At 48.0% G+C, this 134,382-nt stretch overlaps 5 protein-coding genes and 2 pseudogenes across 9 annotated transcripts; 6 read left to right on the forward strand and 1 right to left on the reverse strand.

Annotated features, from left to right (window-relative positions):
- The first annotated feature begins 1,738 nt into the window (after positions 1-1,738).
- LOC136453423 (protein PIN-LIKES 6-like) lies at positions 1,739-6,744 on the forward strand. 5 transcript variants are annotated; one of them, XM_066453997.1, is made up of 12 exons: positions 1,739-1,795; positions 2,931-3,199; positions 3,372-3,451; positions 4,242-4,366; positions 4,452-4,573; positions 4,732-4,965; positions 5,060-5,134; positions 5,241-5,341; positions 5,448-5,500; positions 5,632-5,826; positions 6,010-6,131; positions 6,254-6,742. In XM_066453997.1, the coding sequence occupies exons 2-11, from the start codon at positions 3,005-3,007 to the stop codon at positions 6,129-6,131; spliced, it is 1,302 nt and encodes a 433-aa protein (XP_066310094.1). In that variant the 5' UTR covers positions 1,739-1,795; positions 2,931-3,004; the 3' UTR covers positions 6,254-6,742. The 5 variants fall into 5 exon arrangements, with proteins under 5 accessions (XP_066310094.1, XP_066310096.1, XP_066310097.1 ...); XM_066453999.1 differs by lacking the exon at positions 1,739-1,795 and adding an exon at positions 2,640-2,748; XM_066453996.1 differs by lacking the exon at positions 1,739-1,795 and adding an exon at positions 2,690-2,748 and having other exon boundaries at positions 2,915-3,199.
- A 56,716-nt stretch (positions 6,745-63,460) lies between these two features.
- LOC136453424 (uncharacterized) lies at positions 63,461-65,597 on the forward strand. Its single transcript, XM_066454001.1, has 5 exons — positions 63,461-63,771; positions 64,290-64,340; positions 64,418-64,551; positions 65,030-65,121; positions 65,190-65,597. The coding sequence occupies exons 1-5, from the start codon at positions 63,502-63,504 to the stop codon at positions 65,372-65,374; spliced, it is 732 nt and encodes a 243-aa protein (XP_066310098.1). The 5' UTR covers positions 63,461-63,501; the 3' UTR covers positions 65,375-65,597.
- Positions 65,598-66,727: 1,130 nt separating this feature from the next.
- LOC136453426 (protein SRC2 homolog) lies at positions 66,728-68,217 on the forward strand. The gene is made up of 2 exons (XM_066454002.1): positions 66,728-67,469; positions 67,729-68,217. The coding sequence occupies exons 1-2, from the start codon at positions 67,013-67,015 to the stop codon at positions 68,211-68,213; spliced, it is 942 nt and encodes a 313-aa protein (XP_066310099.1). The 5' UTR covers positions 66,728-67,012; the 3' UTR covers positions 68,214-68,217.
- Positions 68,218-68,357: 140 nt separating this feature from the next.
- On the reverse strand, positions 68,358-70,225 carry LOC136453425 (pentatricopeptide repeat-containing protein At3g14730-like; annotated as a pseudogene).
- A 3,923-nt stretch (positions 70,226-74,148) lies between these two features.
- LOC136453427 (KH domain-containing protein SPIN1-like) lies at positions 74,149-80,548 on the forward strand (annotated as a pseudogene).
- Positions 80,549-109,159: 28,611 nt separating this feature from the next.
- Positions 109,160-113,286, forward strand: LOC136453428 (WUSCHEL-related homeobox 8-like). Its single transcript, XM_066454003.1, has 3 exons — positions 109,160-109,857; positions 111,891-112,409; positions 112,510-113,286. The coding sequence occupies exons 1-3, from the start codon at positions 109,641-109,643 to the stop codon at positions 112,593-112,595; spliced, it is 822 nt and encodes a 273-aa protein (XP_066310100.1). The 5' UTR covers positions 109,160-109,640; the 3' UTR covers positions 112,596-113,286.
- Positions 113,287-120,903: 7,617 nt separating this feature from the next.
- Positions 120,904-121,647, forward strand: LOC136450663 (uncharacterized). Its single transcript, XM_066451217.1, has 2 exons — positions 120,904-121,135; positions 121,223-121,647. Exons 1-2 carry the CDS (start codon positions 120,904-120,906, stop codon positions 121,645-121,647), a joined length of 657 nt encoding a protein of 218 aa, XP_066307314.1.
- Positions 121,648-134,382: the final 12,735 nt, after the last annotated feature.

Consider the following 134,382-nt stretch of genomic DNA (forward strand, 5'->3'; position numbering starts at 1 on the left):
ATTGGTAGCAAGAGACCTAAAATCAGCCTCCAACAGAGTACCTATACGGGACCTATTTTGGGTTGCCTGAGAGGCACACCCTAATATATGGGCATCTTTTCTCCTGAAAACCCATTTGCAGAAATAATTTTTTTTAGGTATTATTGTTAAAGAAGATATCGAATAGGTATTGAATATTTTACCTATAACACTATCAAAAATGAATGAGTCTTGTATTTAAAGTGTCGTTGGAGATAGCCATAGGAGTTCTTCGCTGCAAACACCCCTAGACTGGGAGACAAAAAGGAAATAAACCTAGCAGGGGAAATGAACCCGCCACATGGCATTGGCAAGCCGCCCGACGGGGCCCGACCGCCATCCAATCCACCACAGTCCAGAGGCAGGCAGGCAGCACGCCAGCACGGAGCAGCGAGGCTGGGCGTACGGCCCGGGCCGGGACGAGCGCAGCGGCACGCTCCCAATTCCTCGTGCCCCTGACCTCTCCGAGAAAATTGGCTATTTGCCATTCCAAACAATGGGCTTCGCAAAATTGCCATCCAAAAGATTGACTTCGCAAAATTGCCAACCTAAACATGTATACTTTTTTTTGCCATAATCCATATTTAGCTCCTTTGTTTCTTTTTTTTTGGATTCGTCCCCCATGCGAAAAGACATTTCTGCCCTTGGCTGCCGGGAGACGTCAGGCGGATCACCCTTCGCACCTTGGCTGCGTCAGGCGTCAGGCAGATCAGCTGATATCTGAATCTAATGGCCTGCATGCTTCTGTACGAGCTACTGTGCATGCATTTGGCCGGGTTTTGAAAAAAAAACAATCAGGTGGACAATATAATTAGAATACATGCACGCCTATGTCTGTCACACAAATTCATAAATTGAGAATAAAATGAGTTCACATCCGAATCCATAAGCTGAGTATAAATGAGTTCATCTCACACATGCATAAATTGAGCCTAAAAACACAGATATTTGATTTTCACTCAAAAGTTCAATTCTTCCTTCCTCATCGTGTGACTCTACTATCTGCAAGTTGTCCCAGTCAACTTGTGGTATAGGATCATCAACCTCCATATCAAACCTAAACCACATATCGTTTGCAGTTTACGGTCGACGCCGGTGCATCCACCGTGAGGGACGGACTCGGACCCGGTGGGGCGCGGGACGTTGGGGCTGCATCTAGCCTACCGAGCGTGTCTGCCGCCTGCAGCAAGATGAGCGCGCTTGCTGTTGGGGCCGCGACGAGGTGCGGCGAGGTCGCTCTGAGTTCCACCGTGGTCGTGCCGACGGCCGCCGAGGACGCTCCGAGTTCCTCCATGGTCGTGTCGACGGCCACCGTGGTCGCGGCAAGCGCGGGTGGACGGCGTGGCGGCGCTGAGCACGGGTGGTTGTGTGGCGGCGACGAGCGCGTCCGCCGGCGGTGCGGCGTCGCGGCCGCCCTGCATCGTGGATGTCTAGGGCACGCGAGCGGCGGTTCTTCGTTTGGAGTGCTTTCGTACGATGCGAATAGTCTCGATCTCATCTCTTCATGTCAATTAAGCAGAAGGGCAACAATGTCTTTTCGCGTGAAAGGGATTCCCAAAAAACTATTAACAAAGCAACTAAATAGGGAGTATGGCAACAAAATCAAAGTAAATATATTTAGATTGGTAATTTTGTGAAGTCAATCTCTTGGATGGCAATTTTGTGAAGGTTTGCGATGGCAAATAGCCAATTTTCTCGACCTCTCCCCTCCGCTACGGATTTTCAATCGCACCCCACGCGCGCACCGGGTGACACCTCGACTCGGCGGCCTCTCGCGGTGAGTTGAGTTCTTCGCTTCTGGGGCCAGTCCGCCTCTAGCTTGGTCGGGGGTTCACGATTCGCGGGTGGCGTGGCGTGGCCTCGTTCGCGATCGCTCTCGCTCGCATTGAGCGATTCGCGACTGCTTGTTTGTTTGCTTTCTCTCTGTCCCTGTTTTTTGGATGTAGATGGTGATATGTGGCGTCGGGATTCTGAGCTCGGTTGCTTCCTAAGCTTCCGCGGAGTGGTTTAGCGCGTATATGGTAATCGGTTTTGAAGCTGCTGTTGATATGGATGTGCCGTGTGCGTGACGAATCGAATCGGCCGCAGGATGCCTACTTCCTACGCAGCTCGGCAGCTGGGGAACTGGATCCCCCGACCATGCGAATTTCGAACCCAGGACCAATGGAGTGCTCAGGGGTCTCGGTGTCGTCATCTGGAGTGCTCGGGGGTCTCGGTGTCGTCATCTTTTTCTAGCAGTAGGAGTGGTTGTTTGGAATCTAGTCAGGGCCTGTTTGGTTTTTTTTAGTGCGCGGCCTAAAGTTTAGTTTCTGGACTAAAGTTTAGTCCGGATCTTGTTTGATTTTAGGGACTAAAGTCTATTAATGCAGTTGTATAAAGATAATATTACCTCTGTTGAGATGAAGATATTATAGCTGCTGGCCACGGGTGGGATGGGGAGTAATGAGGGGCAGGAGTATCTCCAGAACACTTTAGTCCAGTTTAATCAACCCCTCATGGACCAGGACTAAACCCTTTAGTTCATATGTTTGGCATTTTAGGGACTAAAAGTAAGTATTTTAATCTATATTTTAGTTTAGTACATGGAATCAAAACAGGCCCTTAGTCATAATTTCTCTTCCCGAATTTATTGTATTGTCGATGCGTGTGTTTTCGTCCAACAAGAAGTTTGTTATTACTAAGCTTCCCGCTTCGGGGTAGCTGCCTGCCGTATCGCGTTACGCGAATCCGGTGAGCTGGGCTCTGCGCGTTCCTCTTGACTCCCTCTGTGCGAACGAACGACGAGCTCTCTAACAGCTGGGTGGCCCCTGAACAACCAGCGCCAAAAGCAGTTCCACAGTTTACCTGATGTTACCTCTATGTTTTGCCTTCTAAAGTCATGCTTAAATAATGGCAGAGTCCAATAATGGCAGAGTCCTGGTTGCGTGGGTCACTGGATCCTGAGGCAAGGAAAAGAAGGCTTCAGTAGTCAGGTCTGGGTCAAGCCATGATGGAGAGGTCGCTCCTGGAGGTGCTGTCCACGGCGGCGCAAGGAGGCACCGAGGGGACGTCGGTGCTGAGCATGCTCAAGTACGCCGTGCTGCCCATCGCCAAGGTGTTCACTGTCTGCTTCATGGGGTTCCTCATGGCCTCCAAGTACGTCAACATTCTCCAGCCCAACGGCCGCAAGCTTCTCAATGGGGTGAGCTTTGTCTCTTGTAATAAAAGCTAGTTAATGGAAGGTTGCGTAATGGACAACTGTAGCTGGATTTTGTTCAAAAGTAGGAATATGTGGAGCAGTAGAGGACTTGATTGTGCTAATATGTTTTCTCGCTTTATGAAATTAGATATAATATTTTCACTGTTTGCTGCAGCTTGTGTTTTCCCTTCTGCTTCCATGCCTTATATTTTCCCAATTGGGTAGAGCAATCACTATCGAGAAGATGATACAATGGTAAGGATAATTTCGATTGTTATCGTACTTCAATTTTTGTTATTATAAACATAGTGTCATGCTTCGTCCAGGTGTGCATGGTTCTTGATTTCTGATGTGTGAACTATTGACCGAGAAGTTGTTTTCAGCTAATCATCTCTATATTTGTATATGCCGCTGGCCCTCTATAAGCAATACATCCTGCAAATATTAGATTACTGAAAATGACAATCAAATGGTGTGCTATTGTTGATCTTTCTGGTTGGGTCAATCTTTAAGTAATTAAGTTCCATATGGAACAATTTAGCTTTGGAAGCTCTAGCTTTCTACAAAACTACAAAGAAAAGACCAACTGAAGGTGAAGGAAATCAGCGCTCAAGCATTAATTTGGTTCCAGTTGAATTTATGGTTCATAGGGATTGACTCCACATTCCAGGATTAATTTAGTAGCGCTACTTTATTTTTAACATACTGAAATACTGCAGTAAAGATTGGAGAAACTATTCCAAGTAGTTTGTTTCCATATAATATAGTAACCTATTTTTTTTACTGGCAATATATATCTTGTAGAAAATGATAGAAATTTATGTAATGGACTATTCACTATTCTGTCCTACATTTTGACATATTCATGGATTCCTTTCCCCTTCGTGTGTGTATATGTATAACAAGTGTCCACTTTTATGCATAAGCTTCTTTAGGAGTATGTGTCCTCGAAATTTTCCTTTGTCAAATAACTGTTCTGAACTTCTGTTCTGCTTTTACTTTTGTTTTGTTTTTTTATATATCATCTATACTTGCATGTTTGCAGGTGGTATATTCCAGTAAATATTGTTGTAGGCGCAGTATCCGGCTCTTTGATCGGATTTGTTGTGGCATCTATCATCCGACCTCCATATCCATACTTCAAGTTCACTATTATCCATATAGGAATAGGTACCACTTTTGTGTTCTGAAAATAAGTTTTATTTTCTATTTACCATTCGTTATCCAATACCAATGCTCTCCTTTTCTTTTGCAGGAAATATTGGAAATATACCTCTGGTCCTCATTGCAGCGTTATGTCGGGATCCTTCTAACCCATTTGGTGACTCTGATAAATGCAATCAAGATGGGAATGCGTATATCTCATTTGGCCAATGGGTACGCCATACTCTTCGCTTTTCTCAGCTTGTACATGCTCATTTTTACTCAAGTCAGCATAGTGACCTTGTTGTTTAAAGATATCCGCTTATCATCTAGACTATGCATACAATTAGCTGTTGAGGTTATTCACTCAGTAAATCCTCGATATGTTGCAGGTTGGTGCAATTATTGTTTACACATATGTATTCAAGATGCTTGCTCCACCACCAGGACAGACCTTTGATGGTTCTGAAGAGGATGAACTCCCAATCAAGGCATCTGGAGAGAATACAGTGCCCCAAATAGGAAATTATCTTATGAACACTCACACTAGTACTGTACCAGAGAATGAACCGTTGTTATCTGCTGGGGAAGTTCAAAAGGAACGTGCCACTTCTGTAGGAACAAAGGTAAGAAATTCTAATAGTGGAGCTGATTTCGAATATCAGTTTGGTGCTCTTACTTCCCACTGCAAAATTAGATGATTTTGTTATATTAATGCAGATAATGGGCTATGTTAAATGTGTGGTTAAGTTCCTGAAAGACAAGCAGCTTCTCCAGCCACCGATTATTGCATCTGTATGTATTGCTGCTGTTCTACTAGCAATTTTTAAACCAAATTCTACTAGCAATTATTTATATACTAATTCTACAACCTTTTCCCCTTGACCATTGTTTAACCCAGGCGTTCGCAATTGTAATCGGTGTTATCCCATTCTTGAAGAATTTTGTCCTTACAGATGATGCCCCTCTGTTCTTTTTCACAGACAGCTGCCTCATTCTTGGGTATCTACATGTTTCATTTCTTGTTTTGTTCTCTTGCCAATAAAGTTATCAAACTGAGATGAATGTATCTATCATCTATCACCTAATTATGTGGCATACTTTTCAGAGAAGCTATGATCCCATGCATTTTACTTGCTGTTGGGGGTAATCTTGTCGATGGTAAGTAACTATTTTAGTTAAAACTTTGGAGAAATTGCATGGGGTGTGGTCACCCTTAGAATAACCATCTTATTTGGTTTAGAGGTATTTCTCATGTTTTTGTCTTTATCCATGTTTATTTATGGAATCAGGCCCTGGTGAAGGAAGTAAGAGGCTTGGTGTCCGTACCACCGTTGCTATAATTTTTGCACGGTTGGTCTTGGTCCCTCTTGCTGGGGTTGGCATTATCATATTAGTTGATAAACTTGGTTTCATTCCCAAAGATGATAAAATGTTCAAGTTTGTCCTGCTACTGCAGCATTCTATGCCCACATCAGTGCTGTCAGGTATGTGAAACCAACAAGGGATGTATCTTATCAGCTATCACTTATCTTCATGTGCCCATGTGTACAGATTCTCAACGATTTTGTGTGTTAGTTGACATCTGTAAGGCATTGGGTGGTGCCTTGCATGTTCTCCATGTTAGGAAACCACAGTACGGAATCTGAGGATAGGATTGTTTGTTGCAGGTGCTGTTGCAAATCTGAGAGGGTGTGGAAAAGAATCAGCTGCAATTTTGTTCTGGGTTCACATTTTTGCCGTGTTCTCCATGGCGGGATGGATTATTTTCTATCTGAGCTTGCTCTTCTAAGTATGTCACACCTTGCTACCGCAACAATCTGGAATTTGTGCTCGCATTCCCGCCTGTCAGATGTAACTGCAATTTCTTGCTAGATAATATTACTTGATCTGATTCCAATCAGTTGATTGCAGATACCTTGCTGCACAGGAATATCTTTGAGATCAAATATGGTCCAAAATATTGACGAAGAAACTAGTACCGTGAACTGTACAGTAGCCACTAAATCAAAGTTGCAGAGGTACAATTGCATCAGTAAAGATATATGGATATGGTCCCTCCTATAATACCGTGGTCTCCTGCTGCTGCTGCAAGCAGTGAGCGATGGGAAGACAGTGTTTCCCTGCACCTATCATCAGGCCACACAGAACCCTAGATTGGGATGATGCCCCGCTTATCAGAACCCTAGACTATGCAGTGCTCCACGATATTCATTCATTTGTACTTCCGTGTATTGTAAATGTAAACCTTGAGATGGCTGTGTTCAAATAGTGCCCTTTTGGGCGAGGGCTGAATAGTATAGATGTATTAATACTACCTTAGGCATGCCTATTTGGGTGTTGGATTATGCAGCAAATGATGCTTTATCATGCAGAACTTTGTGCCCACTATCAAAGACTTGCAAGCTGCAAGCTAAGGCGCACCCGCGGTTTGCACAGACCTTGCAGTCTTGCTTTTTAATGCTATTTTTTTATTTATCTACAAACATGTTTAATATAAAATATATCTCATTTGTAATTTAATAAATACTTATTACACCTAAATATTAGTATTTCTAAATATAATGAAAAGCTAGAGGTTTTGACGGTACTCCATCCAAAGTTACGTAGATCTGTGATGTGGTCGTACTAGATGTCGTCTGATGTCTCCCATGTGCTTATAGATCTGAGACCCTGCAGATCTGAATAAAACAGACAAGCTACATTCTATGATGAGATGTTTGGAAGGTAGGATTCATAATTGAGTAATTAAAATAATTCATCAATTTTTATTTTCTCATATTTTATCGAATAAATATACTCCAACAGTACCAAGGAATCGTGCCAGCATAGGCACACACGCTGTTGTCGGATAAGAAGAAAGAGTTAAAACAGAGAAAATGGCAGTAAGCAGATCTCGGCAGTTTGCTCGCGGTGAGGCGTGTTCTTCGGAACAATTCTGAAGGGCCTTTGGAGTTTGGACCCTGTCCATCATCCCAGCTAAGGCAAAAGCCCAAAGCGGCCAACCGGCTGGTGCTCTGTTTTTTTTTTTTAACCCCCGGTTGGTGCTCTTGCCGTTCAAGATGCAGCAGAGCTGCATCCTTTGAAACGTCCGGGGAGACGGGACACGGGAGTGCTCCAAAATCAAAATAGTCCCACAGGTAAAGTGGAATATGTTTCCCTCTCCTCCCCCTGCTGCGGTGGCACGACCGCACAGCTTCGGAATCAATTCCATGACCACATGGAAGCAGCAAAGCAAACACAAAAGCCAGCCCCCATCGTCATCTCGGAATAACTTTGCAGCGTTACCATCTCACTATCACTCCATTTTAACTGGTGCGTGTAATGAGCTCTAATATCATGCGTGCGCCAATAACATGTTCCTGAATAAGTCCATTTCTAGAGTTATCTAAGTCAAAAAAATTAGTTTGATTGAAATTTATATAAAAGAGCATAAATATTTATAGTTCTAAATAAGTCAATTCCTAGAGTTATTTTAAGTTAAACTTTTTTCAAGTTTGATCGAAATTTGTATAAAAGAGCACAAATATTTATGACACTAAATGAGTATATCATGAAAATATGTTTTATTGCTCGCAAAAAAAATATTTTATGGTGTAACTAATGATACTATTTTGAATCTCTTTTAACTCTTCTCTATAAATTCAATTAAACATAAAAAAGTTTGACTTGAAGACAACTCTCGAAATTGATTTATTCTGGAACAAAGAGAGTACTTAGATGATGTTGTGTTACATGGTATGACATGCTTTTATTGTTTATCCCCGACATCCAGTTTAGGGCATAGACATAGGGCTAGACAACTAGACCATCTAGACGGACAACTATGGTCTAAGATAGTCTAGATATGGCTGCTATATGAGTTTTTTTTTTGGATTTGGCTGAAGCTCAAGTCCTACTTTTGTATGTTTTCTGGTGAGATTGGTTCTTTTAGAGTATATGGTTGCTATATGAGTTTCGGATTTGGCTGAATTGAAGCTCAAGTTCGGCTTTTCGTATGTTTTTTATGAGATTGGTTCTTTTGGAGTAGACGCCGGGAAAAAGCCACAAAAGTTTGAATACATGACAAGTATGTTGGAGATTATTATTGTCCCGTTCGGCTTACCCCATATCCGGCTTGTTCAGCTTCTTTTTTCAGCCAAAATAGTGTTTCTCTCTCACAACATTTCAGCTAGAACAGCGTTTTTCAGCCAAGTTTCAACAAACCGAACGGGACCATGATTATTATTGTTTTTTATTTATTTTTGGAGGAGATGTAATGTCTCACCGATCTTCATGCTCAATCGCTCACCAAATGGCGCCACAACGCCGTAACCGTAAGTTAAGCCAGTTTATAGACGGTAACAGCTGCCCCCTCGGATTGACTAAGAGCTCCGCCACGGAACTTATGTTTGTAATGTGGAGCTCAAACATTGATCTTCCCGCACTAATATATATAGAGTAGCTGGTTGTTATACTCAATCGTATCAAAAGAAACTTTAGTTAATTTTGCTTAAAAGTTAAAGTGTGATCATGAGATTTTAAATGTAAAGGTTCATGTCGGTGTTTTCGGACCACCGATCGAGTACATTTGTATTTGCGCGTCTGGCTCGGATGGTGTGCTCGGAGAACACAAGGGTTTATACTGGTTCGGGCGGAACACTCCTACGTTCAGTTCACTGTTGCTCGTGTTACCGGTACTTGGTTTGCAGTAGGGGTGACAAACAGACAAGAGAGGGAGAGGATCCCAAGTCTCTGGTGGAAGGAGTGAACGGGTGCTGAGAGCTCACGTGCCGCTCAGGCATGTGCTAATGTCGTGCTCTTGTATCAAGATCCCCCTTTCATGGAGCACCCTGCTTCCCCTTTTATAGGCGAAGGGAAAGCGCGGGTTACAGAGGAGAAAAAGGAGAAGAACGAGAGAGAAGAAGATTTTCAGGGTTGCCGGGTCAATCTTTTCCTTCATGCGGGTCCCGCCGATCCAGTAGATGTCAACAGAGATGGCTCCATGTTGCGGCCCTGTTCGTCACTGGTGCCATGCACAGGCGTCATCTGTCGGTCATGTCGTTCCACTCTGTCCCGGCGGACGTCGTGGTGAACTGACGCGCCTGTCAGCGTCCGTACGAGAATTAGGCAGAACAGCACCGGTACGCCTGACACTATTCTTGATGTGAATCCCCAGGTATGGCCCATCATGGCCACAGATTACATCGAGGCATGCTAGCCTCTTCCCTGGTGTCAGAGTTTTGACCTAGGCCCATACGCTTGGACCTGGAGTGGTTGGCGGCGGTATGGGTCTCCGTCGTATGAGATAGAACCCGCGTCCTCGAGGTCGGGCGAGACAGAGCCCGCGACCTTGGGTGAGACGAAAACCGCGTCCTTAGGGTTGGGCGAGATGGAGCCCGCACCCAAGGGGTCGGGCGAGATGGAGCCCGCAGCCTCGAGGTCGGGCGAGATGGAGCCCGCAGCCTCGAGGTCGGGCGAGACAGAGCCCGCGGCCTTGGGCGAGATGGAGCCCGCACCCAAGGGGTTGGGCGAGACGGAGCCCGCGGCCTCGAGGTCGGGCGAGACAGGGCCCACAGCCTTGGGGTCGGGTGAGACCTTTTTGTTAGTGTTTCGAGTTACCACCGACGAGTAAATTTTTAGTATTGCGCGTCTGACTCGGATGGTGTGCTTAGAGGACACGGGGTTTATACTGGTTCAGGCAGAAAGTTTCTACGTCCAGTTCGTCACTGCTGCTCGTGTTACTAGCACTAAAAGTTTGTAGTAGGGGTTACAAACGAGCGAGAGAGAGACAGGCCCCAAGTCTCTAGTGAAAGGAGTGAACGGATGCTAAGAGCTTGGTCGCTGCTCAGCCGTGTGCTTGTGTGTATCTAGATCAGATCTCGATAAGTCGATCGAGTCTATCTAGCTTGAATCAAATCCCCTTCATGGAATGCCCTGCTTTCTCTTTTATAGGCAAAGGGAAAGCATGGGTTACAGCTGAGGAAAAGAGAAGAATAAGAGAGAAGAAGGCCATCAAGATCGCCAGGTCCTTCTTCTCCTTCATGTAGGTCCCACAGATCCTGTAGATGTCAACAAGGATAGCTCTACATCGTGGCCCTGTCCATCACTGGTGCCATGCGCAGGCGTCGTCTGCCGGTCATGGCGTTCCATCCCATCCCGGTGGATGTCATGGTGAACTGACACGTCTATCATCGTTTGTACGAGGGTTATGCAAAACAGCACCGGCACGCCCGATGCTGTTCTTGATGTGAACCCTCAGGTATGGCCTGTCATGGCCACGGGTTACATCGAGGCGTGCTAGTCTCTTCTCTAGTGTCAGAGCTTTGACCCAGGCCCATACGCTTGGACCTAGAGTGGTTGGCGGTGGTATGGGTCCTCGTTGGGCGAGGCGAAGACTGCACCCAAGAGGTCAGGCGAGGCGGAGCACAAACCCAAGGGTCAGGCGAGGTGGAGCCCGTGGCCTCGGAGTTGGGCGAGGTGGAGCCCATGACCTTGGGGTCGGGTGGGGCAGAGCCCGTGACCTTAGGGTTGGGCGAGGCAGAGCGCAAACCCAAGGATCAGGCAAGGCGGAGCCCGCGGCCTTGAGGTCAAGCGAGGCAGATCCCACAGCCTTGGGGTCAGGTGAGGCGGAGCCCTCCCCCAGAGGTCGGGCGAGGAAGAGCCCGGGGCCTTAGGGTCAGGCGAGGCAAAGCCTGTGGCCTTGGGGTCGAGCGAGGCAAAGCCCATAGCCTTAGGGTTGGGCGAGGTGGAGCCCACACACCTAGGGGTTAGTTGGAGCTGTAGCCACGCTCTTGACTGCTCGGATGAATCAATGTTGATGAACATTAGCTCCTTCTCTTCGGGTACCGTAGTATTGGTCCCCGACACATTTAATACGTCTCGAGCCATCCAAGGAAGTTAGTGTGGGCGTTAACTTCCTTGCTTTGGGTATCCCTAATATCGATACGTGACAGTAGTGTAGGGTCGAGATGGTGGACTAGAGGGGGGGTAAATAGTCTTTTCTAAAATTAATCGCGTCGGCTAACCAAAACAAGTGCGGAATTAAACCGATTGGTCTAGCCAAGACTACACCCCTCTATCTATGTTCTCTAGCACCTTCCAAAGATACTAATTAAGCAACAAAGGTGCCGGGCTAGCTAGAGCTCACCTAACCAATTCTAGGAGCAAGGTCACACAAACCTATGCCACTAGTACTTTAAGCAACAAGGGAGCTCCTACACATGCTAGTAAGCAAAAGCACAAAGCCACCTAATGCTCACTAGCAATGCTCCATAACAAGGCAACCAATGCCAAATTAGAGAGCGCAAATACTTAGCTACACAAACTAAGCAAAGTGACTAACAAGGTTACACAAACCAAATTAGCCATGCAAGGGAGCTACTTCTATGCTACACAAGTAAGAAGGTAACTAGTAAGCTACACAAGCTCAATGTATGCAAAAGTAATTACAAGCTTGTGTAACGAGGATGCAAACCAATGGGAAGAATAAGGTTGACACAGTGATTTTTCTCCTGAGGTTCACGTGTTTGCCAACACGCTAGTCCCCGTTGTGTCGACTGCTCACTTGGTGGTTCGGCGGCTAATTGGCATCACCCGCCAAGCCCTCATGTCGGGCACCGCAAGAACCTATCCTGAAAGTGAGGGTAGCTCAATGACACGCTCAACTAGAGTTGCTCTTCGTAGCTCCCGCGGGGCGAGCACAATGCCCCTCACAAAGCTCTTCTCCAGAGCACCGCACAAGCTTCTTGCGGGCTTCGACAGAGACCACCACCAAGCCATCTAGGAGGTGGCAACCTCCAAGAGTAACAAGCACCACCGGCTTGCAACTCGATCACCTAGTGCTACTCGATGCAACCTCATGATGCAATCGCACTAAAATCGCTCTCTCACACAATCGAATGATCACTATCAAGTATATGTGAGATGGAGGGCTCCCAAGCACTACTACACAAGCCACCAAGGCTCTAGTGTGCTCAGCTTCTGGCCTAAGGCCGACCATGGCTTCTATTTATAACCCCATGAACAAATAGAGCCATTACCCCTTCACTGGGCAAAAGTCGGGATGACCGGATGCTCCGGTCCGATCGACCGGACGCTGGACCTCAGCGTCTGGTTGTGCGATGCACGCCACATGTCCCCTTCTTCAAACACTGTTCATCCAATCTCAATGGTCATCTGATGACCAGACGCACTAGCTTGAACTGACCGGACGCAGCAACCCCAGCATCCGATCATTTCCAGTAAGGTACCGGACATGACTAGACACGTGAAAGGGTTCAATTGAATTTCAATTCATATCTTTATGAAAGGGTTGTCATCAATTACCAAAAAGGGAGAGATTGAAAGCTCTAGTTTGGTTTTGGTGAATTAATGAAACCCTAAGTGCTAACCTAGTTTATCAAGTGATCATGAGATAGGTAGCACATTCCAAGTGGTGAAGCAAATGAAGATCATGACATGATGATGGTGATGCCATGGTGATGATCAAGTGCTTGGACTTGAAAAGAAGAAAGAGAAAAACAAAAGGCTCAAGGCAAAGGTATAAATAGTAGGAGCTATTTTGTTTTGGTGATCAAGACACTTAGAGAGTATGATCACATTTAGGTTTGATAGCCGTACTATTAAGATGGGTGAATCTCGTATCGGAATGCAGTTATCAAAGTACCACTAGATGCTCTAACTTATTGCATATGCATTTAGGATCTAGTGGAGTGCTAACACCCTTGAAAATATTTGTGAAAATATGCTAACATATGTGCACAAGGTCATACACTTGGTGGTTAGCACATTTGAGGAAGGGTTAGGAACTTCACCGGCGAAGTGTTCGCCCATAGAGTGCGGATAGTCCGACGGTGCCACTGACATCCTAGACAGAAAAGATGGAGGTCACTGTAAGTGACCAGACCAGTTGGACCGGCATGTCTGATCAGTGGCAGCAGAGGGCGCATAGTGTCGGTCTCTGACCGAACGCTGACAGGGTGTGTCAGGTCCTGCTGACGTGGCAGTGGACAGAGGAGTCACCGAGTGACTGGATGCTAGGTGTGTCCGGTCGAGCATGACCGGACGCGTCCGGTCATGAAAAGTCGTCTCTAGATGCTTACTGGAAACGACCGGACGTTGGGGTTCAGTGTTCGATCACTTTGAGCTGTAGTGTCCGGTCGTCACTTGACCATTGAGATCGGGCGATCAACATTTGAAGAGAGGGGACACGTGGCACGCATCGCGTGACTGAACGTTGAGGTCCAGCGTCCGGTCAATATGATCCTCATCTTGTGTTGGTTGTGTGGCACCCTATTGAGGGTTTGGCATGTGATGCCAATTAGCGCGTGAACCTCTAAGTGAGTGAATCGCCACAACAATGAGTAGCTTGTCGACAAGCAAGTGAACCTCGATAAAAAATCATTGTGTTCATCATTTGATTCTGAGGTGATTGGTCTTCATTGGTATTCATTCTTGTGATTGTTTAGCTCCTTCCTCGACATGGCGGTATAAACATCTTGCTCACTCTCTTTATATTACCGCAAACTAGTTGTCAAGCTCTTTAGTGTAGCTAGTTGTGAGAGCTTGTTAGTTTGGTTAGTGTGGCTCTTTAGTTAGCCTTTGAGAGCACACTAACTTAGTGTAGTGTCATAGCTATTGTGTGGATAGAAACTATATAAACTAGAATTATGGTAGGTGGCTTGCTATTTTAGTAGGCTAGCGCAACACTTGCTTTGCCTCATAATTATCTAACCAGTTTGTTAAGTGTTGTTATAGATTTTTTAATAGGCTATTCACCCCCCCTCTAGCCATTAGGACCTTTCAAGTGGTATCAGAGCCAAGGTCATCGTGATTTGAGACTTAACAACCTTTGGTGTAAAAATGGCTCAAATCAACAACACCAAGAAGGCACCCCAATTTGATGGCACAAATTATCCGTATTGAAATCAAAGATAACCACACACATTAAGTCAATCAATAGAAAAGTGTGGAAGGTGGTAGAAACCAAAATTGAGATTGGTGATCTGGAGAATCCCACTACGGCCGAAGAAGTGCTTCTCCAAAACAATGACATTGCTTTAAGTGTCATTCATGATGCAATTGATGAGAGAACATTTGAGCAAATCAAGAATATTGAGATGGCTCATGAGGCATGGAAGAAATTGGAGAAATCATTTGAAGGCACTCAAGCCATGAAGGGTGCAAAGGCATATATTCTCAAAGAGAAGTTTACAAGCTTCAAGATGAAGGAGGATAAGAGTGTGCCGGAGATGTTTCATAGGCTTCAAGTGCTTGTCAATGATCTCAAAGCACTTGGAGAAGAGGTGAAGGATAAGGACTTCTCCCACAAGTTCTTAAGATGCTTACCTTCAAGATTTGCCACATTGGTCACTATTCTAGTGAGGAGTGGTTTGGACACCATGACACCAAACTAAGTGTTGGGAGATATAATGACCGATGATACATATAGAGATGATGATGAGAAGAAAGAAAAGAATGAGAAGAAAGATATGAAGAAAGATGAGAAGAAGAAGAGTGTGGCATTCAAAGCCACATCATCCAAGGGCAAGGCAAGGTAAGAAACATCAAGTGAAGATAATGGCTCATGGGATGATGATGATGATGAGAAGATGGCTCTCTTTGTCAAGAAATTTGGCAAGTTCATGATGAAGAAAGGGTACTGTGCTAGAAGAAAGAAATCTTCATCCGAGAATAAGGAAGAGTCAAGGAGGTGCTTCAAATGTGGAAGCAAAGATCATCTTATTGCTCAATGTCCATACAATAGCGACAATGATGACGACAAGAAGAAGAATAAGAAGAAGGACAAGAAGAAAAAGAAAGAGAAGAAGGACAAGATGACCTTTAAGAAGAAGAAGGGTGGTTCATATGTGGTCACTTGGGATAGTGATGCTTCCTCAAGTGATGATGATGATAGTGATGATGACAAGACCACCAAGAAGAAGGCACTTGCAAGCATTGCAATCAATGAGAAGCCTTCTCTCTTCGACACTACATCATGCTTCATGGCTAAAGCCACTAAGGTACAAATTTGTGATGATGGAAGTGATGAAGAACATGATAACAAAAATGAAAATGAAAATGATAATGATAGTGATGATGATGAACCTACTAAAGATGAATTATTTGACATGCTAGAAGATGCTAAAGAACACTTTGACATTAAGAGAAGGGAATGCAAGAGCTTGAATAAGGAGGTAAGAGACCTTAAGCAAGCCCTTGATGAGCTCAAAGCAACTCATGAGAGGCTAGAGGAAGCCCATGAGAAGCTTGGCAAGGCTCACAAGAAGCTTGAAAAAGCTATTCCTCTTTGCTTAATGAGCAAAATAAAAAGAAGCATGTTGAAACTTGCAATGTAGGCTTAACTTGTGATATAATTAATGAATCATTATCTATGCCTATCATTGTTGCTCCCACTAACCCTTCTTGTAGTACTTCTACTTCCACCTCATCTAGTAGTGATGGTTTCACTTGTGATGCCTCACTAATGGTTGAGAATGAGAACCTCAAGAAGGAGGTCAATAAGCTCACTCACACCTTAGCTAAGGCCTATGGTGGTGAGGACCGCTTGCTTATGTGTTTGGGTAGCCAAAGAGCTTCTCTCTACAAAGAGGGATTAGACTATATCTCCAAGAAAGGCAAGGCGGCCTATGCTCCTCACAAGACTAGTTTTATGAAGAACAATGGTCGATTTTGTATTAGTTGCAAGCAAGTTGGTCTAAAGAGCATGAGTGCAAGAACAAGAGTAAAAATGCTAATGTATCCTCCATTAAGATTAATTCTTTCTATGTGCTTACTAAGGGTACGAATGGTGTAAAGGCTAAGTTCATTGGTAAACCATGGATGGGCTCAAAGAAAAAAGCCATTTAGGTACCAAAGAGCTTAATAACTAACCTTTAAAGACCCAAGCAAGTTTGGGTACCTAAAAAGAATTAATCTTCTTTTATAGGTCAATTATAAAGCTAGAGGAAGGCATTGGGTTCTTGATAGTGGGTGTACTCAACATATGACCGGTGATGCAAAAATGTTAACCTCAATCAACACCAATGGCAATGATGGTTATGATAGTATTATATTTGGTGATAATGGCAAAGACAAGGTCAAAGGGCTTGGTAAGATTGCAATATCCAATGACATTAGCATATCCAATGTGTTGCTAGTAGAGAGCTTGAACTTCAATTTGCTATCCGTGGTTCAATTGTGTGATCTTGGATTCAAATGCATATTTAGGGTAGATGATATAGAGATCATAAGTGTAGATGGCTCTAACTTTATCTTCAAAGGCTTTAGATATGAGAATCTATACTTGGTTAATTTCAATACTAGTGAAGCTAGATTATCTACATGCTTATTCACTAAGTCTAGTATGGGTTGGTTATGGCATAAAAGGCTTGGTCATGTTGGAATGAAACAATTGAATAGATTGGTTAAGCATGACTTGGTTAGAGGCTTGAAAGATGTTGTGTTTGAAAAGAATAAGCTTTGTAGCTCTTGTCAAGCTAGAAAACAAGTTGGAAACACCCATCCCAAGAAAAGCATGATGAGCACTAGTAAAGCATTTGAGTTATTGCACATGGATTTGTTTGGGCCAACACAATACACTAGCATCGGTGGTAACAAATATGGCTTTGTGATAGTGGATGATTATACTAGATACACATAGGTATGCTTTCTAGTGGACAAAAGTGATGTGTTTGCAACATTCAAATTATTTGTCAAGGGCATTCACAATGAGTTTGAAACAACCATCAAGAGAGTTAGAAGTGACAATGGTAGTGAGTTTAAGAACACTAGAATTGATGAGTTGTGTGATGAATTTGGAATTAGACATCAATTCTTGGCTAAGTACACTCCACTATCAAATGACCTTGCTGAGAGGAAAAATAGAACACTCATTGATATGGCAAGGTCTATGCTTAGTGAGTATAATGTTAGTCAATCTTTTTGGGCCGAAGCTATCAATACGGCTTGCTATTATAGCAATCACCTCTATTGTTACCCATTGAAAGAGAAGACACCATATGAGCTCTTGAATGGTAGAAAGCCCAACATTGCATATTTTCGGGTCTTTGGTTGCAAATGCTATATCTTGAAGAAAGGCACTAGATTGGGCAAGTTTGACAAGAAATATGATGAAGGATTCCTACTTGGTTATTTCACTATAAGTAAAGCATATAGAGTTTAGAATTTGGATAGTGGTACTTTTGAGGAAGTTCATGATGTTGAATTTGATGAAACCAAGGGTTCACAAGTAGATAATGAGAACTTGGAAGATGTTACAGGCATTTAACTTTCAAATGCCATGAAGAACATGGATGTTGGTGAATTAAGGCCTAGGCAAGTGAGTGATGATGAAGATGATCAAGTGCAAGTGCTCTATAACTCAAATGTGCAAGATGATACAAATCAAGTTAGTACAAGTGTCTCTCATGATAATGAATAAGATCAAGTGGCTAGTACATCATCTCAACCCAATGATCAAGCAAGTGCAAGCAATCAAGTTCTAATCCTCCAACCAACCAATATTGCAAGGGATCATCCATTGGACACTATCATTAGTGATATTTCAAGAGGTGTGCAAATTAGATCAAGATTGGCTTCATTTTGTGAGCATTTCTCATTTGTGTCATTCATTGAACCAAAGAAGATAGATGAAGCATTGAAGGATGTTGATTGGGTGAATGTTATGCATGAAGAGTTAAATAACTTTACAAGAAATAAAGTATGGGAATTGGTAGAGAGACCAAAGGGACACAATATAATGGGAACCAAATGAGTCTTTAGAAATAAGCAAGATTAAGATGGGATAGTAGTAAGGAACAAAGCAAGATTGGTAGCACAAGGCTATACACAAGTTGAAGGTCTTGACTTTGAAGAAACATATGCCCTGGTTGCTAGATTGGAAATTATTAGAATCTTGCTAGCCTATGCTTGTGCCCACAACATCAAGCTCTATCAAATGGATATCAAGAGTGCATTTCTCAATGGTTACATCAATGAAGAAGTATATGTTGAGCAACCTCCTGGTTTTGAAGATGATAAGAAGCCCAACCATGTGTACAAGTTGAAGAAGGCATTGTATGGCTTGAAACAAGCACCTAGAGCATGGTACGAGAGATTGAGGGACTTCCTACTCTCTAAAGGGTTCATAATGGGTAAGGTTGACACCACTCTTTTCATCAAGAAGATTGGAAAAGACTTGTTTGTGTTACAAATCTATGTTGATGACATCATATTTGGATCAACCAATCAAGATTTTTATGATGAGTTTGGAAAGTTGATGACTAATGAGTTTGAGATGTCCATGATTGGAGAGTTGAGTTACTTCCTTGGTCTTCAAATCAAGCAATTGAAGAATGGTACATTTGTGAGTCAAGGCAAGTATATCAAGGACATGATCAAGAAGTTTGGCATGAGTGATAGTAAAGCCATTAGCACATCAATGGGAACAAATGGCAACTTGGATAGTGGTACAAGTGGAAATATGGTGGATCAAAAATTGTATCGGTCTATGATTGGAAGCTTACTCTATGTGACCGCATCAAGGTCGGATGTCATGTTTAATGTATGCATGTGTACAAGATTTCAAGCCTCACCAAGAGAAAGTCATTTGAAGGCTACTAAGAGAATATTGAGGTACTTAAAGCATACACAAAATGTTGGTTTATGGTATTCCAAAGGAGCAAAGTTTGAGCTAGTTGGTTACTCCATCTCGGATTATGCGGGATGCAAGGTTGAAAGGAAGAGCACCTCGGGCACATGTCAATTGTTGGGAAGATCACTTGTTTCATGGTCATCAAAGAAGCACAATAGTATTGCAATATCAACCGCCGAAGCCAAATACATATCCGCCGGTAGTTGTTGTGCACAAGTACTTTGGATGAAGGCCACTTTGAGTGATTTTGGAATCAAGTTCAAGAAAGTGTCATTGCTATGTGACAATGAGAGTGAAATCAAGATGACCAACAATCCGGTTCAACATGCAAGAACAAAGCACATTGATGTCCGCCACTATTTCATAAGAGATCACCAACAAAAAGGGGATATTTTCCTTGAGAGTGTAGGCACCAAAGATCAACTTGCCAATATATTCACCAAGCCATTGGATGAGAAAAGGTTTTGCAAGCTAAGGAATGAGTTGAATATATTAGATTTCTCAAATATGTGTTGATGCACCCCCCCCCACTCATATGACATACCTCTCCTTCGAGCAATCCAAGGTAAAAGTTGATTGGCATGGCATACATCCTTGCTAAGGACTTGTTTAGTGCATCTAGACATCTTTCACATTTAATAGGCTTATTCATAAAAATCAAATGAATTTGATGATTGTATGGTATCACTATTGCTTCTATGCTTATTTTGATCTAGTGGTAGCATATGACATGTTTGTGGGCTTGTAAACATAGTGTTTGATCTAGAAAATGAGCTCAAAGTGTTTAACTCAACATGGTACAAGATAACCCTTATTTGGAGGTGTGAAGAAGCTTGTCCTTGGATCAAACCGAGTAAAATGTCTTTAGCAAGTATTCTAGATTGAACCAAATTTAGGAAAATGGTCCTCACCCCATTGATTGACATTGATAATCTCAACCTATCTACATTTTGAACCTTTGTGGTCATTGATGACAAAGGGAGAGAAAAACAAAGATATTAGTGATATTAGTACATGGGGAGAAAAACAAAAGATATATTAAACAAAAGATGTATTAGTGTACTAAGATGGTGAAAAGACAACAAATGGGGAGAACTTGACATAGGGAGAGATATATGACAAAGGAAAGGGATCAAAATTTTGAGCACACAAGTAGGGGGAGCAAGCTCATGAACTTGTATGGTGCATTTCATATGTTTACTTGCATGGCACAAGTTTTAAATTTCAATATCCATGCTTGCGTGGTGTATGCTAGTTGTAGGTTTGAATGATGAAATGAAAATCTAGCATGCATAAGTTTATCTAGTGATTTCATTTTTAAGCGTTTCCAAGTGGTATCGAGCTAACCATGGTGCTAAAGATGGTATAATGGTGCACTCAGATTGGTATCACACTTCAAAGGTCCATCTTTTATACCTTAGCATCATTTGGTAGACATTGTCTCCTATATTTTCTATCCAAGCATATGTGCAAGCTTCAATCCAAACTCTTAGCACATATGTAGGGGGAGCAATAGCTACCATTTGGGGTTCATGAAACTTTTTCATATTCTTTTACACATGGTAAATATGCTTGGGCAAGCAACAAGGATTCAATTGTATTTCAATTCATATCTTTGTGAAAGGGTTGTCATCAATTACCAAAAAGGGGGAGATTGAAAGCTCTAGTTTGGTTTTGGTGAATTGATGAAACCCTAAGTGCTGACCTAGTTTTTCAAGTGATCATGAGATAGGTAGCACATTCCAAGTGGTGAAGCAAATGAAGATCATAGCATGACGATGATGATGCCATGGTGATGATCAAGTGCTTGGACTTGGAAAGAAGAAAGAGAAAAACAAAAAGCTCAAGGCAAAGGTATAAACCATAGGAGCTATTTTGTTTTGGTGATCAAGACACTTAGAGAGTGTGATCACATTTAGGTTTGATAGCCATACTATTAAGAGGGGTGAAACTCATATCGAAATGCGGTTATCAAAGTGCCAGTAGATGCTCTAACTCATTGCATATGCATTTAGGATCTAGTGGAATGCTAACACCCTTGAAAATATTTATGAAAATATGCTAACACATGTGCACAAGGTGATACACTTGGTGGTTGGCACATTTGAGCAAGGGTGAAGAAGTTAGAGGTAAAGAGGAGCTAGTCTCGCTGGTCACAAGGTGACCGGACGCTGGTTTCAGTGGAACCGGCGTGTCTGGTCAGTTGTACCAGTAGGGATGCTAGCGTCGATCAAACGATGGGACGCTAGGTCGCTCAGTGACCAAACGCTGGCGAGGTGTGTCTGGTCCTGTTGTCGTGCAGCACACATAAGCTAGGGTTTCTGACCAGACGCTGGCAGGGTCTGGTCGTGCATGACCGGACATGTCCGGTGGGCAAAAGGTGTTTCTGGAACCTTACTGGAAATGACCGAACGCTGGTGGCTTAGTGTCCAGTCAGTATTGTGCATAGTGTCTGGTCAACTCAAGTGACCGTTGTGATTGAGACACGTGGCTATCGTTGGGCGACCGAACGCTGAGGTCCAGCGTCCGATCAACATGATCGGAGCATCCGGTCAGCCCGTGTTGTGCCCAGTGAAGGGGTACAATGACTCTATTTCATGGGGGCTTCTATTTAAGCCCTATGGCCGGTTGAAGCTCACACCTTTGGCCATTTTCTTTGACATAGCAACCTTGTGAGCTTATCCAAAGTCCTCCCACTCATCTCCATCATTGATTCATTATCTTTGTGAGATTGGGAGAGAATCCAAGTGCATTGCTTGAGTGATTGCATCTAGAGGCACTTGGTGTTCGTGTTTCACTGCAGGATTTAATTGAATTTCAATTCATATCTTTGTGAAAGGGTTGTCATCAATTACCAAAAAGGGGGAGATTGAAAGCTCTAGTTTGGTTTTGGTGAATTGATGAAACCCTAAGTGCTAACCTAGTTTATCAAGTGATCATGAGATAGGTAGCACATTCTAAGTGGTGAAGCAAATGAAGATCATGACATGATGATGGTGATGCCATGGTGATGATCAAGTGCTTGGACTTGAAAAGAAGAAAGAGAAAAACAAAAGGCTCAAGGCAAAGGTATAAATAGTATGAGCTATTTTGTTTTGGTGATCAAGACACTTAGAGAGTGTGATCACATTTAGGTTCGATAGCCGTACTATTAAGCTAGGTGAATCTCATATCGGAATGCGGTTATCAAAGTGTCACTAGATGCTCTAACTCATTGCATATGCATTTAGGATCTAGTGGAGTGCTAACACCCTTGAAAATATTTGTGAAAATATGCTAACACATGTGCACAAGGTCATACACTTGGTGGTTAGCACATTTGAGGAAGGGTTAGGAACTTCACCGGCGGAGTGTTCGCCCATAGAGTGTGGATAGTCCGACGGTGCCACTGACGTCCTAGACAGAAAAGATGGAGGTCACTATAAGTGACCAGATGCTGGTCTCGGTTGGACCAACACGTCCGATCAGTGGCAACAGAGGGCATGTAGTGTTGGTCTCTGACCGAACGCTGATAGGGTGCATCAGGTCCTGCTGACGTGGTAGTGGACAGAGGAGTCACCGAGTGACCGAACGCTAGGTGTGTCCGGTCGAGCATGACCGGACACGTCCGGTCATGAAAAGTCGTCTCTAGATGCTTACTGGAAACGACTGGATGCTGAGGTTCAGTGTTCAATCACTTTGAGCTACAGTGTTCGGTCGTCACTTGACCATTGAGATTGGGCGATCAACATTTGAAGAGAGGGGACATGTGGCATGCATCGCGTGACTGAACATTGAGGTCCAGCATCCGATCAATATGATCGGAGCGTCCAGTCAATATGATCCTCATCTTGTGTTGGTTGTGTGGCACCCTATTGAGGGTTTGGCATGTGATGCCAATTAGCGCGTGAACCTCTAAGTGAGTGAATCACCACAACAAGGAGTAGCTTGTCGACAAGCAAGTGAACCTCAATAAAAAATCATTGTGTTTATCATTTGATTCTGAGGTGATTGGTCTTCATTGGTATTCATTCTTATGATTGTTTTGCTCCTTCCTCGACACGGTGGTATAAACATCTTGCTCACTCTCTTTACATTACCGCAAACTAGTTGTCAAGCTCTTTAGTGTAGCTAGTTGTGAGAGTTTGTTAGTTTGGTTAGTGTGGCTCTTTAGTTAGCCTTTGAGAGCACACTAACTTAGTGTAGTGTCATAGCTATTGTGTGGATAGAAACTATATAAACTAGAATTATGGTAGGTGGCTTGCTATTTTAGTAGGCTAGCACAACACTTGCTTCGCCTCATAATTGTCTAACCAGTTTGTTAAGTGTTGTTGCAGATTTTTTTAATAGGCTATTCACCCCATTCTAGCCATTAGGACCTTTCTGGGCCTTGGCCTTCTTTTTGTAGCCTACGTCGTGTCTTGGTAGGATAGCGATTCCCTTTTATTGTGATTGGTCTTCTTGGGGGCATGTAACCATAGGATTCAGGAGGTCAGAAAGATTTTTCTTGATTCGGTCCCCTAGGATCCAATTGGTCTGCCGTCGTATTGCGACCGTGTGTTCGGTCTCCCTATGAGTCCAACATTCCTTGAGCCCCCATGTGTAGCAGGGGTTTGGTCGAGGGTTAGCTTATCTTTGTAATCGTCATCCCTCAAGCATTTTTTTGATAAAACTGAGGGGCTGAGTCGTGCCATGTTTTTCCTTAATGGACAAAACATGGTGCTCGGTGAGCTGTTAATGGGCTAGTCCGAGTGGGGCCCTAGCTTCTTATTCATGGGGGTCTAGCATGGGTCAGCTGGTGACTGACTCTAGATTCTCAGTGGCCAATCGATATAGTTCTTGGGTCCGTTCGACCGGTCACAAGGGCTTATTGCCTTCCTTTGAGGAATAACTATGGACTAGGAACCAACCAAGACTCGAACGTGGGCTAGGATGCCCACGACGCTCATGCGCCCAGGTACTAGACACTAGTGGGCCCATCCCTTTCCACCCCTTACTCTAAAGGCCCCCTAGAGCAGAAGTGAACCCGTTGGAGGGCCAGCCTTCGAACTCCTAGGCCTAAATGGGACGTAGGAGCATGTTCAGCTCCGTACCCCTCCTTACCTCTGATGGTTCTCGCACCATCATCCAGCGACTGTGCGTTCGGTCTTCTTGTGAGTCCAACTTCCCTCGAGCCCCCATGCATAGCAGGGGTTCGGTCGAGGGTTGGCTTGTCTTTGTGATCGTCATCCCGCAAGCATTTTTTGATAAAATGGAGGGGCTGAGCCGTGCCATATTTTTCCTCGATGGACGAAACATGGCGCTCAGTGAGCTGTTAATGGGCTAATCTGAGTGGAGCCTCAGCTTTCCATTCATGAGGGTCTGACATGGGTCATCTAATGTCTGACTCCAAATTCTCAATGGCCAATCCATATAGTTCTCGGGTCCGTTCGACCAGTCCCAAGGGCTCATTGCCTTTCTTCAAGGAAAAACCATAGACTAGGAACCGACCAAGACACGAACATGGGCCGACATGCCCGTGGTGCTCGTGTGACCAGGTACTAGCCGCTAGTAGGCCCATCCTTTTCTACCCCTCACTCTAAGGGTGCCCCGGAGCGGCTGTGAACCCATCGGAGGGCCAGCCTTCGAACTCCTGGGCCTAAATGGGCCATAGGAGCGTTTTTAGCTCCATATCCCTCCTTACCTATGATGGTTCTTGTGCCTGTCTACACTGACGTCGAGCTGGACGACATTGAGAAGGAGGTGGCCCCTCTAGCATAGGACTTACCTGCCGAGATAGAGGATGAGATCATCCCCCTAAGAAATTAGTTAGGTAGATAAGACAGGCGATGAACTTGTAATAAGTGGACAAGCTCTTAAATTTCGTTATGGCTAAATAGATTTTTAGCTCTTCTCCCCTTTTTGTATAAAAAGGTTAATGCATTCCGACCCTTTCCGTCGTTAAGGCTGTAAAGCTCGGGGTGCAGGTGAAAAAAACTCTGATCACGCTTGTGAGCAAAAACACCATAGCCGCTGGGGCGTAGGTTTCTTGCAGTCTGACCCATTTTACTCAGCGTTCATTTCCACAACCTTTGCTTCTAGATCTTATCGTGAGAAAGGGTTAGGCACAGAGAATGTTTGTCGAGTAGATATACTCTTTAATGCATTCCAACTCTTTCCGTAGTTAAGGCTAAAAAGCTTGAGGTGTGGGCAAAAAACTCTGATCATGCTAGTCAGCAAAAATGTCATAGCCACTGGGGCATAGGTTTCTTGCGGTCCGACCAGTTTTACTCAGCATTTCTTTCTAGAACCCTTGCTTCTATATCTTAACGTGAGAAAGGGTCAGGCATAGAGAATGTCTACCAGATAGATATGCTCTTATCAGCCCTCGAGTGAGGCTCGACCCCTTGCCATTGCTGGGGTTGGGTGTCACTAAAGATCGAGGAGTCAATAGTGAAACCAATAAGAGAAAGTGTACATAGATTAAGGGTAAAAACGACATAGTTGTTCGATATTCCAGGCGTTGATGAAGACTTTGTCGTCTAGGTCATCTGTTGGGGTAGCCCCTCCCTCGTGGATGCTTTCGATGTATCCCTCGAGGGTACCTACCATGAAACATTCTCATGAGGGGTGATAGCTCCCCCTGTGAAAGGTCCTAATATGGCTAGAGGGGGGGTGAATAGCCTATTTAAAAATCTACAAATCAACTAGAGCAATTTGATTAGTATGACAAATAGCGTAATGCAAACTTGCTCTATCTCTACAAGGGTTGCAAGCCACCTATCCAACAATTCTAGTTGCAAAGATTACTTAGGCACACAAACTTGCTATGTAATTACTCACTAAGAGCTCTCAACCTTGCTACTCTAAAGAGCTCAACTAGATGAATATAAATAAAAAAAGCAAGCTCTCAATTCTAATTACACTAAAGAGCTTGTGTCAACTAGTTTGCAAAAATGTAAATAAGTGAGTAAGGTGATTATACCGACGTGTAGGGGATGAACCAATCACAAGATAAATATATAGCCAATCACCGAGAGAATGCCAAAGACAAGAGACAATCGATTTTCTCCCGAGGTTCACGTGTTTGCCAACACGCTACGTCCCCGTTGTGTCGACCAACACTTGGTGGTTCGGCGGCTAAGAGGTGTTTCACAAACCTCGTCCACACGATTGGACACTACAAGAACTAACCCACAAGTGAGGTAACTCAATGACACGAGCAATTTACTAGAGTTACCTTTCGGCGCTCCGCCAAGGAAGGTACAACTCCCCTCACAATCACAAAAGGTGGCCACGAACAATCACCAACTCGTGCCGATCCTTCACCGCTGCTCCAACCGTCTAGGTGGTGGCAACCACCAAGAGAAACAAGCGAAATCCGTAGTGAAACACAAACACCAAGTGCCACTAGATGCAATCACTCAAGCAATGCACTTGGATTCTCTCCCAATCTCACAAAGATGATGGATCAATGATGGAGATGAGTGGGAGGGCTTTGGCTAAGCTCACAAGGATGCTATGTCAATGAAAATGTGCAAGAGTTATCCCTTGAGCCGGCCATGGGGCTATAAATAGAGCCCCCATCAAATAGAGCCGTTGTATTCCTTCACTAGGCAAAACACACTCTGACCGGACGCTCCGGTCATACCAACCAGACGCTGGCCCTCAGCGTTCGATCGCCCGATGGACGCCACATGTCACCAGCTTCAAACGCTGTTCGTCAGATTTCAACGGCTATGAAGCTGACCGGACGTTCTGGTCAAAACTGACCGGACGCTGAAGCCCCAGCGTCTGGTCGTTTCCAGTAAGCTCCCTGAGGCATGTTTTTCGACCGGACGCGTCCGGTCCACCTTGACCGGACGTAGCCAGCGTCCGGTGCTCAACCCTAGCCACTGTGTCGTCTGACAGCTCGACCGGACGTAGCCTTTCAGTGTCTGGTCACTGAGTGACCCAGCGTCCGGTCAGTAGACCGATGCCAGCATCATTTCGACCAACTCTATTTCAACTCTAACTTCTTCACCCTTGCTCAAATGTGCTAACCACCAAGAATTTTGCATCCGGCGCAATAGAAAATAGACATTTCATTTTTCCGAAAGCGCCGAAAATAGACCCAAGCCCATCTCAACCCTGCAAACACCTTATGCACATGTGTTAGCATATTTTCACAAATATTATCAAGGGTGTTAGCACTCCACTAGATCCTAAATGCATATATAATGAGTTAGAGCATCTAGTGGCACTTTGATAACCGCATTCCGATACGAGTTTCACCCCTCTTAATAGTACGGCTATCAATCCTAAATGTGATCACACTCACTAAGTGTCTTGATCACTCAAATAAAATGGCTCCTACATTTTATACCTTTGCCTTGAGCCTTTTGTTTTTCTCTTTCTTCTTTTCCAAGTTTAAGCATTTGACCATCACCATGCCATCACCATTGTTATGATCTTCACCATTGTTTCATCACTTGGAGTAGTGCCACCTATCTCATAATCATCTTGATAAACTAGGTTAGCACTTAGGGTTTCATCAATTAACCAAAACCAAACTAGAGCTTTCACCCTGCTAGAGTCAGAGTTAGAGGGCGACTCTGATTCTCCTACAAGAAGGTCATGGAAAGATTCCACGACATATTCAGTCATCCCCTACAAACTAGCGAATGTTGTCCGTTAGGGTAGCCCCTCCCTCATGGATGCTTTCGATGTATCCCTTGGGGGTACCTGCCATAAAACATTCTCATGAGGGGTGAAGGCTCCCCCTGCTAGAGTCAGAGTCAGAGGGTGACTCCGATTCTCCTGCGAGAAGGTCATGGAAAGATTCCATGACGTATTCAGTCATCCCCTATGAACTAGCGAGCATCTGTAACACCCTCGATGTTACACCGTAAATTATCTACTAAAATATATCATGAGCATCATGTTTACATGTTAATGCATGTGATAAAGTGTGTAGATCAATTTCTGTAACTCAAAATGATCAACAAAAATGCTAAACGAAAGTTGCTCCATGATTTGTACAGTCATCAAGTAGGGTTTAAAACTATTTTTTATTAAGCAAAAATGCTATAAAACATGTATGTGATACTTAAATAAAGTTTGAAGTGCAAACTTTGGAGATGACAGTGAAATACTTGCGGTCAAAAAATGATATTACTAGCTAATATTTTCACTAGCTTAGAAATCACAAATTGAAAATGAATCCAGCTCAAAAACTTAGAAATTTCTAAGTCTATCAACAGCTAGACATTGCTATGTTTAGCAATTTATTGTGAGAGATTGGGTTAAGGGGTGGTGTAGTGTTATAGTATGATTTGGTAGTCTCATATGCCATCTTGAGCATGGTGAAGCTGGTTTGGCTCCTGGAGCAACCGTTTGGTCGTGTTGAGTGCTTTAAAATTCATGCGCGGTCATCACGTAGCCTCCCCACGCCACGCACATGGTCGCGCGTGCACGCGCGGCTAGCCATTGCCATCTTTGGCCTAGCCATGGCTCAACTGCCGCTGGCCCACCATGGGGAGCCATCGCTACTACTGTTGGCCCCACCGCGCAAAGCCGCTACTGCTGCCGCATGCCCCGTCCCGTGCCACGTTGTCATCGCGTCTGCCACTGCTGCCTCATGTTGTGACGCTATCACTGCCATCGCATCGTTGTCGTGTCCACACCTATACGTTGTAACCACTGCACTGTGTTGCGTTGCTGACCCGCTTTGATGCCGCGCGCACGTTGTTGTGCCGCCATTGCCATGTCATTTATGACACTATGGCCACGTGGGCCACACTGGTCAAGCGTGTGTGTGCCTATCTGCTAGCGTCTACGTGTGGGTCTCCATGAACTCACCGACCGCGTCCTGCCAAGGCGAGGACGAGCCGAGCCCACCGTCGTGCCCCGTTTGTCTCTTTCTCCCCCTATTTTTCCACCATCGTCGTGTCGCGGTCACGTTGAGTCAGAGAGTGAGCACCTCTCATCAAATCCTCATGCTCACATCTCCGCCCTCATGTCCCCTCAACAGCCACCCCCACCCTGCTTTGATTGTAGCTCAGCCGAGCTCCAATTTTGGAGCTTTGCCCACCACAGTGACATTATGAACCGTCATCGCCCACGTCGTGTCCAACCTTCATCACTTCACCCCACGCAAATTCCTCTACACCACTAGCTCACCTTGGCTCCCTCTCCACCGTGCGCACGCCAGTGGGAGAGCTACCACCTCCCTACTATTGCTGATGTGGTCATGTCCGCCATGGCTTGTCACCATGCTCGTCATGCACACATGGCCAACCTTCCTCCATCATCCTCCACCCCAACCGTCACCTCGGGCTGATCCATGGTAGCCTCTTGATGCTCACACGTTAATCAATTAGGCATGTAGCTTCCCAAGCTCACCGGAGCAGGGACGCTGCCATCGCGGATGGCCGCGCATCGCTGTAGCTTTCCCTAGCCAATCATGCCACCTTGCACCACCACTTAGCATAGTCGCTAGGGTCGGAGATGGTGATCGACCCATTAGGTAGGCCCACATGGGTCCTAGGTGGTTGGCGTAAGCACTCAGTGCCCCCGCTTGCCGCGCCGCCATGCACGGAGTCATCGAGGATGCGCGCAGGTGAATTAGGAAAAGTCAAGGGGGTTAAGTGAGAAGTTATGAGAGAGGGGGAAATAGTGTGGTACTAAGTTGTAATTTGGAAGAAGTGCGAGGACTATTTTGCAAGAACGTTAGCACGCGCGGGATTTCCCCGTAGTGCGCCGTCTCTACATGGGTCGGCGCCGCGTGGGCCGCATAGTGGGCCGCCGTGCACGCGCACTGCGTCACGTGGGCCGCGCGTGTGGGCCGCGCGAGAGAATACATTTTTCTTTTTCATGATGCATCAGAAATAGTTTTTAATATAATTTTTGAGATGATCTTTGGTAAATCATTTAAAATCATGTAGATATCCAAAAATTATGAAACAAAATTTTTTAGGTTTCTAAAATTATGCTCTATCTGTTAGTGTATTTAGTTTATATATGTGCTTATTGATACCAGGAGCTATTAAATGATTTGAGAGTGCTTAATATTATTAAGTTAATTATTGTAGGAATTTTTGTGGTAGATTGGTGATAGAAAAAACCTTGAAATTTTTATAGTAACTTCATTGTATTATTATGTGCTCACTGTAATTTTTGTAGCCCTAAAATAGACTATTTAATATGGTAGCTGAATACCCATTACGTCTAAACCAATAATGGCATGATATTGTTTTATAAAAATTAAGCACTTGTAGGGTGAGCTTGGAATCTATTTGGTAAAGATGATAGTTAGCTTAGTGCCTTAGTCATTAGAGCTAGATTAGTAGCTTAGCATGTGTATTCTCATTTTAAGAGTTGTTGTTGCATAAATACTAATAGTTGCATCACCATTGCAAGCATGTAGAGAACAAGTTGGTGGAGATCGTGACCAACGGCGATCACAAGTACGAGGAGGTGATCAAGGAGTACGAGGAGGAGATCCTCGTGTAGGAGGAGGTCCCAAAGCTATCACTGACTGACTTAGCTGACAATCCACCTACCCAAGGTAAGCCCTAGTGCATAACCTTTATTTTTAATAATCACTGAATATATATATATATATATATCTGTGATGTGCATTTACGTTACAGGATCAATATTGAAACTACATGCATAGATAAACCTACCTATGAGTCCTACTAGCATAGGTCCAGTAGCTCCTATGCTTAGGCTATTGGTAGCATGAGTAACCTATCGTTACTCACAATAGGTGATTATTATTACTCTCATGACAAAATGGTAAAAGGAAAATAGAGACTGAGTAGGGTTATGGTACGGGTATTGGTGGGTGTAATAGGTTGTGTCCCGTGGCCAACGGGGTATAGCTTGGTTACACTATTTTCCTTATCCATGTCGATTAAGGACCGTCCGTTGTAGTGGATTCTAGTCACATCACACACTTATTATCCTGAGAACATACTTGCTAATGGAAGCGGGAAGGTTCGTTGCTCTCTTGTCATGGGTTCCAGCTCATTCCGGACTGATTGATTAGAGGTGGGGATGATGGAGGTCTAAGCACCACACTAAGTCCGGGACTCAGGAGTGGGGGCTTGGAGTCTAAGTTTGTATGGGGACCTAGACCCCTTGGCAGGAGAGTGGTGGGTTGGTCTTGCTTGTGCCTAGGGTATAAGCGGGGCATGTGTTTCGAGGTACCCAACTAAGATACATTGGTTCATGAATAGCTATGTGATACGATATAGCTTGGCTATGATCTAGCACCAAAGTAAGAACTGAAAGATGAAAGGGAATGAACGGATCTGATTGCTCAACTCTTGCTTGAAAGTAGAACAGGTGCTTACATAGAATGGTTAGTTAATGACTGCTAATAAAACACGTACATAAGGATTCACTACTAGTAATGCTTTTCACAAACAAAAAGGAAATCCAGCAAACCATAAAGATACTGTCGCAGAACCGACCAATTTATAAGAATACAAGTACAATGGTAGCCCGCAAGCAGTCGCACTGTCATACTTGAACCCATATAAACCCGGTAGTCCGTCGAGTACCACGCCGGGTCTCGATAAACGATTTACAACAACCAAGATCATACATGATTCAACATACATGCCACATATTACATAAAGTTCGTAGATACATTTCATCATCAAAGTATGAATAAAAGTTATTACAAACCGAGTTTGATAAATAAAGCGGAAGCAATTAAGTTCGAAAATAAAGTTTCCAACATAGTTTGATACAGTGCCAAGTAAGATCACGGTCCACAAAAGCAAAGATAGGAATTACTAAAGAAGCCTGTCCAAGGCTTACTCCTCATCCACAGCGGGATAGAAGCAACTCTTGCAATAACCATGATACACAGTGCTATCTGCAACAATGGGAAAATAAACCCTGAGTACGAGAAGGTACTCAGCTAGACTTACCCATCATGAACCAGAAATAAAATGACTCCAAGGATTATGCAAGGCTGTATAAGTGGACATAACGGGATAACATTTTGCGTAAAAGGCAATTGACCCATTGTAAAATTATGATTCCTTTATCAAGTTAAATTATAACTATCCAATTCTAGATTAGCAACTATCCTGTGCCAAACATGTGGTATATCATTTAGAAGCATACAATAGTAACCATAGCAGGTATTGTAATTCCATTTTCATCTGAACCATCATGTTTCATAACACAGTTACTACGATGTTGGAGCTAGTCAAGTTTCTCACTATCCGGGAGAGACGGCGATTCGAATCGATTTCACCCAGCTAGGAATTTATTTCTAACACAAACCTAGGTCTACCAGCCACGATAGCCTTAGGTCACCTTTGGTACAACTCAGGTACACATTTCGCGGGTTTGTACTGTGCCGCACAATCTGGAACACCAGATGCCAGGATGCTCAGGCCAAGCCTACCCTTGGGCTCAGTCTGATCGTTCCCCGGAAGGAGCGCACAACAGAACAGGTCCCAGCCTGAGTTGAATTACTCAGCTTCGCGGTCGGAACAAGTTATCCGGCCAGCTAAGTGAGAGGCATGCATTCAATCTTGTTAGAAGTTCCAACAACGGTACGGTCCTTGATCGACACAGATGGGGATAAATCCACACCCAAGACCTCCATGTCTTGTTGCTTCTCTATCGACTTCCAGTCCGGTCTCGATTTACTTTTACCCCATGGTTCTGTTCCACGATAGCAGATATAGCCAACCGTGCTCCGGTATCCACCTACATCTCGCAGGTGATAGGACATCACCCGACTTCTACCGGTCTAAGCATGGCTAAGCATATATTTGATCCTAGACCTATACCGGTTAAAGGTGTAATATCTGGATAAGGAATGTATATGCATCAAGTGGTTTCATTCAACTCTTATAACCTAATGCATCAATTATAAGTACGTAAGTAACACTTGTAAATTATTGGGAGACTTATAATACTCCAGGGCTTGCCTCGCAGAAAGGAAGTAGGGCGGTGGTCAGGACACTTTGGAAGCTCTTTAGGGTTCTGCTCCATGCCTTCAGGAGCTGCGGCTTGCGGATCCTCCTGCTGGTTCTCTTCCTCTGCTTCTTTGAATTCCAGCAACATGATCTCTTCCTCTGATCCCAGATGCATGAGTATGGCATAAGTATTACGAATGCATATGTGTTAACAAGTGCATCATGTTTATTGAGTAGGTGCATATCTCTTCTTGATTATTACTTAACTACTTCTACAATGCATCGACTATGCCACAAAACAGTAGCTACTTGTTTTACTCATAACTGTAGTTCTACTAATCCGAAAACAGTGATCCTAGACTTTCCGGAAAGCTTATCAAATTCTCTACAACTTTCTTATTAGCCATTTTACAGTACACATCATTTTCAACATGCAATTCATCAAACTCCTGAATCTGTCCAGAAACTATTCAACATGCAATACCAAGTAACAATACTTCTACTTCATGTAATCATTCCAAATTTGACAACATAAAATCTACCAACAGTGTAAGCATACCCAATACATTTTAGATAATATAATGGTGAAGCTCAAACTATTTATTTAAATGACTTTATTATTTTACTGAGATATTTAGGTTAAATAATAAACATATATCAGATGTACTTCATAAATTCTTAAAATTTTACAGTGCCTTACTAATGCTATCAAAGGACTACTATGAAAATTTCATGTCATTTTACCAAGTAGAACATCCTATACAAAAATGACAAGGAAGCAAGGCTTGAAATAGCATAAATGGAAAACCCTACTAAAAAGTGTCAAGCAACAGATTTCATATTTTTCTTAGCATCCATATACTACTAGGATTACCTCCAACAAATTTCATGAATTTTGGACTCATAAATAATTTATAAAAATTCATGCAAGGATTAACTATTCATAAAAGAAAAATCTATAACTATAAATCTACACATGCACTGGTCCTCAAATTTTTACCAGAGCTCATATATGCTAAGACTAGCTTACCACAAAATTTTCATAAATTTTGGAGCATAGGAACTCTAGATATAAAATAAACAAATTTGAATGCATTCAAAAGCACATTTCAAATCCCTATTTAAATCTCCAAATATTTCTACTGTACAAGTCAAGAACATATTTTTCCTAAATACTACACTTCCTAAGGAACACTAACAAATTTATTTCACAATTTTTGGAGCTACTAAACTAAAGATACAAAAATTACAAAACATACGAAATTTGCATTCAAAATGAACTGGATTTAAAACATGGAGTCGCTGACCGGTGGGACCCGCTGGTCAGTTGATCCCACCTGTCATTGAGATGGAAACAGAGCCGGCGGCGCTACTCTACGGACGTGGCCAGAGCTCGCCGACGGCGAACTTGCCGGCGGTAACATCTTCACTGCGTGACCTACTCGACCTAGCGCATCTAATGAGCCACTTGGCCGGCCCTATCATCGACTCTAGTGATGATGACGGTGGCAATGGTGGAGTGGCGAGGCTGGACTATGGCGGTACGCCGGTGGAGGCCACGGCGAAGCACAAAAGGGCACGGACGAGCTTCCCTGGGCTCAGGCGAACCTAACGCGCAAGGTTACACGGTCTACGGTGGAGGGAGGTGCCCCAGCCACGGTGACGGGCATGGCGGGGACGCTCCGGCGAGCTAGCGCACGGCACTGCTGCTTACCAAGTGCGGTCAGCGAGCGCGGGCCGAGGCGGTGAGTCACTGGAGCTCAGGTGGAGGTGTTGCGGTGGCGGAGGAGCGACAAGGGTAAGCTGGCGCTGGCTACGGTGGCGACGGAGCTGCTCGGCGCTGCGGGAGCTCGGCGGTTGCGCTGTGGGCGAAGAAGGAGGCCGAGAAATGCAAAATGAGGGTGCGGGATGGCTCGGGCAGGAGCTGGCGGGGTTAAGGCCGCGTTCGGGCGCGTCGTGGCCTACGCAGTCAGGGCAACGGCGACGCACGGCCGTCGCCGCGGACACGCGGCGCGCGGGCTCTACTGGTGGTCGGCCACTGAACGGCGTCGTCTAGTTCGTCAGTTAAGCCAGCCGAGCCTGACGATGAGTTTTGCAATCGAGTTAACTGAGAATCTGTGGCTCCATTGTGCAAACATCCTAAACCGAATTTGTAGACCTATGTACCAGCTACAATTCTTGTTCAAAGAACTTGTTCTAATTCACAACAAAAACGGAGTAAAATCATGCTCAAGGTCGGTGTCGGTGTTTCGTACAAGCACCGGCAAGTGAATTTATAGTAATGCGCGTTAGGCTCGGATGGTGCGCTAAAGGACACAGGATTTATACTGGTTTGGGCGGAATGTCCCTACGTCCAGTTTGCTGTTGCTTGTGTTATTAGCACCGTGAATGGTCTGTAGTAAGGGGTACAAACTGTCGAGAGAGGGACTGGTCCCAAGTCTCTGATGGAAGGATTGAAAGGTGGTCAAGAGCTTCGTAGCCGCTTGAACGTGTGTATATGAGTGCGTTCTATTGTTTTTTTTTGGGTCCCCCTTGATGGAGGGAGCGCATCCCCTTTTATAGATGAAGGGGCTGGCTTTACAAGGGTGAGGGCTCTAGGATGCGTACTCTACTTAGTCTTATGGCTCACGTCTACCTGGTCAGGTCCTCCATTCTGATGAGTGCGAAGGAAGATAAGTGCTTACAATGTTGTCGATGTCTCTGTAGGATGTCAGGTTAGTCACAGAATGCTACCCTGCGTAGGGTATGGGCTATAGTACAGTGGTTTTGACTTATGAGCCTCCCCCAGCCTTGCTCCGCATGCCTTCTGGTTCCCATGATTCCTTGTTGGGAGAATGCGGGGTCGGGGTCTGGTGTAGCGCTGTGGCCAAGGCCTTCTGACTAGGAGGACCTGGGGGGTTGGGAAGCGGGCGCCGCTCCCCTGGGTCCACAGTGTGGTGATGGAATACCCATCATTCACGGAGATAGCAAATCCTTTCCTGGAGCATAGCGGTTGTCGTATATCTTCGTCGGGTTCCATGTCTCAGAGCTGAAGGCGGTGCCTACAACTCTACAGGGCGAGGTGCATGCACTTGTAATGCCTTTTGGGTTCTGCGGTGCCCAGAAGGGTCTAAAGCATCAGTCCTGTCGTTCCCTGGCAGTCCTTTTCCTGCCAGGGCGTAGGGTATGGTCCTTGGAGCCATGGTTGACCCGAACGTCTTGTCTCGTCCTATACCCATCATTACGAGGGATAGATATCGATCAGGGCGAGGCTCATTCTTGGCCGTCGGGTGAGACGGAGACCAATCCCTATCTCTTGGGTGAGACTAACCCTACCCCTCCGGGATCGGGCGAGGCAGAATCCATCCCTCAACCCTCGGGCGAGACCGAGCCCACCCTAAAGGCGTCGGGCGAGACGAAGATTAGCCTTGAGCCTTTGGGCGAGGCAGGGTTATCTCACAAAGGCATCGGGTGAGGCTGACCCCGTCCCTCCAGGATCGGGCGAGACGGAATTCATCCCTCAGCCCTCGGGCGAGACCGAGCCCGCCCTAAAGGCGTCGGGCGAGATGGAGTTTTTCCCTTGGCCCTCGGGCGAGACTGAGCCCGTCCCAAAGGTGTCGGGCGAGGCGGAACAGAACTCCTATCACTCGAACAAGGGATGACACGGCACCTTTATGCGTCTAGAAGTTTTTCACGTTCGGTGGTTATTGGTTCCACCTTCTGGGGTATCCTGGTATTAGGTCCCCAACAGTAGCCCCCGAGCCTCTAGGTGATTCAAGTAGAACCGCTTGGAGGGTGTTCTTGATTTCATCGAAGTTACTTTGCCGAAGGGTGCGCGCGAGCGCACCCGATGGGTGTAGCCCCCGAGCCCCCGGGTGATTCGAGTAGAGTCGCCCGGGGGGTTATATCGGCCCCTTCGCGGGTAAGGCTGAAGGACTTAGTTTTTTATCAACTGGATGCTTTTCCGAGTGGGTCGTGGCGTCCCGTTCGCTGGGAACTAATTCAGGGCTGTCCTAACTGGTGTTTCTGCCCTTGATTGCGGATCATTCGTGGATCCCTTCTTAGTCGGGCCGGCCGGCGAGCTTCTGGGCCCTAGGTGGGCCAAAGAGAAAAGAAAAGGCCTTTGTGGCTTGCGTTTCTCCGGTGGGTAGAGAGTCCGGATTCACTTGGGGAAGGCGAACCGTCTGTCGAGATTTTTTGGGGTGAGAGGATAGGGACTACGGGCGCGTGTCCCGTAATGTGATGCGGTGGCGCGCGTGGCAGGCCTAGAGATCGAGGCAGACGGTTGCCCTTCTCGCGTCCGTCGCCCCTTATAAAACTGCGAGGTTCGCCCCCAGGGTTCCGTATTTCGCTCCCCTTCCTTTGCGTTCTGAAACCTCCGCCGCCAATCTTTCCAGCCTCTTGCGCCCGCATTGCCACCGTCGACTGGCCTGCGTTCGTGTTCCAGCCGCCGTCAAGCTCGCGCCTGCCCTCCCCCCCCCACTGCTTTAATGGAGTTGTGGGGTAGATCAAGCATCACCTCCCGGCGTCTGGAGGGCCTCGTCTGCCATGGCCTTCTCTGCCCACTATCCGCCATCTAGGAGTGGTTGCTTCTTGGCGATGAGGGTGAGCCGGTGCCGCCTGAAGGGTATGTCGTCTCTTTTGCCATCTTCCATGAGCGGGGATTCGGGGTACCCACGCATAGATTCCTTCGGGGGCTATTAGATTACTATGAGGTAGAGCTGTAGCATCTAACTCCCAATGGGATTCAGCATATGGCAGCGTTTGTTGCCCTATGCGAGGGTTTCCTGGGGATCGATCCCATTTTGATCTGTGGCGGTATTTCTTTAGCATTAGTCTATCGAAGAGGAAGATTGGGGGGAAAGAAGTGAACGCGCCGATGGGGTGTGCCAGCATTCATCTGCGCCATACCCGATCGAAGGGTTACCCATACATGCGTCTGGCGACATCCAACAAGGGATGGCATTCGCAGTGGTTTTATGTTAGGGATGACGTGAGTGCCACCCTACCGAAGTACACCGGACGTCTTATTGTGGATGCTTCGGAGTCGTGGGGCTGGGGCGTCCAGTCCAAAGACAAGAAACACATCACCGACCTTCTTTCCGCCCTCCAAGCCCTAAAGGGCCAGGGTGTAAAGGGGACAGGGATCATTGGTGCCTACCAGGCTAGGAGGGTGGCACCCCTAATGGTACGTGTGCTTCCCCTACATCGGATGATGCCCGGGATATCGTACGAGGGGACGGTGCTTGTTGATGAGGCGCTCCCTTACTCAGAAGTGGCACAGCGCATCAAGGAGGCGATGGAATTGACAAAGGATTTCACTGGCAGGGTCCTCGACATCGTGTATCCGGTGCCCAGGCATCCTCCAATGCGGTCGGAGCCTGGGTTCTTCGAATTCGTAAGCCCTCTTCTCCCACACTCTTTTCCTTCTCCTGAATCTCCCTTTTTTAATACTTGCTTTTGTAATGTTGGGGCTAGCCAGGGAGGCTAGTCTTCAAGGATAGTCCGGCTCCGCTACCGAAGGACAAGGTTGTGGCGGTGGCGAATTGACTCGCGGCCGAGCGGGACAAGAAAGCAAAGGAGGAGATGAAAAGGGTGAAACGACTGAAGCAGGAGGCACAGGATCGGGGAGAGGACGTGAGTAGTGAGGATGATGATGATGATGACGATGACGACGACGAGGTAGCCATCGACGTGGATTGGGGTGTCCTGGAGGATGAGGAAACGCTGACAAGTGGCCACCCACCTATGCAGGGGCCCTTCCCTTTCCATGCAGAGGGAAGTGAATCGATGAGGTCAGTGGAGGCCGGCGAGTCCGCCACTTCGCACGGCGTGCCGGCCGAGGATCGGTGGACGGGGGACGCCGGGCTTGCTACCGCTGACCCCGAGGCGACCGTGGAGGGGGGTGGCACCGGAGCCGCGCCCAGCTCTAATGCTGCGCCCTATGAGGTGATGGAGGGGAGCAGCTCCGGTGCTATGCCCCGTGAGACGATGGAGGGGAGCAGCTCCGGTGCTGCACCCCATGAGACGATGGAGGGGGCGGCTCCAGTGCCGCGCCCAATGAGATGATGGAGGGGAGTGACTCCGGCGCCACGCTCGACGAGATGAACCCCCTGCCCCGGAGCAGGGGGCAGGCATGAAACGGTCCCGTCTAAACGAGTCAGGGCAGGGATCTGGGGATCCATCCCTAAAACGCTTCCGTCAGCCAAGGACGTCAACGTAAGCTCTTGACTCCTCTGTTTTCATCCTTTTTCCATTTTTATTTTGACTTAATGGTTATTACCTTTGTGTAGGTTCTTGCAGACGGGTCACCCCCTGGGGCTGGCGCCCAAGAAGAGTCTCGCCCTTCAAGTGGGACAGACGGTGTCGCCTGGAGTCACCCCTGTTTCGGGCAAGAGTGGTGCCGATGTCGGGGCCGCGTTGGCTGAACCGACGGCGTCCATGGTGGCTCCCACGCCCGCGGAGGTTACTGAGCGAGCAGTCTCTTCCGTGGCGGGCGTGGAACAGCCAGCCGAGGACCGCATACCGCCGGTGAAGGTGATCGTGACTGTGCCAAGCCAGGATCAGCCGGGCACGGTCATGGTGGCACCCGAGGGCGTGGTGCAATCCACGCCGCCAGGCGCCCAGACGGAGGAGGGTCCAGCCAGAGGGTCCTCGAGTGTAGCAGTGGTGCCGCACAAGGTTAGGAGGGAGCCGCCACTGGCCCCTTTGTCGGGAGGAAGCCGCTCCCCTATGCGGGGGGAGCCGCCACTCCAGTGGATGGCCGCTCAGGACCCATCGTCGGCTCTTTTCTCGCTCGATGATCATTCCAAGAGCATGGAGCGGGAGGGTCCTGACATTGGGATCTCGACCATGCTGAACGCCCTAGACCAGGCCAGAGGAGCCCTCTGTGAGATCGTTATCCCTACCACTCAGGTACTTTCTGGGCTTTCTTCTTTCTTCGTATGTTTTTGTGTTTTCGCATTTCTGATATCAGTCTTCTTCCTCCTCAGGTTCTTGTTGCTCATAGCCGAAAAAAATCCCAATTCCTCCGTGAGCAGAAGGCGGAGCGGGATCGCCTCTCTGAGGAGGCCCGGCTGCGAGCAGACATGGCCGCCCAGCTTGCTACTGTCCAGGAGCGGGAGGCCCAGGCACGTCAGGATGTGGAGGAGGCGCACGGGATGTTCGAGGACCTGTCGGCGAGGTCTAAGCTGGATGGAGAGGAGATTACCAGACTCCAAAAAGAGCGAGATGAGCTGCTGCAGAGGAATGCCGCAGCCAATGAGAAGGCCGGCGAAGTCCTAAAGGAGCTAGAGATGGAGCGTGACCTCCGGCGGGTGGCCGAGAGTAGGGCCGCGGCCCTCCAGCAGAAGGTGGACGAGGACGTCGAGGTGGTCCGTTCTCTCTGGGCGGAGCTTGGTGACATGGTGAAAGGAAGGTTGAGTGCTGAGAACGTCTCCACCAAGCTGGAGAAAGAGGCTGCCTATACGCGAAGGGCCCTCCAGGTTGAGAGCAATGAGCGCGATCTTCTACAAGCTGCGGTCGGGGTGGTCCTTAACGCCCTGAATGTGATGGAGCCGGTGGAGACCAGCCCGCTCGCGGCTCGTGTCGGAGGTATCACGGCTCGGGTGGGCCAACTTGAGGAAAGTGCCTTTCATGCCGGGATTACCTAGGCCTTCACCGTCGCCCACGCCCATTACGAGAAGGAAATAAACCTAAAGGTGATGAGCAAAGGCTTTCCGTCCACCTACGAGGATGAAGAACTGGAGGAAATGGAGAAGATGGTTGCTCCCCTTGCGAAGAACCTAGCAGACAATCTGAAAGAGATGGTTCTCCCTCCGCGGGAGTAATTAATCGAACAATTTTGAGAACAACTTATATGTAAAATGTGGACAAGTGTCGGTACTTTTTGAGTCTGGACGCCTTTCGTGCTTTTGTGTCTTAATTTTGTTTTTTACGATCTTACCAATATGTTCCCCTGAATTATGCCGCTGATTATAATGCGAGGAGATCATTTCGAAGGAAGGAGAGGAGGTAGCCGTACCTTAACAGTCCCCGAGTAAGGTCCGACCCCCGCACTTGCTGGGGTTGGGTGTTACTGGAGATCGGAATTGTAGTTCTGGTGACAATGGATGTCATCACAATATTCCCCGCCCTGTCTTCCAACAGAAATCCCAACTGGGACTCTATGGGCTCGGCAAGGTAGGGCCTTTGAACCTGTGACCCTGTATTGTTTGGCCTGAGCCCCCAAGCCTTGTCAGGGTCTGATAGGGGTCGGCCGTTATTTGCATGTTACCCCGTCCTCGGTTTTTGCAATCGGAGGGGCTGAGTGAACGACACTTGCCTCGACGGCTTGAGTACCGCGCTCAATGAGCTCGCTAACGGGTACGTTCGTGCGGAATCCGGGTCCATCATTTGCTGATGGGGTTGGCAGAGCCCTTTGGTGGCACTCCACAACTTCTTAACCCGCCTCCCGGCAGATGCCTGAGTCGTTCAATAAGCTCAGGGGGCCCGGTGGCCTCTCCTCGATGGAGATTCTGTGGGTTTGGCTCGAGGTTAGAATCGAACGAGAGAAGGTTGAGACGTCCTGGTTCGCTTCTGAGCGGGGTCGGGCAGGGCCGCTGGGGCTCGTCTCGGTTATCTCTCCCTGGCTCTGTTCGGCGTGAGGCGGCCTCGAGCCCTTCGCGGGCCAACCTTCGAACCTCAGCCTGTGGTTGCCTATATCGAATGAGGCAACAGCCGTTTCGTGGTGCAGCACGAATCGTTGGGATGCAATGTTCTGCATATGTAATGTTTTGAATGCAAGATTTAATTGAAAATAAAGGCGGGGTCGGTAACGTTACCTTGGTGGTATGAGTGGCGGAAAAGCTCCTACCAGATGGGTCCGGGCCCTGACGTTTGCGACGAGGTTGGAATAACCTGCGTAAGAATTGCTATTCTTTGTTTTCGTGTCTCAGTGACGATCCAAGCCATTCGATTAACTTGGGCAACCTGACAGCTCTTCCTCTGGGGGAGACTCTATAGGCGGACCCCTCTGATCCCTTCTTTGAGAAGGCAGACGTCGAAACTAGAGACGCGAGGGGCGTTGAGTATGATTTTTCTGGTGAACAGAAACACCGTAGCTATCGGGGCGTAGGGTTTGCTAGTTCATCTAGTTTTACTCAAAGCTTTGTGCCTGTATGTCGCGCCCTTAGTTTCAAGCGTATGGAGGGGTTGGGTGAAGAGGATGTCTAGACTGGTAGTCATCCTCGGCAGCCCCTGAGTGATGTTCGCGTCCCCTCTGTTTGACGGGGTCGGAAACTTGCGAACGAATTTTAACGCATAAAGTGAGAAAGCTGAGAGGCTTATCTTTCTTTGGTCGTTCGTTCGTCATGTCTTCTGGGCCGAACGGCCGACCCAGGAGATCTGAAAGGTCTCGTCATCGGGTCGTCCGTGGTCCTGCATGGGGAGGCGAAAAGTTGTCTGCCTATGTGGGTGCCTTAATCGCCGTGTCCGGAGCGGGTCAGTGGCGGGCCATACCCAGGTAGTGTCAGTTTGACCAAAGAGGGACGCCTCGTAGACCGGGGTTCATCCTGTCAGTTCTGGCACGTCCCCTCAGATATCAATCAGCATTGATTGCGTATTTAAAAAAGGGGAAGGGAGAGGGTTTTTTGTCCAACCTTTCGCCTTTCCTTAGTTACAGCGCCTCCTCTTTAAGTAGGGAGGGGGAGAGGAGTTCTCATCCCACCTCCCCTTCTGCCTCCAAGCCGCTATCTCTCCTTCTTCTTCCTTTCCGCCGAACGCGTCCGTGCGTCGCGGCAGTTCCTGAGTGAGGAAGAGTAATGCCAGAGAGAGATAGAGAACTTACAAACTTGAGTCGGAGGTTATCCAACGTAGGTGAGATGGTGCGTGCGGCCCTTGCTGAGGAGTCGCTGCTGCTGAAGGAAAAAAGGCATCGGTGGGCGTCGTACGTCATTGACTGCGCCGTCATTCGCTGTGCTCCTCCCTTGGCGGGAGGCGTTTCCTGCCTATACGCCATTGTCAAGGTTATGGCTAGGGATGAAGGCGTAGTCCCCAGACGCCATGGCGGTGGCGTCGCTGCCGGGGTTGCGGCTGACGACGATGGCGTAGTCCCCGGACGCTTCGGCAGAGGCGTCGTAGATGGTGGCGCCTTCGAGGATCCAGCGAAGATGTCGCCGATGGAGAGCGTGGCACGACGACCGCAGTAGATGAGCTGGCCCATGTACACGCCCCGGACATCACCGATGGAGAGCGTGGCACGGCGGCGACCGCAGTAGCGCTTGGGGTAGAGCTGAGCCGAGGCTGTAATGAAATAACGTTGTGGGGAAGCCCCCGAGTAAACAGTCCTCTAAGTATATTGTTCCTTTTTTAATGACATCGCTTTGTAAGTGGTGAATTTGTGCAAAAAATTACATCCTTTGCTTATGGCAAGCCATTTTTTTATCTTTCTCCCTTCTGTAGGAACAATTTTAGCGCTTTCCAACTCTTCTCATGGTCTAAGTCATAGGAAGCTAGGAACGTGGGCGAACTAATTCTGATTGAACTGGTGAGCAAAGAGGTTGCAGCCGCTGGGGCGTGGGTGTCTCGCAGTCCTACCAGTTGTATTCAGAATTGGTTCCCAAGATCTTAGCCCTTGAGACTTGTTTATGAGGCGAATGGAAAACTTAGAGAATGTTTGTAAGTATAACACAGGGATTTTTTGCAAGCGTAATACTTGTATTACACATGACATAATACTTGTATTACACATGACATATGTTACAATCACATGCCAGCCCCCGAGTGAGGTCTGACCCCTCGCGATTTGCAGGGGTCGGAAGTCACTAAGGATCGGGGTTCTGTTAAGACAAAAACTGATAAGGAAAAGTGTAAGCTTATTTTAAGGATAGAAACGACGTAGCTGCTCAATGTTCCAGGCATTGGTGAAGACCTCGCCTTTGATGGTTTTCAACCGGTAGGCGCCTGGGCGAAGTATTTCCGCGATGATGTAGGGCCCTTCCCAGGGTGGGGAGAGTTTGTGGCGATCCTTGTTGCTCTGCACAAGACGGAGGACGAGGTCTCCGACGTTGAAGGCTCGACCCCGCACCCATCGGCTGTGGTACCACCGTAACACTTGCTGGTACTTAGCTGAACGGAGGAGGGCGATGTCACGGGCCTCATCCAGCTGGTTCATGGTGTCTTGGTGAGATGCCTCGGCTCCCTGTTCGTCATATGCTCTGATTCTTGGTGCTCCATAGTCGAGGTCCATCGGGAGAACGGCCTCGGAACCGTAGATCATGAAGAAGGGTGTGTAGCCGGTGGCCCGGCTAGGAGTCGTCCTTAGGCTCCAGAGCATAGCCGGGAGCTCAGCGAGCCAACACGCGCTGAACTTGTTCAATCGGTTGAAAATTCTGGGTTTGAGGCCTTGAAGAAGCATGCCGTTTGCGCGCTCGACCTGCTCGTTCGTCCGGGGGTGCGCGACGGCTGCCCAATAGATTTAGATGTGTTGTTCATCACAGAAGCGAACGAATTTCCTACCGGTAAACTACGTGCCGTTGTCGGTGATGATGGAGTTTGGTACTCTAAAGCGATGGATGATGTCGAGAAAGAACAGCATAGCTTGCTCGGATTTGATTGTGGATATTGGCCGAGCTTCAATCCATTTTGTAAACTTGTCTACGGTGACAAGCAGGTGGGTAAAGCCCCCGGGCGCCTTTTTAAGTGGCCCAACCAGGTCGAGCCCCCAGACCGCGAAGGGCCACGTGATGGGGATCATCTAGAGAGCCTGGGCCGGGAGGTGTGTTTGCCGAGCGTAATATTGACACCCTTCGTAGGTGCGTACAATTTGCTCAGCATCGGCTACCGCGGTGGGCCAATAGAAACCTTGTTGGAATGCATTCCCAACCAAGGTTCTTGGTGCGGCATGGTGACTGCATGCTCCACCGTGGATGTCGCTCAGTAGAAGTTTTCCCTATTTGCCAGGGATACAGAGTTGCAGAATTCCGATGTGACTTCGTTTGTAGAGTTCGCCCTCTACAAGAATGAAGGATTTGGTGCGTCGTGCAAGCCGTCGGGCTTTTGTCTTATCGGTTGGCAGCACGTCGTGGAGGAGATAGTCGAGGTAAAGTGTTCTCCAGTCATTTGGAGGATCGGACTCCATTGCTGGGTCTTCTTCAAGCTCCATGACCTCAGGGTTGGGAGGAACAGTTGGCGGATCGGCCTTGGGGGTCGGACTAGAAGGGCCATCGTCGGCTTGTTCCAACCCCGCGTAGCGTACCGAGGGTTTGTGTTGATCACTGGCAAAGATGCCTGTTAGAACTGGCTCTCGACTGGATGCTGCTTTTGCGAGCGTGTCGGCCGCTTCGTTGAGGCACCGGGGGATATGATTGAGTTTGAGGCCGTCGAATTTGTCCTCCAGACGTCGGACCTCTTAACAGTACGCCTCCATCTTGGTATCATGGCAGCCTGATTCTTTCATGACCTGGTTGACGACCAGCTGAGAGTCACCCCTGACATCGAGGCGTTGGATGCCTAGCTCGATGGCAATTCGTAGGCCGTTGATGAGCGCTTCGTATTCTGCAGTATTGTTTGATGAGGGAAAATGAAGCCGAACCATGTACCTCATGTGGACCCCAGGGGGGGATACAAAGACTAGTCCTGCTCCGGCGCCTTTCTTCATCAGCGATCCGTCGAAGTACATTATCCAGTACTCTTGATCGACGGCTGCTGGTGGCATCTGGACCTCGGTCCACTCCGTGATGAAGTCAGCTAGTGCCTGAGATTTGATCGCCGTTCGGGGGACATAAGAAATGCCCTAATCCATCAGTTCGAGTGCCCACTTTGTGGTTCTTCCCATAGCATCATGGCTACGAATGACCTCGCCGAGGGGGAATGACGTCACCACTGTCACGGGGTGTGACTCGAAGTAGTGACGTAGCTTCCTTTTTGTGATGAGGACGGTGTAGAGGAGTTTCTGGATCTAGGAGTAGCGGGTTTTGGAGTCGGGTAGCACCTCGCTGATGAAATATACAGGGCGCTGCACCTTGAAGGCGTGCCCCTCTTCCTCTCGCTCTACTATTAAGGCAGAGCTAACCACTTGGGTGGTGGCCGATATATATAGTAGGAGGGATTCTCCGTCGCATGGAGGAACTAGGATCGGTGGCTTAGTTAAAAATCTTTTAACCATGTCAAGTGCCTCCTAAGCCTCGGCTGTCCACTCGAAGTGGTCAGTTTTCTTTAGGAGTCGATAAAGGGGGAGTCCTCGTTCGCCGAGGCATGAAATGAATCGGCTGAGGGCGGCAAGGCACCCTGTGATCCGCTAAACCCCCTTTATGCTTTGGATCGGGCCCATCCTTGTGATGGCTGATATCTTCTCTGGGTTGGCTTTGATGCCACGCTTAGAGACAATGAAGTCGAGCAGCATGCCCCTCGGGACCCCGAAAACACATTTTTCGGGATTGAGCTTGATGCTGTTTGCCCAGAGTTTCGCAAAGGTGCGTTCAAGGTCGGCGACAAGGTGGTCAACCCGCTTGGATTTGACTACGATGTCGTCAACATAGGCCTCAACGGTTCGCCCGATGAGGTCTCCGAAGCAACTAAGCATACAACGCTGGTATGTTGCCCCAGCGTTCTTCAGACCGAACGGCATTGAAATGTAGCAAAATGATCCGAAGGACGTGATAAAAGATGTCGCGAGCTGGTCGGATTCTTTCATCGTGATTTGATGGTAGCCTGAGTATGCGTCAAGGAAGTAGAGGGTTTCGCACCCCGAGGTGGAATCGACTATTTGGTCTATTCGTGGCAAAGGAAACGGATCCTTTGGACACGCTTTGTTGAGGCTAGTATAATCAACACACATTCTCCATTTCCCGCTCTTTTTTCGGACAAGAACAGGATTTGCTAACCACTCTGGGTGGTATACTTCCTTAATGAATCCTGCGGCCAGTAGTTTGGCTATCTCCTCGCCGATGGCCCTATGTTTCTCCTCATCGAAGCGGCGTAGGTGTTGTTTCACTGGCTTGGAGCCTGGGAGGATTTGGAGAGTATGCTCGGCGACCTCCCTCAGGATGCCCGACATATCCGAGGGTTTCCACGCAAAGATGTCCTTGTTGGCGTGGAGGAAGTCAATGAGCATGCTTTCCTATGCGGAGGAGAGCGCGGTCCCAATTCGGACTTTTTTGCCCTCGGAGCTACTGGGATCCAAGAGGACGTCCCTGGAGCCCTCTGCCGATTCGAATGATCCGGATGACTTCTTTGCATTGGGTGTCCCTTCAATGACCTCCTCCTTGAGGGTGGTGAGCTCTTCGGATGCGATGACCGTGGATGCGTGTCCGCAGCATTCGACCTCGCACTCGTAAGCGCGCTAGAAGGAGGTGCCGATGGTGATGACCCCACGGGGGCCCGGCATCTTCAGCTTCAGGTACGTGTAATTGGGTACGGCCATGAACTTCGCATAACATGGTCGCCCCAAAATGGCGTGGAAAGTCCCCGGGAATCCTACTACATCAAAGGTGAGGGTCTCAGTCCAGTAGTTGGATCGATCCCCAAAAGTGATGGGCAGGTCAATCTGCCCTAGTGGCACGGCTTGTCTTCCAGGCACGACGCCATGGAAAGGTGCTCGGACGGGACGGAGGTGCATTCGGTCGACGCCCATCTCATCGAGCGTCTGGGCGTACATGATGTTGAGGCCGCTGCCCCCATCCATCAATACCTTAGTGAGCCGCTTTGGACCGACGATCGGGTCGACGACAAGCGGATACCTTCCCGGGTGTGGGATGGCATCCGGATGGTCGGTCTGGTCGAAGGTTATGGCGAATTCCGACCACTAGAGAAAAGCTGGCATGGCCAGTCCAGCGGTATAGACCTCTCTACGTGCGACCTTCTGGCGGCGCCTAGAGTCATAGGCCGCTGATCCTTGGAAGATCATGAGGGCACCAGTCGGCGTTGGAAAGGCATCGTCCTTCTCCTCCGTGTCGTCAGTGGTGGGAACAGGCTCCTTCCCCTACTCCCCCTTGTTCAGGCCCCTGGCCAAGTATTTGCGCATAAGGCCGCATTCCTTGTATAGGTGCTTGGCCGAGAAGGCGTGGTTTGGGCATGGCCCCTCGAGCATTTTCTCGAAGTGGTTCGGAGTGCCCTCCGTGGGCTTCTGACCACCTTTGCGGTCGGCAGCGGCAACGAGTGAGTTGTCACGCCTTTGCTTCTTATTTTTCCCTTTGGCGGGACAGTTGGAGGTGCCTTCGCTGGCGTCCTTGTCCCGCCTTGTCTTTCTGTCGGAGCGATCAAAGATGGCTCCGACCACCTCCTCTCTAGAGGCATGACTGGTGGCGATGTCCAGAAGTTCCTTGGTAGTTCACGGGCCCCTGCGTCCTAGCTTGTGGACCAGGGATTCACAGGTCGTCCTGGATAGAAAGGCTCCTATCACGTCAGCGTCGGCGACGTTCGGGAGCTCGTTGCACTATCGGGAGAAGCACTGGATGTACCCGCGGAGGGTTTCATCGACCTTCTAATGGTAGTTCTTGAGGTCCCATGGGTTTCTAGGGCGTTTGTACGTGCCCTGGAAATTACCCACGAAGATCTCAGTCAGATCCGCCCAACTCTGAATAGCATTGGACGGTAGGTGCTCCAGCCATGCTCGTGCCGAGTCGGCCAAGAACAGTGGGAGATTGCGAATAATGAAGTTATCATCACTCACACCACTGGCCTGACATGCAAGCCGATAGTCTTTGAGCCAAAGCCCGGGATTTGTTTCGCCAGAATATTTAGGAATGTTCATAGGCGGTCGATACCTTAGGGGGAACGTAGCATTGAGGATGTGGCGGCCAAAGGCCTGAGGGCCTGGCAGGACGGGGCTCGGGCTTCGGTCCTCGTTGCTGTCATAACGCCCGCCACGTCGGGGATGATAGCCGTGGCGCGCTGCTTCTCCATCGTCGCCGTGGGCACGTCTTCGGGCATCGATGATGCTGCGTACGTCGTGGCCACGGCCGAGGCGTTGATGTACTGGGACGGTGGAGGGATGCCCTCTGGTTGGCGGTGTTTGGTGTACGGAGGCATCCTTGGTGGGACGCACTGAGGGCGCGCGCTGGCTGGTGTCGGGTTCGCGTCGTCGAGACAATGAACTTTCCGCCTGCTGCGCTGTTGCACGCTCGAGCAACGTGCGAATCTCCTGATAAGCGCATCAATCCTTGGACGTCGCGGCCTCCGGAAGGCCATGCAGCAAGGCGGTTGCTGCAGCGATGTTCTGGCTGGCTCGGGCAAAGTGAGGAAAGGCCCCATCGTTGGTGAGGATCCTTTGATATACGGTGCAGGCTGTGGCGCGCGCGCCCCCCGTCTTTGCGGTGTTCAATCTCGCGATTGATGTCCGCATATTCCTAGACGAGCCCTTGCCCGGCCTCATCGATCTCTTGCTGTCGGGCCCTCAACTGCTCTATCCTTAGGTGAGATGGGGCTGTCCTCTCTTCCCCGGATCTGCTATCAGGATTGTTTGTAGGGGTGGCCTCTTCCCTGGAGGCGCTTTCGACGTGACCCTCGGGGGTCTGCGTCATGAAGCATTCCCGGGAAGGGTGGTGGCTCCCCCTACTAGAATCTGAGCTAGAGAGCGATATAGGCTCCTCGTTGAGGAGCTCGTAGAGGGTCTTCGTATCCCGCTCAATCGCCCCTACGAACTCGATGTCCGTGGGTGATTGAACCACACGTAGCGCCAAAAGGTGGCCAGCGGTCGCCGCAGCGTTGCGGAGACCGAACGGAAACGCTGTCGGGGCACTCCATACTGACCCTTCCGGGCACATGGTGGCATTGTGAGAGGCCTCCTTGGGTGACAGGACTCCCCGGGAGTTGCCTGGTGGGCCCTCAAGCCTGAGACGGCTGAGGTTGATGGAAGGGGGAGATGGGGCGGCTGAGTGAGTCAGCGCCAGCTTTCCTCCTACTATGATGATGAAATCTAGGTCGCCAAAATGCACGTGTGCACCCAGGGCCCAGGTGATTGCGTGGGTGGCCATCCGAGACCTGATTTGGAACGTGCAAACCCCTACCTGGTGCGCCAACTGTCGGTGTTTCGTACAAGCACCGGCAAGTGAATTTATAGTAATGCGCGTTAGGCTCGGATGGTGCGCTAAAGGACATAGGATTTATACTGGTTCGGGCGGAACGTCCCTATGTCTAGTTTGCTGCTGCTTGTGTTATTAGCACCGTGAACAGTCTGTAGTAAGGGGTACAAACTGTTGAGAGAGGGACTGGTCCCAAGTCTCTGATGGAAGGATTGAAAGGTGGTCAAGAGCTTCGTAGCCGCTTGAACGTGTGTATATGAGTGCGTTCTATTATTTTTTTCGGGTCCCCCTTGATGGAGGGAGCGCATCCCCTTTTTTAGATGAAGGGGTTGGCTTTACAAGGGTGAGGGCTCCAGGATGCGTACTCTACTTAGTCTTATGGCTCATGTCTACCTGGTCAGGTCCTCCATTCTGATGAGTGCGAAGGAAGATAAGTGCTTACAATGTTGTCGATGTCTCTGTAGGATGTCAGGTTAGTCACAGAATGCTGTCCTGCGTAGGGTATGAGCTATAGTACAGTGGTTTTGACTTATGAGCCTCCCCTAGCCTTGCTCCGCACGCCTTCTGGTTCCCATGATTCCTTGTTGGGAGAATGCGGGGTCGGGGTCTGGTGTAGCGCCGTGGCCAAGGCCTCCTGACTAGGAGGACCTAGGGGGTCGGGAAGCGGGCGCCGCTCCCCCGGGTCCACAGCGTGGTGACAGAATACCCGTCGTTCATGGAGATAGCAAATCCTTTCTTGGAGCGTAGCGGTTGTCGTATATCTTTGTTGGGTTCCGTGTCTTAGAGCTGAAGGCGGCGCCTACAACTCTACAGGGCGAGGTGCACGCACCTGTAATGCCTTTTGGGTTCTATGGCGCCCGGAAGGGTCTAAAGCATCAGTCCTATCGTTCCCTGGCAGTCCTTTTCCTGCCAGGGCGTAGGGTATGGTCCTTGGAGCCATGGTTGACCCGAACGTCTTGTCTCGTCCTGTACCCATCATTACGAGGGATAGATATCGATCAGGACGAGGCTCGTTCTTGGCCATCGGGTGAGACGGAGACCAATCCCTATCTCTTGGGCGAGACTAACCCTACCCCTCCGGGATCGGGTGAGGCGGAATCCATCCCTCAGCCCTCGGGCGAGACCGAGCCCGCCCTAAAGGTGTCGGGCGAGACGGAGATTAGCCTTGAGCCTTTGGGCGAGGTAGGGTTATCTCACAAAGGCATCGGGTGAGGCGGACCCCGTCCCTCCAGGATCGGGCAAGACAGAATTCATCCCTCAGCCCTCGGGCGAGACCGAGCCCGCCCTAAAGGCGTCGGGCAAGACGGAGTTTTTCCCTCGGCCCTCGGGCGAGACCGAGCCCGTCCCAAAGGTGTCGGGTGAGGCAGAACATAACTCCTGTCACTCGAACAAGGGATGACACGGGGCCTTTATGCGTCCAGAAGTTTTTCACGTTCGGTGGTTATTGGTTCCACCTTCTGGGGTATCCTGGTATTAGGTCCCCGACAGTCGGCTTGTCAGACTGTCAGTGATCCAAGACTTAGCAAAAATTCGTTAAGTGTTGAAATCTAGATTTTGCTGATTTTTGTGGGACCTATTCAAGCATGTTAGAAGCTAAATCAGTCAATGACCCAAAAATAAAAGTTGATCCTTATACCAAATACTACAACTTTGCTTTAGTGATCTCCTCCATGCAAGGTCTCTAACACCTAATTCAACTTTAGTCAAATAGGTCACTTTTAAATGATGATACACATCAAAGCATGGCTTAATGACCTTTTTACCCCTAACCATGAATATCAAAGTTGTTCATAATGATACTCTAAACATGTTTAAGCAATTTGAAAGGTCATTCAATCATTTCATGTAGTAGTCTCTCATAGGGCCATTTAAAGTAATCACAAGAAACATGACTTAGGGACTTGATCATGGAAAATGACATTCATGACCATGTTCCAATTGTGAACCTAAGCATTGCCAAAATATTTTGGTGACTCATATTAACCAAGTACATGTGTCCACTCATGATCATATGCATATACACATGGAGACATGAAATAACGAGAAAGGTTGCATATGTTAATGAGACATGCGATAACAAGCAAATGTTGCAGATGTTTCAATCAAATGTTTCAATTATAAATGCTTGTTTATGAATGCGTGATGATCATGCTCATGTTATGCAAGTCAAGTTATGCAAGGCTAACACCCGAGGTGTTACAGCCCCTCCCCCTTATAAAAATCTCATCCCAAGATTTGCAAGACCTACCATTCTTGGAAAAAGGTGGGATAAACTTCTCTTAGATAATATTCTCTTTCCCACATAGCATCTTGTTCACTATGATTGTTCCACACCACCTTATAGAACTTAATAATCTTACTCCTTGTTACTCTCTCCATCTCCTCTAATACTCGAATTGGCTTTTCTTCATAGGTCAAATCTGATTGAAGCTGCACGTTGGTGGGTGCAATAGCTTCTTTCGGTACTCGAAGACATTTCTTTAACTAAGAAACATGGAACACATCAAAGATTGCACTCATCTCTGGTGGAAGTTGTAACTTATATGCAACATTCCCTTTTCGTTCCAAAATTTTGTATGGCCCTACATATCTTGGCGAAAGCTTCTTTTTCATCCCAAATCTGTTCACACCTTTCATGGGTGATACTCTCAAGTATACATAGTCACCCACTTCAAAAGTCAGTGGTCTTCTTCTTCTGTTGGCATAATTCTTTTGTCTTGATTGAGCTGCCTTCATATGTTGTTGGATGATACGTACTTGCTGTTCAGCTTTATTGACAAAATCAATACCAAAGTATCTCCTTTCACCAGGCTCAATCCAATTCAATGGAGTTCTGCACTTTCTGCCATACAAGGCTTCAAATGGAGCTATCTTGATACTTGCTTGATAACTATTGTTATAGGAGAATTCAGCTAAAGGTAACCATTTCTCCCATAAACCTTTTGAAGATATAACACAAGCTCTAAGTAAATCTTCTAGGATTTGGTTCACTCGCTCTGTTTGTCCTAAAGTTTGCGGATGATATGCCGAACTTCTAATTAGCTTGGTTCCCAAAGCCTAGTGTAAGTGCTCCTAGAAATGAGCTATGAACTATGGTCCTCGATCTGAGATTATAGTCCTGGGTACTCCATGCAGTCTCACGATCTGGGAAATATATAACTCAGAGTATTTCCCCACGTGATATGTTGTGTGAACTGGTACAAAATGTGCTGACTTGGTGAGACGATCAATAATAACCCAGATTGAATCGTGACCTTATGGCGTCATTGGAAGGCCTGTGATAAAGTCCATGCTGATTTCTTCCCATTTCCATCCTGGAATAGGCAATGGCTGAAGTAATCTAGCAGTTTTCATATGGACAGCTTTTACTCTACTACAGTTATCACACCTAGCAACATAGGCTGTGATCTCTTTCTTCATCTTAGTCCACCAAAATAGGTTTTCAAATCTTGATACATCTTACTACTACCCGGATGGATAGATAATTTGGATGAGTGAGCTTCATCTAAAATTTGATTCCTTAGCTCACGGTCTTTTGGTACCACTAGACGGTCCTCAAACCATAATACACCTCTTTCGTCCAATCTAAAATGTTTGGTTTCCTGCTGTTGCATTTTTCTCTTGATGTGACTTATTCCTACATCTGTCTGCTGTAGCTCTATGATTTTGCCCTTAAGTGAACAACTGATTGTGATATTGTGTAGTACAGCAGGATGTAACAAGTTGAATCCATCTTCCAACAATGCTTCCATAGTGTTACAATGAGACTTCCGACTAAGTGCATCGGCTACTACATTAGCTTTACCCGGATGGTAATGCACTTCTAAATTATAGTCCTTAATCAATTCTAACCATCTTCGTTGTCTCATGTTCAGCTCTGGCTAGGTAAAGATATACTTGAGACTTTTGTGGTCAGTATGGATATGACATACATTGCCCAACAAGTAATATCTCCATATCTTTAATGCATGGACAACGGCTGCAAGTTCCAAATCATGTGTAGGGTAGTTGACTTCATGTTTTCTCAATTGCTAAGAAGCAAATGCAATTACTCTTCCTTCTTGCATAAGCACACATCCTAAACCTATTCCCGATGTGTCACAGAATACATCAAAAGGTTTTTCAATGTCTGGTTGTGCTAGCACAGGTGCTGTAGTCAACAAGGTTCTGAGGATGTGAAAAGTTGTTTCACATTCTGGTGTCCATTTGTACTTCTCATCTTTCTGAAGTAGTCTGGTCATAGGCTTAGCTATCTTTGAGAAATCTAGAATAAACCGACGATAGTATCCTGCTAACCCAAGAAAACTCTGAACTTCATGAACCGAAGTTGGGGCTTTTCAATCCATGACCTCTTGTACTTTTGATGGGTCTACAGAGATTCCATCTTTTGATAAAATGTGACCTAAGAAAGGTACTTTGCTCAACCAAAATTCATATTTGCTAAACTTGGCATATAGCTGATGTTCCCTCAGTCTGGATAGGACAATCCTTAGATGCTCTTCATGATCTAACTCATTTTCTGAATAAATCAATATATCATCGATAAACACGACCACGAACTTGTCAAGTTCAGGCATAAATACCGAGTTCATCAGGTACATGAAGTAGGCTGGAGCATTTGTTAGTCCGAAAGACATAACCAAATACTCGTATAAGCCGTACCTAGTAGAGAAAGCAGTTTTAGGTATATCCTCCGGTCTGATCTTTATCTGATGGTAGCCTGATCTCAAGTCAATTTTGGAGAATACCTTTGCCTTCGCTAGCTGATCGAACAAGATGTCGATGCGGGGCAACGGATATTTGTTCTTGATGGTCACAGCATTGAGTGGTCTGTAATCTACACACATTCTCAGTGACTTGTCCTTCTTTTTCACAAACAAGGCTGGACATCCCCACGGAGATGAGCTAGGTTGGATAAGACCCTTGTCCAATAGATCTTGCAATTGAACCTTAAGTTCCGCTAACTCATTGGGTGGCATTCTATAGGGCCTTCTGGATATGGGTGCGGTACCTGGCACTAACTCAATCTTAAATTCCACGTCCCTATAAACATGATACCAGCTGGAGTCAGGAAATTATTCCCACTAGTTGGGTAAGTCTTGTGAGTACATTGTGTACTCAGGGTTTATTTACCCCTATTGTAGGTGTAGCTTGAGGAGTGGCTATTGTGTGGAGGATTCTTCTGGTGGGCACAGACAGATCCTTATATCTTATCATTAGATGTTTATTTCAATTCCGCTGTTGAAATTCCGCATTCCGAACTTGGTATTGTAATAATATATTTTTGAGAACTATTGTTGTATGAAATGGACTAAGTGATATAAACTCATTCCCATTATTAGATCCTAGATGAAAAACATAGATTGTTTGAGTTCTCCCGTAGGATGTGCTCGACGGAACCATCCGATGTAGCCAACTTTCAGGGTGCTTAGTGTCTGGTGGAAGACGAGTGCCTCAGGAAGCGTGCTATTTTGAGTGGTTCTACCACAGGTGGTACCAGAGCCAATAATGAGTTACGAGTTTCATAACTCTTTTCAAAACCTAAAATTTGACCAACAAAAGTTTTTTGAGAAAAGTAAGATGCGATAAAATTATGTAAATAAGTATAAGCCCTAGTAATATGGTCTATCTAGGATAGCAGCACTGGTTTTATCTAATCAATTTTCTATAGGTACACTAACTTACGCTGCGTAAGAATCATTTAGCAAGCAAAAAGTGAGTGTGTGATGTGCCAAAAATTTTTGCGAATGCCGCTATATTCTGGCTTGAGTGAACGGGTAGGCCGATGCATGCATCATGAAAAGAGAATCTTGTTTAAACTAAACTTCCCCCACATGTATAATTTGGATTAGTGAATTGATAGGATAATCTAAAAGAATGCTTTAATAAAAGTCTTATCATTTCTTTAAGTCTCTTGTTCATAATCTAGAGGGTTGTCCCTAATGGTTGGTTCTTATCTATTTATAGATCTACCTGAGGTCTGGTCAGGGGAGTACTAGTGCTAGGGCAGACTAGGGTGATAATGGTCATGGTGAGGACAATGGCCACACCAATGGAGATAGCCATGAGGCCCCGCTTCTCGCTCCTCCTCTGCCACCACCACCTCCGATGACCCATGCAGAGATGATGGTAGAGATGCTGGCTGCTCGGCATGAGTCATCTCGTGCCTTGGAGATGCTAGCCTAGGTGATTGGTCGCTTTGTCCATGGGGGCCACGGAGGCAATTACAGGAATGGGGGTGGTGCCCGTAGTCCTAAGGGGCCCTATTCTTACCTAGATTTCCTAAAGACACACCCGCCCATGTTCACGCCAATGGCTGAGCCTCTGGATATGGAGCATTGGCTTCGTATTTTGAAGTAGAAGTTTCCACTGCTCATTATGACTGAAGAACAGAAGGTGCGCTTTGCAGCGCAATAGCTGTTGGATTCTACCAGTGCATGGTGGGACACGTTCAATGCCATGCAGCCAGTGGACCACCGTGTGACTTGGTAGGAGTTTACCACTGCTTTTAGAGAGTACTACATTCCTACTGGTGTGTTGAACAAGAAGTTGATAGAGTTCCTAGATCTAAAGTAAGGGAGTATGACTGTGATGGATTATGTGAATAAGTTCAACCATCTTGCATAGTATGCTAGGACCCATGTAGACACTGATGAGAAGAAGAGGGACTGTTTCTACCGTGGCCTCTCCTGCATCTTGCAGAAGGAGCTGTACATAGGGAACTACTAGACTTTTGGTGCTATGATGAATGTAGCTATTGCCATGGAAGGACTTCAGCGTGACTCTCAGACTGAGTGGAAGCGCAAGCATGTGATCACTAGATCTTCTAGTCACCCCCGGCTTAGAAGGTGCAGGCTATTAGGAGGATGTCCTATCACTCTCTAGGTCAACAGCCATCCCATCAGTCTCAGCAGACTCATCAGGCACCTCTCACCCACTACCATGCACCTACTTAGCAGGTGCAACAGCAGCCTCAGGGGCATCAAGTTCTGCCTTGTTAGGGATAGGGGAACAAGCCTGGTGCTTGTTTCAAGTGTGGCAAGGAGGACCACTATGCTTGGGAGTGCCCACAGAACTAGCATGTGCAGTCTTCCCAACCTCCAGCCAACTCCCGTCTGGTCAAGAGGATAATTATCAAGAAGAAGGTGCCCGTAAGCCACTCTGGACAAGTCAACTTCACTAAGGCTGAGGAGATCTTGCAGAATGAACATGTGATGGCTAGTATGTTTACCATTGATTCCCACCCAGCATATGTGTGGTTTGATTCTGGTGCATCTCATTCAATCATGAGCATAGGGTTTGCATAGAGGCACAATATAACTCTTGTAGCTATTCCTATTGCCTATAGAATCAGTACTCTGGGTGCACAATTGTGCGTTAATACTCAGACAAACATGGTCAGATTAGTGCTAGCCACTCACACTTACCGCCTCCAGTTCATGGTGTTGCCTGGGATAGGCATACATGCAATTCTGGACATGAATTGGTTGTGAGTTTATGGGGTAGTCTTGAACCTTAAATAGAGAGTTGTTGAGTTATGGCTTTCTCCTTCTAAGGGTAGGATGTCTCTCCTTATGCCCGCAGATCCAGCCTTACTAGTTGTTGCTCATGTTGAAGCTTGTCCTGATCTTGTCCCTATTCCTATGGTCTATGAGTTTTTAGATGTCTTTTCTGAAGATCTACCTGGGTTACCATCGGATAGGGATGTGGAATTTACTATTAAGTTAGAACCTAGCACTGCTCCTATCTCACAGTGTCCCTACCACATGGCTCCTAAAGAACTAGCAGAAATGAAGAAGTAGTTAGAGGAATTGTTAGAGAAGGGATTTATCCGTCCTAGCTCTTCACCATGGGGTTGCCCAGCTATTTTTGTGAAGAAGGATGGTACTATGCAGATGTGTATGCATTACCGCCCTCTTAATGCGGTAACCATTAAGAATAAGTATCATTTACCTCATATTGATACTTTGTTCGATCAGTTGACTGGTGCTAAAGTGTTTTCTAAGATTGATCTTCGTTCTGGGTATCACCAAATTAAGATCCGGCCACAATATATATCAAAGACAGCTTTCTCTACTTGGTATGGGTTGTATGAATACCTAGTCATGTCCTTTGGTCGCACCAATGCTCCTTCATTCTTCATGTATCTCATGAATTCAGTCTTCATGCCAGAGTTGGATAAGTTTGTAGTGGTGTTTATTAATGATATTTTGATATACTCCAAGAACAAGGAAGAGCATGCCCAACATCTCTGAATAGTACTGACTCAATTGAGAGAACACAAGTTGTATGCCAAATTCAGCAAGTGTGAGTTTTGGTTATATCAAGTACAGTTTTTAGGGCATGTCCTGACACCTAAAGGCATCTTGGTTGATCCAAGCAAGGTGCAACATGTTCTAAATTGGAAGTCTTCCAAGTTAGTGCATTAGATTCGTTAGTTCCATGGTCTTGCTAGTTATTATCGGCGCTTCATCCCTGACTTCTCCAAAATAGCCCAACCAATGACCAAGTTGCTCAAGAAAGATGTCAAGTTTGTATGGAGTCAGGCTTGCGAAGCAGTTTTCCAAGCCCTAAAGAAGTTTCTTACCTTTGCTCCTGTCCTTGCCCAACCATATATTGACAAGCCATTTGATGTGTATTGTGATGCCTTAAGGACTGGATTGGGATGCATGATTATGCAGGATGGATGTGTGATAGCTTATGCTTTACATCAGCTGAAAAAGCATGAGGTGAATTATCCCACCCATGATTTAGAGCTGGCTACTGTGGTGCACGCTCTAAAAATTTGAAGGCATTATTTGTTGGGAAATAAGGAGCATATTTATATGGATCACAAGAGCCTCTAATATATTTTCACTCAGTCTGAGCTGAACATGAGGCAACGGATATGACTGGAGCTAATCAAGGATTATAATTTGGAGGTTCATTACCATCCTGGAAAAGCTAATGTGGTAGCTAATGCTTTGAGCCGGAAGTCGTATCAAGTTGAAGAAGCACCTTTATCCCTCAACCATGCTGAGGTGCTAGCTCATATTGCTCTAGTCTCAAATTTACTTGAGCAAATTATTATAGAGCAAAGGCAAGATATTTTGGAAATTCCGAGTATCAAGAAGTTAATTGTCGAAGGATGTGGTCCTCATTTTAGTGTTGATGACCAAGGTGTAGTGAGGTTCAAGAACAGATTGGTGGTTCCCTCAAGTGATGAGCTTAGGAGAAAAATTTTGGACGAAGCTCATAACTCCAAGTTATCCATTCATCCAGGAAGTAATAAGATGTATCATGATTTGCGTCACTCGTATTGGTGGCCAAATATGAAATAGGACATTACCAAATACATCTCAGAATGTGACATTTGTGGAAGGGTTAAGGCGGACCATATGCGTACGCCTAGATTTCTACAGCCCTCTTCTATCCCTATTTGGAAATGGGAGGATATTTCCATGGACTTTATTGTGGGTCTGCCCCACATGGCAAAAGGGTATGACTCTATTTGGGTCATTGTGGATCGTCTTACGAAGTCCGCTCATTTCCTCCCAGTGGATACAAGGCATTCAACCAAGAAGTATGTCAAGTTGTATTTTGATAGGATTGTGACCCTGTATGGAGTTTCCCTTACTATCGTCTCTTGTTTCTAGGAGCAACTCCAAAAATGTTTTGGTACTAGTCTCCTCAGAAGTTTAGCTTATCATCTACAAACTGACGATCAGACAGAAAGAGTCAATCAGGTACTTGAGGATATGTTGAGGGCTTGTGCCATTTATTTTCTTGAAAAGTGGGATGAATGCTTGACTCTAGCTGAGTTTTCTTATAACAATATTTATCAAGAAAGCATTCGAATGACACCATTTGAGACCATGTATGACAAGGAATGTAGAACATCTCTTAACTGGGTTGAGGTAGGTGATCGTGGATATTTTGGGCCTAATTTTATCAAAGAAGCTCGAGAGCAAGTTAGTATTATTCAGAGCTATTTGAAGATAGCTCAAAGTCATCAGAAAACTTATGCGGACAACAGAAGAAGGCCCTTGCAACTTGAAGTTGGTGATCATGTGTATCTCAAAGTGTTGCCCATGAGGGGGTGCATCGCTTTGGTGTCTGGAGAAAGCTAGCCCCTCGCTATGTTGGACCTTACAAGATTTTGGCCCGGTGTGGTTCTGTTGCCTACCGTATCCAGCTCCTAGATATTTTGTTAGCAGTACATAATGTCTTCCATGTTTCTTAGTTAAAGAAATGTTTGCGGGTCTTCGATGAAGCGGTGGAAATTAAAGGACTCACTCTCCAACCTAACTTGTCTTATATAACACATACATAAGGATTCACTACTAGTAATGCTTTTCGTAAACAAAAAGAAAACCTAGCAAACCATAAAGCTTATCATATCCTTTGGAGTCGGGAAATTATTCCCACTAGTCGGGTAAGTCTTGCGAGTACATTGTGTACTCAGGGTTTATTTACCCCTATTGCAGGTGTAGCTTGAGGAGTGGCTATTGTGTCGAGGATTCTTCTGGTGGGCACAGATGGATCTTTATATCTTATCGTTAGATGTTTATTTCAATTCCGCTGTTGAAATTCCGCATTCTGAACTTGGTATTGTAATAATGTATTTTCGAGAACTATTGTTGTATGAAATGGACTAAGTGATGTAAACTCGTTTCCATTACTAAATCCTAGATGAAAAACATGGATTGTTCGAGTTCTCCCTTGGGGTGTGCTCGACAGAACCATCTGATGTAGCCAACTTTTGGGGTGCTTAGTGTCTGGTGGAAGACGAGCGCCTTCAAAAGCATGCTATTTCGAGCGTTTCTGCCACAGGTGGTACCAGAGCCAATAATGAGTTATGAGTTTCATAACTCTTTTCAAAACCTAAAATTTGACCAACAAAAGTTTTGTGAAAAGTAAGATGCGATAAAATTATGTAAATAAGTATAAGCCCTAGTAATATGGTCTATCTAGGATAGCAGCACTAATTTTATCTAATCAATTTTCTATAGATACACTAACTTACATTGTGTAAGAATCGTTTAGCAAGCAGAAAGTGAGTGTGTTGCGCCACAAGGTGGCCAATGGTCTCTACGGCGTTGCGCAGACCAAACGGGAGCGCTGTCAGGGCGCTCTAGATGAGGTATTTCAGGGAGAGCGGCTCTCCTCCGGCAAGCGGCGTCATGACGTTGGCGAACGAGAAGGTGAAACGGCGCAAGTCCTCCTGGGACGATCGGGGTCACATGAAGGCGTTGAGCTGGCGCTTTAGCCTCCCATAATCTAAGTCGAGGAGCTAGTCGCTCCTAGGAGTGTGGGCCTCTAGTGCGTGCAGCTGCAGCTCCTCAAGTGTCTCAGCGATCGCGTCGAGGTCGGCAGAGTGGAGAGGCTGGACGGCGGTGAGAACTTGCGCCAGCTCTCCCTCCGTCATAACGATGAAGTCTAGGTTCTCAAAGCGCACTTGCACACCCGGGACCTAGCTGACGCCATGACTAGCCATCCGAGGCCTGATGTGGACGTTGGGACATGCAAAAGGCCCCTACCTGGCGCGTCAACTGTCGGTGTTTTTGGACCACTGGTGAGTAAATTTGTATTTGTGCGTCTGGCTCGGATTGTATGCTAGGAGGATACAAGGGTTTATACTGGTTTGGGCAGAATGTCCCTATGTCCAGTTTGTTGTTGCTCGTGTTATCGGCACTTGGTTTGTAGTAGGGGTTACAAACAGGTAAGAGAGGGAGATGATCCCAAGTCTCTGGTGGAAGGAGTGAACGGGTGCCGAGAGCTCGCTTGCCGCTCAGCCATGTGCTCATGTCGTGCTCTTGTGTCAAGATCCCCCTTTCATTGGGCGCCATGCTTCCCCTTTTATAGGCGAAGGGAAAGCGCGGGTTACAGAGGAGGAAAAGGAGAAGAATGAGAGAGAGAGAGAAGAAGGCTGTCAGGGTTGCTGGGTTCTTCTTCTCCTTCATGCGGGACCCGTCGATCCTATAGATGTCAACAGGGACGGCTCCATGTCGTGGCCCTATTTATCACTGGCGCCATACGCAGGCGTCATCTGCCGATCATAGCGTTCTACTCCGTCCCAGCGAACGTCGTGGTGAACTAACGTGCCTGTCAGCGTCCGTACGAGGATTTGGCAGAACAACACCGGTACGTCCGACAATGTTCTTGATGTGAATCTCCAGGTATGGCCTGTCATGGCCACGGATTTCATCGAGGCGTGCCAGCCTCTTTCCTGGTGTCAGAGTTTTGACCCAGGCCCATACACTTGGACCTGGAGCGCCTGGCGGAGGTATGGGTCCTCGTCGGACGAGACGGAACCAGCGTCCTTGAGGTCGAGCGAGACGGAGCCCACGACCTTGGGCGAGACGGAAACCGCGTCCTTGGGGTCGGACGAGACGGAGCCCGCGGCCTCGAGGTCGGGCAAGACAGAGCCCGTGGCCTCGAGGTCGGGCGAGACGGAACTCGTGTTCTTGGGGTCGGGCGAGACGGATCCCGCATCCAAGGGGTCAGGCGAGACGGAGCCTGTGGCCTTGGGGTCGGGTAAGACCTTTTAATACGTCCCAAGCCATCCGAGAAAGTCAGCGTGGGCGTTAACTTTCTTGCTTTGGATATCCCTAATATCGATACCCGACGGTTCACCTTTAGACATGGGATCCACAAGTATATATAAGCACACTAATATACACATAGTAGATGGCTGTCATATTAAATCATCTCCAACATATTTTAAACATTTTCTGCTAAAAAATTTAAGTGTGAAAGCAAGATTTTACTTTAGAGTCCTTTATTTAATGTGGGCCCTACGTGTATATATATAGCAACACCAATTTGTTTTGGTCGATTGTCATATTGAATCATCTCCTACTAGCTTTGGTCGGCCTTCAAAATTTGAATGTATGAATGTTCTTAATTATAAGTTTCACCTTTTAACATGAGGCTATATGTATATATAGCCATGCTAATCTGCATAAAGTAATCGACTGTCATATGAGTCATCCTAAATAATTTTATTTTTTTTAATCTTAAATAATTTGTTAGTTTCGATAAAAAATTTAACATGTTAGCGCGTGTTTAGTTACCCAAACTTTAGAATTTAGGCTACTGTAGCACTTTTATTTTTATTTGGCAAATAATGTTCAATCGTGGACTAATTAGGCTCAAAACGTTCGTCTCGTAATTTCCAACCAAACTGTACAATTAGTTTTTTTTCGTCTATATTTAATGCTCCATACACGTACCGTAAGATTCAATGTGATGGGTACTGTAGTACTTTTTAAAAATTTAGGGTGGGAACTAAACACACCCTTAACGATATGTTCTACTAGCTTTAGCATGAGGTCGACTAGGGCCTTGTTTAGATTGAAAAAAATTTCAAACCGATGAATAGTAGCATTTTCGTCTTATTTGATAAATATTGTCCAATCGTGGACCAACTAAGCTTAAAAGATTCATCTTGTGATTTCCAACTAAATTGTGCAATTAGTTATTTTTTTTATCTACATTTAATGCTCCATGTAAACGGCTAAATATTAATGTGATGAAGAAAGAGTGAAAAAACTTAGAATTTTGAGTGTATCTATACAAGGCCTAGGCAAGCACGAGGGACGCTTGGACGTTGGGACTTGGGACTGACAAGCTGGGCCTCTATTCGCCAGTCTGCGACCCCGAGCTGGCTGCGCCGTCATGTCGTCCCCTCCGCTCTCTAGCCACGCCAAACTCCCCACCACCGTCGCGTCCGCGTGCCACCCCCGCCCGCGTGGCCGTCACCTCCTAGTCCGCTGTTGGTCCGTCGCCGCCGCTACGCCTCTCGTGGCCACGTCCTCCTCCTCGGGCCCCGCCTGCTGCCATCACTACTCCGTGGCTACCGCCCCCTCCCTGCGCGCCTCCTCCTCCGCCTCCCCACGGCGCGCAGGCGGCGCTGGCCTCGATGCCCTCACCGTCACTGCTTCCGCGGTACGCTCCCCTGTCCCCGCTTCACCTCGCGGTCCTAATCCATCTCAGTTGGTACTAGCGACACAGCGAGCATGTAGGTTCAAGTATCCACTGACTACCGTATGAACATCGTTCAGACAATGAGAACTGAAATATGAATGCGGGTTTAATTGTGCGTGAAAGGCTTGTGGAGACGAGTGTCTACTCAATTTCTTCTACAGTGGAGTATTAAACAACTACCCGGATAGACATAGATCGGATTTTATTGATAGGTCCAAATTTGGCATGCTTAATAGTATCTGTGAATTGTTGGAGTTATCATCCACATGACACGAAGCTGTAAGTTCTCACTTTTGTAAATTCAACTTCAATAACACGTGGAAGGTGCAGTTGGAGAAAACTCAATACTGTTTACACTGGTGGATGGTATTTCATAGTCTGCACTCTGCTATATATTCATATGTATGAGTACTACTAGTTTGCATATGCATAATTTGAGAAGGTTAGTGTTTCTGTATCATAGTTGCTACCTTACACAGGTTGCAGTATCTGCGTGCTTGATATTCTTTACGGCGATTCGCTCCATGCTGGTACGTTGCCTTTTTGTTACAACTTCTCATTTGAGGAAGGTAACTATCATTGATGAGCATATGTGAACCATTTTCAGGCATGTAAGAGGGATGCAGAGTTCCTCGAGAAGTACTTTGATTCAGCAAGAGAGAAACTACCAGAAACTATGGCTTCAGTGAGACTGGTTGGGAGGGAGATCGGTGATTTGGCTGCAGATCTTAGTGATCTAAGGTAACTTCACACTTTCTTCAGTTATTGGTTGTCAGAGTATCTTTTGATTGTATCCATGTTATGCAATTGTTCAACTTGACTCTGTAAAATGATTCTTCACATGATACATGATGCGACAGTATGTTTATATTGAGGAAAGTGTAGCAATATTCTTGTCCTTGGTGATTTCCTAGAATTTGAGGGGATAGATTGTGGTAAATTGGATGCATCGTTGTGCCCTAATTTACCAGATTCTGCATATATTGTTGCTTAATTGCCGGTAACTGAAATAACATATATTCTCTAAAGGATCTACATGGGAAGAAGGTTGACAATATCTGGAGGAAGTATACAGTTTTACCACGAGTTATCTCTTTTTTTATGCATTTTTCATGAATTTAGCAACTTGGTGTGCTGATTCAGCATCACTTACCCTCTTTTTCGTTTCTTGTGCATGTCCATGAAACAAAAACAACCATGCTGGCATTGTCTGGATCAGCCAAGAATTGACAAAGGGTGTAAAAAGTTCCATGAGCATTATTCACACGGCCGAGGCACAACTTCGCCAGTCGCCACCCTCTGCCCTGCCAGGTGAACTCCAGTTTGGTGCCAATAACTTACGAGATAACCCAAGCAATTATAACCTGGGATTTTACTAGGACCTGCACGGAGAATGTCTAATCAGAAGAACGTGGCAGAAGAGCCGTTGCTGGCTAGCACTGTACGAGATCTGCGTCAGTTGATTGCAGATATCCGGTCAGGATTTGGAGCAGCGGCTGGCATCGCCGGCCTTTCCATGTGGGCGTTGAAATTTGGCTCAAAGGGCCGCAAGAATCGCTCATAGGGTACAGGAACGTTGACGACGAGGAACTAGTGCTGACCTCGTCTTGCTGTTGCTCCAAGCATGCGCTTTGACAAACGACCCATGTAGTTCTTTGAGATGTGTTAGGATGTTCAGGTGTTGTATAGTTTCAACTTTCAAGTAAGTGTATATTTGGTTGTAATCATGACCGAACACTAATGATACAATTAAGACGTCTGGATGGACGAATGCCTCACTCTGCTCACTCCCGTACCCAAAAAATCTTATCCCTCACTTCCTCCTCCCTTCCGCGCTCGCGCCTTGCCCCATCCCGATGCGTGCCATGGCTGCCTCCCTGGCCGGCAGCGGCGCCCTCACCTGCCCCGGCGTGCGCCCTCCCCCACTCCGGCGAGACCCTTGGAACACGAGCAAGATACATGGAGGTGGCGCGATGATGTTGCAAGAGAATGGGTGGCTCCCCCCACCCCGGCGCAGCGTCCTCCCCACCCCCGGCGGTGCCCTCTCTCACTCCGGCGACCGAGCTCCCCCCACCCCGGTGGCCAAGGCGCTCCTCGCCCCCCCCCCCCCCCCCCCCCATCCCCCATCCCCCACCATCGCCACAGAGCCAAGCCTAGTACTGGTGGCGGTGGTGCTCGCGCGCAGCTGCTCGCCGCCGTCTCCGACCTTGATGACCGGAATCGACCGGCCAGCCTTCCCCTCCCCTATGTTGCGTATGTATGTTGCAATTGTTTCAGAGACATGTTGCAAGCGTATGTTTCGAGTGTTTAAGAGGTATGTTTCATCTGTGTTTTCTGGACACATGTTGTAAGTGCGTTTATTTGGATGTTGAATATGTTTCACACATATGTTGCATGTGTTTTATTTGGATGTTGCGTATGGTTGCAATGGTTTTCAAGTGTTTTTGGGTGTTTTTTTCAAGTGTTTCAAAAGTATGTTTTAAGTATTTGATGTATTTTGAAACTGTTGTATTTGGATATTTCAAAATAGATCGGCTGTTGCATCTTTCCGCCCACCCTCTGCTACATCATCTTGTTGGCAGGGCATCGTACGACACTGCGTCCGGATCCTTCCGAATCGGGCAGTGCAGGCCCCACGTGGAGGGCGAAACTAAGTGTAGCGTGCGGGCATCCATCCGACGCTAACACTACCGTTTTACTAACAAGTCTTGCCTGGACGCGTCGGAGGCTCCTCCCAGCACCCACCTTCCCTAATGCATTCGGCATTTGAAAAATTGGGACTTCTGATGTCACTGTGTCAGATTGCTCACTCATCGGTTCGAACGTCTGTGCACAACGCAACGATTGGCTTCCAAAGGCCCGGCTTACCTCATATTCGGCTTGTTCGGCTTCTTTTTTCAGTCGGAATAGTATTTTTTCTCTTACAACAATTCAGCTAGAACCGTGTTTTTCAGCTAAGTTTCGTACCAGCGAACGGGCCGCAGAATCGAAGCATCACACCCTTTTTTCAGATGCTTTTCCCTCTCCTAATGCCGCAGCTTTGGAATCAATTCCATGACTAGAAGTTTAACAGCAAAGCAAACACGAAAAAAACAAAGCGTGGTAAAGCAGCACCCTATGAGCCAACGAATCTCTCACACCATCGTTTTCACTGGCCCGCGTCACCGTCCGACGACCTCCTCACCTTTCCCTCTTCAGGCAAATGGCGAAAACGTCGGTGGAGTTCTGTGTGATCTCCGCTCGCGGCCTGGGCCGCAGATCGTCGCTGCTCAAACCGCAGTGGTTCTCCGTCGCATGGGTCGATCCCAACAGCAAGTACTGCACCAAGGTGGATGCGTCAGGGAGCTCCGACCCAAGCTGGGGCATGAAGTTCTCGGTCTCGGTTGACGAGCATGATCTGAGCAGCCTTCAGCAGATGGTGCTGACGGTAGAGGTGTACAGGAGAGAGCCCATCTTCCTCAGGGAGCACCTCCAGGGAGCTGCCGTTGTCCAGATGAAGGAGTATTTCGACAAATTTGAGCATGGCGAGGAGCAGCCTGGCGTCGTTGAGGAGACTGCAAGCTTCCAGCTTAGGAGGAAGAAGTCAGACAAAGCTCATGGGTTTGTCGACATATCCATCCGTATATACAAGGAAGAAGATGTTCATGCTCAGTTTTCAGGTAAACAGAAACCTATGCTTTTTCTTTCAAGATAAAACAATATGAGGTGGCCAAAGTCCATTGCGCTGACAGGAATTCAGTACAACACTTGAAAAATAGATCTTTCTATAGGTAAATTTGTACACAAACAATACAAAGTTATGTTTAACCAATACATCAAGTGATTTAAGATAGCCTTAACAAAGATTTACCTTATTGATTATAATACGATCAGTATACAACTGAATTCAACTTATCTGCCTCTGTTGTGAATGTGCAGGATCACACGACGGATCAAAGCACCCAAACCAGGTTGGCATCACACTAGCTATAGAAGATGGTCCAGTTTATAACTATCCACCACTGCCCTCAAGCCATTATAGGGACCACAGCAAAGGTGGTGATCGCTACAGCAACACAATGCTACCAAGCCCTACCACTAGGCCAGATCCATCACCCTCAGGAGGTAATGGCTATAGCAAACAACCCCCACCAATCCCACAAACCCTGCCACCTCCCACTTCAAACCCCAGTTACTTTTCCCCACCGTATCCTGCGAGGGGGCAAGTGCCACAGAGCTACATAAATATGCCACCAAGAAGGTTTGCAGGTCAGAACAGTTCATCTAACCTTGGAATGGGGCTTGGAGCTGGAGCACTGGCCGCTGGAACCCTGATATTTGGTGAAAAAATGTTGCCAGGACCAAATTTTGGTGCTGGTCTTGATGGTGCGAGCTTAACTTTATCTTCTGATGCACCATTCTAAGTTATGGGCTACTGTCAGTCGTGTGCTTGTGTAACCAATTGTGTAGCACAATTTGAAAAGTCATGAGCATTCTGCCAGATACATTGGATTTATTTTGCTCAGATGGCTGCACTCCTTCATCCAAACCTATTAATGTGTGCAACATTATATAATCATGTCAGCCTCAGGGTGTCCCCTATCCCCACTAACAAAAGTATGCATCATTGTTCCACTTCCATTATTCTCTCATCCGACCTCAACCCAGCTGCAACCAGCTGCCTTCTGCACCCCTTGGCGTTTCATCTCCTCTCTCACCTCTTCAAGCTCCTCAAAGTTTCCGTCCCAACCATAAGTGTTGGCGAGCAGAACCCATCCCCCGCTCCCTGATTCCTCTGCCATCATCAACATCCTAGCTGCCTCTTGTGCTCTCTCCTTATCACCATGCATCCGGCATGCCGCAAGGTATGTCCTCCATGCACCGGCACCAACATCACCAGCCTCTTCTATTACCTTTCTTGCTTCATCCAACCTCCCTGCTCGCCCAAGCATGTCGGTGACGCACGCATAGTGCTCTAGCTGTGGCTCCAATCCAAACTCCTCTTTCATCCTCTTTAGGAAACCCTTCCCTTCCTCGAGAAGCCCAGAGTGGCTGCAAGCCGACAATGCTCCCAGCAGCGTTACCTCATCTGGAACCAGGCCTTCTTCTATCATCTGGTGGAACAACATCAGTGCCTCCTGCCCACTCCCATGTGACGCATACCCATCGATCATAATGTTCCACGATGCCACATCCCGTTGGCGTGTCCAATCAAACACACGACGAGCATCATCCAGCCCACCGCTCTTCGCGTACATGTCCGCCAGCGCATTGCAAGCAAAAACGTCCAGTGCTCCATCACTGGCCAGCCCGCTCGTTACAATGTATCCATGCACCTCCCTCCCAACCTGCAGGGCTGCAGTCTGTGCACATGCGGGGAGAACAGCAGCAACAGTCACTGCATCAGGCAAAAGTGCAGTACGTCTCATCCTCGCAAAGAGCCCCATCGTCCCCGTGTGATCAGCCGAGTACTGATGCGCTGACAGCATGGAGTTCCAGCTGAACAGATCCTTATCAGTATCTGGCAGCCCCTCAAACACCATGGTTGCATCGTGCACCTGGTGGCACTTCCCGTAAAGATCTATCAACGCATTGCACACAGATGCCTCCTTGTCAAATCCTGACTTCACCGACAACCCGTGTACTGCAGCCCCGCGCCCCAAATCGGCTGTTGCTGTACACACGGACAAGATCCCGGTGACTGTGAAGCTGCTGATCTCCACCCCACCCTCCTCCCTCATCTTCCTGAAGCACTCCGTGGCGCGGTCAAAGCACCCAAGTTTCACGAACCCATTGACCATGGAGTTCCACACGACGACATCCCGGTGCCTCAATTCGTCGAACAGGCGGTGCGCATGGTCAGCGAGACCGAACCTCAGGCACCCGCGGAGCAGAGCGCTGGCGCAGAACAGGTCGTGTGCGAGGCCGAAGCGGAGCGCGAGGGCATGGAGCGCGAGCAGGTTCGGCGAGGCGGGGGCCGAGGCGAAGAGGGGCGGGAAGGAGAAGGCGTCGGGGGAGTGTGCGGCGAGGAGGCGGCGGAAGAGCGGGAGCGCGAGCGCGTGCGGCAGGGAGAGCGCGGCGTTGAAGCAGGGCAGCGGGGGCGGCGCGGAGGCCGGGAGGAGGAGCGGGACGGCCGGGTGCAGCGCGGCCGGGCCGCGAGCGTAGAGGGAGACGAGGGACGTGATCACGGCGGGGGACGCGGCGAGGCGGCCCGACACGACCAGGTGCGCGTGGAGAGGGAGGAGCAGGCGCGCGGACGAAGGGCCCGCGCGGGAGAGGATGGCGTGGAGCGGGACGCGCAGCGCCGCCATCTCCCGGCGGGCGGCGAGGCAGCGGCTGCCGAAAGATGGCTGCCTGCGGCGGGCCGCGCGGGAGGACACAAGCCTTCGCCCGCGCGGCTCGCATTCGCAACGCGCTTGCCGTTCGCTCGTTCGCTCCCACGGCTTCTCGGCCCTATAGTTTGCTCGATTTGGGCCGTTCCGGCGGCCTGGAAAGCGTTAGCAAAATGGGCTAAAGGAGGAGAAATGATTGGAAAAGATCCGGGTGCCGCCGTGCCGGTGGTGGGGGGATCTTGCGGTGGCGAGTGACGACGGACAGGAGCTCCTGGTCCTGGATCCGTGCTCCCGTATCCTCCTCCCTTTGCAGGCGCCAACAGGGTCAGTTCAGATTCAGATGGACTTTACTTGCCACAGGCTGGGCCCGGGCGGGTGGGAGTGGAAGTGGAAGTGGAGTGGGAGGGACCCCTTGGAGCTGTGTCTGTGGGCGCCGCGACAAGCTGACAGCACGGTGCGTGGCAAGTGGCATGGCATGGCATGGGCGGGCACTGCTGCGTGTTGCTACGCATGGCGTCGGCGCCGAGGCATCGCATCTAGCAACATGTCCATTGTCGCGTTCTTTCCTCGTGTCATCCTGTACGTACGTACCCCGAATAGCCGCGAGGAGCGGCGCTTGCTACCGACCGCGCCGTAGCTTGCTTGGCGGCGCACTGGCGCGGTTGGACGGCGGCCGGGCCGGTCGGCGCGACGCGGGGCGCGCGCGAGCACCTTGGCTTGGCCGCCCCCTGCACCCGGATCCTCCCGGGGCGCGCGCGAGACTTGGGCTGCTGCTCAGCCCACTACCCATCCGTTGCAGCGTACGGCAAATGCCAGCCATACCGTGGCAGTATCCTATGCTCAGCATCAGCTCCGTCGTCGATTCCAGTACGCAGAAACTAGTGGGAAAGTACAAGCCGGAGTGCCGCCGTCTGTCGAGGCTGGTGAGGCCAAGGGAGCAGTGATGAGAGGACAGACATGATAGGGTCACGGCTCACGCATAGATCGGCGCTCGGCAGGCAGCGCAGGCGAGGCGGCGAGCATTGGTCCCCGTGGTGGAACATGTCATCGACCCATCGTGTGCCAGCCTTCCGCGCGTAGGCTCTCCCCCCTCCCTCCCACGGAAGAGTTCCGTGTGCGCCTTTGGCCTTCCTGATTCTCCCCAGTCTCCACATCACGATTCACACGGCCTTCACAGTTCTTGCTGTTGTTTGCCGTTCTCTATTGTTAATCTTGTGTGGGAACGCTGTTTCCTGTTTCTCTCGAAAGCATATTGTTTTCTGAAGCGGAGCAGCCGAGAGGACAATAAGCTTTTCTTTACCGATCGGTCATTGGCCTAGAGCGACGATCGTACAAGTATTCAACGGTCAGCTACTAGGAATAGCCCTCTTTCTTGTGTTGCATGACGAACTTCCTTGCTGAAGTCAAAGAGCTCCTAAAAGAATTGTCTGTGATGGGAGAAAAGATGTACTTACGTGAGATGGGGCTAAAAACTTCGACATCAAATGCAGCCTACGACAGATAATTGTTAACATGTAAAACACAAACATCCATATAGTAGACTAACCAAGACGTTAACACTGTTATCCACTGACGTAAGCCCGGTTTGATCCAAGGAGGTAACTGTTAGCTGTTAATAATTAACTCATTGGATTTAAACAGTTCTAGCTAATTGTTAGCTGAATACTAAACTAACAACTATCTCACTAGTTGACAAAACTAGCTAATATCAGTTGTGGCCTATTAACTAGCTACCTATTAGCAGCTAATGGATACATCCAGGGCCATAGCATATCACAACAACAGCGTATGGACTATATAGTATACTCTCTTTGAGCTTCTAAACATTTTCTTCTATTTTTCATGATATATAATTTCTATCCTATACTACCCTCTCTTGCTTTGGTTTCAGATCGAAATATGGTTTCCAACGCATACACTTGATATTATTTTCCTAACTGCTTGTCATGAAAATCAATATATTTCATAAAAACAATAGTATGTTGCAATTAAGGGAAAGTAAAATGATGCATGGTATTTTTTTTTTGAAGGAACATATATGACAAGATTCAGCGGTTGGGCTTTATGCATTAGATTTTGCTTATAGATGAGCTTGTCTCGCTTCATAACAAACAAGCTTGTAGAGCAGAGACATCCTAGTTTCAATACCACAAAAAATTTTGTTTTTAGGTGCATATTGTTTTGCACATTCAGCCATAATGAAGTCGTAGGATTACTTCTGGTCCAACAGAAGAAGTATTATAGCAAGGCTTGTGCTGATCAAAACAAAATAGTTTCCTACACTAAACTTGTATTGAGTATATATTCCTATAAATGCAACGGGCCGGGTCTGTTCGGCTGCTTTTTTTAGCGACAACAAATGCACTTGCCATTCAGCGGCGGACCCATAAAATATTTCAGGGGAGGGCTGAACAACGCTGTTGTTCGATCTTAAGTCTCAGCCCCCCTACACTATAAAACTTTGCCTAAAAATTCATGGAGGCTCCACAGGGGTTCCACTGCTACGATATGGGTAGGGGGGCTTGATCCCCCCCCCCCTGCCCCACCGCTGTGTCCGCCCCTGTTGCCATTGTATCACTGTTGTGACTGTCTCAAGGGTGCAACAACTGAGTTGCAAATACCAACAGCTGAACAGGCCTATAACTATGAGAAAAATATATGTGATGAAATAAGATATTACAATATAAAAGCATGAGCATCCTCTCACCCATAAACGGTGACATTATATGTAGATGGGTAGATTGTTAGTATTAGGTAGGGTTGGACAATAAGATAAGGTGTTGCTTCTTGTGGGAGAATATTTTTTTTTTGTTGTTGTGGCAATGGGTATTGAAATGTTAGAGAGGTTAGGCAATGAAAAAACTAAAAGCCTAGCTAGCTATGGATGAAATAAAAGACCAATCTCTACTGCAGTTCTTTCAGTAGTTAAATACTCAAACCTAAATCGCCACCAAATTACTATGTTAATATAGTATTTTCCATTTAAGTTAGTGTATCTTGTATCCACAATGCTAAAATTAGCTAGTCACCATTTAGATTGTTTGAACTAATAAACTTTGTATAGAACACTAAGCACACATTGTTTATGAGGCCATAATGTATTTCATGGATAACTAATTTGTCTGACATGATAGAAAACTATTTTTTTACATAGTTGTTAATAGTTTTTTTAACAAACTAAACTAATTGCATACCTTCCGCTGATAGAGAAAATCACACAAAGTAGCAACTTTGTAGTTTGTTATTAAAATCTCACGTCTCCTATACTATACACTTTAATTTCATGTATTGCTTTCCACGCGTCCTTGACAAGTTTGAGGGTGTTGAGGTTGGTTTTGTGCCCTTGCTTCCTTAGGAAAGGGCATGTGGGAGGCAGGCTGGGCAACTGAGGAGGTGAGTGCAGGGCAGAGGAGAACAATGATTGAGATAGAAATGACCGAAGAGTCATGGAGATGGCCTAACGACCTCAGGTTAACACGGGAGAGGGGGAGGGTAGTGGTCAGTGGAGGCGGACTCAGCGGCAGGTGTGAGAGACGACCGGTGGTAGGGGGTTGCGAGATTGAGAGTTCGTGCACTACGACGAAGAAGAGGCAGATACTGAAAAAGAACAACACAACCTAAGCTGGAAACAATTGAATTTAACATCCGACGATTCCTATTCATCACATGAAAATAATGAAAAAAGATGCGCCTAAACAATAACTATTCTCTTAACATGCTGACTAGACATGATGGTGACTGCTAAAAAAGAAAGAACATTATATGTAAAGGAAATAATGCTATAATATATTTCTACATCAATGAGGTGACACAAAGACTAGAGTGATACTTTCTTGGTATAAGTATGTTTGGATGAAAAATATATAAGACTGATTGACTTAGGCGTTCTTACCGAACTCAATGGTAATCTGACAAATTGTGTACACATACGGTTCAATTTTACGCATACCTACAAGTACATACGGCCAACTCTCAAGTCTCTATGCATCCCCTAAAACCCTAGGTCAGGGAACGGGAAAAAAAAAAAGCATCACCAACCGGCGGTGGCTGCCAAAAACCTACTCCACCTTACCGCCGCTATAAACCCAACGAATAGGGTAAAAAGGAGGCCAGCCATCTGCCAGCCGAAGAAACACCCAGAGGAAGAGCCCAGAGGAAGCGCCCGTTTTTGACATCTCGTATGCGCGATTGCGCTGGAATCCTCCTCGACCGATTTTACCGCACAGAAGAAAAGGAGATAAAACACGACAAAAATCTAAGGAAAACGCAATCACATCTTCTCTTCGTCCGTCGCCGTCGTCTCTCTTCATTGGTAGCAGCTTAATCCGACCCCAGTCCAGCCCGCCGCCATGGAGGCGCTGATGGTCACGGACAAATGCTTCTCCCCGGCCAGGGCGATGTCCCCGATGCCGATTATGAGGCCCCCTCCATCACCAGAACATGCCAGGTAAGATGGCATCCCGATTGGATTCTTGAAATATAGTCGCTTTTTTGCTGTAACCTGTTCCCTGTTTTTGGTGTTCTTGTATCGTGGTCTGAATCGTATCCTTTTTTCTGTGTTGATTCGATGGGACTGGATTGGATTGCGGCGGCGCAGTCAGTATCTGGAGGACTTGTTGCAGGAGCAACAGAAGCTCGGGCCCTTCGTGCAGGTGCTCCCAATCTGCGGCAGGCTGTTGAATCAAGGTGAGATAATTTTCAGCTTTATTTGTAGCAGTCTTGCTCAGATTCGGTAGTTCATATGCTCTGTTCCTGTACGAGCTGTGTCTTTATGATAAAAGAGCAGCCTTTTCATTCATTTGTTCATAAAAGGCACATTGGTTTAATGTGGCACGACTTGTACGGAGAAGCCCCACAGTCCCTATGTCTTGGTATACAACATATAATTGTTTTGGTGCTGAAATGGTAGAGCTTTATCAATAATAGGTATTTAGTTTTATGTCGATGTTATGCTGATCGCAAACCATAATGTGCAGAGATAATGAGAATATCAAACCTTCTTTCTAACTCTGGAGTTAGAGGAAATGAGAGGTTGCCACCAATTGCAAGTCCAAACCACATGCATCCACTGCCCCGGGTACCTAATTTGTGTGGAAACGGTTTCGGTCCGTGGAATGGGATGCATCCTGAGGTATCTGTACTAGCTACTAAAATTCTTTTGCCATTTCAGTTCATTCATTTACTTGATACCTCTGAACTGTGTGCTACAGAATTCATTATGGAAAATTGATACTACATAATGTGTAGGTTGCCTGATATTGAGGTATAATTGCAAATATAGTTTTGACACTTTGCTGCACTTTTTTTCCCATAACGGCAAAGCCGGCTTTGTTGTACTTTTATTAGGATATACTACATACCCTTATGATGTTGTCTTTAATGTGTTTGTCAAACCGCTCTTTGGATAGTAGCTGTTCATGGGTGGTTTGTGGATGTCGAGATGTGGCCATGGAACAAACAAGCTACCTTCTCAGCTACCTTTAGAGCATGCTAACAAATATATGCATGAGTCCCAAAATAATCAGAACTGATATAGTGAGATGGAGTACATACATTTTTAGAGAGGTAGAACCTTGCCTGTTAGCAAACTACATCAAATATTCTTAGCTTAAGTTTGACTGTCCCTTTATAGTGAAAGCGCTTCAGTTGATTGGAACGTTCCAAGCATATCACATACTTGGTTATTTCATTCTATATATTTAAGTTTTGAATTGAACAGATAGGTTCATTTGTTTTGCTCAATGCATTGGAATCAGTTTAGTAGACATTGTGAAGGTGAGTCAGAAGCAAGTTTTCTTCCCTTTGATTGTTACAACCTACAAGATCTTTTCCGTATCCAATAGATTAGATCTTAACACAACCAGTCTCCACCTGCTATGTTATTGACCTAGTTTCATTCTTAATAATATTTTGCACTTGGCCCATAAGAGTAGTTGTGAAACTAGCCTCACACCAAAAGATTCAATACAACAACAACAACAAAGCCTTTAAGTCCCAAACAAGTTGGGGTAGGCTAGAGTTGAAACCCAGCAGAAGCAATCAAGGTTCAGGCACGTCGCTGTCTTCCAAGCACTCCTATCTAAGGCTAAGTCTTTGGGTATATTCCATCCTTTCAAGTCTCCTTTTATTGCCTCTACCCAAGTCAACTTCGGTCTTCCTCTGCCTCTCTTCACGTTACTATCCTGACCTAGGATTCCACTACGCACCGGTGCCTCTGAAGGTCTCCGTTGGACATGTCCAAACCATCTCAACCGGTGTTGGACAAGCTTCTCTTCAATTGGTGGTACCCCTAATCTATCACGTATATCATCGTTCCGAACTCGATCCCTTCTTGTATGACCGTAAATCCAACGCAACATACGTATTTCCACGACACTTATCTGTTGAACATGTCGTCCTTTGGTAGGCCAACATTCTGCACCATACAACATAGCAGGTCTAATCGCCGTCCTATAAAACTTGCCTTTTAGCTTCTGTGGTACCCTTTTGTCATATAGGACACCAGATGCTTGCCGCCACTTCATCCATCCTGCTTTGATTCTATGGCTAACATCTTCATCAATATCCTTGTCTCTCTGTAACATTGATCCTAAATATCGAAAGGTATCCTTCCTAGGCACTACTTGACCTTCCAAACTAATATCTTCCTCCTCCCGAATAGTAGTACCGAAGTCACATCTCATATACTCAGTTTTAGTTCTACTGAGTCTAAAACCTTTGGACTCCAAAGTCTCCCGCCATAACTTCAGTTTCTGATTCACTCCTGATCGGCTTTCATCAACTAGCACTACATCGTCCTCGAAAAGCATACACCAAGGGATGCCCCTTTGTATGTCCCTTGTGACCTCATCCATTACTAAGGCAAACAAATAAGGGCTCAAAGCTGACCCTTGATGTAGTCCTATCCTAATCGGGAAGTCATCCGTGTCTCCATCACTTGTTCGAACTCTAGTCACAACATTGTTGTACATGTCCTTAATGAGCCCGACGTACTTCGTTGGGACTTTATGTTTGTCCAAAGCCTACCACATAACATTCCTTGGTATTTTATCATAAGCCTTCCCCAAGTCAATAAAAACCATGTGTAGGTCCTTCTTCTTCTCCCTATACCGCTCCATAACTTGTCTTATTAAGAAAATGGCTTCCACGGTTGACCTTCCGGGCATGAAACCAAATTGGTCCATAGAGACCCGCGTTATTGCTCTCAAGCGATGCTCGATAACTCTCTCCTATAGCTTCATAATATGACTCATCAACTTAATTCCCCGGTAATTAGTACAACTTTGAATATCCCCTTTATACACCAAAAGATTCAATATTTACTCTTTTCTTTTCCATTCTGAAAGCTAAATCTTACAGTGCTTGAAAAGTCAATCTGGTTTCATGTTGAATGATTGTTCTCCCCTGAAGCTTCATTGAAGAGTATATTAGAAGCTACTTTTGTATGTTGGAATGCTTAAAATATGGTACCGTTTTTTTTCCATTCGAAGCCCTTGGTTGTACCCAAAAAATTGGAGATATGCAGGATACTTTTGAATTACTTCTTTTCATGTTGAGAAGAGAATAGTAATTTCAGCTACTCTTTGTTTTGCAATTTTTTGCTTGCATACTGCTTAATTGTTTTACTGTTTATCCATTTTATCTCCAATGAAGCAAGCTTAACTTACAATTCTACTTTGATACCATGACTTTCCAGAGAAATGGTTTTCCTAGGGGAGCCATGGGCTGGCAAGGTGCTGTACAGAACCATTCCTCCTACATTGTCAAGAAGATCGTGCGATTGGAAGTTCCAACAGATGCTTACCCCAATGTATGTTCTTTCCTGCTTCAGACGAAGTGATGATTAGTTGTTACTACTATCAATTTGTATTTTTAATTTGTTAATTATACCTGATATATATGCAGTTTAACTTCATTGGCCGTCTGCTTGGGCCGAGGGGACACTCACTAAAGAGAGTTGAAGCTACTACAGGTTGCCGTGTTTTCATCAGAGGGAAGGGCTCCATAAAAGATCCTGTGAAAGTAAATAAATTCTTACTCATTTTCATAAGCTGATTCTTCAATAACGCTGTTTGTGGCATTTTACATTGAATCATCAGTGGTCATTATAGGCTAAAATTTTCTGGTAACCAAGTGATATTAATCTTAAGATCTGATACTCCACTTCCTGGGGCAAGCAAACAATGCTGACATGCCATTCTGTCTGTTTCCTGTAGGAGGAACAGCTCAAGGGAAGGCCTGGCTATGAACACTTGGGCGATCCAACACATATCTTAATTGAGGCGGAATTATCTGCTGATGTTATTGATGCTAGACTGACACAAGCACAGGAGATACTAGAGGAGTTGCTGAAACCGGTGGTATGCATATGATCCCCTAACCCTCTACCTTTATCTATTCCTCAATCTGTAATTCATTAGCGAAGCATGTCATTTTAGGAAAGGTCAAGGAAATGGGCCACTATTAAGTTCTGTAACGTTTTTTTTTTTTTTTTTTGCAATTTCATAAAGTATGGATCAACATGCTCTGTTGAAGGGAAGATTTTGCACAAATGGAATGATGAAAGGGGTGAAGTAAGAAAGTAAGAATGACACAAACCTCTAGATCCATCGATGGCCGTGGTTCTGTGATGATGCTCCGCCGACGGATGGTGTTCTAGTTAGGGTTAGGTTTTGAGGTTTTGTGACTGGGATTAGTAGTTTGGGGTTTTAGGTTGGGAAGGGGATTTCATGGCTATCGGGGCTAAAGTGAAGGTTAGGGTGGTGGTTGTCCCGATGGTATGGTTGTGGGATGGTGATGCAGTGGTGGCGCCGCCCATCATGGTCTGGAGGATGGTGATTAGGTGCGGCCAACGTCGGTGGTATCATCACTTGGCTGAGTTAGCAAGGATTTTGTCGAGTGGGCGGCTGGCGGCGGCGGCGGATAGTGGAGATGGGTGGGGTAGGTGGGAACGTGGGGTGTGGGGGAGGGGTTCAAATCTAGGGTGGGGTTTGGTTATCAACGGTGGTGCCGCCCACCACGATTTGTGGATGGCGATTGGTGGGCCAGTGTCGGGGGCATCATGATTTGGCTAGGTTAGCATTTAGCAAGGATGTTGTTGAGTGGGCGGTGGTGGCGGATAGTTGAGATGGATGGAGACGTGGGGTGTGGGGATGAGAGAGGGGCTCAAATCTAGGGTTGGGGGTATAGGAGGATCAGGAGGTGTACGGGGGAGGGTGGTGGTCCTTGCCGGCATGGAAGGCGACCTGGTGGGGCAGAGGTTGGTGGTGGGGCCAGCTAGGCGGGTCCTGGTGGGTAGGTGGAAGTTGAGGGAGAAAGGGAGTCCGAGAAAGAGGGGGTGGAGTCGGGTCTCACATTAACGGCGTCCGGAGAGCATCTGCGCCAACTTGTATTTATTTTCCATAGTTTCTTGCCATAATTAGAAGGACGGGCCTAGTGCAAGCGGTAGAGTCTTACCGCCTGTGACCGGAAGGTCCCGGGTTCGAGTCGCGGTCTCCTCGCATAGGTTGATGGTGGGGCCAGCCAGGTGTGTCCTGGTGGGTAGGTGGAAGTTGAGGGAGAAAGGGAGTCCGAGAAAGAGGGGGTGGAGTCGGGTCTCATATTAACGGCGTCCGGAGAGCATCTGCGCCAACTTGTATTTATTTTCCATAGTTTCTTGCCATAATTAGAAGGGCGGGCCTGGTGCAAGCGGTAGAGTCTTACCGCCTGTGACCGGAAGGTCCCGGGTTCGAGTCGCGCTCTCCTCGTATTGCACAGGCGAGGGTAAGGCTTGCCACTAACACCTTTTCCCAGACCCCGCATAGAGCGGGAGCTCTCTGCACTGGGTACGCCCTTTGTTTCTTGCCATAATTAAACAAATAGACGACTAACATGTAGATGCACAATTTGCTTTATTCATCGTCTCCTGTGTGTAAAAAAATCTCAATCCATTGATGGGTTTTCATGCAGGATGAGTCACAAGACAACATCAAGAGACAACAACTTCGAGAACTTGCCATGTTGAACTCGGTATATCGAGAGGATAGCCCGCACCAGAACGGCAGTGCCTCTCCGTTCAGCAATGGTGGCACAAAACAGTGACAGGGAGATCCTTCCCAGAAACTCCCTCGTCAGTCCTGCTCTCATGACAGACATAGCTTCTCTGATGCTCAAGCTCCCGTGATGGCATTGGAATTCATGCCATTGCTAGCTGGTGAATTTTGATATCCCTTGTGACATTGACCTGCGGATGAGATGACAAGTAGTGAGAGAAAAAAAAACACCCCCTCATGGCTGTGTACTTAGAATATTTCGTTTATTGCTTCCTTGTCGGCTTGTCGCCGACTATTAGTGCTGATAGTGCAGAGATGTCCAAGTTCCAGTATTTTGAGCTCTTTGATTGACTATAAAGTTATGACTCCGCAACATATTTGATTATGATAGTATTTGTCGACATAAATTTTATATCTCGGGACGCATTTTGTGTGGTCTGTTCAGTTTTTTTGTTTGTTATATAGTTGAATCGATATATATATATATATATATAAACACATAGAGTAGAGCCTAGCTTTTGATCACAAAAATAGGCTCATTGGATATCAAAGGTTATTTGTTAGCTAGCTAAAATTTATTTCTAAGGGAGTAGTAGGTGGACTAATTTTTAGTCAAGTTTTAAGCCTTAAACTAGTTGGACTAATTTGGACTAGCTAATTTAGACTAAGTTTTAGTCCCAACTAGTAACTAGCACTAACTCATCCAAAACTCCAAATAGGTTCTTAGGATTGTTGTTGGTAAGTTTTATTAACATTTGACTATCTAAAACTTCAAAAACAATACCCCAAAAAGATAAGAAGAAAAGAACCAATAAAATTTTGTGGTTATTGTAATAAAGTATTATCTATTTTACACCTAACAAATTAGTAATGTTATCGTCGGTCGGATGTACTAATCGCTCTGCCCTCCTGCCGCGTGGGTCCCCCAGCTCTTAATGCTTTTGCCAGCTTAATCCGGCTAGCCCTGCTCTGCCCAGCTAATACGTGTGGAAGATAACCAATCACGAGTACGAGTCCGGTACGTGCACAGCGTCGCCACGCTAAGATAAAAATACAAACGTGGTACACTACTGTAACACCCCTAGTGTTATGAGCTTGTTTAGCATCGAGATTTAGGTAAGAGAGGGATTAGCCAAACAAATTTTCGGGTTTCAGAAATTTATGACGCACGTAAAATGATAAGTTGTTTTAATTGTTTGGTACGAAAAACAATTTATATAAATAAAAATAAAATATAACTTATGTGTAATACTTAAGTAAAGATGACGAGCAAGTGGTGTAGTTAAAAATGCAGCTATAATTTGTAAAAACAAATGTGATTAACTAGTGTTATTGGGAGCTCAAAGATCAAATATGAATTAAGATAAGCCTTTTTTGTTAAGTCGATAAACACTTGAATTTATGTTTAAAGTACTATTTTTGATGAATTATATTGAGCTCTCGGGGCATGAGGTTTGCTTCGCTAGCTAGTGGGTAGTACCGGCCTCGGGTTAGCGTAGTTAGTTGGGCTTTAGTTGAGTTAATCGATAGCCTTTGGTTCACTTTAAAATTCGTGCGCGTCACTGATAGCAGCCGCTCGGCCGGAGTTCACGGTCACCGTGTGCACGCGCGTGGCGGGCGCCAAGCTCGGCTGTTGCCGACCGTGGTTTTCTACCTACGGGCCAGCGTGTGTGCAGCTGCCGCATGCCAACTAACGCCGCGGCGTGTCTCTCGCCTCTTGTTGGCCAACCCGCGCCATGCCGCTAGGCCGCGCGTAGGTCCGGGCCGACGTCACGGCTGCCGCTGTCTGAAGACATGGCGTGCGTCTCAGCGTTCATCTACCGTGGGCCAGTGCCGCTGCCGCCTAAAAGGTCATAATATGGCTAGAGAGGGGTGAATAGCCTATTTAAAAATCTACAAACCAACTAGAGTAATTTGATTAGTACGATAAATAGCGAAAAACAAACTTGCTTTAGCTCTACAAGAATTGCAAGCCACCTATCCAATAATTCTAGTTACTATGATCACTAGACATACAATTTACTAAGTCGCTACCCACTAAGAGCTCTCACACTTGTTACACTAAAGAACTCCACTAGATGAACTTAAGCTACAAAGCAAGCTCTTAATTCTAGCTACACTAAAGAGCTTACTACAGCTAGTTTACGGGTATGTAAATGAATAAGTAAGGTGATTATACCGCCGTGTAGAGGAGTGAACCAATCACAAGATGAATACTAACTCAATCACTAGGAGAATACCAAAGGCAAGAGACAACTAATTTTCTCCCAAGGTTCACGTGCTTGCCAATACGCTATGTCCCCATTGTGTTGACTAACACTTTATGGTTCGGCGGCTAAGAGGTGTTGCACGGACCTCGTCCACACAATTGGACACCGTAAGAACCTACCCATAAGTGAGGTAACTCAATGACACGAGTAATCCACTAGGGTTACCTTTCGGCATAAGTCCCCTCACAATCACCAGAAGATGATCATGAACAATCACCAACTCGTGTCAATCTTCCTCCACTGCACCAAGCCGTCTAGATGGTGGCAACCACCAAGAGTAACAAGCGAATCCGGTAGCAAAACACGAACACCAAGTGCCTCTAGATGCAATCACTCAAGCAATGCACTTGGATTCTCTCCCAATCTCATAAAGATGATGAATCAATGATGGAGATGAGTGGGAGGGCTTTGGCTAAGCTCACAATGTTGCTATATCAATACAAATGGCCAAGAGAGTGAGCTTGAGTTGGCCATGGGCTTAAATAGAGAGCCCACACGAATAGAGCCGTTGGCTCTCTGTTCACTGAGAAATCGGGGTGATCAGACACGCCGGTCGAATTGACCGAACGCAGGACCCCAGCGTTTGGTCCTTAGATTTTCGCCATGTGTCCCTTGTTTCAAATGCTGATCGCCCAATCTCAACGGTCATTAGTGCACTTAAGTTGTGACCAGACACAGTACAGTGTAGGACCGGATGCATAGTTGCATAGCGTCCGGTCACTTCCAGTAAGGTTCCAGTCGTGACCTGACGTGTCCGGTCATGCCCGACCAAACTCGCCCAACGTCCGATCACTCTCCCTCTTCTCTGTGCGCCGCCACATCATCATGACCGGATGCTAAATAGTGTTCAACCAGAGTTCGATCGCCCGCGTCCGGTCTTAGACCGAGAGTACCATCTTCTTTTATAATTGACCGGACGCTGCTCCCCAGAGTCCGGTCACCATGTGACCAGCGTCCGGTCACCATGTGACCGTGAAAAACACCTCCTTTGATTCACCAACTTCTCCACCATTACTCAAATGTGCCAACCACCAAGTGTACCACCTTGTGCACGTGTGTTAGTAAATTTTCACAAATATTTTCAAGGGTGTTAGCTTTCCACTAGATCCTAAATGCATATGCAATGAGTTAGAGCATCTAGTGGTACTTTGATAATTGTATTTTGATATAAGTTTCACCTCTCTTAATAGTACGGCTATCGATCCTAAATATGATCACACTCTCTAAGTGTCTCGATCACTAAACCGAAAAGCTCCTATCAATATCACCTTAGTCTTGAGCTTTTTGTTTTTCTTTCTTCTTTTCCAAGTCCAAGCATTTAATCATCACCATGTCATCACCATCATCATGTCATGATCTTCATTTGCTTAATCACTTGGAGTAGTGCCACCTATCTCATAATCACTTTGATAAACTAGGTTAGCACTTAGGGTTTTATCAATTCACCAAAACCAAACTAGAGCTTTCAATCTCCCCCTTTTTGGTAATTGATGATAACCCTTACACAAAGATATGAATTGAAATTTAATTGAATTCATATTGTTTGCCCAAGCATATTTACCATGTGTAAAAGGATATGGACAAGTTTCATGAACTCTAAATGGTAGTAATTGCTCTCCCTACATATATGCTACGAGTTTGGATTGAAGCTTGCACATATGCTTAGATAGGAAATATAGGAGTCAATGTCTACCAAATGATGCTAAGGTATAAGAGAGAGACCTTTGAAGCATGATACCGATCAGAGTGCACCAATATACTATCCTTAGCACCATTAGTAACTAGACATACACAAAAACTAGAATATCCCATGAGATTAACATTAGAAGTAAGTGTCTAGTTTTTATAAAATGAACACAAGTCTAGTTACTTAACCTATGCATGCCAATTTTTCATTTCATCATTCAAGCATATAACTAGTATACACCACACAAATATGGATATTGAAATATAAAACTTGTGCTATGCAAACAAATATACGAAATGCATATTCAAATGCAACATACAAGTTTATGAGCTTGCTCCTCCTACTTGTGTACAATTTTGATTGATCCCTTGCAATGTCATTTCATTTGTTTGCTCCCCCTATCTTACTATCTTTGTGAATTTCTCTCCCCCCTTTGTCAACAATTAGCACAAAAGGCGAGCTCAAATTTTAGATAGGTTGGGATAAAACCATGTGAAGTGAGGATCATTTTCCTAATTTAGTTTAATCTAGATCACATGCAAAAGATATTTAACTTGGTTTGATCCAAGGGCAAGCTTCTTCACACCTCCAAAAGAGGGTTATCATACACCATGTTGAGTTAAACACTTATAGCTCATTTTTTAGATTAAACACTAGGTTTACAAACCCACAAACATGTCATATGCTACCACTAGATTATTTCAAGCATACAAGCAATAGTGGTACCATACAAGCATCAAATTCATTTGATTTTCATGAATGAGTCTTGGACATGATAGGAATGACTAGATGCACTAAACAAGTCCTTAGCAATGGATGAATGACATATCAATCAACTTTACCTTGCTTTGCTCGAATGAGAGGCATGTCATATAATGGGGGGTGCATCAACACATATTTAAGAAATCCAATATGTTCAACTCATTCCTTAGCTTGCAAAATATTTTCTCATCTAATGGCTTGGTGAATATATCGGCAAGTTGATCTTTAGTGCCCACACTTTCAATGTAAATGCCCCCTTTTTGTTGGTGATCTCTTATAAAATGGTAGCGAACATCAATGTGCTTTGTTCTTGCATGTTGAACCGGATTGTTGGTTAACTTAATTGCACTCTCATTGTCACATAGCAATGGCACTTTCTTGAACTTATTCCAAAGTCATTCAAAGTGGCTTTCATCCAAAGTAATTGAGCACAACAACTACCGGCCGAAATATACTCCGCTTCGGCGGTTGAAAGTGCTACACTATTTTGCTTCTTTGATGACCAAGACACAAGTGATCTTCCCAATAGTTGACATATGCCCGATGTGCTCTTTCTCTCAACTTTGCATCCCGCATAATCAAAGTCCAAATATCCAATCAACTCAAATCTTGCTCCCTTGGGATGCCACAATCTAATATTTTGTGTATGCTTCAAGTACCTCAATATTCTCTTTGTAACCTTCAAATGATTTTCTCTTAGTGAGGCTTGAAATCTAGCACACATGCATACACTAAACATCACATCTGGCCTTGATGCGGTCACATAGAGTAGGCTTCCAATCATAGACCGATATATCTTTTGATCCACCATGTTGCCACAAGCATCACTATCCAAGCTTTCATTTGTCTCCATTGGTGTACTAATAGCTTTAACATCATCTATTCCAAACTTTTTAAGCACGTCTTTGATGTGCTTGCCTTGACTCACAAATATGCCATTCTTTATTTGCTTGATTTGAAGACCAAAAAAGTAACTAAGCTCTCCAATCATGGATATTTCAAACTCATTAGCCATTATCTTGCCAAACTCGTCATAAAAATCTTGGTTTGTTGACCCAAATATGATATAATCAACATAGATTTACAATACAAACAAGTCATTTCTAAGTTTTTTGGTGAAGAGAGTGGTGTCAACCTTTCCTATTTTGAATCCCTTAGAGAGTAGAAAATCCCTCAATCTCTCATACCATACTCTTGGTGCTTGTTTCAATCCATGTAAAGTCTTTCTTAACTTGTAAACATGGTTGGGTTTCTTTTTATCTTCAAAACCGGGAGGTTGCTCAACATACACAAGCTCATTGATGTACCCATTGAGAAATATACTCTTCACATCCATTTGGTACAACTTGATGTTGTGGGCACAAGCATAGACTAACAAGATCCTAATTACTTCCAATCTTGTAACCAGGGCATATGTTTCTCCAAAGTTAAGACCTTTAACTTGAGTGTAACCTTGAGCCACTAATCTTGCTTTGTTTCTTATTACTATCCCATCTTGATCTTGTTTGTTTCTAAAGACCCATTTGGTTCCAATCACATTGTGTCCCTTTGGTCTCTCTACTAATTCTCATACTTGATTTCTTATGAAGTTATTTAATTCTTCATACATAGCATTCACCTAATCAACATCTTTTAATGCTTTATCTAGCTTCTTAGGTTCAATGGATGACACAAATGAGAAATATTCACAAAATGATGCCAATCTAAATCTTGTTTGTACACCTCTAGAAATATCATCAATTATAGAGTCTAAAGGATGATCTCTTGCGACATTTGTTGGTTGGAGCACTTGCATTTGATTGCTTGTATTTGATTGATCATTTGGTTAAGATGATGAACTAGTCACTTGTTGATCTTGCACTTTGTCAACACTACCACTCGCTTGACTTTGATCTTGAGAACTACTAGCTTGTACATTTGAGTTAGAGAGCACTTGATTCTTGTTATCTTCAACATCAATCAACTCTCTAGGTCTTAAATCACCAATGTCCATGTTTTTCATTGCATTGACTAATTGAGTGTCTCTCACATCATCTAGATTCTTATCTTTCTCTTGGGAACCATTTGTTTCATCAAATTTTATATTATGAACCTCCTCAAGAGTATCACTAGTCAAATTCCAAACTCTATAAGCCTTGATAGTAGTGGAGTAACCAAGCAAGAAACCTTCATCATATTTCTTTTTAAACTTACTCAATCTAGTGCCTTTCTCCAATATGTAGCATTTACAACCAAAAACTCAAAAGTATGTTATGTTGGGCTTTCTTCCATTCAATAGCTCATAAGATGTCTTCTTCATCATGAGGTGACAATAGAGTTGGTTGCTATAATAGTAAGCTATGTTGATTACTTTAACCCAAAAAGAATGATTCATATTGTACTCACTCAACATTGATCTTGCCATGTCAATCAAATTTCTATTCTTTCTTTCAACTAGGCCATTTGATTGTGGAGTATACTTGACCAAAAATTGATGCCTAATACCAAAATCATCACACAAATCATCAACTCTTGTGTTCTTAAACTCACTTCCATTGTCACTTCTCACTTTCATAATGGTTGTTTCAAACTCATTATGAATTCTCTTGATGAATGTCTTGAAGATTGCAAACACATCACTCTTGTCAATAAGAAAGAACACCCATGTGTATCTAGTGAAATCATCCACAATCATAAATCCGTATTTATTTTCACCAATGCTAGTGTATGTGGTTGGTTTAAACAAGTCTATGTGCACCAACTCAAATGTCTTAGATATGCTCATCATATTCTTCTTAGGATGTGTGTTACCAATTTGCTTTCCGGCTTGACATGCACTACATAGCTTATCCTTCTCAAATGTGACATCTTTCAAACCTCTAACTAAGTCATGCTTGATCAACTTGTTCAATTGTTTCATTCCAACATGACCAAGCCTTCTATGTCATAACCAACCTATGCTAGACTTATTGATCAAACATGTTGACAATTGAGCTTCTCTAGCATTAAAAATCAATAAAGTATAGATTTTCATATCTAAATCCTTTGAATATCAAGTTAGAGCCATCTACACTTATGATTTCTATATCATCCACACCAAATATGCACTTGAAACCAAGATCACATAATTGAGCTACCGATAATAGGTTGAAGTTCAAGCTCTCTATAAGTAGCACATTGAAAATGCTCAAGTCATTAGATATTGTAATCTTACCAAGCCCTTTGACCTTTGCCTTTGCCATTGTTACCAAATATGATACTATCAATCACATTGCTTTTATTTTCATTGATTGAATTGAACATACTTGGATCACCAGTCATGTGTTGTGTGCACCCACTATCAAGCACCTAATACCTTCCTTCGGCTTTATAATTGACCTACAAAAGAAGATCAATTCTTTTTAGGTACCCAAACTTGCTTGGGTCCTTGAAGGTTAGTTACCAAGGTCTTTAGTACCCAAATAGCCTTCTTTTTGGGCTCACAATTGGTGTACCAATGAACTTAGCCTTCACACCATTGGCACCCTTAACAAGCATGTAATAAGAATCAAATCTAATTAAAGATACATTAGGTATCTTGTTCTTGTTAGTCTTGCAATATTTCTCTATATGCCCAACTTGCTTGTATCTATTGCAAAACCGATCATTGCCCTTCACAAAGCTAGCTTTGGGAGTGACAAAGGCCGCCTTGCCTTTCTTGGGGGTATAGCCTAATCCCTCTTTGTTGAGAGAAAATCTTTGGCTACCTAAGCACTTTAGCAAGCGAGCATCTCCACCATAGGCATTGCCTAAGACATGAGTGAGCTCATTCACCTCCTTCTTGAGGGTCTCATTTTCCACCATTAGTGAGGCATCACAAGTGAAACCATCACTCAAAGGTAAAGTTGAAGTAGAAGTGCTACAAGAAGGGTTAGTGGAAGCAACTACAATGGGCTTATAAAAAGATTCATCAATAATATCACATGTTAGTCCCACATCACAAGACATGATTTCTTGCTTCTTCTTGGCTTCCTCCATTTTCACTTGCTCAATGAGAGAGGAGTGAGCCTTTTCAAGCTTAGAGTGAGCTTTGCCAAGCTTCTCATAGGCTTCTAATTGCCTCTCATGAGTAGCTTTGAGCTCATCAAGAGATTGCTCAAGAAATTTGACTTTCTTGTACAATTCTTTACACTCCTTTCTCTTCATCTCAAAGCAAGTGTGCACTTGCTCACACATGTCCATGAGCTCCTCCTTGGTGTACTCCTCCTCATCATCACTCTTATAAGCATCACTTTCATATTCATAATCATCACTCACATTATATTTTACCTTGGTAGGCTTTGCCATGAGGCATATCGATGGAGTGTCAAAGATGGAGGGCTTGTTGTTGATGGCGATGCTTGATAGTTCTTTCTTGATAGATTTCTTGCCATCATCACTAGAGCTATCACTATCCGAAGAGCCATCACTATCCCAAGTGACCACATAGCCCCACCCTTCTTCTTCTTTTGGAATGTCATCTTCTTCTCCTTCTCCTTATTCTTATCCTCATTATTGTCACTATTGTAGGGACAATCCGCTACAACATGATTAGGGCTCTTGCAATTATAGCATCTTCTCACATATTCTTTGCTTTTGGTATGATCTCTTTTTTTTCTTGCACCATGACCCTTTTTTCATGAATTTACCCATCTTACGCACAAATAGAGCCATGGCCTCATCATTAATGTCACTAAGATCCTCATCATCACTTGATTCTTTCTTGGACTTGCCCTTGTTCTTGGATGATGAGCTAGCCTTGAATGATACACTCTTCTTCTTCTTGTCTTCGTCTTCCTTCTTATCATCCTTATCAACCACTTTTCTTTCCACACAGTATGTCTCTTGTGTTATGACATCACCTAGTACTTGGTTAGGGGTAATCTCCTTCAAATTGCCTTTTATGATAAGCAATCTCAACATCTCAAATCTTGGAGGTAAGCACATCAAGAACCAATAAGAGACATCATCATCATTGATCTTTTTCTCCCAATGCCTTCAAATCATTGATAATCACATGCAATCGATGAAACATATCTGGAATGCTCTCATCTTCCTTCATTTTGAAGCTTGTCAACTTGTCCTTGAGAATATACAACTTGACACTCTTCACTGACGGTGTGCCCTTATATGTTTCCTCCAATCTCTTCCACACCTCATTAGCTCTATCACAATCTTTGATTTGCTCAAACACCTTGGAATCAATGGCATTGTATATGGTGTTGAGAGATATTGTATTGCATTGCTTGTTGGTCTTGTCTTGGTTGGTGAGATTGTCGAGATCAATGATAGCATAGTCACTCTCGGTCATATCCCATACTTGATCATTGATTGAACCAAGATACATCCTCATCTTTCTTTTCCAATAATCATAGCTTGTGCCATCAAAGAACGGTGGTTCCCCCCCCCACATGGTTAAACATAACTTGAGCCATAATTTGACACCGAGGTTGTTAAGCCTTCAATTAAATGGTGATCATGGCTCTGATACCACTTGAAAGGTTTTAATATGGCAAGAGGGGGGGGGTGAATAGCCTATTTAAAAATCTACAAACCAACTAAAGCAATTTGATTAGTATAACAAATAGCAAAAAGCAAACTTGCTATAGCTCCACAAGGGATGCAAGCCACCTATCCAATAATTCTAGTTACTATAATCACTAGACATACAATTTACTAAGTCACTACTCACTAAGAGCTCTCACAATTGTTACACTAAAGAGCTCCGCTAGATGAACTTAAGCTAAAAAGCAAGCTCTCAATTCTAGCTACACTAAAGAGATTACTACAACTAGTTTGCGGATATGTAAATGAGTAAGGTGATTATACCGCCGCATAGAGGAGTGAACCAATCACAAGATGAATACTAACTCAATCACTAGGAGAATATACCAAAGGGCAAGAGACAACCAATTTTCTTCCAAGGTTCACGTGCTTACCAATAGCTACGTCCCCATTGTGTCGACTAACACTTTGTGGTTCGGCGGCTAAGAGGTGTTGTACAAACCTCATCCACACAATTGGACACCGCAAGAATCTACCCATAAGTGAGATAACTCAATGACACAAGCAATCCACTATGGTTACCTTTTGGCGCTCTGTTGGGGAAGGCACAAGTCCCCTCACAATCACCTGAAGATGGCCACAAACAATCATCAACTCGTGCTAATCCTCCTTCACTGCACCAAGCCATCTAGGTGGTGGCAACCACCAAGAGTAACAAGCAAATCCAGCAGCGAAACACAAACACCAAGTGTCTCTAGATACAATCACTCAAGCAATGCACTTGGATTCTCTCTTAATCTCACAAAGATGATGAATTAATGATGTAGAGGAGCAGGAGGGCTTTGGCTAAGCTCACAAGGTTGTTATATCAATACAAATGGCTAAGAGAGTGAGCTTGAGCCAGCCATGGGGCTTAAATAGAGAGCCCCCACAAGGTTAACTGAGAAATCAGGGCGACCTGACGCGTCGGTCGAATTGACCGGACACATGACCCTAGCATCCGGTCCTTAGATTTTTACCACGTGTCCCCTCCTTCAAATGTTGATCGTCCGATCTCAATGGTCATCAGTGAAAGCATCTAGGCCCCTTATTGGGTTTCGGTGATTAATGACAACACAAGATTACTATGACTAACGTGTGTTTTACAAAGGTAATTAAGTTAGGTCATGGTAATAGAGATCAATTGAGCAATTACGGTGGTCATGCCCCTACGATGGAAATCATTTTGGTTTTCAAATGATGGACGACAAGGTTAAGGATGACTAGTTCTAAGTGTCAATTAGAGTTGGAGTGACACTTAGAGTAGTTTAGGACTTTGTTTTTTCCTTTGGCCATACTATTAAGGGGGGTATGGACGGGTAGCTTGACCTAGATGAGTCTAGTGAGTTAGGTGTGGTGCACACTTGTTAATACTAGCACTAGGTAGCTCCACAATAGCCCTATGATCCTATGGAGCAAACTTCATTCACATATGTTCGAGAGTTGGAAGTGAATGGAGGGTCAAATGCTAACCGGACGCTGGCTCCGGTGCGACCGAACGCTGGCCGCAGGGTTCGGTCAGTACATTTGATCAAGGAGATTGCATTTGGTGTGACCGGACGCTGGAGTGGTCAAGTGACCAGATGCTGAGAGGCAGCGTCCGGTCGACTCCAGTAAGGTTCTAGAGAAGGAAATCTACGACCGGACGCGTCCTGTCGATACTAATTAGACCCTGAGGATCTAGCATCCGGTCGAGTACAGTATGCATCCAGTGAGGGTTTAATGCGACCGGACGCATCCAGTCAGTGGTGATCAGACCCTGCCAGCATCCGATCAACACTTAAACACTAGTGTGCGGGTTGTACTGACCGGAGCATCTGGTCACCCCATAGAGGCACATAACGGTTCGTTTTTAGGCTGCCTTATAAATAGAAGCTCCACTCGTGTGTGGAGTTACTTTTGCTCATTCCAACAGCTGAGAAACACGTTTGTGAGTGCCAAGAAGAGCAAGGTCCTAGTGAGGTGATTGAGATTCGTGAATCCAAGAGAGTAGCCTCATTAGTGAATCAAGAGTAGCAAAGTGTGCATCCACCGTTCTCATTAGGCTTCGCATGGTCAAGTGAGAGTTCGTGCTTGTTACTCTTGGTGATCACCATCACCTAGATGGCTTGGTGGTGATTGGGAGCTTGGTGATCACTCGGTGGAGCTTGTGGGTGACCCAACTCAAGTTGTGAGCGGTTTTGGGTGATTCGCCATAACGAAGTGTCGAAGAATCAACCCGTAGAGAGTACTTGATCCTTGCACGGATTAAGAAGGAGCTACACCCTTGTATGGGTGCTCCAACGAGGACTAGTGAGGAGTGGCGACTCTCCGATACCTCGGCAAAACATCATCGCATTCCTCTCTCTCTATTTACTTTGAGCATTTACTTAGAGCAATTCAATACTTGTCTTTACATTCATAGAATTGCCATGCTAGAGTAAGTTTGGAACATAGGTTGCAAGTCCATTGTACGTTAGATTAATAGAAACACTTTTTTAGGCACAAGGGGTTAATTGGGCTAACCGTAGGATTTAATTATTACAAGAAAATTTAGAATTAGCCCAATTCACCCCCCTCTTGGGCATCTTGATCCTTTCAATTAGTATCAGAGCCACGTGCTCATATTTTTAAGCATAATTGCTTAGAGCAAGATGTCTTACGGGGATGGACCTTCTCCTATCTTTAAGGGAGATGACTTTCCATATTGGAAAATCCACATGGAGGCGTACTTAGAAGCTCTAGATGTTGGTATTCTTAGAGCCGCCTCACAAGGCTTCCCAAAACCTCGGGATGCTATTAACTTACAAGGCGATGAGGTCAATTATGAAAAGTGGAATGCAAAGGCTCGAAACATCATCTTTAGAGGCCTTTGTAAAGATGTGTTCAACCATGTAAGGAACCACAAAGACGCCCATGTACTATAGTCGGACGTTTATGTGCTCCATGAGGGAACCAAGAGTGAGCGTGAGGAACCCTATCATCTTGTCATTAAAAAGCTAAATTCATTTGAGATGCTTCCTAAAGAATGTGCTAATGAGATGTATTCATGTTTAAATGTTCTTGTTGAGGAAGTCAATGGGCTTGGACTTACTCAAATGTCACCATCTGACATTGTGAGAAAGATCTTGAGTGTCCTCCCCATTGACAAATATGGGCACATTATGACCGTGCTACACCAAGGTGATCTTTCCACCGCTACACCGACACAAATCTTGGGAAAGATCAATGCTCGTGAGATATACATGCACATCACGCCACAAGATGGCTCATCCTCTACCAAGAAGAAAGAGAAGGACTTAGCATTCAAAGCTAGCCAAGACAAGGGCAAAGCAAGACTTGAGTATGAGAGCTCAAGTGATGAAGAAGATGAAGATGAAAATCTTGCTCTCATAGTGAAGAAAGCCGCCAAGATGCTAAAGAAGATAAACAAGAGTGGCATCAAGTTTGACGGTAAGAAGAAGAAGTTCTTCATAAGCTCTAGAAGAAAGCTAATCTCCAAAATGGATTGCTTCAATTGTGGTGAACTTAGTCATCTAGCACATCAATGCCCCAAGCCCAAGAAAGACAAATTCAAGAAAAAGAACAAGGGCAAGAAAGATGACTCAAGTAATGAAGATGAAGATGAGAAGAGAAGAACAAGCCATACAAGAAGAGAGATGGCAAGAAGAGAGACTTCCACAAGAAGAACAGTGGAAAGGCCTACATTGTCGGTGATTGGCTCATGGACATTGATTCATCTAGTGGATCATTCGATGATGATAGTGACAATGAGAAGGTGGCCGCCATTGCTATTGATCTTTCATCTTCACCGCCACCATCACCATCATCCTCTACACACCTATGTCTTATGGCCAAGGGTGAACGCAAGGTAACTAATAATGATGATAGTAGTGATGATGAGCAAGCTAGTGATGATGATAGCAATAGTGATGATGATGATTCACCTTCATATGATGATCTTATCAAAATACTAAGAAAATACACTAAGATCATTAGAAAGAGTAGAGCTAAGAATGAAAAGCTTGATGCTAAAAATGATTCACTCTTAGCTAAATGCGATACATTGAAAAAGGCTAATGTTGAGCTGAAACAAATGATGCTATATCATCCAAACTCAAGGAGCTCAAATCTTCCAAGAAAGAGCTTAAAGATAAACATGATAAACTTGAGTGGGTGCACAATGAGCTCATCACTAGCCACAACAAGCTAAAAGATGAATATACAACTCTTAAGATCAATCATGATACTCTTGTTATTACTCAAGAATTTTTATCAAATGAGCCACATAATGCTACTAACCATGTTGTTAAGATTGATATAGCTACATCATGTGATGATTTGATTGATAAGAGCATTGAGCAAGGATCTAGTGGCAAAGGCAAGAAAGTGGTTGAGTGCAATGACTATGATGAATATGTCAAGCTCAAGAATACAAATGAAAAGCTCATGAAAGATCTTGAAGAGATAAAAAGCCACAACACCATTGTGCTAGAAACTCTTGATCATGACAAAGAGTTAATCATTAAGAATGAGAAGCTCAAAGAAGAAAACAAGAAGCTCAAGGAAGAGAAGAAAGATGATGCTCTAAAGGAAGAAAATAAGAAGCTTAAGTTGGAGAAAGAGCATCTTAAGATTGGGTTGAGCAAGTTTGCTAGAGGCAAGCACCTCCAAAGTGAGCTACTTATGAACACCGTCAAGAAGATAGATAGAAGTGGCATTGGATATGTGGCAAGTGTAGAGAAGAAGAAGGCTCAAGTTCAACAACAACAATCATAGGGATAGATTCGGTTGGAGACATCAAGTCTAAAGATGATGAAGATGATGTACAAGTGATAGATCCACCCTCTTCATCAAATGTACCACAAGATGGCGAAAAAGATGGAAGGGTAGAAAATGAAGATACTTATGTCTCTCATGAGCAAACAGTGGTACAAGTACAAGATGTTGATGCTCCACAACCTCCTCCTCAAGTGGTCAATAGAAGAAATACACCTCTCCTACAAGATCATCCACAAGATCTCATTATAGGGAGTCCATCAAAGGGTGTAATAACTCGATCTCAAAAACTTGCTTCATTTATTGCTCATCACTCTTTTGTCTCTTGCTATGAGCCTACCAAGGTAGAAGAAGCTCTTAAAGATCTGGATTGGATCAATGCCATGCATGAAGAGTTGAACAACTTCACTCGCAATGAAGTTTGGACTCTTGAAGAGCGACCAAAAGGTGCAAGAGTCATTGGAACAAAGTGGGTGTTCCATAACAAGCAAGATGATCAAGGTGTTGTTGTGAGGAACAAGGCAAGACTAGTTGCAAAGGGGTTCTCCTAAGTTGAAGGTTTGGATTTTGGAGAGACCTTTGCACCGGTTGTAAGATTAGAAGCCATCCGTATCTTACTTGCATATGCATCACATCATGAAATGAAACTATATCAAATGGATGTGAAAAGTGCATTTTTAAATGGCTTTATTAATGAACTAGTCTATGTTGATCAACCTCCCAGGTTTGAAGACCCTAGATATCCTAATCATGTTTATAGGTTGTCCAAGGCACTATATGGGCTTAAGCAAGCCCCAAGAGCTTGGTATGAGCGCCTTCGGGACTTCCTCATTGAGAAGGGCTCCACCATTAGGAAGGTCGACACCACACTATTCACCAAGAAGCTTAATGGGCATATCTTCATTTGTCAAATATATGTTGATGATATCATCTTTGGATCATCAAATAAAGACTCATGCAAAGAATTTGATGAATTGATGTCGAAGGAGTTCGAGATGTCAATGATTGGTGAGCTTACATTCTTTCTCGATTTTCAAGTCAAGCAAATGAAAGAAGGCATCTTCATCTCTCAAGAGAAATACACAAAAGATCTTTTCAAGAGATTCAAGATGGACGAATGTAAGCCAATCAAAACACCAATGCCTACCAATGGACATCTTGACCTAGATGAGGGATGTAACCCAATGGATCAAACTCTCTACCGTTCCATGATTAGTAGCTTGTTATATTTAACCGCATCTAGGCCTGACATCATGTTTAGTGCATGTATGTGTGCTAGATTTCAAGCTAATCCTAAGGAAACACATTTAATTGCCGTAAAAAGAATCCTTAGGTATCTTAAGCACACACCAAGCATTGGCCTTTGGTATCCCAAAGGAGCTATATTTGAATTAGTTGGCTATTCCGATTCGGATTATACTGGTTGCAAAGTTGATAGAAAGAGCACATCCGGAGGGTGCCATTTGCTTGGTAGATCACTTATGTCTTAGTCCTCTAAGAAACAAAATAGTGTGGCTTTGTCCACCGCTGAAGTGGAATACATTGCCATGGGTGCTTGTTGTGCATAAATATTATACATGAAACAAACTTTGCTAGACTATGGTGTAGTTCTAGAAAATGTACCTCTTTTGTGCGACAATAAAAGTGCGGTAAAACTTGCAAATAATCTGGTTCAACACTCTTGCACCAAGCACATAGATATCCACCATCACTTTCTAAGAGATCATGTTGCTAAAAATGATATATCACTAGAAGGTATAAGAACCGAAGATCAATTAGCGGATATCTTCACTAAACCGCTAGATGAGGCTATATTTTGTAGATTGCGGAATGAGCTTAATGTGCTTGATTTTAGTAACTTTACTAAAAATTGAGCTTGTGTTGTCTCTTACATTCATTGTAATATACAACATGTTTAATCTTTGGTAATGCATATAGGGCTTGTCTAACATGGTTAAGATAACCGCCGAAAAGCGTGTGAAGAAGCTTAACCTTGGATCAAACTTGACAAGCAACTAGATTTACTTACAAGTATTGCATATGCATGGATGTTGTTTTGTCGTTTTTGTTCCATTTGCCCTCTTATTGCCTATTTTCTTAAAAAGAATTATAGCCTAAGGCAAAATATTTTTTGAAAAACTTAAGGGTTTGAGAGAGGTCACTCACATCAGTCCTAATTGGTGTTTATTTGGATCATATTTGAGTTGGGACTTGATTGGGAACAGACAGTGCGGAGGAACATTGAAGATTTGCTGGAAAAGAGTGACCAGACGCTGCACCGGACTCTGTAGTCCAGCATCCAGTCAGTTCACAGGAGGTAAACTCGCTACAAAGGAGTGACCGGACTCTATCTTTCAGCGTCCGGTCAAAAGACGTCTCAGCGTCCGGTCGTGTGATGAAGACGAAGGCTAGGTTGACCGAACACTGGCTGCGTCCGGTCGGTGTCCACCGGACGCGTCCGGTCATGATTCCAGAGGAATTAGACCTCTCTGGAATCGACCGGACGCTAGGTGGTAGCGTTCGGTCACTACCACCGCAGCGTCCGGTTAGTAGATCTCGTGCGGCTTTAGGACTCTTTATCCATTTCGTTTCTTGTCACGTCGGGGGAACCTATTTAATCACGCGAGCCATACCTATGCTAACCTATTCCGCCACCACCTAGTCCCGTGCCCTAGCCGCCGTTCAGCTCCACGCGCCGCCACCAGCTAGCGCAACAACCATGACTGCCCACGCTGAGCACCTTGCACCGTCACGCTCGTGCATCAACACTGCAATCGCCCATGCAAGCTTTGCGTGCATGCCGTCGCCTGCTCCCACGCTGCCAGCGCCTCCATTCTAGCGCCGTCGAAGTCCCACGCCGTCGCTCACTGCCGTGACCCACTCCCACGCTGCCATCGTGCGTCTGCCACCGGAGCCTCCACTGCAGCGTTCTTTCTCCTCTCCATCGGTAAGACCATGCCCTAGCACCCACTGTGTTTTGCCCATGACCTAGATAGATTTCAAAGCATTGATTTCAAATCACATCCAGGGCCACCGATTCATCGAAGTGCTTCGCAAACCCTAACCCTAGCAGTCCCGGTGATCCCCCGCGTGATGCTTCTCTTCTTTTTCTTCGAATCATCGGTTCATCAGGTAGCAAGCCAATCGCTTCAATTTCGTACCTACATTGCTTGCTCTCATAGGGTTTCGCATCTTTTAGATATATCATATTTACTTGTATATCCATCTATTTCATCATGCAATGAGTCGGTGCTGTTGAGGTGACACGTGCAGTTGTCAGTTAACTCAGAGCCAAGCTCGTGAGTACAGATTGAGGCCAAGCCTTGAAAGTGTTAGTGGATAGTTGATCTTGTCAGCGGTAGTGTTTCTCTTGTTAGATCAGATGGCTCGCACCAAGAACGTTGGTGGTGGTCCAGGAGATGACGATCGAAGCCCCTCGCCTCGCTTGCCTGCAGGAACCAAAGGCAAGGCAATGAAGCAGGTTACATCAAAGAAGCACAAGTATCCTGATGCAGAGACAGCGAGAGCAGCAGCAGTCGCTGAGGTCGCAGAGCATGCCGAGAGAGGAGGTGCTCATAGTGGTGTTGTCATTGTAGATCAGTAGCTTACACCAGCACAGAGGGCAGCAGTTGAGGAGGCTGAGCGTCTTCATGGTTGTCCACCTGGGACTGTCATGATGGCATAACATCGTCTAGCTATTGAGGAGCCTCAGCCTCAGGGGGAGTCCCAGCAGGAGCCATAGCAGTAGCCCCCACCAGTAGAGCCTCAGTCAGTTCAGGAGACTTAGGAGGGCCAGCAGGTCAAGGAGGCCGAGGAGACCGAGTAGGCACCCCAGCCATAGCTATGCCGCTCTAGTTATACCTGTGTTCTAGTCTCATCGAGGCCACTGACATAGCAGAGGGGATCGCGTCCACCGCCTAGACCATAGGGTCCGCCTCCAGTGGTACATCTTGATTTGAGGGCCACCACGGCCAAGTAGGTTCGGTAGCTAAGGTTTGTAGAGTTTGAGGTGTGGTTTCCTCCGAGGAGGGATGAGAGAGCAGCAGAGGGTTTCTATACACCGCTCTAGGAAGACTTCTACAATGCATATCTGAACAGTGGGGCAGTCTTCTGATCTCAAAGAGTCTACAGTATTGAGGCTATTGTGGTAGCAACCGGAGAGCATATCTGCCCCTACTTATCATATTTGCCGGGACTGACAGATCTAATTGTCCGGACAGGATTGTATGTACCATCTTGGGTTCGATAGTTCTATGCTTCACTCTACATTGACCCACATCATAACTTCATACACTTTACATTCAAAGGCAGAGACTATAGGGTGATGAGTTTTAGGGCCAGGGAGATACTGAGGCTATAGGAGCAGCCTGTTAGGTTACATGAGGTGTGTTATGGACAGCAAGAGCCTCCCAGGCGTCCTCATGGAGATTTGGTGCCCCCTACTAATCTTGTGCAACATTGCTTCAAGGAGCCCTTTGGTGAGGGGTTGAGGAGGAACCCTAGTGACCTTACTCCTATAGCTCGAGTGCTAGAGGCTATCATCAAGAGGACACTACTTCCTAGGTTGGGATACAGAGAGGGTCTGACTCGCCTATAGCTCTGGCTTCTCAATGCCCTGATGCAACAGACTGTGTTTGATATTTAGGACCTCCTTCTATTAGAGATGGAGGATACTATAGCTGAGGGCTTCAAGGGTCGCATGCAGCTTCCATATGCACATTGGATCACTTTTTTGATGCTCAAGGCTGTGCAGGTTAGGACCCCAGAGATGGTTGCCGAGTACAGAGGTGTCACCATAGAGTTTCTAGCTTATAACATGGCACAGAGGATCAGGCATAGCACACCACAGGCATCCACTTAGCCTCGCCGTTGTCTAGAGGTACTAGAGTCCGCAGCTCAGTAGGACAAGATTATCAGAGGCATAGCCGCTACTGAGGAGGAGCAGCTTGAGGCTCAGGAGGAGAGGACCGAGTCTAGTGACAGTTCAGATGACGACTACCGGCCTATTCCTCAGATGCCTCCATGTAGACATGATGCAGAGGCCGGTAGTTCTAGCTCAGCTCCACCTGCACTATAGACAGACCCCGCTTTGATTGCTATTCTTGAGCGGATGCAGCAGGATCAGGCACGATAGGCTCAGGAGACCGTTGCCAACTTTGCACAGTTTCAGGCTTATTAGGATGAGTTCCAGCGACAGCAGCAGATCCTCCAGCAGCAGCAGCAGCAGTTACTCATGTAGCAGTAGTTTATGGGATTTATGCAGCATGTAGTAACAGCACTTGGGGCTCCACAGCCATAGCCTTCACCCCAGCTTGTTCAGCCTGCCACCACTTCGATGACTCCAGCAGTATAGCCTAGTGGGCTTCAGAGTTAGGGATAGCCTCCAGCTCCATTTGCCTCTCCCATAGTACAGGTGTCCAAGTGGTTATCCTCGCCAGTGGTAGCCCCGCAGTTCACTCTATATCATACGGGCTTCACATCGGACTAGTCACCCTCGCTATTTGTGCCTGACACGTTAGTCTCCAGGAGTCTTGGAGCATCCTTTAGTGAGTTGATAGGTATGCCTACACTGCCACATATGTATACTGCCGGTCCTTCTATAGCAGCTCTTGTTGTCGTGACTACTCAGAGGCTCTCTTCTTCTGTTGCATCTTTAGATCCTACGATAGATATACCAGCAGCATCATAGGCAGCACTTGCCCTAGCTTAGACCCAGACCACTTTAGAGACGCTTCTAGCCACAGAGGGTCAGTCAGTATAGAGCTCAGGGTTAGATGATGATAGCGCCTAGTTTCATCTTGCTCCTCGTACCTCAGCGCCCGACTCGTCCGCTACAACCCCGTTGACCGACCCTTAGGTTTTGGTGTTTAACGCCAAAGGGGATAGGGTTCGAGTATGTAGACTCAGGGGGAGTGACATTTAGGGGGAGTTAGTTATCTATTATTAGCTTATTATCTATTACATTTGGAGTTTCTATGTGTGTGATACATTATGCATCCATGTTTACTATTATATCTATGTGATAGTGATATCTATGTGATTGTGATACATGACATGTGTGCTCTCTACTTTGTATTCATTAATATGTCATATCACTTGTGCTATGCTCATTTGCTTTGTTTCCGCGTTTATACTCTGATGCAAATGAGCTTTATTACTTGTACTCATGCTTATTTCATATCTTTTGAGTACATCGTGTTTTCTTGGGTCATATAAGCTTGCCTAACTCTTTTGTTCTTATTGACAAAAGCTTATATGAACCAAGCATAACAAAAACCTCACTCTTTCATATACTTGAGGTGGTATTGTCATCAATCACCAAAAAGGGGGAGATTGAAAGCATCTAGGCCCCTTGTTGGGTTTCGGTGATTAATGATAATACAAGATTACTATGACTAACGTGTATTTTGCAGATGCAATTAAGTTAGGTCATGGTAATGGAGATCAATTGGGCAATCAAGGTGGTCATGCCCCTACGATGGAAATCGTTTTGGTTTTCAAAGGATGGACGACAAGGTTAAGGATGACTAGTTCCAAGTGTCGATTGGAGTTGGAGTGACACTTAGAGTAGTTTAGGACTTTGTTTTTTTCCTTTAGCCATACTATTAAGGGGGGTATGGATGGGTAGCTTGACCTAGATGAGTCTAGTGAGTTAGGTGTGGTGCACACTTGTTAATACTAGCTCTAGGTAGCTCCACAACAGCCCTATGATCCTATGGAGCAAACTTCATTCACATATGTTCGAGAGTTGGAAGTGAATGGAGGGTCAAATGCTGACCGGACGCTGGCTCCGGTGCGACCGGACGCTGGCTACAGGGTCCAATCAGTACATTTGATCAAGAAGATTGCGTTCGGTGCGACCAGATGCTGGAGTGGTCAAGTGATCGGACGCTAAGAGGCAGCATCCGGTCGACTGCAGTAAGGTTCCAGAGAAGGAAATCTACGACCGGACGTGTCCGATCGATACTGATCGGACCCTGAGGATCTAGCGTCCGGTCGAGTACAGTAAGCATCCAGTGTGGGTTTAATGCGATCGGATGCGTCCGATTAGTGGTGATCGGACCCTGCCAGCGTCCGATCAACACTTAAACACTGGTGTGCGGGTTGAACTGACCAGAGCGTCTGGTCAACATAATCGGAGCGTCCGATCACCCTGTAGAGGCATATAACGGTTCGTTTTTTAGGCTACCTTATAAATAGAAGCTCCACTCATGTGTGGAGTTACTTTTGCTCATTCTAACAGCTGAGAAACACATTTGTGAGTGCCAAGAAGAGCAAGGTCCTAGTGAGGTGATTGAGATTCGTGAATCCAAGAGAGTAGCCTCATTAGTGAATCAAGAGTAGCAAAGTGTGCATCCACCGTTCTCATTAGGCTTCGCGTGGTCAAGTGAGAGTTTGTGCTTGTTACTCTTGGTGATCGCTATCACCTAGATGGCTTGTTGGTGATTGGGAGCTTGGTGATCACCCGGCAGAGCTTATGGGTGACCCAACTCAAGTGAGCAGTTTTGGGTGATTCGCCGCGATAGAGTGTCGAAGAATCAACCCATAGAGAGCACTTGATTCTTGCGTGGATCAAGGAGGAGCTATACTCTTGCGCGGGTGCTCCAACGAGGACTAGTGGGGAGTGGCGACTCTCCGATACCTCGGCAAAACATCGTCACGTTCCCCTCTCTATTTACTTTGAGCATTTACTTTAAACATTTACTTTGAGCAATTTAATACTTGTCTTTACATTCATAGAATTATCATGCTAGAGTAAGTTTGGAACATAGGTTGTAAGTCCGTTGTGCGTTAGATTAATAGAAACACTTTTCTAGGCACAAGGGGTTAATTGGGCTAACCATAGGATTTAATTATTGTAAGAAAATTTAGAATTAGCCCAATTCACCCCCCTCTTAGGCATCTTGATCCTTTCAATCAGTACATTTAAGTTCTGATCAGACGCACCATAGTGTAGGACCGGACACACGGTTGCCTAGCGTCCGATCACTTCTAGTAAGGTTCCAATCGCGACGGGACACATCCGATCATGCTTAATCAGACTCGCCCAATGTCTGATCACTCTCCCTCTTCTCTGTGCGCTGCCACATCAGTATGATCGGACACTGAATAGTGTTCAGCTAGAGTCCGGTCGCCTGCATCCAGTCTTAGGCCGAGAGTACCATCTTCTTTTATAATTGACCGGACGCTGCTCCCCAGAGTCCGGTCACCACGTGACCAGTGTTCGATCACTGTTTGATAGTGAAAAACACATCCTTCGATTCACTAACTTCTCCACCCTTGCTCAAATATGCTAACCACCAAGTGTACCACCTTGTGCACGTGTGTTAGTAAATTTTCACAAATATTTTCAAGGGTGTTAGCTTTCCACTAGATCCTAAATGCATATGCAATGAGTTAGAGCATCTAGTGGCACTTTGAAAACCACATTTCAATACGAGTTTCACCCCTCTTAATAGTACGACTATTGATCCTAAATGTGATCACACTCTCTAAGTGTCTCGATCACTAAACTAAAATGCTCCTATCAATATCACCTTTGCCTTAAGCTTTTTGTTTTTCTTTCTTCTTTTCCAAGTCCAAGCGTTTAATCGTCACCATGTCATCACCATCATGATGTCATGATCTTCATTTGCTAATCACTTGGAGTAGTGCCACCTATCTTATAATCACTTTGATAAACTAGGTTAGTATTTAGGGTTTCATCAATTCACCAAAACTAAACTAGAGCTTTCACCGCCGCATCATGGCCATCCGGCCCTAGTCGCAGTGCCAAGGTGACGCTCCTCTACCTTGCTTGTCCTGCTCGATGACGCCTATGGGCCCGCTCGGGTCTCGCTGCTTCAAGCCATACGCACCACACCAAGCTTTTCCATGCATCGTCAGCGAGGAGCATGTGGTTATACCGCTTCGTTTTAACCCGCTTGGCCCGCCCGTGTGTCTCTCCATGACATGGCAGCAGCAGAGGCACCACACTTCCCGCTCTCCCAATTCACCTTGCTCGAGGCTCCACAGTTCGATTCCTCGCACCAGCAAGTAGCCCAGGAGGTTATCTAGCAGCCCGGCCCACACCAAGGTGCAGCTGGGCATTGTGGTCGGCCAATTTTGGTGTCTTGATCATCGTTGGTCGATAGCCGCTGTGAACCTAAACTTTGGGGAGAGGTATGATTGGGGCGGTAGTAGTTCGATTGTTTGTAACCATGAACTCACCTTGACCCCCTCCATCCAGTGCTCGCGCTGTTTTGTCAGTGTGCTCTTCAACGGTGCGGTGATGCGCCAGTGACGTGCTCGGGCCACCGCCGCGTAGAGCGGTCGCACATGGCCAGGCCACCTTAGCACTCCTCCGCCTCAACTGCACTGTAGCATGCATTCCGGTGAGCAACTGGTGCTTACCCGCTATCTCCACCACCTGATAGTGTCGTAAGTCATCGGGACGGCGCGTGCCGCTGCCGCAGTTAGCCACACATCACCGCTGCTCATGTCTATGCGTCATCGAGTCCTTAACCGCCGCCTACCCATACGGGTTGAGCCGTAATGAGTGATCAGCCCTTTTGGCCTGCTGTTGCGGGTCTTGGTTGCCCGACGTAACCACCGTTGCCATTGATGAGCTGTGCTGTCACGAGCGGGTGCACCGGGGACTGCCCTGTTGCAAAGACAAAATTTTGTGGGTGTTTTGTGCAAAGCTCTAGTCTGGTGAAACAGTGCCGCACTGTATCGTTTGATTTTCTAAGAGTGTGAGTCCTCTTTTGCAAAATGGGCAAGCGCGCGCGGGCTCCTCATCGCGGGCCACTTGGTGGGCCGGCCTGCTACGCGCGTGGCCACTCCTGCATGAGCCGCTTAGGCTACTAGGCCGAATCGTTGGCCACCATCCCTTTTTCTTTTTCTAAAGTGTTTTCTAATTTAGTTTCTAAAAGTAAATTTGTAAATTCAAGATAAATTTGTTTAGATGTCCAAAAATTGTGAAATCAATTTTGTTAGGTCCCTAAAATCATGATATATCTTCTAATATATTTTGTTCATATAGTTTTATAATATTTTTAGGAGTTATATAATTAAATTGAGATACTTAATATTGTCAAAATATAAACTTGTAGGAATTGTTGTGATAAATTAGAGATAGTGTTGGCTCTAAAAGTTTCATAGTAAATTCCTCACATTATTAGGTGCTCACTGTAATTTTTGTAACTCCATAGGAATTAGTTTATTAAGGTAACTAAATGAGCCCTAGTACGAAGATATATATTTAATCAATCAAATGTCAAAAATAATTGGGAGTTTGTAGAACAAAAACATTTTCCGGAAACAAGCCTTACTTGGCGACGTGGAAACGTAGACTAGTACGTTAGTCATTAAGCTAGCTTGTTAGCTCGCGGAGCATAATCGTATTATAGAGTTGCAGTTACCATTGCTTAATTGTGTCTCTGCGTTGCATCCACGTATATCATAATAGGAACAACGATCGATCGTGAAGTTGATCGAAGTAGTGGAAAAGATAGTGCCTTGATGATCGTGTCACCATGATGGAATACTAACTTTTTGTTATATCTTACCCAGGCAAGCCCCGGTGCATAACCCCTATTATTCTATACTTTATTTTATGCTTGTGCTTTAAGTTTAAGGAGTTTAATGAAACCCACTTACATTACACACACACACACACATATATATATATATATATATATATATATATATATATATATATATATATATATATATATATATATATATATATATATATATATATATGAGTTTTACTAGTATGACAGGATCGTGTAGATTACTATGCTACAGCACTCCGGTAGAAATCGAGTGATTGCCTGTCACTTGCGAGAGATAGGAAATATATTATTATTGTTATTATATTATTGTCATCTAAAATATATTTTATATATATGAATGATAATTGGAGATCGGGTGGAATGGTACTTGAATCTAGACTTGGTTTGGCATTCGAGCGAGGCTTGGATTGCACTTGTTCCGCCTGTGTCGATTGAGGACCGTCCATTTGCATTGGATTCTAGTCAGGATTCTAGTCAGGTCATAGACTTATTATCTTGAGCACATACTTGTTTATGGGAGTGAGAATGCTTGTTGCTCTCTTGTCGTGGGGATGGTGGAGGTCTAAGCACCACACTGAGTCCAGGACTCAGGAGTAGAGCCTTGGAGTCCTGTTGCAGGGCGTTCGGCTGGTAGGTAGAATAGTGAATTTTGGATTATTTTGGATGGTTGAATAGTATTCTATGAGAGAAAATAAGCTGAAACAAGCTGAAACAAGCGGAAAATAGTATAGCCGAACGCCCTGCAAGTTTGAATCATTGATTATTCTATCTAAGCGGCTAAAATGAGCGACTGAGTGAGTATAGAGTATTATTTTTTGTCTTTCTCCAACCCAAGAAGAAACCACACGCCGTGGAGAAAACCAGGGAGAAACCAACAATAGGGTGCGTGGAATGACACGCATATATGAGGAGTCGAATGTCAGATTTGCCAAACATGGATGTTTATGGAGTTCAGATAAGAAACAATTGGAAACTCATTTTTTCATTTTTTTACCATTTTTTGTCAAAATTGAGCTAAGGAGCTCTTGAAGATGTTTTTTTGTGTAGTAGTTTTTTTTTCTCAAACAATGTAGGAAAGCTACTTGTCATTTCATTAAAGAGAAAAATGTACAAGAAAGAATCTCCTCCCTACAACGCAAAAAAGAAAAGGAAAACAAAAGGGGAGGCAACTGACTCCAACGGAGCCAACCCAAACGTAGGACGCATTTCCCGGTATGCGTCATGTATAGTGAAAACGTACGTGACCCATATCCTCCTCTCTCCAACAGCGGACGCACTGAGATTTCCCTTTCCCCATTCGCGTCCCCGCAGACCGCAGGCCTCGGCCCTCCGCGCTCCGCTCCCAGCGCCGCTCTCGCCCTATTCCCCACCGCTGCCGGCGCGTGCTCGCCCGATTCCGCGCCCACCCGCGGCGGATTTCACCTCCCAGTCGTGGATCTGGTCCGTGGCGGCGGGGAGGAAAGGCGAAGAACCCGAGCGCGCGCGGTTGTGACGGCGCCGTAGACGGCAACACCAGGCGCCGCCGCGGCGGCCATCAACGACGACCATGTTGACAAGGAGCTCCGTCCAGCCGCTAGCTTCACCGCTAGCTTCCGATCCACCTTCCCGCACGCATCCTTCCGGCACCAAGCCGTCCGTCTGCCGCTACCGTGCCTCCACCGACCTCCATCGGCCCCGCCCCTGTGCCGGGCCCCGCGTCGGTCGCTCCTCCCTCTCTCTCTGTAGTGTTTTGCGTCATCGTTTTGGATGACGCTTTTTTGCCTTCCGAGACGATAGCTACGCAAAATGGTTGCCCCGTTAGACCGTGATTTTGAGACCTAAAACACTGTGCGCCAGACATTTTGCGTTTGCGTCGCCGTTTCCCTACGCCATTGGAGATAGTCTTACAATAACGCCAGTACGTAGCAAACAACACGACCACTATAGCCATTCTAACCCCCCCCCCCCCCCCCCCCCCCCTACACACACACAAAACACGCACAAGAGGTGACTAGGTCAAGATTGCTCAATGGTCTTCTCCCACTGATCGCATAAGGGGCTGGCCGATGGATTGAGAGCCTGCTTGCCTGTTTGGCAAGACGATGTGAGGCCCAACACCGGTTGCTGACTGCTAGCCAAATAAAGAATTTGCATCTCAAAGAGCCGGTTGTTGACTGCGTTTCCAAGGAGCAAATCTTATGGTGTCAACGAAGCAGGCATTGTAAGCTGACCTGCTGGTGTAGGAGCCTGATTTGGAGACCTTCGGCTGCAAATTGAGCTCCCAAATGCGGAGGTAGTCAATGTTTACTTGGACGGTAAGCCTCTTACGTGCTATTTGGTTGCGCACTGTAAAAGCAAACGCAAAGGGAATGAAAAACAGTGTTAATGGTAACCGATGGAGCGAATTCCTGATTTTGTTTGGTTCAACAGTGTAAACGTAAATGGCCAATGGCCAATGTTCGGTGGGGATCTTGACCCTGTCCGTGATGGGGTTACGACCGAGTAGCACCGGTATCAATTTACTATGGGCTGGTATCCGGTTACGGGGTAGCGGATTGCAGGGTAAGTTGAAACAAACGAATCTAACGTAATCGCATCCCCTCCGTTATCCATTTACGTTACAAAAGCACCAACCAAACCCTGTCTTAATATCATCAACCCAAGTTTTGTTGCTGAGGTCCCGTGCCACCGTCAACCGCTTGGCCGTACGCTTCAGTATGGCTCTGAACAAGAAAAGGAGCCAGTTCTGCAATAAGAAACTCATGCAATCAGCGATCTATCCAAAATTTACCCATGATCAGGCCAACCTGTAGCAGTTTAGCTAAGCGCAAGTTGGTTCAGTGTGGTAGCACCGTAGCAGTAACAACTAGCCCAATGAGAAGTTGAGATGACCTGGGGCCTGCTTAGATGGCAAAATTTTTTATAAAATGACACTGTAACGCTTTTTGTTGTTATTTGGTAATTAGTGTCCAATCATAGTTTAATTAGACTTAAAAGATTCGTCTCGTGAATTTTGTCTAAACTATGTAGTTAGTTTTATTTTTTATTTATATTTAATGCTTCATGTATGCGTTTAAAGATTCAATGTGACGGAAAATCTTGGAAAATTTATCACTTTGGAAGGGAACTTAACTGGACCTCGGCATGGAGGACCAGTGCTTTTGCGCTTTTTGAAAGGAAAGCGTAATGTTTGTGCTGCTGGCCTGCTGCGATAATTGCTGTCTGCATTGGGCCCCGCCGCCAGGCTCCAGGGGCCGGTCGACGTCGCCGTCCGCGGGTCTCCTCCCGCTTCCTGCCACCCTGAGCCATTGACCGTTCCTGGGCCCTGGTCGCCTAGAACGGCCCCACCTGTCTGTCGTGCCGCCGAACGCCCGTCGCTGCTGGGGCCCGTCCACCCCACCCACCCCCACCGCACGTCACTGCCCGTCCCCTCCGTGTCCTGTCCGCATGCGCCCGCGCCGCACGCCGCCCGTAATTTCTTTCCGCCGCGAGTCGCGGCGCCCGCTCGTGGCCGGTGCGCGCGTCCGCAACCGCCGCCACCGCCTTCCCACTTCCAAATACTCCTCCTATCCCTGCCTGGCCATCCCCCGCGGCCCTCGCTCTGCTCTGGCCTCTGCTCTCTCCTGCCATTCCACCTGCTGCCCGCTGCTGCGCGTCGCTCGCTCACCACCACACCACCAGTCGCCACCCCGTGCGGCGCGGCCATCCCGCGGAGGAGGAGCACGCGTGTCCGAGCCTTCCGTTCCGCGTCGCATGGACTCGTGCTGTCGCCAGCCGCCTCCAACCGGGTGCCTGCCTAACCGGCCGATTTCCTTCCTTGCGTAGTTCCATTCCACGGCACAAATAGCGCGCCACTTTCCCAAACTCCCGTCGCGTGCCCCCCTTCCGATCCTGGCCACTTCGTGCGTCCGGCAGGGCGGGAGTGATCGGTGATGGAGTGGGGGGACAGGGCCAAGGCCTCCGCCGCCGCCGCCGCAGCGGCAGCGGACGAGAGGGCCGCGGGAGGTGAAGGGCTCGGGGGATACGTCAAGGTCATGACCGACGAACAGATGGAGGTGCTCCGCAAGCAGATCTCCATCTACGCCACCATCTGCGAGCAGCTCGTTGACATGCACCGCACCCTCACCGAGCACCAGGACACCATTGCAGGTCGGTCGGCGCAGTTGCGGGCAAAACCAATTGCTACTCTCTAGCATCTCTGCTCGTCTTGTTGTCTTGGGGTTTGCAAGCGGAAAATTGGGGGATTCCTTTGCTTTGCCTTGGGACTTGCATTGTGGCTTGTCAGTTCCATCTTTGCCTCTTTGTGCAGAAAGAAAAATCGTGTCCCCTTTTTTGCCATGGCTTCTCTAAAGGCCGCACCCTTCATTTATTTATGAATAGAGCTAATTCTGGTGTTACAGGAAGCTGCGTTGCTAATCTTACGAAATTATTAGCGGTCAAACTCCCTTTCATTTTTACTGCCATTAAATTTATGTCCAGTACTTTAGTCTGCTTTCTCCAATTGGTGAAGAGTGAAGGAGTATCTTTTCACTCTGTTCATGTTGCTAGATGCATAGTTGTGGCTGTCTAGTCTGCTTTACTCTGCTTGCCATCTGTGTGCTGCGGCTTTTGTCTGTCTGTTTTTACTCTGCTAGCCATCTATGTACTATCTTACAATGGTAATAATGGGTATGGGGTAGTAAGAATATAATTCATAATGTGTTAGTTTCTGTCATTAATTAACTGTAGTGGTTTCTGTTGGATCTATTATTTGCACGAGATGCTACTCGTAATTCATAAATTGTAATTGTAAACCAGTTTAGCGATGTGTCTAGTGAACCAGTTTAGCGATGTGTGTTGTGCGCACTGTGTTCGGCTGGTACAGTGCACAGTGAATTTCGGATGGAATGTGGGAGAGAATAAGCTAGAAGTGTACCAGCCGAACGCGTACAGAACTAGCATTCATTTATTTTGAACTTTGTAGATACTTGACAATAGGTTGTAAGTGCCAACACATCAAAGTGGGAATAGGTTCAGTCAGTTCCAAAGAGTGGGAATCCTTGTTCTTATTTGTTTCTCTTTTTTGAGTTAATGACCTAATGTACATGCATTTGATTAATTTCGCAAGGTCTTCATGGTTGCAGCATGATTGTTATTTGTGCTAAGATTCAATTTCTCTAAATGATAAGTTTTCTTTGCCCAAGCAATTAGTTCTCCTTTAATTGGAAGACTAGCATGGCCCCTATGCAAGGATGGCACACACAAATCGAGAAATGGCCCTTTAATTAAAAAGATAATAATAAATAACTATTAAGACATGGTTGTTATGTGGCTGGACTGAGAGGAGAGAGGTGCTACAGTGCTGTTCGTGGTCCAGGGTTTTCCCTTGTATCTCTTCTCCTGGTATAGAGAGGTTTACTTGACAACTAAGCAAGCGACCCTTATCTCTAATTAACCCTAACACCAATTGCTATTTGGTGCCACGTGCACCCTGCCACCCTGATTATTCCATATTCTCCTGCTGTCCTGCAGAATCTAAGATTGACTTTTAGGGAGCTAATAAGCTTTGCATGTGTCTTTCGTTGGGCCAACACACTTGTACCTCTTTACTACGTGGTTGCCCTTTTGATAACTTATAGCCATCACATATCACAGTATTTAGATTTTTCCAAACTTGTCCGTGCTGTAATCAATTTATATACTTCAGTTAGCTAGTTTTCTTCTCAACGTATGCATATATTTTTTTATTTTAAGCTTTGTTGAAGTCATTGAAGGGCAGACCTGGTGGAGTGGTGAGAGCTGTCTTACTGAGTCAAGGTCGTGGGTTCGGGGGAAAGGCTTGTCTCGGTTTATTCCTTCACCAGACCCCACTTATGTGGTAGCCTCCGGCACTATGTCTGCCCTTTTTTTTGTTTAAGTCATTAATTTTTTTATATCCTGATGATTCAGCCTAATTACTTGCATTATGGCCATACAAAGAGTTCCACCTGTAGCTGGGTAACTGTTTTTGGAACCCTGATTTCTACCACTGCAGGAATATTCCCCCCCCCTCTCTATTAGATAATCTTCAAAACAAATTTTTTACTGAATTTACCCTCCCCCCCTCTATAAATATTTTAATGTTCCTTTGTAATGTATACATTGTCTATGGAATATAGCCCCTTCTTGTTTTCTGATCAACTGAATTTTGGTTTCTTCTTCAGGAATGAGGTTTAGCAATCTGTACAGTGATCCTATAATTATCCCTGGAGGTCACAAGATCACAGCAAGGCAACGATGGCAGCCAACACCAATGCAGCTGCAGATCTTGGAGAACATCTTTGACCAAGGCAATGGAACACCAAGCAAGCAGAAGATAAAGGAGATAACGGCAGAGCTCTCGCACCATGGCCAAATCTCGGAGACAAATGTGTACAACTGGTTTCAGAACAGACGGGCACGGTCAAAGCGGAAGCAGGCTGCTTCTTTACCAAACAATGCTGAATCTGAAGCTGAGGTGGATGAGGAGTCTCTCACCGACAAGAAGCCGAAGTCAGATAGGCCGCTCCAGGATCACAAGGCTATGGGCGCTCACAATGCTGACAGGATCTCAGGGATGCATCACTTGGACACAGATCATGACCAAATCGGTGGCATGATGTATGGATGCAATGACAACGGCTTGAGATCGTCTGGCAGTTCGGGCCAGATGTCCTTCTACGAGAACATCTTGTCGAATCCAAGTATCTTCTCTGCAACCAGCGTTGTTACTTCATTTCATTAGGCAACGTAAAATTCTGAAAAGAGGGTTACTAAAAGTTTGGTATCGGTTGGTTTTTGCAGGAATCGATCATTTCCCGGGGAAGGTGGAGAGCTCCCGGAGCTTTTCCCATCTCCAACACGGGGAAGGCTTTGACATGTTTGGATGACATGCTGCTGCCGCTGAGTTATGAGTTACCGTGTAAAAATTGAAGGCTGACACAGCGTGCGTTCAATTTGCTGACATGAAAGTTTATCTTGGATGCCACCGTGTTTGCTTTATCACGGTCTGGTTAACCACCTCCGCGGATGGTAGCTAGCTTGAATGAACCTGCTCTTTGGAATAGCAGTAAGAGGTTGATATATAGCAGTATTTGCCCGTAGTCTATATACGCTAAATTATCAGCATGTAATTCTCCACGTTTGCAAATTTAGCACGAGACCAGTCCTATGCAGCAGCAGCAGCTTGTGGTTAAACCTTCGTGTGTGTGAAACCATTTCTTGCTTGCTTTTACTCTATTGCATACAGACATATGGACAGCGATGCCTCCTAGCAAGTGTTGACAACCAACTGGCAACTGCCCTGTCTGCCCAACTGCTTGTTAGCCCAGTTTTCCGCGCATTCACATCACCGGCGATCCGTCGTCCGTATCCGCTGCGTCCTGGAGATCATCGACAACACGCCGTTCTTTCTGTCGTTTTTCCAACGCAGGCGCGGAAAGTTGCCCCTGCCTGCCTCGGTGACTCATCGAGCCTGTCGAGCTCCTCCACACACCAAACAGGCAAACAGCCAAAACGCCGCGCCGGCGTCCCGATTCACATAATCACATGACCCCGCTGCCTCTCCCATGTGCGGATGTGCCGCCCCCTTCTGGTCAGTTCGCCAGTCGGCAGTCGCCACCCGCCAACCTGGGCTCCGACCGTGGCCCACTGGCCCGCCCAAACTTGCTAAGTCCTTCCGATGCTTGACAATGGGATGGGCGGATCCTCAGGCTGCCGCCGGCGGGGCATGCGCGGAAGGCGTTCGACCAAACACCGCAACGAGATCAACACGGGAGTTGCAGTATCCACCACCGCTACCACAGCAGAAAAAAAAACCTTTTTAAGTTCCAAATAAATTAAGGTAAGCCAGAGCTGAAACCCAGCAGAAGCAATCAAGGTTCAGACACGTGAATAGCTATTTTCCAGGCACTCCTGTCGGTGTTTTGGAACCGGGGGTCCCTCAACCAACGAGTGAATTTGTACTGCGTGTCCCTAATCCCGGATGGTGATGCAAAGAGACACAAGGTTTATACTGGTTCGGGCAGTCGAGGCCCTACGTCCAGTCTGAGAGATTGATCTTGTATTCCTTGCACCGGAGTGCTCGTGGTAGGGGGTTACAAGCTGAGTGAGAGAGGGAGCTAGCCCCAGGTCTCGGCGAGGGTGGTGCGAACTGCTTGGGACGTTGCTCCCAAGCAGCGTGGAAGTGCGTGATTCTATCGGTGTGTTTTGTCCTCCTGCCCCCCCCCAGAAATGGCCCTGGCTACCTCCTTTTATAGTTACAAGGAGGAAGCGAGAGGTACATGAGAAGGCTACTATTTGCTGACGTATTCCGCTCCCTGAAGCAGTATGGCGTCGTGGGAGTTCCAAGTCGATGTCTAGTCGGTATGGTCTTCAAGGCTGACGACATGCTGCGCTCTTGTACTTTTGTTGACTTGGTGAAACGCCGAGGCCTGGTGGCTGCTGTAGTAGGCTGTGCCGAGACCTATCGCGCTGAGGCCGAGACCCACTGTGCTGAGGCCTGCTGTGCCGAGGCCTTTAGCGGGTGGCAATGTGAGGTCTGGGCGGCCATCGTCGATAGTTGATTTGGGCGGAACAGTGCCGAACATGCGTCTACAGGATACGGTGCCCTGTATCGTCAGTAAGGGATGGTAAAAAGGCGATTTGACCGTTGTCCTGTCGCGGCATGCTGCCGATCGTGGCTTTCGTAGTGAGGGCAGCTGGGTGCATTAATTGGATGCGATAGCCTGCCAGAGTGACTTTTGAGGTGGAGGTGACGAGATTGCGGGACGAGCCCAGCCTCGGGCGAGGCGGAGCATGGCCAGTTCGCCCGAGGCCCTACCGGGAGTCTCGGGCGAGGCGGAATCCGAGGCTCATCGGGGGTCTCGAGCGGGGCGGAGCGGTCGGTTCGCTGGCCCCGAGGTCACAGGAACCCGGTTCTGACTCCCCACGTCGTGTCCGTCCTTGGTGCAGGAGTTTAGGCAGCACAGTAGCCGGTAACCCTTGCACAGTCCCGTCGTGGATGGCAGGGTGCTGACGTGACGGACGTCTGGTCTGCCACGTCGCTGCACTGCGCCGTCGTGTGATTTGTCGGAGTGGTTGAGCGCCTCGATGGGACGTGCGGAAGTGACATGCTGGTCGTACTCGGTCTTGTGCGTCGTGGGGCTCCAGTACGGCTTGATGCAGGACATGGCGGGCGACGTGCGGGTTGCCGTGTAATGACGCCGTAGGGGGCAGCGGCTATGCCGAGGCCGAGCCATCGCGGGGGGCTCGGTGGTCATGGACCCTCAGGCTGCCGAGCCCGTGAAGCAAACTGTCGAGGTTCTTGGGGGGAGTTATTGGCCTTGGGTACTGATTCCGAGGCTACAGTAGCCCAGATGTGGCTCCCCACGCTGCATTGTCCTCGGTGCAGGAGTTGGCAGCATAGTGAGGCATGGGCGTCACGGTGGTTAGTACAGTGGCGGGTAACCCCTGCCCAGTCCTGCCTCCTGTCCCATCGGCCATTCTGCTGTACTGTGCCGGGCGTGCGGCTGTTGTCAGGGGCAGCAGTTGGCATGAGTTGTCGTGACACGACGTTTTGCCAGAGGGACGGGAGAAGGAAGAGGTGGCGGAGTGCTGCCGAGCCCGCCTTGCGCGAGACAGAGGGTCGGTGGCCCGGCCGAGGCCTTTGACGGGGAATCGGCCGAGGCCCGTGGTGAGGGGCCTCGGGCGAAGCGGAGGGTCGGCCGAGGCTCGCGGCGATGGGGCCTCGGGCGAGTCGGACAATCGGCCGAGGCCAGCAGCGTTTAGCTGGTTTCGATCTTTACGAAGTCTAAGCAGTCGTTTTTTGGATCTTGCTTAGGGTACCCCTTCTCACGGTATCCGACAGTAGCCCCCGAGCCTTGGGGGGAGTGGAGGCACTCCCCCTGAGGTTCTGACGAGAATTGGCTCTTGATAGTTCCTGTCGGGATGGTGTTTTGTCTTCGAGGTTTCGGTGGGTGCGCGCGAGCGCACCCGCCGGGTGTAGCCCCCGAGGCCCTGGAGGAGTGATTTCACTTCTCCAGGGGCTTTTTTCTCTTTCGAGTGGGGAGTTACATTGTGTTTGCCGGGCCCGTGGGTGCGAGTTCGGATCGCAGGGCCTCGACGATGCTGCGGGAAGAGCCCCTTAGCCTCCGCCTGGAGCGAGAGGGCCGTCAGGGGTTCACCCGGCTTTTTGTACGACCCTCGCGCTTCCTTTTCGCTCGGAAGGAGGGTTTGTATTGCCGAGCCCCCTCGTGTGTGAGCCCAAGTCGCTGGGTCTCGGCAAAGTGTCGCAGGAAGAGTCCCTTAGCCTCTGTGCGGAGCAAGAGGGCCGTCAGGGATTCTCCTGACTTTTTATTCGACCCTTGCGCTTCCTTTTCGCTCGGAAGGAGGGTTTGTTTTGCCGAGACCCCTCGTGTGCGAGTCTGAGCCGCTGGGTCTCGGCAAAGTGTCGCAGGAAGAGTCCCTTAGCCTCTGTGCGGAGCAAGAGGGCCGTCAGGGATTCTCCTGACTTTTTGTTCGACCCTCGCGCTTCCTTTTCGCTCGGAAGGAGGGGTGGAAGATGCCACGCTACCCTCGGTGGGCGCGAGCGACGGCATTTCCGGTGAGCTGTTATCGGGTAAGTCCGAGTGGAGGCCCGTACCCCGTTCGCTGGGGGTCGGCTAGCGGTCCTGAGACGCACTCCAAGAGTACCGGAGGGTTTCTCTAGTGGGTGCCGAGGCCGTTTGCTGGGCCTCGGTGGCTCGGTGCCTCCCTACGGTGGGATCCCATTCGGAGACCTCCCTGCCGGTCTCGGACACGATACAGGGCGCGCTCATACAGGCTTGCCCGTAGTCGTCCCTGACTCTTTTGCCCTGGGGCGGCTGTCGAAACCCCTGGGGGCCCAGCCTTCGAACCCCTGGACCGTAACGGGCTTGGGTCGCTTGTCTTTATCTCGGGTGCAGGAAGAGCCCCCGAGCCTCCGCACGGAGCGAGAGGGCGGTCAGGGGTCCTCCCGTCTTTTTTGCCCGTCCCCCGCCCGTCCTTTTCGCTCGGACGGGGGGGGGGCTGTTTGCCGAGCCCACTCGTGTGCGAGCCTGAGCTGCTGGGTCTCGGCAAAGTTGCAGGAGGGCCCCCGAGTCTCTCGCGCGGAGCGAGAGAGCGGTCAGAGGTCCCCTGGCTTTTGGTTCGCCCCTCGCGTGTGAGGGTCTGACTGCCGAGCCCCCCTCGGGTGCGAGCCTAGGTCGCGGGGTCTCGGCGTCTTTTTGCAGAAGGAGCTCCCTAGCCTCTGCACGGAGCAAGAGGGCCGTCAGGAGTTCTTCCGGCTTTTTGAACGACCCTCGCGCTTCCTTTTCGCTTGGAAGGAGGGTTTGTATTGCCGAGCCCCCTCGTGTGCGAGCCCAAGTCGCTGGGATTCGGCAATGTGTCGCAGGAAGAGTCCCTTAGCCTCTGCACGGAGCAAGAGGGCCGTCAGGGATTCTCCTGACTTTTTGTTCGACCCTCGCGCTTCCTTTTCGCTCGGAAGGAGGGTTTGTATTGCCGAGTCCCCTCGTGTGCGAGCCCAGGTCGCTGGGACTCGGCAACGTTTTGCAGGAAGAGTCCCTTAGCCTCTGCGCGGAGCGAGAGGGCCGTCAGGGATTCTCCTGACTTTTTGTTCGACCCTCGCGCTTCCTTTTCGCTCGGAAGGAGGGGTGGAAGATGCCACGCTACCCTCGGTGGGCGCGAGCGACGGCATTTCCGGTGAGCTGTTATCGGGTAAGTCCGAGTGGAGGCCCGTACCCCGTTCGCTGGGGGTCGGCTAGCGGTCCGGAGACGCGCTCCAAGAGTACCGGAGGGTTTCTCTAGTGGGTGCCGAGGCCGTTCGCTGGGCCTCGGTGGCTCGGTGCCTCCCTACGGTGGGATCCCATTCGGAGACTTCCCTGCCGGTCTCGGACACGACACAGGGCATCCCAAGCGTCTCGCTTGCTTGGGCCTCGGCCTCGCATAGGCTCGCCCGTAGTCGCCCCTGACTCTGTTGTCCTGGGGCGGCTGTCGAAACCCCTGAGGGCCCAGCCTTCGAACCCCTGGACCGTAACGGGCTCGGTGCCTGGTTCCTTTGCCTGAAAGGAATCGGGTGGGGGTTACCTCTCTCCCTGCGGTTAGCAACGGCAGGCGCGCCTTTTGAGGCAGCTTTTTCGGGGAGGTGAAACGGCGCCTGCTGCTGCTGCGGTTGGGCGCGACGTGGCGTCAGTCGACGGGACGTAACTGCACGCGCAATTAATGAGGAGGGAGTGGGCGGTAAGACCGGATCTGGATAACCGCGCCGGATTTCCTGGGGGAAACTTCCCCGATTTCGTCGCCCGGTGGTTTCGATTCGTCCCTGCATAAATACGCAAACAGCCTCGCCCTCTCCCTCCTTACCTTTTCCGCGTTCGCTTTTGCTGCCTCCGTGCCGTCGCTGAGAGCATAGAGCGCCGGGGAAGAGAAGTGCGAGGGCGAGAGATCGAAAGAGAGAGGGAGAGAGATTACCGCCGTAGCAGCGTCCTCCGCCGCGCAATGGCTGGTGGTCCCGTCATCCTCCCGGCGGATCCCTGGGAGCGGTCCGACGTCACCGAGGAGAAGCTGCAGTCGCTCGTGGAGGCCGGTCTTCTTCGCCCGATCACCGACCCCGACGAGCCGGAGTGGATTGCTCCGGGGGACGAGTCGGAGCCGAGGCCGCGCGACGGTTACGTGGTGAGCTTCGTCGTCTTCCACGAGCGAGGCTTCGGGTCGCCGGCGGATAGCTTCATGCGGGCACTCCCGCACTACTATGGCGTGGAGCTGCACAATTTCAGCCCCAACTCCATCGCGCAGGCGGCCATCTTCGTCGCCGTCTGCGAGGGGTATCTGGGGATCGCTCCCCACTGGGAGTTGTGGCTCCATTTGTTCCGAGCGACGTTCACCTCCAAGCCGGGGGGAACGAGGGGGGCTCGGAAGGCGCAGAGGGCCGGCGGCTGCACCCTCCACGTGCGCCAAGACCGGCAGTCCCTCTACATCCCGGCCCAGCTGTCAACGTCCAACCGTCGTTGGTATGACGGCTGGTTCTACCTCCGCAACGACGGCGGAGGACTTCCCCCTTATACCGGGCGGGTTGTAGAGAGTCAACCGGAGAAATGGGGGTACGGCGTCATCAAGGTCGACCAGCCTAGGCTGGAACCGCTCTTGAGGGCCTTGGGGAAGCTGCGTGACTGCGGCCTTTCGGCGGCCGTGGTCGTGGCGGCCTTTCACCGCCGGAGGGTGTTGCCGCTAATGGCCCGGCGGCGGCGGCTGTTCGAGATGACGCCGAGCGACCCGGTCGCCGGTATCAAGATGTCCGCCTTCGCCCTTACCGATGACGAGACCCTGCGTCGGGTGAGGGAGGCGGTAGACGGGAAGCCGAGGCTCGATGACTTGACGCCGTTCCCGATGCGCCCGTCGCGGGGGTATGTCTCGCTGGTAAGTTGGATGTTGTCGAGGCTTTCGCGTCCTTCTTGTTTTTCGCCTTTTTGGTCTGTTGTCTTACTTCGTCGTTCTCACAGGGGATAAGAGACGTGCGAGGCTCCCCGCCGCCCGTTCCTGAGGACGCCCGGCGGCGATCCGTGAACAGGGCGCGTGCCGAGGAGGAGAAGAAGAAGAAAGATGCCCAGGAGGCGAAGCGCACGAAGAAGATCCTCGCGCGCGAAAAGCTGGACGCCCGTCGCCGGCGCCAGAGGCTCGACGGTCTCCCTTTGGAGCCGTCTCCCTCGTCGTCGGTGTCGGATTCTTCGAGCGACGGCGGTGGGCGCGAGGTGGGGACGGCCTGCCTGGAACACCTCCCCGACATCAGGGAGATGGTTCCCGGGGCGCCGGCAAGGAGCCTGACGCCCCTAGGAGGAGGAGGAGGTGTCCCGGGGCCAGTGGTGGCCCGTCCCGGCGCCGAGGCCGGCACACCCGAGGCGCGGGTGTCGGAGGAGCGTGCCGTCGGCCCGATGGGTTCGACGGTGGAGGTTGAGCGGGTGACGGTGGGGGCGACCCCATTATCTCCGCGAAGGGTCGAGGAGGTGCCAGGGGTCCGACGGGGACCAGCTGGCGCTGGTGGACACCGAGGCCGCGCTGCTGCCACCACCGCCGCCGTTGCAGAGGAGGCGGACGGTGTCGAAGCGGTTGCATCCCCGTTCGCGGTAAGCGTCTTTCCTGGCGGAGTCCGCTTCTTGTTTGCCCCTTGGTTGCATGCTGACCTTGGGAGTGTCTTTTCTTGCAGCCAGACGCTTCTGGTGGGAGACCCTCCCTTGGCGCCCCGTAAGGCGCTCAAGGTGAACGTTAGCTCTTCCGCCCATCAGGCAGCGGAGGCGCAGGCAGGCGTGCGACGCGGCGCGGCGTCGGGTGAGGCCGTTCGGAGGAGGCGGCTGCCCAGGAACAGGGGGCCGAGGCGGCCGCGGAGCGAGTGGAGGAGGAGGCTGCCCAGGAACAGGGGGCCGAGGCGGCCGCGAAGGAGGCTGGGGCGTCTGCTATTGCCGAGGCCACTGAGGGCGAGGCCGGAGCCCCCAAGACCTCCGACGTCAGGGCGGTGGACGCCGAGGCCATCAAGGTAGAGATGGCGGAGGCCAGAGCCCTCGGGTCCGTCGAGACCGAGGCGATGGAGGTGGAGACGGGGCAAATTTTGGCGCCGCCCCTGGTTCAGACAATCTCGTCTGATGATTCCTCCCGAGGGAAGGAGGCGGCGGACGTCGAGGCGGCCAGTACCGCGGAGCAACCAGTCCCAGATCCCGCCGAGGGGAGTTCGGCTCTTGTCCGGCTACGGCCCGAGCCTCGCGGGTGGAACTTCCCGCGTGTTTTCTGGCGGAACCGGGCTGACCCCGAGGGGGAGCCCGTGTTTGCTCTTGAAGATACTGCAGAGGGGGGGCATTGGGACACCCTCGAGCAGTACCGTCAATTGGCAGTGCGGTCGCTGCAGACAGCGATGACCATTATGGGTCAGGACTTGCCCGGTGTCACGCGGGTAAGTACTTTCCCCTCTCGTGCCGCGTTGTTTTCTCTCCGAGCCCGCTCGCAGTGTTTTGACGTGTGTTTTTTGTTTTGCCTCCTTAGGAGCTCGAGACCCGATCCCTTGGGAAATCGGTGTTCCTGCGAAATGAGAGGGATATCTGGGACCAGCTCCGGCGCCAGAAGGGCTTGCTTGCCGATGCCCAGGGACTATTGTCGGCGCGGAGTGCGGAAGTGGAGGACCTCCGCCTTCGTTGTGCTGACATTCAGGCGGAGTTGGCCATGGCTAAGGAGCAGTCCGCCCCTCTGGTGGCCAAGATCAAGGAACTGGAGGAGGAGCGAGACTCCTTCAGGCTTCGGGCCCAAGAAGCGACGGCCTCTGCGAAGGCTACAGCCGGGCAGCTGGGTGCGGAGCAGAGCGAGCATCAGGCGACAAAAGTCGCCCTGGCAGAGGCTACCAAGGCGGCCGAGGCCTCTCGGGTCGAGGTCTCAGCCTGGAAGGGCAAGGCCGAGGGTAAGTTCCGCTGAACCATGTTCCTCGTTCCATTTGCTCTTTTTGTCCTGGTTCGCGCTTGACTCCTGACCCCTTGCTGCGACGTAGATCTGGAGAAAGAGGCCTCCCAGGCGGCTGAGGCCTCCGTCGCGGCGCAAGCAGCGCTGGATGTCGAGGTCCGGGAGCACGAGGCGCTGCGCAGCGCTGTCCGGTCTGCCTGCGAGGCTCTGGACGTCGAGGAGGTCCAATCAGCTAGCTCCCTTGGGAGCCGCCTCATCGCGTTGAGCGGCCACGTCCGCGAGAGACTCCGAGGGGCGTTGCACACGGGTGTCAAGCGCGCCCTGGCCGTCGTCTCCTCGCACTACGCCATCAACCTCGAGGCTGTCAGCGACGGCTACGTGTTGCCAGAAGATGACGAGGAGGCTGATGCAGAGGTCGTGAGGCTGTTGGAGGCGGCCGAGGCACCTGGCACCGCGTTGGCCAAGCTGTTCGAAGAAGAGGTGGTCCCTCCCGCGCCAGCCGCCGATCCTTGAGCTTTGACCTGGGCCAAAAGGGGCCATGTAACCGGATCGAGTTAGTTGCCGAATCGTGACGTTTTTTGTGGCCGTCGAGGCCCTTAAAGTATTTGCGTATGTGTGCTTCTTAACCGTTTTCCATTCTATTTCTAAGTTCGTGCCCTCTGTCTCGATCGCGAAGAAATCCCTCGGAACCTAAGCCGTCCTTCGGCGAAGGGTGGTGAGGGAGCTGCCGTAGCCCAGAGGCGTAGGCCGTTCTCACGACCCGGCCGGCCCTTTGGCCTCCAGACAGGCTTTTGGTCTTTGGGTTTCTTGCGAAGGTCCCGTCGGAGCGCGAGAGAGTTTGGCGTGGAAATTTTCGGAAAAACGGTTGAGAAATGGTGTCCGGGACTTAGGGGGGTTCCCCCTTTTTAGCCCCCGAGGGAGGCTCGACTTTGCAGAGGCAGAGCCGAGTCTCCCTTATTGCGTTATAGTGACGTCGAGCCCCTATCGATAGACAACCTCTCTGCAAAGAACTTCCTCGGAACCTAAGCTGTCCTTTGGGCGAAACGGTGGTGAGGGAGCTGCCGTAGCCCAGAGGCATAGGCCGTTCTCACGACTCGGCCGGCCTTTTCGCCCTTGAGACGATCTTTCGGTCCTTGGGTTCTATACAGCCGATTTGTCTATAAGGGGGTTCCTCGAAAGATTATAACAATTAAAGAACGCTTCTTTATTTATTTCGAGAAACAATGTAAACAACGTTTGGAAATTTAAGGGTAGAAACGACGTAGCTGTTCTATGTTCCAAGCGTTGGTGAAGATTTCGCCCTTCTCGTTGGCTAACTTGTAGGTCCCGGGCTTCAGCACTTGAGCGACGATATACGGCCCCTCCCAGGGTGGGGTCAGCTTGTGGCGGCCCTTGTTGCTCTGCCTCAGTCTCAGCACTAGGTCGCCCACCTTCAGGTCCCGGCTTTGGACGCGCCGGGCTTGGTAGCGTCGTAGGGCTTGCTGATACCTGGCTGAGTGTAGTAGCGCGACGTCGCGGGCTTCCTCCAGTTGGTCGAGGGCGTCTTCGCGGGCAGTGCGGTTGCTTTGCTCGTTGTACGCCTGTAGCCTCGGGGAGCCGTATTCTAAGTCAGTGGGGAGGATGGCCTCGGCTCCATAGACCAGGAAGAACGGTGTGAATCCCGTGGCTCGGCTCGGGGTATTTCTTAGGCTCCAGATGACTGACGGGAGTTCGGCAAGCCATTTCTTGCCAAACTTCTTCAACTGGTTGAATATTCTTGGCTTAAGGCCTTGTAGGATCATGCCGTTGGCACGCTCTACTTGGCCATTCGTCCTTGGGTGCCCTACGGCCGCCCAGGCCACCCGGATGTGGTGGTCGTCGCAAAACGTTAGGAACTTGCGCCCGGTGAATTGTGTCCCATTGTCAGTGATGATGGTGTTAGGAACCCCGAACCTGTGGATGATATCCGTAAAGAACAGCACCGCTTGCTCGGATTTGATCTGAGCGATCGGACGAGCCTCGATCCATTTAGAGAATTTGTCGATAGCTACCAGCAGATGGGTATAGCCCCCGGGTGCCTTCTGCAGAGGCCCAACCATGTCCAGTCCCCACACAGCGAATGGCCATGTGATGGGGATGGTTTGGAGGGCTTGGGCCGGGAGGTGCGTCTGTCGAGCATAGTACTGGCATCCCTCGCAGGTGCGTACTAGCTTTGTGGCGTCGGCCACCGCTGTTGGCCAATAGAAACCTTGGCGGAAGGCGTTACCTACGAGCGTCCGAGGCGCCGCGTGGTGCCCGCAGACTCCCGCGTGTAAGTCCTGAAGTAAGGATTGGCCAGCCTCGGTGGTGATGCATCGTTGGAGAATACCAGATGGGCTGCGCCTATATAACTCGCCGTCGCAGAGGACGTAAGTCTTGGCGCGTCGCGCAAGCCGTCGGGCTTCGGTTCTGTCAGCAGGAAGCTCTCCTCGGACGAGGCGATCAAGGAGAGGGACTCGCCAGTCCGTTCCTTGGTCGGTCTTGGGAGGCTCTTCGTCAATCGCCATCGCCTCGGGCTCGGCTGGCGGGGTCTCGGCGGCAGAGGGGGCCTCGAGCCCTGCGGTGGGCTCGGCCGATGGGTCCTCTTCCGTCGCCGAGGCGTAGTCGACGGACGGCTTGTGGAGGTCTCTGGCGAAGACGTTCGGAGGGGCCGGGGTCCGTGCCGACGCCATCTTTGCCAGTTCGTCCGCGGCCTCGTTGAACTTTCGTGCAACGTGGTTGAGTTCGAGACCGTCGAACTTGTTCTCCAGACGACGTACCATCGCGCAGTACGCCTTCATTTTGGGGTCGTGGCAGCTTGACTCTTTCATCACCTGATCGACGACGAGCTGCGAATCACCCCGTACGTCGAGACGTCGTACTCCAAGTTCGATGGCGATTTGCAGGCCGTTGACGAGGGCCTCGTATTCGGCGACATTGTTGGAGGCGGCGAAGTGAAGCCGGATCATGTAGCGCATGTGTATTCCGAGGGGCGAGACCAGGAGCAGGCCCGCGCCGGCCCCAGTCTTCATCAGAGACCCGTCGAAGTACATGGTCCAGCATTCTGATTGGATTTGAACGGGTGGCAGCTGTGTGTCGGTCCACTCGGCTACAAAGTCGGCCAGGACCTGTGATTTGATCGCTTTCCGAGGCGCGAAAGACAAGGTCTCCCCCATGAGTTCGACAGCCCATTTGGCTATTCTACCCGAGGCCTCCCGGTTTTGGATTATCTCTCCCAGAGGAAAAGACGACACCACAGTCACCGGGTGGGACTCGAAGTAGTGACGCAGCTTGCGTCGAGCCAAGACTATGGCGTAAACTAACTTCTGGATGTGCGGGTAACGTGTCTTAGTCTCGGAGAGCACTTCGCTGATGAAGTAGACAGGTCGCTGGATGGGCAGAGCGTGTCCCTTCTCCTGCCTCTCGACGACTACGGCCGCGCTGACCACTTGGGTCGTCGCGGCGACGTAGAGTAAGAGGTGTTCGCCCTCGGTGGGCGGAACCAGGACGGGGGGGTTGGTGAGCAGTGCTTTGAGCCTGGCGAGGGCTTCCTCGGCCTCGGCGGTCCAAGAAAAGCGCTCGGCCTTTCTCAAAAGGCGGTACAGGGGCAGGCCTTTTTCGCCGAGGCGGGAGATGAAGCGGCTCAGGGCCGCAAGGCATCCCATGACCCTCTGCACGCCTTTGAGGTCTCGGATCGGGCCCATGTTGGTCACGGCCGAGACCTTCTCCGGGTTGGCCTCGATCCCACGTTCCGAGACTATGAATCCTAAGAGCATGCCTCGGGGGACCCCGAAGACACACTTCTCGGGGTTGAGCTTGATGTCCTTCTTTCTGAGACATGTGAAGGCAACCTCCAGGTCGCCGACGAGATCGCCGGCCTTCCTGGACTTGACTACGATGTCATCCACATAGGCCTCAACGGTTCGTCCGATATGTTCGCCAAAGACTTGGATCATGCACCGTTGGTAAGTGGCCCCTGCGTTTCTGAGGCCAAACGGCATGGTTACGTAGCAGTACATGCCGAATGGAGTGATGAAAGAAGTCGCGAGCTGGTCGGACTCTTTCATCTTGATTTGGTGGTAACCGGAATACGCATCAAGGAAGGAGAGGGTTTCGCATCCTGCAGTGGAGTCGACGATTTGGTCAATTCGTGGTAGTGGGAATGGGACTTTCGGGCATGCTTTATTTAGACCAGTGTAGTCCACGCACATCCTCCACTTGCCACTTTTCTTCCTGACTAGTACAGGGTTAGCCAACCACTCTGGATGGGATACTTCCTTGATGAACCCGGCTGCCACGAGCTTCTGTACTTCTTCGCCGATGGCCCTGCGCTTCTCCTCGTCAAACCGGCGCAGGCGCTGCTTTGCCGGCCTGGAGCCTGGCCGGATATCTAAGGCGTGCTCGGCGACCTCCCTTGGTATGCCTGGCATGTCCGAGGGACTCCATGCGAACATATCGACGTTCGCACGGAGAAAGTCGACGAGCACGGCCTCCTATTTGCTGTCGAGGGTGGCGCTGATCTTCAGTCCCCGACCGTCGGGGACGGTGGGATCGACTGGGACGAACTTGACGGCCTCCGCGGGTTCGAAGGTCCCGGCGCGCCGCTTGGCGTCGGGAACCTTGCTACCAAGCTGGTCGAGATTGGCGATGAGGGTCTCGGCCTCCACGATGGCCTCGGCGTACTCGATGCACTCGACGTCGCAGTCGTATGCATGTTCGTACGTGGACTCGACGGTGATGACGCCGTTGGGGCCTGGCATCTTGAGCTTGAGGTAGGTGTAGTTGGGGATCGCCATGAACTTGGCGTAGCACGGGCGCCCCAAGATGGCGTGGTAAGCCCCCTTGAATTCAACTACCTCGAAGGTGAGGGCTTCCTTACGGTAGTTGGATGGGGTGCCAAAGCAGACGGGTAAGTCGATGCGTCCGAGGGGTCGTGTGCGCTTCCCTGGCACGACGCCGTGGAAGGGCGCGGAACCACCCCGAAGCCGTGATTGGTCGAGCTCCAGGAGCTCCAGAGTGTTGGCGTAGAGGATGTTGAGGCCGCTGCCTCCGTCCATGAGTACTTTGGTGAGCCGGGTGTTGCCGATGATCGGGTCGACGACCAGCGGGTACTGCCCGGGGTTTGGAACGTAATCAGGGTGGTCATCCCGGTCAAAGGTGATTGCTTCCCGAGACCAATCGAGGTACCGGGGGGTGGCTACCCTGACCGAGAAGACCTCCCGGCGTTCCCTCTTTCGCTGGCGCGCCGTGAGGCATGCCGAGGGTCCGCCAAAGATCATGAAAGCGTTGCGTACCTCGGGAAACCCATCATCTTTATCACCGTCCCTTTCGCCGGCGCCCCTTTTCCTGGCCTCATCGTCGTCGGGGAGCCCGAGCCTGGCGTAGTAACGCCGGAGCATGGTGCATTCCTCGAGGGCATGCTTCACCGGGCCTTGATGGTAAGGACAGGGCTTCTTTAGCATGTCGTCAAATAGCCCGGGGCCGCGGGGGCCTCGGGGATTCCTGCGATCTGTTGTGGCGACGTGAACGGCCTCGAGGACCTCCTGCTTTCCCGGGCGGCCCTTCTTCTTTCTCTTAGGGACGCGGGTGGGCGAGGCCTCGGGGGCCTCGTCCTTCTGCTTCCCCTTGGCGTCGTTGTTGGGGAAGATGGCCCCCACCGCCTCTTCGCCCGAGGCGAAGTTGGTGGCGATGTCGAGGAGCGCGGCGGCAGAGCGCGGGACGTTGCGCCCTAACTCTCGGACCAAGTCCCGACAAGTGGTGCCGGAGAGGAAAGCCTGGACGATCTCCGAGTCACCGACGCTGGGTAGCTCGGTGCACTGTTTGGAGAAGCGCCGGATGAAGTCTCGGAGAGACTCGTCCGGCTTCTGGCGGCAGTTCTTGAGATCCCAGGAATTCCCAGGGCGCACGTAAGTGCCCTGGAAGTTCCCGACGAAGATCCTAACCAAGTCGCGCCAGTCGTGGATTTGCGAGGGGGGGAGATGCTCAAGCCAGGCTCGCGCCGAGTCCGTCAAGAGTAAAGGGAGATTGCGGATGATGAGCAGATCATCGTCCGCGCCACCCAGCTGACAAGCCAGGCGATAATCGGCTAGCCATAGCTCAGGGTTCGTCTCGCCGCTATACTTGGTGAGGTTGGCCGGCTGTCGGAACCGGGCGGGGAAAGGAGCAACGCGGATGGCCCTGCTGAAGACCCGAGGTCCTGGCGGCTCAGGGGAGGGGCTGCGGTCCTCACCACTGTCGTAGCGACCGCCTCGGTGCGGGTGGTAGCCTCGGGCGGCTCCGTCGTCGTGGCGCCGTCGCCTGCCAACTACCTCGTGGTCGCCTTGTACCTCGCGTTGGTGTCCAGGTCGGTCGCGCACCGAGGGGGCCCTGTTGACCGTCGGCGCGCGAGCGGGCTCGGGACGGATCGAGGCATCCTGGCCTTGGCGAGGTCGTGCCGTGGGTTGCTCCGAAGTGCCTCCGCGCCGGCGGGAGGCGGAACTTTCGGCCTGCTGCACTGCTGCGGTCTCGAGGAGGTCGCGGAGCTCTCCGCGGACCCGTCGCCCTTCGGTGGTGGAGGGCTCGGGCATCGCTCGGATCAGCATCGCAGCAGCTGCGACATTCTGGCTAGCGCGGTTAAAGATTGGGGGTGGCTCTCCGCCCTCGTTGTCGTTGATGCGGTGATGAACGTCGCGGGCCCGCCCTCGGGCTCCTCCGCCCTCACCGCGCCCTCGCTGCTCCTGCTCGAGAGTGTCCCGGAGCTGTTGCAGAAGGAGTCGGTCCTGTTCGACCTTGGCCTGAAGCTCGCGGAGCTGCTCCAGGTCTGGGCGACGATGCCCCCCGTGGACGAGATTCTCGTTCCGTGCTGCCGGGGCTACGAGACGCGGAGGCGTGGCACCACCCGTCCCCGCCCGGGGCGGTGAATGAGTGCCTGTCCCCTTCTTCCTCTTCGCCCACCGTTGGCATCCCGAGCCCGACGTGGAAGCACTCACGGGATGGATCGTAAGTCCCTTCGTCGTCGGAGTCGGAATAGCCGAGGCAGTAGTCGCTTGCGGCCAAGAATTGGCGTAAAGCCCCAGGGTTGTGGAGTTCGGAGAAATCCACCCCGGGCCACGCCTCGTCCTCGTCCGAGGGGTCGGAGTGGGTGCTCAGGTCGAGAGCGAAGCGCTGGCGGCGTTCCGAGGGGTGCTCGTGAGCGGCAGCGTAAGCGTAGGCGTAGGAGGTGGCGGCATTTCTCAACCCAAAGGGGTATGGGAACGGGGCCGTCTCCAGATTCTGCCCCGCCGGGGTCGGTTCTTCAGGGAGTGGCGGAGCGGGGTTAGATGACTGGGCATCGTCGTAAGCCCCCGGCGATTTTCCTTTGTCCAGGCTCAGGTCAGACAGGTCCCCAGTCAGGGACCCCGTACCAACAGCTGGTCGCAGGATATCGGCGGGGAGTGTCGTGCTGCCCCGGGCTCGCGTAGCGTCGGGGTGGCCTTGCTCGCGCCGTGCCCGGCGAGCGTGGCGAGAGCGGCCGCCCGGACGCCGCCTACGCCTGGGCTGCCGGGGCGCGACTTCGTCGTCGGACGGTGGGGTTCGAGGAGTGAGGAGCACCATGTCGTACTCATGCCCTAGAGACATGAACTCTAGGCTCCCGAACCAAACTATGGTGCCGAGGCGCAATGGTCGTATGTGGTCTGCCATCCGGAACTTGCTAGGATGACGAAGCTGACACGCAGAGTCCCCTACCTGGCGCGCCAACTGTCGGTGTTTTGGAACCGGGGGTCCCTCAACCAACGAGTGAATTTGTACTGCGTGTCCCTAATCCCGGATGGTGATGCAAAGAGACACAAGGTTTATACTGGTTCGGGCAGTCGAGGCCCTACGTCCAGTCTGAGAGATTGATCTTGTATTCCTTGCACCGGAGTGCTCGTGGTAGGGGGTTACAAGCTGAGTGAGAGAGGGAGCTAGCCCCAGGTCTCGGCGAGGGTGGTGCGAACTGCTTGGGACGTTGCTCCCAAGCAGCGTGGAAGTGCGTGATTCTATCGGTGTGTTTGTCCTTCCGCCCCCCCCAGAAATGGCCCTGGCTACCTCCTTTTATAGTTACAAGGAGGAAGCGAGAGGTACATGAGAAGGCTACTATTTGCTGACGTATTCCGCTCCCTGAAGCAGTATGGCGTCGTGGGAGTTCCAGTCGATGTCTAGTCGGTATGGTCTTCAAGGCTGACGACATGCTGCGCTCTTGTACTTTTGTTGACTTGGTGAAATGCCGAGGCCTGGTGGCTGCTGTAGTAGGCTGTGTCGAGACCTATCGCGCTGAGGCCGAGACCCACTGTGCTGAGGCCTGCTGTGCCGAGGCCTTTAGCGGGTGGCAATGTGAGGTCTGGGCGGCCATCGTCGATAGTTGATTTGGGCGGAACAGTGCCGAACATGCGTCTACAGGATACGGTGCCCTGTATCGTCAGTAAGGGATGGTAAAAAGGCGATTTGACCGTTGTCCTGTCGCGGCATACTGCCGATCGTGGCTTTCGTAGTGAGGGCAGCTGGGTGCATTAATTGGATGCGATAGCCTGCCAGAGTGACTTTTGAGGTGGAGGTGACGAGATTGCGGGACGAGCCCAGCCTCGGGCGAGGCGGAGCATGGCCAGTTCGCCCGAGGCCCTACCGGGAGTCTCGGGCGAGGCGGAATCCGAGGCTCATCGGGGGTCTCGAGCGGGGCGGAGCGGTCGGTTCGCTGGCCCCGAGGTCACAGGAACCCGGTTCTGACTCCCCACGTCGTGTCCGTCCTTGGTGCAGGAGTTTAGGCAGCACAGTAGCCGGTAACCCTTGCACAGTCCCGTCGTGGATGGCAGGGTGCTGACGTGACGGACGTCTGGTCTGCCACGTCGCTGCACTGCGCCGTCGTGTGATTTGTCGGAGTGGTTGAGCGCCTCGATGGGACGTGCGGAAGTGACATGCTGGTCGTACTCGGTCTTGTGCGTCGTGGGGCTCCAGTACGGCTTGATGCAGGACATGGCGGGCGACGTGCGGGTTGCCGTGTAATGACGTCGTAGGGGGCAGCGGCTATGCCGAGGCCGAGCCATCGCGGGGGGCTCGGTGGTCATGGACCCTCAGGCTGCCGAGCCCGTGAAGCAAACTGTCGAGGTCCTTGGGGGGAGTTATTGGCCTTGGGTACTGATTCCGAGGCTACAGTAGCCCAGATGTGGCTCCCCACGCTGCATTGTCCTCGGTGCAGGAGTTGGCAGCATAGTGAGGCATGGGCGTCACGGTGGTTAGTACAGTGGCGGGTAACCCCTGCCCAGTCCTGCCTCCTGTCCCATCGGCCATTCTGCTGTACTGTGCCGGGCGTGCGGCTGTTGTCAGGGGCAGCAGTTGGCTGAGTTGTCGTGACACGACGTTTTGCCAGAGGGACGGGAGAAGGAAGAGGTGGCGGAGTGCTGCCGAGCCCGCCTTGCGCGAGACAGAGGGTCGGTGGCCCGGCCGAGGCCTTTGACGGGGAATCGGCCGAGGCCCGTGGTGAGGGGCCTCGGGCGAAGCGGAGGGTCGGTCGAGGCTCGCGGCGATGGGGCCTCGGGCGAGTCGGACAATCGGCCGAGGCCAGCAGCGTTTAGCTGGTTTCGATCTTTACGAAGTCTAAGCGGTCGTTTTTTGGATCTTGCTTAGGGTACCCCTTCTCACGGTATCCGACAACTCCTATCTAACGCTAAGTCTTTAATTGTATTCATCCTTTCAAGTCTCCTTTTATTATCTCTGTCCAAGTCAACTTCGGTCTTCCTCTGTCTCTCCTCACGTTACTATTCTGGCTTAGGATTTCACTACGCATCGGTGCCTCTGTAGGTTTCCGTTGGACATGTCCAAACCATCTCAACCGGTGTTGGACAAGCTTTTTTTCAATTGGTGTTACCCCTAATCTATCACGTATATCGTCCTTCCGAACTCGATCCCTTCTTGTATGACCGTAAATCCAACGCAACATACGCATTTCCGCGACACTTATCTGTTAAATATGTCGTCTTTTCATAGGCCAATATTCTACACCATACAACATAGTAGGTCTAATCGTCGCCCTATAAAACTTGCCTTTTAGCTTCTGTGGTACTCTTTTGTCACATAGGACACCAGATGTTTTACGCCACTTCATCCACCCTGCTTTGATTCTATGGCTAATATCTTCATCAATATCCATGTCTCTTTGTAGCATTGATCATAAATATCGAGAGGTATCCTTCCTAGGCACTATTTGACCTTCTAAATTAATATCTTCCTCCTCCTGAGTAGTAGTACCGAAGTCACATCTCATATACTCAGTTTTAGTTCTACTGAGTTTAAAACCTTTGGACTCCAAAGTCTTCCGTCATAACTCCAGTTTCTGATTCACTCTTATCCGGCTTTCATCAATTAGCACTACATCGTCCGCGAAAAGCATACACCAAGGGATGTCCCCTTTATGTCCCTTGTGACCTCATCCATCACTAAGGCTAACAGATAATGGCTCAAAGCTAACATTTGATGTAGTCCTATCCTAATCGGAAAGTCATCCGTGTCTCCATCACTTTTTCGAACACTAGTCACAACATTGTTGTACATGTCCTTAATGATACTTCATTGGGACTTTATGTTTGTCTAAAGCTCATCACATAACATTCATTGGTATTTTATCATAAGCCTTCTCTAAGTCAATAAAAACCATAGGTAGATCCTTCTTCTTCTTCCTATACCGCTCCATAACTTGTCTTATTAATAAAATAGCTTCTATGGTTGACCTTTCGGGCATGAAACCAAATTGGTTCATAGAGACCCGCGTTATTGCTCTCAGGTGATGCTCGATAACTCTCTCCCATAGCTTCATAGTATGGCTCATCAACTTAATTCTCCGGTAATTAGTACAACTTTGAATATCCCCTTTATTCTTGTAGATCGGTACCAATATACTTTTCCTCCACTCGTCAGGTATCTTGTTCGATCAAAAAATATGGTTGAACAGCTTGGTTAGCTATACTATAGCTATGTCCCCGAGACATCTCCACACCTCGATTGGGATACCATCCGATCCTATCGTCTTACCTCTTTTCATCATTTTCAACGCCTCTCTGACCTCAGATTCTTGGATTCTCCGCACAAAACGCCTATTTGTGTCATCAAAAGAGTCATCCAACTGAAATGTTGTGTCCGTATTCTCACCATTAAATAATTTATCAAAATACTCTTGCCATCGATGTCGGATCTCATCCTCCTTCACCAAGAGATGTTCCCTTTCATCTCTAATGCACTTAACTTGGTTGAACTCCCTTGTCTTTCTCTCACGAACCCTAGCCATCCTATAAATATCCTTCTCTCCTTCCTTCGTACTCAAATGTTGGTAAAGATCCTCTTATGCTCTACCCGTTGCCACACTTACAACTCTAGTCTTCTTTGTCGCATTGTACTTCACTGTGTTGTAAAAAAAAACACGGGAGTTGTCATCCGCGTCAATGTTTCTGATGAATTGCGTCAATAATTTAGTATGTACCCTCATCTGTATTCTTTACCAATGCCACTATTAGGCCTTATTTAGATTGAGGTTAGGAATCAGTATTTGGTATTGTAGCACTTTCGTTTGTATTTGATAATTATTGTCCAATCATGACCTAACTAGGCTCAAAAGATTCGTCTCGTAATTTACAATCAAACTGTGTAATTAGTTATTTTTTTTATCTATATTTAATACTCCATGCATGTATCCAAAGATTTGATGTGATGGAGAGAGTGAAAAAACTTGCAATCTAAACAAGGCCTTAGTCTATTATATCACACCCTGATCCCAGCAGGCTCCAGCACAGTTCACAACAAACTCATGTACAGAAAACTCCTCACCTGCAGGTCCACCGCACCACCCCACCATTACTCCTATCAGGCTATCACTACTTACAATTACAAAGCTAAGTTCAGTACAGATCACTGTCGCTCGGCAGGTGTCTACAAAACCATCTCCGGCGCCAGCAACGCTACCGAGGAGCCACCATCCCGGAGGGGATGCCACTGTCCGCCTGACCACTGCCGGAAATATGCGACGACACATAGAGGGCCCCGCTGGTGGCGTTCGAGGACGATGACATGGACTTCGTCAGCAAGCCCGATCCCGAGGTCGAGGACAGCACGTCCTCTCCCTCGGGCAGCATGCTCCGGATGGTCTCGAGCTCTCTGACAATGTCGGCCATGTAGGGCCTCGCTTCGGTCTCGTCCCGGCAACACCTTATTGCAAGGGAGAGGAACCTCTTCACGCATTCCGGAGGGTATGAGGACATCCGGCTGTCGATGATCCCGGAAACGTCGCCTGACTGGTAAGCTATGTTTACCTGCAGCAATAGAAAATCGTTCGAGTTTTAATTCATCTGTCTGAATCCAATTCAATCAATAAAGGTGCTCCATATAACTAATGCAAAGAGATGCAGTTAGTTTCTTCGACATAAGCAAATCCATATTGACGTATCTCTATTTGCTATTTTGGCGACCACTTTTAAATAACTAGACATGGTACAACGCGTCGCAACGGACCTCTAATAAACCCTTATAAACAATATTAAATTCCTATTAATTATATTCACAAGTATTTGTTTTTTATTATGAACAAGATCCAATAGGTCATTAAGCCACCAACAATTTCTTGCTGACACTTTTATGATAAATAGTTAATAGAAAGTGGTATTGTAGGTTAGTATGTCGAACTATAGGGGTAACATGCTAATGGTAGTGTGGAGTAGTGAAGCCACCACCACCACCCCCCGTTCGGCTTGCTGAATCTTGGCTGAAACTGGCTGAAAAACACTGTTCTAGCTGAATTGCTGTGAGAGAAAACACTGTTCCGACTGAAAAAACAAGCCGAACAAGCCGAATATGTTCCAAACCTATGTAGTTTATGCTAGTGAACATAAAGGATGTATTCATGATTTTGGATGAGATAAGAGGGATCAGTTGGTTTCCTGAGTGTCAATGCTGCAGCCATGCATACTCTCAATCCTTCGCAATATATTTTATCTATAAACGAGTAACCAAATAAATAAGAGCTGGAGTGGGAACTTTTTACCTCTCTAACAATGTTTTTACCATGCTGGATTGGCTTCATTCCAGTCAATAGTTCAAGAAAAACAACACCTAGGCTATACACATCACTTCTTTCCGTCAGTTTATGAGTCAGGAAATATTCTGGATCGAGATAGCCCTGTCGAAGGAAAAAGGAAAATATTATGATCACCTAAATTTCCACACCATATCAGTGGGCTCAAATATTCCCTGTTATATGACAAGAAGCAGTAAATG

Source organism: Miscanthus floridulus, chromosome 5 (genome assembly GCF_019320115.1).
Source record: "Miscanthus floridulus cultivar M001 chromosome 5, ASM1932011v1, whole genome shotgun sequence".
NCBI lineage: Eukaryota > Viridiplantae > Streptophyta > Magnoliopsida > Poales > Poaceae > Miscanthus > Miscanthus floridulus.

Coding starts and splice junctions, on each gene's coding strand:
- LOC136453423 (XM_066453997.1), top strand. CDS start 3,005: ATGATGGAGAGGTCGCTCCTGGAGGTGCTGTCCACGGCGGCGCAAGGA. Junction 3,200..3,371: donor GCCGCAAGCTTCTCAATGGG/GTGAGCTTTGTC, acceptor TGTTTGCTGCAG/CTTGTGTTTTCCCTTCTGCT. Junction 4,966..5,059: donor CCACTTCTGTAGGAACAAAG/GTAAGAAATTCT, acceptor ATATTAATGCAG/ATAATGGGCTATGTTAAATG.
- LOC136453424 (XM_066454001.1), top strand. CDS start 63,502: ATGTCGTCCCCTCCGCTCTCTAGCCACGCCAAACTCCCCACCACCGTC. Junction 63,772..64,289: donor TCACCGTCACTGCTTCCGCG/GTACGCTCCCCT, acceptor TACCTTACACAG/GTTGCAGTATCTGCGTGCTT. Junction 64,552..65,029: donor GCAGATCTTAGTGATCTAAG/GTAACTTCACAC, acceptor TGTCTGGATCAG/CCAAGAATTGACAAAGGGTG.
- LOC136453426 (XM_066454002.1), top strand. CDS start 67,013: ATGGCGAAAACGTCGGTGGAGTTCTGTGTGATCTCCGCTCGCGGCCTG. Junction 67,470..67,728: donor TGTTCATGCTCAGTTTTCAG/GTAAACAGAAAC, acceptor GTGAATGTGCAG/GATCACACGACGGATCAAAG.
- LOC136453428 (XM_066454003.1), top strand. CDS start 109,641: ATGGAGTGGGGGGACAGGGCCAAGGCCTCCGCCGCCGCCGCCGCAGCG. Junction 109,858..111,890: donor GCACCAGGACACCATTGCAG/GTCGGTCGGCGC, acceptor TTTCTTCTTCAG/GAATGAGGTTTAGCAATCTG. Junction 112,410..112,509: donor GAACATCTTGTCGAATCCAA/GTATCTTCTCTG, acceptor TGGTTTTTGCAG/GAATCGATCATTTCCCGGGG.
- LOC136450663 (XM_066451217.1), top strand. CDS start 120,904: ATGGCTAAGGAGCAGTCCGCCCCTCTGGTGGCCAAGATCAAGGAACTG. Junction 121,136..121,222: donor CTGGAAGGGCAAGGCCGAGG/GTAAGTTCCGCT, acceptor GCTGCGACGTAG/ATCTGGAGAAAGAGGCCTCC.